Below are 144,179 nucleotides of genomic sequence, written 5' to 3'. Positions count from 1 at the left end.
CCTGGGAGCTCTTTTCCTTACTCCATTAGCTTCCCAGGGCCCAGGGGGAGTCCTCGGCGGTGCAGGAAAGGGCTTCTGTCTGCCTCTGCTCCTGAGCAGCCTGTAACCATTAAATTCTTCACTCTCCACCTCCAGCCCAGGGCGGGCCCCTGGGGCACACGGTCACATGCCAGGCAAGGGGTTTATCCCTGCGGCCCCTCCAGCCCCAGCAGAACCTTGAAACTTGGCACCCAGGCCCATGGCCACAGCCTTCATGCTCCTTGTGGGGGTCCTGATCCCTTGCTGGGGCGATTTCCGGCTCTTTAAAAAGAGGTTCATGAAGGTGAGCCAAAAGAGCGTTTTGAACTTTCTACTATAGTGGGCATGGGGGTGGGGTGTCTGGCATCACAGACCAGCCAGGAGGCCCCAGTCGGGTTTGAAGAGTGAAGTAGGGGGGTGGGTATGGGTACCACCCCCAAATGGGGACTTGTTCCCGGGGCTGGAAGCTTAATGTGTCCCTCCCCATCCCCAAAGAGCTTCAAAGCTCTGCTTCACCTCCCCAGTGGGCCTGGAGGTGAAAGAAAGTGGTCTTATGACCAGTACCTCCCCTGAGCCTGTGCCCACCCCCACTGTCTCAGACCTGGTCCCCAGCCACACCTTACCAACCTGCCCGCACTCCCTCTTCTCCCTCTCCTGAGCACAATCACTGTTCCTTCCCTTCCCTGTCTTTCTCCCCCTCCCTTTCTTCCCACGCAACCCCCACCCCCCAAACCAAGGTGTGATCTGGGAGTATTTGCTCCCCTAGCACCAGGGAGATGGAGGCCCAGGAAAGGAGAGGCAGAGAGGGAAGTACTAACCTCCTGTTCTTCTGCTTCTCTGAGCACTGCTGGGGCGGGTGTGGGGTGTGGGTGGCACCTGGTGGTCACCACCTCATGGCTTCTCTTTCTGGACCCCTGGGGCCTTGACGATGCCCCCCATCCCTCCCACTCCTTGGCATACCGCCAGAGAGCTGGTGACAGTTGTCCCCACAGGTGAATGGTGCTGAGTGCTCCCACCACTCTGAGTGTGCCAGTGACTGCTGCCTGATGGACCTGGACCGCGCTGGTGCCTTCTGTGCCCCTAGGGCCAGAATGGCCATGTTGTGCTTGTTCCAGGTGATGCTCTGGGCTGGTGCAGCTGACTCTGCCTTGAGGGGTGGGGGAGGCTACAAAAGCCCACGTGGCTGTCCCTGCTTTCCCACGCTCTGCCTGGAGTGCCCTCACCACTTCCTCCTCCCGGCAAGCTCCTACTTGTCCTGCAGGACAACTCCAGTCACCTCCTCGGGGCAGCCTTCCCTCCCTGGAGCTCATGGGCGCTCCAAGGTGAGCTCCTCATGGGAGGGTATGGAGCTCACACCCTCATCGTGGTGTGGCTCCAGCCAATTTGCCTTGTTATGGAGCTCACACCCTCATCGTGGTGTGGCTCCAGCCAATTTGCCTTGTTTTCCCTCTGTCTCCACCACTGGCGGGAGCCCTTCCGGGGTGGGCTTACAGCAGGTTCACCTCTGAACCCCACCTCCCAACTTAGTACCTGCACATATTAGGGGTTCAACGAATGTTCGTTGAATGAACATCTCTCCCCTGACTCACTGAGACAAAGTTGATGGGAAGAGACTCTTCCCTACCCATTCCCCACCTCACTAATTTTTTTTGAACAATTTTATTTATTTGTCAGAAAGAAAGAGCGCACAAGCAGATAGAGTGGCAGGCAGAGGCAGAGAGAGAAGCTGGCTCCCCGCTGAGCAAGGAGCCTGATGCTGAACTTGATCCCGGGACCCTAGGATCATGAGCCAAAGGCAGATGCCTAACTGACTGAGCCACCCAGGTGTCCCCCCACTTCCCTAATTTTTTGAGAGGAGCATGGCACTGTGGGGACTGGACCACAGCTTGGGAGTGGGACCTGAGTTTGTTTCTTTGTTTAAGAGTTTAGTTCTTTATTTGACAGAGAGAGAGAGAGAGAGAGGGAGCGAGCACATAAACAGGGGGAGCGGCAGAGGCAGAGGGAGAAGCAAGCTTCCTGCTGAGGAGGGAGCCTGATGCAGGGCTCTATCCCAGCACACTGGCATCACGATCTGAGCCAAAGGCAGACGGTTAACCATTTGAGCCACCCAGGGGCCCTGGACCTGAGCTTTTCCACTTCCTGTCTTTGTGACATCAACCAGGTCACTTCTGCTCTCTGAGCCTCAGTTTCCTCATCTGTAAAATGGGGCTAAAGCCACAACCTCACTGGGTTGTCTTGGCAACAATGGTGCTCACTGGAGCTTGGTTATGAGCCGGCAGAAATGCGGAACACAGCGTACATGTTGTTACTACTCATCATTTCTTATCTGGCCCTGGGCCCACGCCTTTCTAGAATGGGCTCCGCCTCCATGTCCCTGTCTGGGGAGCTGCCAGTGCCCTAGGGAGGCAGCCAGTCCCCTGACTCTACAGCTGGGGTGGCCAGAGGGTCTTTTCATTATGGCCCCTTGCTCTATTTTATCCAGGTCCTCATGACCACCCTGTGGGGCAAGTTACTATTACTATCCCCATTTGACAGATGAGGAAACTGAGACCAAGAAACTTATTAACTTGCCTAAAATCATAAAGCTATCCTCGGCAGAGCTGACACCCCTTACTCATGCTGTGTTCCTCCTCCCTGAGATGTTTAAGCCTCCTTCTTCCCTGCACCTCAGTGACCCCCAACTCTTGTTTGCATTTCCCACAGACCAAGGGAGCTCTCAACATCATATGCCCCTGCCAACGTGGCTTGAGTTGCATAACCAGGGACCCATTCTGTTCCCGCCGGTGCCATTTGATTTAGAGGAGGACATAGGCTGATTGCTGACCACCCCCCGCCCTGGGGTCAGAGGCCTGAAGAGCCCCCATATTGCTCACGATCCAGCTTCTGAGACATTAAACTCACTTCCTGACCCTGGCTTCTGTCTGCACTTCCTGGGAGAGGGAACCTGCTAGGTATTATTCCAGTGCAGGGGCGGGAAAGTTCGGCCCTGTCTGTGGTGGTCTCAGGCCGAACTGCAGGAGAGGAACAGGGTAGGGGAAGGTGAGTGAAGAGGCTCTCTGCTCAGCGGGGAGCCGCTTCCCCCCTCTCTCTGCCTTCCTCTCTGCCTACTTGTGATCTCTATCTGTCAAATAAGTAAATAAAATCTTAAAAAAAAAAAAAGACTTCTCCTGTTCTGGGAAGAATTGGGGAAGGTGGGGGTTGGGGGAGACCCTTGAGAGGTGGAGGTCAGAGTCCTGGGCTGGGTTACCAGGAAGAGTGGAATCAGGGAGACCAGTAAGAGGCTATTGCCAGTCCAGCCCCCTCCTGCTTTATTTCCTTTGTAGTACTTAGTCAAACATAATAGAGATGATCATGCATGTATAAGTAGTAATTATTAATTAATACTATCTAACACAATATGTTAGGTTAAATTAGGTACAGTAAAATGCCCAAATGTTGATTTTACATTAAAATCAGTGAATTTAAAACCCATGCAAACATCCTCACAAACACCACCCAGATCAAAATACTTTCAGCAACCTCACAAGGCTCCCTTACTCTGACTGCCAGTCACTAGGTCCCAAAGATAACACTCTCCAGACCTCTTTTGTTGTAGATTACTTTTGCTTGTTTTTGAACTTCATATAATAGAACCACACAGTATTTTTTGCTTATGGCTTCCTTCTTCAATGTTTTGTCTGTGACACCCGATCTATTTCACTTATTTATTTTTTTTTTAAAGATTTTATTTATTTGACAGACAGAGATCACAAGTAGGCAGAGAGAGAGGAGGAAGCAGGCTCCCTGCTGAGCAGAGAGCCCCATGTGGGGCTTGATCCCAGGACCCTGGGACCATGACCTCAGCCGAGGGCAGAGGCTTTAACCCACTGAGCCACCCAGGCGCCCCATATCTCACTTATTTATTACCTGTCTTCTCCCCTAGAACTGCGTGCCCTTGTCCAATGGCGTAGTCACGAATCCCTGGAGTTACTTAAGTTACAATTAATTAAAATTAAGGAAAACTTAAAATTCAGCTCCTTAGTACCCCCTCGCCACATTCAAGTGTTCATTAGCCCTATGTGGCTAGTGATTACCAAACTGGAACTGGCAGAAAAAGCACATTTTGGTCATTGCCAAAAGTTTTACGGGACAGCTGCTCTGGAACGTCAGCTGGAGGAGGGCAGAACATGGTGTTTCTGGGCGGTTCTGTTTGTTTTGTTCCCAGCTGTATTCCCAGTGCCCGACAAGCTGCCCGGACACAGTAGGGGCTCAGCACTGAATGCTTGTTGAATGACACTGAACTTGTCTGACAGAGAGATGACGGTGACAGTGATAGGTCGCGTCATGTCCTAAACGCCAGCACTGGGGATCACTGATATGTGTGTGTGCGCATTTGCGTGTGCGTCTGTGTGGTGGAGGAGGGAGCCTGGAGGTAACAAGCGAGCTCCCCTTTAAGGATTAAGTAGGAAAGCCTTTGGCTCAGGTCATGATCCCAGAATCCTGGGATCGAGCCCCGCATCGGGCTCTCTGTTCCTCGGAGAGCCTGCTTCCTCCTCTCTCTCTGCCTGCCTCTCTGCCTACTTGTGATCTCTGTCTGTCAAATGAATAAATAAAATCTTAAAAAAAGAAAAAGAATGGCAAAAGTCAACATTTAAAAAAAAAAAAGGATTAAGTAGGAGTTCGCGGCGAGAAGGTCGTGCAGCTCAAAGAACCGCGGGAAGCAAAGACAGGAAGGCCTGGATCAGGCGTGCGAGAGAAGTAACCTCTCGGGGGGACACTAAAAGTAAACGTGCAAAAATCTCTTTAACCCCCTCCCGCACAAGTGAGGGGCCGCCGACGCCCCTGCGCACCGACATCCGCGGTCTCCAGCTCCAGACCGCCGGGCCTGGCGGGAGTGGGCGCGGAGGTGAGCGTGCGGCGAGGGAAGTGGGGCGGACCCTGCAGGTGGGAAGACCCTGGGTGCCGGCTCCCCACAGGACGTCGGGGAGCTCTGCATCCGGGGCAAGAAGCGCAAGAGCAGGTGCTGCCACCCGGTGTCCGGGGGCTGTGAGTCGCACTGCGCCGCTAAGAGGTCCGAGGGCAGCGGGTGTCGCATGCTGGGGTGTCAGCGCCCGCGGTGGGGTAGGGGTGAGCGGAGAGGGCCCCGGGAAAGGAGGCGCCGAGGGGGTCAGGAGGGTGGCAATGACAGGGAGCTGCGACCGCACCTTCTAGACGCCGCGGGGAGCCCGTGGACCGACCCAAGATGGGACACCCTCCCCCGACCCAACCCCAAAGGCTTGGAATCCCGGGTGGGAGGCGTGGGGCTTGGCGAGGTTTCTCCTAATATAAGTTGCAGCTCTCGAGGGTTTATCTCAGCAAACTTTGAAAGTAGCCCTGTAAATGGGCACAGCTAGAAGGTCTGGTCCCAATCATGGTTCTTCGCCTACCCTTCCCAAGGGCTCCAGGTGTTCCTAGCTGGAGGTGGTGGAGCTGTGGTAGCCTCTGAAACGGGTGTGCAGGAGAGTGTAGTTGGTTTGCCCGTGAAAGGACTTAAGGAAAAAAGATGGAGGCCCCCTATGGATGAGTGTTTATTCACTCAGGATAGGCGCGTGGGTTAATGACAGGAAAGGTAATGCCAGAGATTAGACTAGGAGGGCACCAACAATCTCAGAGGTCAGCCTGGAGGAGGCAACCAGAGGCACAGACTGAACAGTGTCTGGGGGGGTCCCTTAAGCCCAGGCACCACTGCTGTGTGCAAGCGGATGGACCCCAGAGCTAAACTTGGGTGAGAGTGGGGGCTGCCCCTTAGGGCAGAGGGCAAAGCAAACCCTAAGGTCAAGGTCAAAGTCCTCCCTAGACATTCCTAGACCTGTATCATGAGTTGTCTCTGTCTGCTGGACCTGGCTTGTGTATTTCTGAAGATGAGAAATCATTTAAAATCATGTATGGCCAGGGGCGCCTGGGTGGCTCAGTGGGTTAAGCCTCTGCCTTTGGCTCAGGTAATGATCTCAGGGTCCTGAGATTGAGCCCTGCATTGGATTCTCTGCTCAGCAGGGAGCCTGCTTCCCCCTCTCTCTCTGCCTACCTCTCTGCCTACTTGTGATCTCTCTTTCTGTCAAATAAATAAATAAAATAAAAATAAATCATGTATGGCCGTTGTAGGAAAATTGATAAAAAGAAGTCAGCTAAGAACATTTTCTCCTAATGCTCCCTCTTCTTTGCTGCCTCCCCCTCCTCCTCCATCTCCTCCTCCATCAATCCCCACGCCTACCCAAAACTATGTTCTTGCCCCTAGCTCTGAGAGCCTCCACCAGCTGGAAAGTGTGGGATGGAGGGATGATGCATCATCATTGAAATAGTTTTCAATGTTTGCTGCCCTTGGCACTGGGGGCTGGGGAGGCCAGGCTGGAATGGGCATCACACAGATTGCTGGGGGGAGTAAAGGGTCACAGAGAGGCAGGAAGCTTAGGCTTGGCCCAGTCCCCTGTTGGGGCATGAATGAAAGTCCCCAGAGGAGACTTGAGCTCCCCTCCTCACCCCAGTGGGCTTCGGCCCATTCCATAATCCACCCTCCAAAAGTTCCATTTACACCAGAACTCTTGGTTTCCCCTGACCTTCAGTACAAGAAATGTGAAAGAAAATGTACAAGACAAAAGTGTATAAAGAATTGCCGGTCTCAGTTGGTAGAGCACGCAAAACTTGATCTCCAGGTCATGAGTACAAGCCTCATATTGGGTGGAGAGATTATTTAAAAAAAAAAAAAGATTTGTCAGTGTTTATGGGGCATTTACTATATGCTGGGGTAGTGCTAGATGCCTTACACACATGATCTCATTTAATCCTACAAAAAACCTTATGAGGGATCAGAACTGTTATCACCCCTATTTTATGGGGGAAAGGAGGAGCCCGAGACGGATTGAGCAACTTGCTCCCAGTCACACAACTTTGAAGCTGGACTCTGGACTCCTCTGGGAGACCAGAAGAGAAAGGAGGGTTGAGAATGAAAGGAGAGCCAAGGAAAGAGCTTGAGGAAAAGAAAGATGGAAACACCTAAGTGCTGTGGGGATTTCTGGGCAGAAAATAAGTCAAGTGGAGTTTCAGGAAATTGTACAGCTGGTTGTGAGAGCCTTTTGAGCCAGATGCGAGCTCTCCCGCTGCATGTGTCACGAATTCTCAGCAGAAGCAGACTTCACAGCAGCCCTGCTGTATTCGGGTGACATTTTGGAGATAAATAATTCAGATTATGGACCCAAAGTTCCCTACTTGGCTACGCTTCTGGTTAAGTGAGCCCCAGACCTAAGCCAAGGGTGCCCCCCAGGATGCAAGAGCTCAGGAGTTGAGAAGGAAACTGAGGTTCGCTTAGAGCACCCCCTGTAAGTCCTAGTGACACTATAACCCATGTCTTGGTAGAAATTACTCCTGTACTCAATGTGTCAGACAGGTACTCAGTGTTACATGTACATCAGAAAGACATGGCGTTATAGTACATAGCAGTACGTGAGCTCCCCTTATTTGGAGAAAGTCTAGGAAACGCCCTTGGAAGGAGAGATTGCAGGTTGAAAACCCAGCCTCCAAGGATACCCAATGTCTTCAAATTTGGTAGGGGAGGGGGATGATATTGCTAATATGATTCAACTAGTTTCATGCAAGGGAGGAAAACTTTCCCTCTACCCTCTTAGGTTCATGTTTGGGGGGTCTGTAAATTAAACTGACAAAAAACAGATTGGCAGGGCATCTGAGCGACTCGGTCAGTTAAGCGTCTGCCTTTGGCTCAGGTCATGACCCCAGAGTCCTTGGATGGAACCCCACATCGGGCTCCTTGCTTAGTGGGGAGCCTGCTTCTCCTTCTGCCTCTCCCACTAATCATTCTCTATCTCTCTCTCTCAAGTGAACAAATAAAATCATAAAAAAAAAAAAAAACCCAGATTGGCAAGAGAAAAGACAGGTTTGGGTTTTTTTTTTTTTTTTTTTTTTTTAGATTTATTTATTTGTGAGACAGAGGGAGAGGGAGCAGAGGGAGGGGCAGAGGGAGACAAGCAGACTCCCTGCCAAGTGGGTAGCCTGGTGTGGGGCTTGATCCCAAGACCCCAAGGTTATGACCTGAGCTGAAATCAAGAGTTGGATTTTTTTTTTATATTTATTTGACAGAGATCGCAAGTAGGCAGAGAGGCAGACAGAGCGAGAGGAGGAAGCAGGCTCCCCGCTGAGCAGAGAGCCTGATGCGGGGCTCGATCTCAAGACCCTGAGATGATGACCTGGGCCGAAGTCAGAGGCTTAATCCGCTGAGCCATGTAGGCACCCCAAGAGTTGGGTGTTTAACCAACTGGGCCAGTCAGGTGCCCCAAGACAGGGTTTTTTTTTGTTTTTTTTCTTAAAGATTTTATTTATTTGACAGAGAGAGAGACAGTGAGAGGGAACACAAGCAAGAGGAGTGGGAGAGGGAGAAGGAGGCCTCCTGCTGAGCAGAAAGCCCGATGCAGGGCTCCATCCCAGGACCCTGGGACCATGACCTGAGCTGACGTTTAACCAACTGAGCCACCCAGGCACTGCACCCCCCAGACAGATTTTTATTTACATACATATGTGGGGGGGATTTACAGAAAAAGGTGACTCAATGAGGCAGTTGGAATCTGGGACATATATACCATCTTAATTGGAGAAGGGGACTGGGAGAAGGACACTTTGGAAAATGGCTTCTTAATAGGGGAAGGGTTGGAAGAAAGGGGACTTAGGGGAAAGTGAATTACTTTTAAGAAAGATAAATAGGCCCTTAGGAGAGTAGATGATAGATATGATAGTTTTGTTTTGTTTTGTTTTTTCAAAGATTTTATTTGTTTGACAGAAAGAGAGAGAGAGAAAGAGATCACAAGTAGGCAGAGAGGTAGGCAGAGAGAGGGGGGAAGCAGGCTCCCTGCTCAGCAGAGAGCCCGATGCGGGGCTTGATCATAGGACCCTGAAATCATGACCTGAGCCAAAAGCAGAGGCTTAACCCACTGAGCCACCCAGGCACCTATATGATAGCTTTGTGACAATGTCTGTTTAGGTGTGGTGCTAACTTCTCCAGTGGTAAGACTCCAGAGATAGGAGTCAATCTTTCCTGGTTGCAAGAAACATCCCCAGGAAATTTATGAGTTGAGTTCTTTTGGGAGGCTCTGTTTTTAGGCAGATAAAGGGCTTCAGAAAAAAAGCTTATTCTCAAATGCTTTCAGCTTAAAATAGCCGCAGTGTTCAGTGGAAGTGAAATATGAGCCTCATATGTAATTTAAAATTTTCTAATGCCCATATTTTAAAAATGGAACCAATTTTGATAGTATATTTTATTTATTTTTTAAAAATTCTTTATTTAAGTTCAATTTAGTTAACATACACTGTACTATTAGTTTCAGAGGCAGAATTTAGTGATTCATCAATTACTTATAACACTCAGTGCTCATTATATCAGGTGTCTTCCCTAATGCCCACCACTCACAGTTAATCCATTCCCCCCAGCAGCCCTCAGTGTGTTTCCCATAGTTAGGAGTCTCTTGGGGCACCTGGGGGGCTCAGTGGGTTAAGCCTCTGCCTTCAACTAAGGTCATGATCCCAGGGTCCTGGGATCGAGCCCCAAATCGGGCTCTCTGCTCCGTGGGGAGCCTGCTTCCCTTCCTCTCTGCCTGCCTCTCTGCCTGCTTGTGATCTCTGTCTGTCAAATAAATAAACAAAATATTAAAAAAAAAAAGAGTCTCTATGGTTTGTGTTCCTCTCTGTTTTCATCTTATTTTATTTTTCCTTCCCTTCCCCTATGTTCATCTGTTTTGTTTCTTAAATTCCACATGTGAGTGAAATCATATGGTATTTGTCTCTATCCAATGGACATATTTTGCTTAGTATAATACTCTCTAGTTCCATCCATGTCATTGCAAATGGCAAGATTTCATTCCTTTTGATGGCTGAGAAATATTCCTATATATATATATATATATATATATATATTCCATTTTATACACACACACACACACACAGCTTCATCCATTCATCTGTCGTTAGACATCTAGGCTCTTTCCCTGTTTTGGCTATTGAACATTGTTTTTATAAACATGAGGAACTGTGCCCCTTCAAATCACTATGTTTTTAACCTAGTAGTGCAATTGCTGGGTTGTAGGATAATATTTTAAATTATAACTCAATCAAAAATGATATTTCAACATGTAAAATATTTGAGATATTTTGCATTCTTTTTTTGGTAATGGGACTTCCGAACCCAGTTTGTATTTTACACTTATCCAAGTTCAGGTGAGCCATACCTCAAGGGCTCAGCGTGTGGCTAATAGATACTATATTAGACATAGTAGCATATGTCTACTACAGTGTCCGGCATTAGGAATCTTTTATGGATTCAAGCCTGCAAATACCCCTGCTTGCTTATATAGCTGAATTTCTAGCAGATCTAGAGAAAAAAGTTACCGCAAGATGGGGAGCTCCTGGGATTAGGATATTAAGATAAGGTATGTCAAATGCAAGGCTACAACCCACAGGACATCTTTTTTTTATGGAGAGAGTGCACATGTGGGGGTGGGGGGGTGGGGTGGGAGGGGGCAGAGGGAGAGGAGACAAAATCTTAAACAGGCTCCATGCTGAGCTCAGAGGCTGACATGGGGCTCGATCTCACAACCCTCAGATCAACAACCTGAGCCAAAATCAAGAGGAAGACACTGAACTGACTGAACCACCCAGGCATCCCTCCTGCCATCAGAGGACATCTTTGTGGGAATTAGACAATGAAGACTCTTCTGGGTTCCAGGCTTGGTGAGAGGAAGGTGCTTTTGAACAACAACAACAGGACAACAAATGCTCCTTTTCTCCCATCAGTCTTGTATTAGTGCAGAAAAACAAGAACCACTCCAAAGAGTTCAAGTAGAAAGGATTTAATACTTTATTAAAGGAACAGGGGGTGGGATCTTTGCCTTTTGCTTCCCACAGAGCCCAACTTCTCACTCATCCCGGGAAATGAGGGACATTTCCTTTGAGTCCTTCACAGTCTGTAACACAGTGCTGGACACTATGGTCATTCGGATGTGTGAAGAAGCAAATGAATACAGATTCCACCCAAATGAATACAGATTCCACCCAAGGAGTATGACCCAACCCTGTCTCGGGCCTGAGACTCCTACTGGGTTACGGTACTGAAAGCTACTCTGGGACACCTGGGGGGCTCAGCCCATTAAGTGTCTGTCTTCAGCTCAAGTCATCATTCCAGGGTCCTGGGATCGAATCCTGCATGGGGCTTCTTGCTGAATGGAGAGTCTGCTTCTCCCTCTGCCCCTCCCTCATCATTCCTTCTCTCTCTCTTTTGCAAAAATAAATAAAATTAAAAAAAAAAAGCTATTCTGGTTGAGCCCTCACTTAGGCATGACAGACACTTACTTGGGTCCCCAGCAACCATTGCTCACCTTGCTTGCTCACTGAACCCCGGTGCTGTTGGGGTAGTACTGTGGCCAGCCCTAGGAGAGGGCTCATATAGTCTAAGCCAGTCATGGTGATCCCATACCCTCTACCCAGCACTTGCTTTTCCCACTTCCCTTGGGGCCAGAGGTGGTCATGTGACCCAGTTGGAGACATTCCGATAAGGAGAGGTCAGCCTGGAGGCTTTTGGGCAAAATAAGAAGGCCTGCTAAGAGAAACACTCTGCCTTCACCCCTCTGTACACCCACCCTCTACTCTATGCTTCCTAACTTTGAATATGGGGGGAGAACATGACTTTAGGAGCTGTCGGAAAGGCACCTGCCAGTTGAGAGGAGGTTCGAGAATGGCAGGGCAGCCAGCATCCAAACGGATGCCCCACTTCTACCTCCAGACGTCTGGATGTGTGGGAAATTTGTGTCCCTAAGTCATTTAAGCCATGATGACATGCACTTTTTGTTCCCTTCAGGTAAATCCAGTCCTACCTCAGAAACCTAATTCATTGACCATGAGCTACAAAATCCTGACGCTGGGAGAACATGTCCATTTTAACTAGCTCATTTTCTTCTTCTTCTTTTTTAAGATTTTGTTTTGTGACAGAGACACAGCGAGAGAGGGAACACAAGCAGGGCGAGTAGGAGAGGGAGGCTTCCAGCAGAACAGGGAGCCAGATGTAGGGCTCAATCCCAGGCCCCTGGGATCATGACCTGAGCTGATGGCACTTAATGACTGAGCCACCTAGCTGCCCCTTACTCTCTTACTTCTTTGTGTGAATCTTCTCTCCTGCATCCCCATTGAGGGTCTGTGAATTTCCACTTGCACAGCTCAGTGGCGGGGACCTCAGTAATGCCTAAGGCAACCCAGGCTTGGTGGCTCCAGGGGCTATAACATTTTTGTACTGAACCAAACCCAAGGGGCACCTGGGTGACTCAGTGGGCTAAAGCCTCTGCCTTCGACTCAGGTCATGATCTTGGGGTCCTGATATTGGGCCCCAAGTAGGGATCTCTGCTCAGTGGAGAGTCTGCTTCCCTTCTTCTCTCTCTCCCTGCTTCTCTGCCTACTTGTCATCTCTGTCTGTCAAATGAATAAATAAAATCTTTTAAAAAAACCACCCAAATTCCCCACAATTCCACTCATTTGTCTTAGTATGAGTAATTGAGAAAGAACCAGGAATTGTAGAAAGGGTAGGGGATGGAGTTTGATGGATGTAGTGCCAACTTTTTCGAATTATGTGACATTGAGAAATTTACTGAACCTCTCTGAACATTAGCTAATCTAGACAGTCAATAAATTCTGCCTCCTAGATCATTGTGAGAATTTGCTAGCACAGAGTCAGCCCCCAGCCTTTCAGTGGTCTGAGCCCCTAACACATGGGTTGTGTCAGCTTGGGAATTGGGCCCAGAATGGAGGCATGAACCCAGGACAAGGACTGGGAAGTTTTTATGCAGGGCAGGAATATGGGCCATTCTAACTCCCTACTAGAAGTGTGTGCATGTGTGTGTGCGCACATGAACCTGTCTGAGAACTTGAGGGCCAAGGAGGGCATTCCAGGGAGGTGTGATTGAGCCCCAGAGGGAGAGATTCCCAGTGTGGCTGGTTCACAACCTTGTCTCCAGGCTGTCCAGCCTCTCCTCACCTGGTCCCAGACCCATCTGTCCTTCGCCCGACTTGACACCTGCCTTGATGAGACAAAGGCTTGATGTGACATCAAGGAAGACATTGATTCAGCAAGAACATTCAGGAGCCCAGGGAAGGTTGCAGGAAGAGCTTTAATTGCTGATAATCCAATCAGAAAAGGGAGGTGCTGGTCAAGGGGGCGTGGAGGGACAGCCAGGGAGAGGTGGTCGGGAGGAGCATCCTTCAGGGGTTTTACTCCCTGGAGCGGCCGGCATCGAGGCAGACACCGAAATTGGTATTGGTGATGGAGCCCACGATGGTCTTGTCCACCTCACAGGTCAAGCCCCGCTCACAGGGACACTTGTAGTAAACCCCATAGAGCGTCTGCAAAGACACAGAGCCAGTGGAGTCACAGGCTGGTGGGGGGCTCCTTTGGGCATAGCCCTCCCACGGGGGCCTGACCCTGAGAACACCAGGCCTGCGTCCCTTTTCAGTCTGTCTCCTCCCGACTGCGACGCAAGGGGGCGCTGTGGGACCGGAGGACGCAGATTCTGGTTCCTACTCCGCCTCATTTGCGCTTACTAGCTAATCTCCCTGGGGTAGACTCTATTTACCCATGCGCGAAATGGGCATGACAATCCCCGCCCGCACCCACCTCACTGGTCAGTTGTGAGGATCAAAAGAGTTGAGCGGATGGGAAAGTGCTCTGAAGCCTGTTGACCTCCCCCTCTTAATCGCAGCGTTCAGTGTCCGGGCTCCCCCTCCCCCATCCCTGATCCTACTTCCAAGCCAGAGGGCCCTCCTCCTCTGAGCTGTCCCCCTTCCCGCCGGCACCTACCTTGGCAGAGCACTCGCTGTTCTCGCTGGCCTTGGGCGCGCAGCGGGCCAGGCTCAGCCCGGTGTCCCGGTGGCAGCACTTGCTCTTGCACTGGGCGCTGTTCAGGCAGAGCTCGCCGTCTTCCTGCCGGGCGGGGGAGTGGGGGCGGAGTTAGCCCGGGACCCCTCCCCCCGCCTTGGTCCCGCCTCTGTCCCACCCCCCCACGCCACGACCCTCTACTGCTGACAGTGCCTCCCCCGGTGCGGACATGTGTAGAGGAAGCCGTGTGGGGGGATGGCGGCCAGTGCGTCCCCCCTCCGCCCCCAGTCGTGGGAGAAGCGGGTAGGGTCGTGGCTGCGAAACGGGACACGGGTTCTAGTACCCGTGGCACTGCCAGCTCCCTGGGTAATCCTGGGCAAGTCACGCTCTGCCTCAGTGTTCCCTTGGAATGTGCACTAGTGACCCAGAACAGGGTCTCCAGACCTTGGATCCCGCCTTCCCCTGATGAGTCTATGGAGGTGGAGGACCACATCCCTGGAAAACTCCCCGCTCCTTGGACAAACTTTTACCTACAACCTCAGGCGGAACCTGGCCCCTCCGAGCTACCCAAGGCCCTGAATTAAGAACCTTTGGGTAGGGACGCCTGGTTGGCTCAGTTGTTAAGTGTCTGCCTTCTGCTCGGGTCAGGATCCCAGGGTCCTCGCAGCGAGCCCCGCATCGAGTCTCCTGCTCAGCGGGAAGCCTGCTTCTCCCTCTCCCACTCCCCCTGCTTGTGTTCCCTCTCCTATCTCTCTGTCAGAAAGAAAGAAAGAAAGAAAGAAAGGAAAGAGAAAAAGAGAAAGAAAGAAAGAAAGGAAGGAAGGAAGGAAAGAAAGAAAGAGAGAAAGAAAGAAAGAAACCAACCCCTGGGTACAGAGGAGGCAAGGGACAGTGGGAGAGCAGGGCTCTGGGGCCATCAGCCAGGGCTCCCCCATCCCTGCTCAATGCTTTCCAGCGGCATGACCTCAGGCAGGTGGCCTCACCTTTCTCTACAACTGCTTTCCATCTGCAAAGGGGTTTGATGCTAATAGTAGTAATCTCGAGTGCTTAGTATGAGAACCAAATGAGTAAACGTTCCTGAGGCCTTTGGAACAGTGTGTGTCACTGAAGGTCAGAAGTCACAGTCACTGGGGAAGCTTTTTAAACTTTAGCTGGACCTTCTGAGACAGAGTTTCCAGCACAGGGACCTAGGTGTTTTTTTGTTTGGTTGTTTGTTTTAAAGATTTTAATTATTTATTTGACAGGCAGTGAGAGAAAGAACACAAGCAGAGGAATGGGAGAGGGAGAAGCAGACTTCCTGCAGAGCAGGGAGCCTGAAGCAGGGCTTGATCCCAGGATTCTGGGATCATGACCTGAGCTGAAGGCAGATGCTTAACCACTGAGCCACCCAGGCACCCCAGGGCTCTGGATTTTTATAAAGCTCCCTCAGCCAGGTCCAACCACTGCTCTGAGCATGCTCCCTGTTGATCAGCTTAGTCTGAGCCGCCCACCCCACCACCACCACCCCAGCGGGGAAGAGGCACAGGGTAGACCTAGGCAGTAAAGGGAGAGATGCCTCACCTCTAGGGATCCAGGCAGCCCCAGGGTGGAGACGTTAGAGGTTAAGATCTAAATTTTAAAAATCCCCACCTAGATCTTCAGACGACTCCTCCCCCGACAGCCATCTTACCAGATTGATAATGATGCCCCGAGGGTCAGGAACTGCATAGACCACTGCAAGGGCCACGAGCAGAAGGACGAGGATCTTCTCCATGATGAACGGGCACAGCTGGGACAAGTGGCAGCTGGCGGGTCAGGTGGCAGAAGATAGCCCGCTAGGGTTTGCGGAGCTATAAAAGGGGCTCTGTCCACATGTGACCCACCTTCCCCAACCCACGGGGTTTGACGTGAACAGAGGCCCAGCTGTGGCCAATCTGCTGGGGGGAGGGTCCTGATAAAGCCACTGGGCGGCACTGTGCACCTTTTGTGTGTGTGTGTGTGTGTGTGTGTGTGTGTGTATGTGTGTGTGTGTGGTGATGCTACATCATGGTTGGGTGTGGACTTCTGGAACACTCTTACTTGTACAAGTTATAAACTGGGCAAGTTTTCTGTTCTGAGTCTCAATCTCCTTATCTGTCAATGGGGGATCCTTTCAAGAGTTGGGGGTGCTGAGGGAATGAATATGTTAGATGTATCTTAACACACGTATCTCTCACTCTGGGTGTTCTGCCTTCCTGCCCTCAACCAGGGGGCTGCCTGCATGAGAGATCTCAGGGGTCCTTAGGAAGGTCCTCCTCAGACGAGCCCTTCCTGTTTCCTTTCCCCTTCCCTTAATATCTGCAATCCCAGAATTAGAGACTCACCCCTTCAGGGAAGGCTTCCACTCACCCTGTCTGTCCCCTACCCAAGGCCATGTGTGGGCATGAACAGTAAGTCAGTCCTGGCTGAGAACGAGGAGGTCTCGTGAGCTTCAGGTGGCCCCGGGGCTGGAGGCTGGGAAAGGCGCAGCTGCCCAAGTGTGCTCAGGTGTAGGACCAGAGCAGCTTTCCCTGGAGGACTGGTCGTTGCGGCCAAGGACCCCTTCCCCCATCCTAGGGCATGGAAGACCGCTCCACTGGGGAGGCCCCTGATCGGGTTGCTGAGAGCAAAGCTTTGATCCAGACAGACTTGGCTCCCAAACTCAGCGCTCACAAGCTGTGTGACCCTGGGCAAGTCATTTCAATTTGTAAGCAGTCTGAGCCTCCGTTCCAGTTACCTACGTGAGAAAGATGATGGCTCCTTCTCTGTAAGGTCAGGATTGAACAATGTCTGTGGCAGTGCCTGGCCTGTAGTAGGCACTCTGCCCATGCGATACCAGCCCCTTCCTGTCCCCCTGACTCCACTAGATGGTGGAATATAGGGGAGAAGCTGGAGGAACCAGCCAGGAGACCCTCAAAATGGCAGAAACCTATCAATTCCGGACACAGAAATACCACTGATTAAAAAAACACTGTTCTCTCTTATATATTTATAGATCTCAGTGTTAAAACCGCTTCTCCCCCATGAGCTCATTCTGGTCCCTCCTTTGCTCTGCACCTCCTCCTCCCCAACACCCCTGTGAGCTGAGCCACAGGAAGGGTGATTATGCTTTCCTTATCACAAGTCAAGGCCAGGAGGCAGGGAAAGGGACTGGAGGAGCTATTTCCATCTGTGAAGGGAGCTGCGAAAAATGCATGAGTCCTATGTCTAGGCGGTCACAGCCAGCTTCCCAGAGGAGAAAGAATGGGTTTTTCTCTTATTAATGAAGAGTATAGCAAAGAGACCTTTGACCAATGTTTGTGCTTCCAAAACATAAGAAAAAATTGCATAGTTTTTTTTTTTTTTAAAGATTTTATTTATTTGACAGACGGAGATTACAAGTAGTCAGAGAGGCAGGCAGAAAGAGAGAAAGCGAAGCAAGCTCCCTGCTGAGCAGAGAGCCTGATGCTGGCCTCCATCCCAGGACCCTGGGATCATGACATGAGCCAAAGGCAGAGGCTTTAACCCACTGAGCCACCCAGGTGCCCCAAATTAATTATATATTTTTTTTAAGATTTTATTTATTTGAGAGAGGTCACAAGTAGGCAGAGAGGCAGGCAGAGAGAGAGGAGGAAGCAGGCTCCCTGTGGAGCAGAGAGCCCGATGCCGGGCTCGATCAAACGACCCTGGGATCATGACCTGAGCCAAAGGCAGAGGCTATAACCCACTGAGCCACGCAGGTGCCCCTTAATTAGATTTTTAAAAGTAGGCTCCACACCCAGCATGGAGCCCCACGCAGGTCCCAAACTCATAAACCTGAGATCAAGACCTGAGCTGAGATCAAGGTTCAGACACTTAATCAACTAAGTCACCCAGGCGCCCCAATTAGATTCTTTTTGTACCAAAACCTTGCAAGGTTTAACCACCCCTTCCCCAGTCTAAAGAGTGTTGTGCTTTGGGTTTGTTCCCTTCCAAAAGGAACACCACATGCAATCACATTAATTAACCTCAGAGACACAATGTTGAGTAAGGAAAACCATAGACGAAAACACACAGTGTATTACATTTACATGCGGTTCAAGAGAAGGCAAAACTGGGCGCCTGAGTGGCCCAGTCAGTTAAGTGTCTGCCTTCAGCTTAGGTCATGATTCCAGGGTCCTGGGATCGAGTCCCGCATTTGACTCCCTGCTCAACAGGAAGTCTGCTTCTCCCTCTCCCTCTGCTTCTCTTCCTGCTTGTGCTGTCAAATAAATAAAATCTTAAAAGAAAAGGCAAAACTAACCTATGGTGATGAGAATCTGCAGGTCTACCCCTGGGAGGGCAGTTGATTGGAAGGGGGAAGGAGGAAACCTTCTGGAGTGTTAAAACTGTTCTAAATCTTGATTTGGGGTGTTGGTAACACATACGTAAATATCTAGTGATTCACTTAAGATTTGAGTATTTTACTGTATGTAGTGCAGTACTGCACCTCAGTGTTTTTTAAAAAGCAGATTTCCCCCTGGCCAAGTCCTAGCATACGGATAGTGAGGGTTGGGGTGATGTCATGCCTCTTGGTGAGTGGGGTTGGGGCACAGTAGCTGTAGGCCTAGAAATGCAGCCAACATCTTTTGGGTATCCCCTGCTCTATATTCTCCAAGATCCCCCAGGACACACATACAAAGACAGGCCTCCAGCAGCCGTTCTAACAAATGAGCCCATCTTTGCACTCTACCACTATATCTATCTATCTATCTATCTATCTATATCTCCCACATTTTCTTTATCCATTTCATCAGTCAATGGACATTTGGGATCTCTCCATAGTTTGGCTACTGTTGGTGATGCTGCTATAAACATCGGGGTCCATGTACCCCCTTCAAATCTGTATTTTTGTGTTAAGATTTTATTTTTAAGTAATCTCTGCACCCCAGGTGGGGCTCGAACTTACTGAGCCAGTCAGGAGCTCCCGATCCCGTGTTCCTTTTGCTCTTGGCCAGGATCTCTGCTGATTAGAGTTCTTCGGGCTGTGTCGTGGCCCAGACTTCTATTCCGGAGATATCTGGGTCTTGATGGGTCTACCCCTGTGCTGGGTTACTAAAGTCTTTACTAACTTATTCCTGACTGCTGTTAATTTTCACAACTGCATGTGACAGTAACGGGAGGCAGCCCCGGCATTTCCTGAGCTCTACATGCATTCCTTCTGCTCCCTCTGTGTATTACCACACTCTCTGGTCTAGATTGTCAGGATACCCAACCAAACTCAGTAATCTCTTTTGAAATATTAAAGTAGACACAGAAAAATTCGCGCTTTACAGTGTAAAGTTCGATGACAAACGCATATATCATGTCACCACCACCACCACAACCAAGATACCGAACACTTGCATCATCCTAAACAATTTCCTCAGATGGCCCCTTTGTAATCAACCCCACCACCAGAGACGTGCTGGCAACCACAAATATGTTTTATTCTCTATAGTTTTGGCTTTTCCATAATAAAATAGGGATGAAATCAGACAGTATGTACTTAAATTTTTTCTTTCTTTTTTATTTTTTACGGCTTCTTAGCATAATGCATTTGAGATTCGTGCATGTTGTGTCAGACTTAGGGAGTTCGTTTATATTGCTGGCTAGTGGTCTGTTGTGTGGATGGAACCACAGTGCGCCTATCCACTCCCTGGCTGAAGAACAGTTGGGTTATTTCTGAAAAGTTTTGGCAATTATTAATAAAGCAGTTATATGTAGGGGCGCTTGGGTGACTCAGTGGGTTAAGTGTCTGACTTTTTTTTTTTAAAGGTTTTATTTATTTATTTGACAGAGAGAGAGAGAGAGATCACAAGTAGGCAGAGAGAGAGGAGGAAGCAGGCTCCCTGCTGAGCAGAGAGCCCGATGCGGGGCTCGATCCCAGGACCCTGGGATCATGACCTGAGCCGAAGGCAGAGGCTTAACCCACTGAGCCACCCAGGCACCCCAGTGTCTGACTTTTGATCTCAGCTCAGGTCTTGATCTCAGGGTCTGATCTGAGGAATTCTGATCTGATCTCAGGAGTTCAAGCTCTGTGTTGTGCTCCTGGGTGAAGAGCCTACTTAAACCAAAACCAAAACCAAACCAAAACAAAACCCCCCAAACCAAAAAGGGGCATCTGATGTGGCTCAGCCAATTGAGCGCTGGGCTCTTGATTTTGGGTCAGGTCATGATCTCAGGGTCATGGGTTCAAGTGTCTAGTGGGGTTCCACGCTCAGCAAGGACTCTGCTTGCGATTCTCCCTCTCCCTCTGCCCCTCCCCCACCCATGCACACTCTCTAAAGTAAATAAAATAAGTCTTTACAAAGAGAGAGAAAATAAAGCTGTTATACATACTCATGTATAAATTTCGGTGTGTGTGCAAGTTCTCAGTCTTCTGGGGCAAACACTCAGGAGTGAGATGGCTGAGTCTCATGGCAAATGTTTGTTTCAATGTCTCAAATATGTCAGACTGTTTTCCAAAGGGGCTGAACTAATATGTATTCCTTAAAAAAAAAAAAAAAGCATTCCTACCAGCCAAGTAAAAATATTCCAATTACATTCCACATCCTCACCAACACTTGGACTGCTGTTTTTTTTTGTGTTTTGGATTTCTTTTTTTCTTTTTTCCTTTTTTGGTTTTTACTTAAAATTTTTTTAAAAGATTTTATTTATTTATTTTACAAAGGGAAACACAGCGAGACGGGGAACACAAGCAGGGGGAGTGAGAGAGGAAGAAGCAGGCTTCACGCTGAGCAGGGAGCCAGATGTGGATCTCAATCCCAGGACCCTGGGATCATGACCTGAGCAGAAGTCAGGCATTTAATGTCTGAGCCACTCAGACGCCCCTGTTTTTTTTTTTTTAACTTTTTAGTAGTGAAAAATCAGAAACTGACAAAATACTGTAGAAAGGGGAAATAATTAGACAAATGATTAAATGATTACATACTCTGTATTAATATACAAGTATTAAAATCATATTTTTGAAAAAATAGTAATACGAGGAAATATTAATGGTGTACAGCTAAGTGAAAAAATTAGGTACTAAATTGTCCAACTGTGTAAAGCAGTATTTGCAGAAGGAGGGAAAAGCACCAAAATGTTAACAGAAGTAGTAATAGTGATAAACATTTTGAGTACTTTTATATGTGAGTCCCTGAGCCAAACAGTTTATGTATTTTACCTAACCTTTATATGATAGACACTATTTTAAAAAAATATTTTATTTATTTATTTGAGAGAGAGAATGAGAGAGAGAGAGCATGAGAAGGGGGAGAAGGTCGGAGGGAGAAGCAGACTTTCTGCTTAGCAGGGAGCCTCATGTGGACTTGATCCTGGGACTCCAGGATCATGACCTGAGCCGAAGGCAGTCACTTAACCAACTGAACCACCCAAGCGCCCTGATACTATTTTTTTTTAAAGATTTTATTTATTTATTTGACAGAGATCACAAGTAGATAGAGAGGCAGGCAGAGAGAGAGAGAGGAGGAAGCAGGCTCTCTGCTGAGCAGAGAGTCTGATGTGGCTGGATCCCAGGACCCTGGGACCATGACCTGAGCCAAAGGCAGAGGCTTTAACCCACTGAGCCACCCAGGCGCCCCCGATACTATTTTTTTAAAAGATTTTGTTTATTTATTTGAGGGAAGGGGAGGAGAAGAAGGAGAGGGACAAGAAGACTCCCACTGAGTGTGGAGCTCCCTGGCGCCCCCTTTCCTGATCTCAGGAGGCTGAGATCATGACCTGAACTGAAACCAAGAGTCAGACACTCAACCACCAACTGAGCCACCCAAGCGCCTCTATGATAGATACTATTATCCTCCCCACTTTACAGATGAAGAAACTGAGGCCTAGGAAGGTTAAATACACAGACGGTCACATAGGTCGTTAAGTGGCTAACTCAATACAGATCTGTCTAAAGCCAAAGACTGTGTTTTTAAGATGATCATGGCTCTCCCTAGTTCTTGGGGTTATGCATGATTTATATTCTTCTATGTAACTTTCCTGAACTTTCCTGTCTCTCTACATCAAACATGTTTACCTATGCAGTCAGGAGAAATATACATTTTGAAAAAGAGGGGTAAAAAAGAAATATGCAGGAGCACCTGGGTGGCTCAGTGGGTTAAGCCTCTGCCTTTGGCTCAGGTCATAATCTCAGGGTCCTGGAATCGAGCCCTGCATGGGGCTCTCTGCTCAGCAGGGAGCCTGCTTCCCTCTCTTTCTCTCTGCCTACTTGTAATCTGTCAATAAATAAATAAAATCTTAAAAAAATTATGCAACAAAAACATAAACAGGAAAAAACATAAAGGAAAAAGGTACTGTATTGAACAAACCATGTGTAAGGTTTGGGAGGCTTCCTTTGGGGTACTTCGTAGTTGTTATGACACTATCAGTCTGCATTGCAAATATACATATGCATATACATGTATGTAAGTATCTCACCATCTTTGAGGGCAAGGGCTCTGTCATTTTTATCTCTGTGGTTTTGCTTAGGGAAGATATCCTCCAACATAGGGCTTAGGACATAGTACGCGTTTAGTAATTGTTGTTTGAGAGAAGCCACAGAGACCAGAAACCAGTGACCGGAAGACACAATCAGAAAAGGTTTTGCACTCCAGGGGGTTGGGAGTTCTGAGAAGGCGACTAGGGAGCCAGGGAGGGTTTGGATGGGACTGGGGTGGGGTGGGGTGGGGGTGGGGGAACTGATAGTGCTCAGGACGAGGTTTTGGTTTTGCGGCAGGAATTGAGCGGGAGGACTGTGACAGTGACAGTCGCAGCCCCAGCCTCCCAGTTTTTGGAAGCTCTCCCACCCACACCCCGGCCCCGGCGCTCAGGAGGGTTTAGAAAAGTCTAAGTTTCCTGTGGCTGGAGTGCGCGATGGGCGGGCCGGGCGCTCCCCGCCCCTCCCCCGGCCGGGTCTCGGTTTCCAAAGCCGCCTCTGACCGGATTCCCGAGGCGCTGGCCGCGGTGCTGAAGCAGCACTTTCGTAGGCGGGAGGAAGGAGGGACCGAGCCGCGCGAAGAGGCGGAGCTCTCTGGAGCCCGGAGCTGGAAATGGGGGGAGGGGCAGGGCGGCGCCAGTAGGCCCGAGACCCTGGCAGGCTGTAGAGGAAGAAGACCGGAGACAGCCTGGCTAGAGCGGACAAAGGCATCTGGACAAGCTTACGCTGAAGAAATCCAGGTTCTCTTCCTGGTCTTATTAATCCTCTTTCTTCTTCTTGGAGGAACCCTCACCTTGTATCCTTACCTCAGCCTCCTTCCCCAGCCCGGCTAAGGAGTGACCCACTCCTAGGCCTCTGTCTGCTAAGCCACTGGCTTACAGTCCACAGGATCCCAGCCTAGGGCCTGCGTTCTCACCATGGTGAAGTTGCTGCCTGCCCAGGAGGCAGCCAAGATCTACCATACCAACTATGTGCGCAACTCCAGGGCTGTGGGTGTGATGTGGGGCACACTCACCATCTGCTTCTCTGTACTGGTCATGGCCCTCTTCATCCAGCCCTACTGGATCGGTGACAGTGTTAACACACCCCAGGCAGGCTACTTTGGCCTTTTCTCCTACTGTGTGGGCAACGTGCTGTCCTCTGAACTCATCTGTAAGGGTGGCCCGCTGGACTTCTCCTCCATTCCCTCTAGAGCCTTCAAGACTGCCATGTTTTTTGTGGCATTGGCGATGTTCCTCATCATTGGCTCCATCATCTGCTTTAGCCTCTTCTTTGTCTGCAACACGGCCACTGTCTACAAGATCTGCGCATGGATGCAGCTGGCAGCAGGTGAGCAGGATTAATGGGAGGACTAGCAGGGGCCCAACCCAGGCCCCCCGGGAAGCTGCAGCATTCCACTCTCTGCGGATGCTCTGGGTCTCTTACCCAGGTGCTCTCCTTTACATTTATTTTATTTTTTTTCAAAGATTTAATTTTTTTTAAGTAATCTTTACTTCCAAAGGGGGCTTGAACTCACAACCCCAAGATCAAGAGTTATACGTTCTACCCACTGAGCCAGCCAGGTGTCCCTCAGCTGTTCTCCTTTAGCCCAGCCATACTCAGTGCTCTGCAGAAGCTTCTGAGGAGTAGAGAATTTTAGAATGGCTGAGACCGAACAAATTGTTGAGATCAAATTGTTCAACCCCCTCATCTTGTAGATGGGAACTGAGGAGGTCCAGAGAGGGGAAGTGACTTGCCCAGGAGCACACAACTAGTTGATAGAAGGTGTTCCGACTCCCAGGCCACCACATCAGAGGTTGTTTGATCTGGGAAGGAAAAAGAAGGAAACTTCCATTGTCGGCCATGTGGGAATAGGATCCAACCCAGGGCAAAATTGTCAAGCACATCCTAGATGTCTCCATCTCCCGGTTCTGGATATTTGCTCTTTCTCCTTTAAGGACCCACAGATCTCTGTCCTCACTCCTTCCCTCCCACCCCAGATTGCTCTCAGGGAGATTCTAAGGTCAGTTATTGATTTGGAGTGTTATGCTGTGACTTTCCCATAGAAACTTGCATTTAAGTTCCTTTTCATGGTGGAGTGAAAGTCTTTGTTCCCTAGTTATAGGTTTCCATACTTGAGGCAATAAATGGGAGTGGTATTTTGTGATGGGGGAGTAGGGTGGTGGCTAGAGTCTTTTTTTTTTCTTTTAGATTTTTTTTTTTTTATTTGACAGAGAGAGAGTGAGTGGGAGGGGCAGAGGGAGAAGCAGACTCCCCACCGAGCAGGGCCACTGATTCGGGGCTCAATCCCAGGACCCTGGGATCATGACCTGAGCCAAAAGCAGACGATTAACCAACTGAGCCACCCAAGCGCCCCAAGCTAGGGTCTTTAAAACTGTGTGGGGTAGGTAGCTACTTATGGTGCCCAGAAACAAGGCCTTCCCTGCCCCTTTTTCTTGCTCCTGGCCCAGGCAGGCCTCTCAGCCCTTGAGCCTGCTGGTCCTGTTCTCTAAGCCTTGTCCTGCAGGCCTTGATCCTGTCCTATCACAAGGACCAGGCACAGGCTGCTCATACTGGGACGTGTCTAGGAGCAGTGCTAGGACTGCAGACTAGAGAGAAAACCATCTTGACATCATTGGTTAGAATGAGAAACAGTATTATCCATAACAGGGGGAATGAAGCAGGGGTCAGAATCCCAGACAACCAGACACATAGACTCAAACGCTCTGTTGGAGTTGGAGGGGGACCCCAGAGAGGTGGAGGTACCACTGCCAACTACAGTGAGGAATCTGGAAATAAGGAAAAGAGTTGACCAAGTCTATAGCAAACCAACTGGTGACTAAGGACCTAGGGGAATGAAGGCAGTGGGTTCCAAGAAACTGGATGTATTCCAAAGACATTGTTATTGAGCCACACATTTACATAGGTATAATGGCTGACCAAGCACTTTCATACATATCATCTGGAGGAACCCCATCCCTACCTTAGTGAGGGAGATATTCCTCTTATTTTATAGATAAGCTCTTAGTGGTAACTTATCTTTTAGCACAGGTAGTGATGGACAGAACCCTTGATTCAAAATCTTGCACTCAGGGTAGTCACCTGGCTCCGGAGCAGTTTCCCCAATCCATCTACCTTCTCCCTCTCCTCTGATCTCTATAGATTAAGGGAGAGGCTGGGGCAGGGCTAAGGTAAATCTCGGTGGGCAGTGGGGAGAAGGCGGGAGAATGAAGATTTAGCAGTTCTGTGACAAAGAAGAGTAGAATGGACCCTGGCATGGTTACCAGCTGGTCCACCGTATCGGAGCCACGGAAGGCTGGAAACACAACCATTTCTCTCATTCTCCATGCTGCCCCCTCCCACAACATGCTGCAGCAAGTGCCATTTGCTGAACAGGCAGTGTGCTTGGGAAGGCCTGGGTGGGGGAGGCATCAGCAGGCCATTTGAATTAGACTCCAGGTCATGAAGCTAGAGACACTGATAGCAGAGGTGGCTGGATGCCATCCTGTGAAACATTTATGTTGGGGTCGGGTAAAGGTGGTGTCATGTTCCATTCTTTAAAGGAGGGGAATGAAAGATGAGCCGAAGGGGGTGGTGAAGAGGTAGACAGCAGATGGAACTAAACCAGTTAGTTTACCCTTGCCAAGAAGCCCGAGACCAGGGAGGGGAGCAGGAGAAAGGAAAGAGGATCAATGACTGGGGCAGTGTGACGCTGTAGTTTAACAATGTTAATCCAGCTTCTGGATGCCTGGTGTAAGCTGTGTGTGGTTCCAGCTCGTGGAAACCCAGGTAGGGCAAGTTGCTTATCTCTCTGAGTCTTGGCAACCTCCCTTGGAGAACGTAGCAGCAGACCTCCTATCACAAGGATGGGATGTCTAATACACATAAAACACCTTCTCCAGCGCTTGACACAAGCAGGTGCTCAGTAAATGTGAAAAAAACTCAAAGCCACTTTATCAGTCAGGATGGATGAAGTGACAAATAACTCCCAAATCTTAGTGGCTTAAAACAAAGCTTCAGTTTTTGCTTGCAGTGCGTGCCCACTGAGGACCAGCTGGGGGCTCTGCTCTCACTGTTCTCTCCTGGAACCCTGGCCGATGGAGCATCTGCTATCATCTGGCTGGTGTCATTGGAGAGCGAAAGGATGCTCTGGAAGGTCTCTCTCTAGTGGTTAAATGCTCTGGCCTGGAAATACACACATTTTTTTGTCTAAGGGAAGTCTTGAGGCCTTACATAAGTTGAAAAGAGGAGAGCAAGGAAGTACAACCCTACTATGTACATGAAATACCTGTGAACACCTCTAATGACATCCACATCCACTGAAGTTGCTTCCATTCACTTGGCCTCAATGCCAATAACAATAGCAACGATGGACAGGGACTGGTTGCCTACCATGAACCAGATGCTGCCGTGAGTGTTTTCCCTACATGACCACATGTAATCCTTACAGCTCTGCTGTAAGGATTTTTTTGGGAAATTAGTATTTTAAATAAATATTAGGGATTCGTAAATTCAGGGAAGTGTGAGCAGCTGCACTGACCTGTACTGGGTCAGGATGAAGAGACCTATTTGCCTGAATGAAAGGTTCACAAGGGAAGCAGCCAGAGATGGGGCTGGTATTCATTAAATCTAAGATTCCAAGTTGTAGGACATGCTGTTATTCTATGTGCAAATACTTGTTCTTTTTTTTTTTTTTTTTTTTTTAAGTAGCCCAATGCAGGGCTTGAACTCACGACCCAGAGATTAAGACCTGAGCCGATATCAAGAGTTGGATGCTTAACCAACTGAGCCACCCAGGTGCCCAGGAAAAATACTTCTACTCGAACCACAGCCTGAAGCTTTCTTATTATACGTATTTCAGAGATACTGGAGTATGAACAGTTGTGCATCTTAGAAGTGATAAGTTCTCTGGGCTGAGACTGGATTTTGTGGGGGTTTGAAGCCAGGGTCGCTAGTGCCTCATCAAGTCCAAAGTGAGGGGCATGGCTGCGGGCCTGGTAGGACCACCTGGTGCCATGGCAGAATCTTCCCTGGGCTGGGGAGCTCCGCTTTCTGCCTCTACTCCTGACCAAAGGGAAGTCATTTTAGCTCTTGGATCCTCAATTTTCTCCCCTGGGTTCTACAAGAATGATGGTAGGCACCGCCCCATACTTCTCAAGGCTGTTAACATGAAGAGAAGGGAGGTGACAAGAGAGCAGCAGGGCAAGGTGGGAGGTGGCAGGCTGAGCACACCCAGCCTGATACTGTCTGCCCGTCCTTCTGCCCCCTCAGCCACAGGCCTGATGATTGGCTGCCTGGTCTACCCCGACGGTTGGGACTCAAGTGAGGTGCGGCGCATGTGTGGGGAGCAGACAGGCAAGTACACACTGGGCCAGTGCACCATCCGCTGGGCCTTCATGCTGGCCATCCTCAGCATTGGAGACGCCCTCATCCTCTCCTTCCTGGCCTTTGTGCTGGGCTACCGGCAGGACAAGCTCCTCCCTGATGACTACAAGGCAGATGGAAAAGGTAATTCACCATCCCCCGGGAGTTGGGGCTTCCTCTCAGCCAGTCGCCAGAGGATTGTCCCTAGCCTGGGGTTGGGGACACCAAGACCAATCAGACACAGCCCTTATTCCAGAAGCCAAGGGCCAGTGGGGGGTTACAAGCCAGCAGGTGATGAGAGAGGCTGTCTGTGATAGAAGGGTGTCCTCCTGCCTCCCGCACACCCCCACTCCCATCAGGGTCTACAGGGGAGAGAACTCTGATCCAGTCTGGGACCTAGGCATGGCCTCCAGTAGAAGGTGGCACTGAGGCTGGATCTGGAAGTTCACTGGGAGTTTGGTAGAGAGAGGAACAACAGGTGAGCAGAGGGGCTGAGTTGTTGGGGAAGAAGAGGAAAGGTAGGTTAGGGGGCAGAAGTGACAGCTCTTGGAGTGCAGTTGGTGGGTGCTCCCCTGAGCTGGGGAGAGAGCCTTGGGGTTCTCTGCATGCCATCCTGTTTCAATTTCCATCTTGCCCAAGTTCTATCCCTGAGTCGTAAGAGTCAGTTGTAGCTGACCCAAAGCCAGGCAGACCCTTCAGCCTTTTCTGTTTCCCATTGACCTTTCTTCCTCCTAGGGTACTTTCTGCTCCTGTATCTCATTAGGCACTTCTCCTGCGTTAAGGGGCTTTTTAGGGGCATAAATTTTATCTACTAGTCATAGGGCAAGTCCTATCTCACACCCTTGTCAATCCCGAATGCCTACTTCCAGCAGGCGGCTGCTGTGAGGGGCCTGTGGCTCCACAGGGACCTCTCCAGTCTCCTTTCCCCATAGTTGTCTTCACCCGATTGCCCTGAACTAGAAGAAAGAGGCAAACTTCCTTGCCCCCCTCCCCCCATGACCAAGGACCCTTCCCAGATAAGGAACTTGAAGCCCAGGAAGGAGACCCACCCAGAGGTACACAAAAAGGTAGTGACAAGGAAGACCCAAAATTCTGGTCTTCTCTAGCTCAGTCCAGCACCCACTTCTCCACAAGGAAGTAATCAAACATCTCGTCCTTGTTTGGGAGTTTAAGAAGACTCACACACCCAAGTTTTGTGGTTAAAGATGAAAAGCAAATTACTAGAATGAGCTGGGCCAAGGAGGAGAGAAGAGCGAGGTATCTTTCCATTGGGGGAGCACTTAAGGTCTGGGTCCCTTGTAAACCCCATAACGGGAAGGGAAAAAGGACCTAGGATTTACTGAGCCTTTTCCATGTGCAGAAGTGATGTGAGTTTTGTTCACATGAGCCATTTTTATTTAATCTGCACAGCAAACCTGTGAGGACAGGTTGGAGGTGGGGGGTACAGCAGCAAGTGGCACAGCCAGCATTTTCTCCAGTGATGGAGAGTTTCTCAGGGAAGTTTCAGCAGGAGCTGCTGGAGGCATTTTGTTCAGCTCTCAGCCTCAACCTGCCTTAGAATATTTTACATTACTCATTTGCATTCTTTCCTTTTCAGAAGGGATTCTTTCAGCTGGAAAGAACTTCTATTGACATCATTGATTCATTCATTCAGTAGGCTCCACACCTAAGCTCACAACCCTGAGATCAAGATGCAAGCTGAGATCAAAAATCAGACACTTAGGGCATCTGGGTGGCTCAGTTGTTAAGCGTCTGCCTTTGGCTCAGGTCCTGATCCCAGCCAGGGTCCTGGGATCGAGCCCCACATTGGGCTCCCCGCTCAGTGGGAAGGCTGCTTCTCACTCTCCCACTCCTTGTGCTTGTGTTTCCTCTCTCACAGTGTCTCTGTGTCAAATAAATAAATAAAATCTAAAAAAAAAAAAAAAGAGAGACACTTAGTTGACTGAGCCACCCAGGTGCCGCCACATAATTCCTTTTAAAGTGGTTTAAGATTTTTTTTAAGTTCGTTTGACAGAGAGAGAGAGAGAGAGAGATATCACAAGTAGGCAGAGAGGGAGGGGAAGCAGGCTCTCCACTGAGCAGAGAGCCCGATGAGAGACTCGATCCCAGGACCCTGAGACCATTGAGCTGAGCTGAAGGCAGAGGCTTAACCCACTGAGCCACCCAGGCGCCCCTAAAGTGGTTTCTTATGAAGAGATGGTTTTGTCCCTTTGACACTTTTCTTTACAAATCAAAATGTCTATTCACTCTTTTCTCCTTCCTTGTCCTTCTCCTTTCAGATCCCATGCACTTGCCATCAATCTTTTCAGATTTTTTTCTCTCCATATTTTAGTTCCTTCATTATCATGGAGGACTTAGTTTATCCTTTTAGTTTATTACCTGTTAGAAAACACTCACATAATCTTTCTGAATAGATCTAACTACTCAGTGACGTAGTTATTGCCTCTGTCAAAGCACAGAATTGGGTCAGGAAAGCAGAGGTTGAGTCCCAGTTCTGCCAGGTCACTTTCTTCAAGGGGAAAAGGGGGACACCAACTCCTGCTTTGCCCCCTCCATTATTGTGTGGCATGAACGAAACAATGAAAGCAGAAATGAAACCTTGCACAAGTACATAGTTGTCGAACCACTCCCTAGGGGTTAAGGAGTCAGAGAGTGAATGTGTGCTTTGGAGTCAGATCTGGGTTTATAATTTGGGCTCTGACAAACCATAAGGGACTCTTAAGCATAAGAAACAAACTGAAGGTTGCTGGAGGAGGGTGTGGGGGATGGGGTAACAGGGTGATGCACGTTAAAAAGGGCCCGTGATGTAATGAGCACTGGGTATTATATAGGACTGATGAATCACTGACCTCTACCACTAAAATCAATAATACATTATATAAGAATTGAATTTAAATAAAGTTTGGGCTACATTGTTATCTAGTTGTGACTTTGCAGAGATTGCTCAATTTCTCTGAGTCTCAGTTTCCTCATCTGAGCCTCATTTTTATGGAGATGAGGTGGCAGGTTTCTCCTCATTTGTAAAAAATACCTGCTTCAAAAAGTCGTGAACAAGAGAAGGCTCAGCAAGAAGATGAGGATGTCTGCTCCTGTCACTGCTGCGGAAGATTGTACTGAAGATTATAGCCAGGGTGATTAGGCCAGAAAAAGAAAGGAAAGAAATCCAGTTTGGAGATGAAGAAGTACAACTGTCTGTATTAGCAGATGAAATGATTTTGCATATGGAAAATCCTAAATAATACACTAAGAAACTATTAAAGCTAATATATAACATCAGCGAGGTTGAGGGATATAAGCAGTATACAAAAATTTGTTGCATTTATATACACTAGCAATGAATGATTTGAAAATGACATTAAGAAAACAATTTCATTTATAATAGCATCAGAAAGAATAAAATACATAAAAATAAAATCAATGAGAAGTGTAAGATTTGTACATGAAAATTAAAAGACATTGTTGAAAGATATCAAAGGCCTAAATAGATGGAAACATTTATATTCATCACTCAGAACACTTAATACATTAAGATGGCAATGTTCCCCAAACTGATCTACAGATTCAATGCAATCCCTATCAAAATCCCAGCTGGCTTTTTGCAGAGATTGATAAACTGATTCTAAAATTCATATGGAAATAAAAGGGACCCAGAAGCAGCCAAAACAATCATGGAGATCACAATTGGAGGACATTCATGTCCTGAATTGAAACTTCCTACAAAGCTACAGTAATCAAGATGGTGTGGTACTGGCATGAGGATGGACATACAGCACAATGGAATAAAATTGAGAGTCCAGAATTAAAGCCAAACATCCACGGCAAAATGAGTTTTTGTAAAATATTTTATTTATTTTGAGAGAAAGAGAGAGAGAGCACAAGTGAGGGGAAAGGGCAGAGGAAGAGAGAGAAGCAGGCTCTCGGTTGAGCAGGGAGCCCAGTGGACGTAGGGCTCGATCCCAGGACCCTAGGACAGGACCTGGGCTGAAGGCAGACGCTCAACTGACTGAGGCACCCAGGTGCCTTTTGCAAACTGATTTTTTCTTTTCTCTTCTTTTCATTTTTTTTTTAAAAGATTTTATTTATTTATTTTACAGAGATCACAAGTAGGCAGAGAGGTAGGCAGAGAGAGAGAGAGAGAGAGAGAGGAAGGGAGGCAGGCTCCCTGCATAGCAGGGAGCCCAATGCAGGGCTCATTCCAGGGCCCTGGGATCATGACCTGAGCCAAAGGCAGAAGCTTTAATCCACTGAGCCACCCAGGTGCCCCACAACCTGTTTTTCAACCAATGGTGCTGGAACAATCAGATATCTACTTGCAAAAGAATGAAGTTGGATTACTCACTTCACATCATACACAAAAACTAACTCAAAATGGATTAAAGACCTAAATGTAAGATGTAAAATTATAAAAATCTTAGAAGAAAACATAGGTATAAATCTTTGTGACCTTGAATTAGGCAGAGGTTTCTTAGATGGGATGCCTAATACATAAGCAACCAAAGCAAAAATATATATAAACCGGATTTCATAAAAAATTGAAAACTTCTGTGCTTCAAAGGACACCAACAAGAAAGTCTAAATATAATGCCAAGACTGGGAGAAAATATTTGCAAATCATGATTCTAGTATCCAGAATACATTAAAAACTCCGACAACTTAACAAATGAGAAAAACATAGATAACCCAATTTTTAAAGTGGGCAAATGATTTTTTTTTTTTTTAAGATTTTATTTACTTATTTGTCAGAGAGATCACAAGCAGGCAGGGGGAACAGCAAGCAGAGGGAGAGGGAGAAGCCGGCCTCCCACTGAGCAAGGAATCTGATGCGGGGCTCAGTCCCAGGAATCCCAGATCCTGACCTAAGCAGAAGGCAGACAGTTAACCCACTGACCTACCCAGGCACGCCTGGGCAAAGGCTTTGAATAGACATTTCTCCACCGCAGATATCCAAATGGTCAATAAGCACATGAAAAGATAGTCATCATCATTAGTCATTAGGAAAATGCAAATCAAAACCACAATATTATTTCACAGCCACTAGGATAAATTGGAAAAAAAACCCAAAAAACAAAAACGAACAATAACAGGTGTTGGTGAGCACGTGGAGAAACTGGAACTCTCATATGCTGCTAGTGAAAATGCAAAATGATGCAGTTGCTGTGGAAAACAGAAGGGCAGCTCCTCAGATGGTTAAACACAGAGTTACCACTATGTGGCTCGAAATTTATTCCTAGGTATGTCTGCAAGAAGACTGAAAATATGCTTGCACAACTTGTATACGAACGTTCATAGCAGCATAATTGCCAAAAAGTGGTAACGACCCAAATGTGCATCAGATGATGACTTGGATAGATGACCTGTGTATATCCATACAGAGGAATAGTATTCAGCTCTAAAAACGAATGAAGTACTGAGAATTACTACCGTGTGGATGAAGCTTGAAGACATTGTAAGTGAAAGGAGCCACTCACGAAAGACCATGTGTTGTATGATCCCAATGACATAAAATGTTCAGAATAGGCAAATCCATGCAGACAGAATGTAGGTTTTAGTAGTTGCCTGCGGCTGTGAAGAAGGGTTGATTGAGAGTGTGATAATGGGCACAGTGTTTCTTTTTGGGATGACGGAAGTATCCTAGAATAGGATAGCAGTGGTGGTTGCACAACCCAGAGAGTATATTGACAACCCACCAAGCTGTACACTTCCTTATTTAGCAGAGAAATCACAAGTAGGCAGAGAGGAAGGCGGGAGGGAGGGGGCCCGCGGGAAGCAGGCTCTCCGCTGAGCAGAGTGTCCCATGTGGGGCTGGATCCCAGGACCCTGAGATGATGACGTGAGCTGAAGGCAGAGGCTTAACCCACTGAGCCACCCAGGCGCCCCCTAAGCTGTACACTTTAAAATGAGTAAATTTTGGGGGCGCCTGGGTGGCTCAGTGGGTTAAGCCTCTGCCTTCGGCTCAAGTCATGATCCCAGGGTCCTGGGATTGAGCCCCACATGGGACACTCTGCTCTGCAGGGAGCCTGCTTCCTCCTCTCTCTCTCTCTGCCTGCCTCTCTGCCTACTTGTGATCTCTGTCTGTCAAATAAATAAATAAAATCTTAAAAAAAAAAGTATATTACCTTGGGAAGGTAATTTATAAAATGAGTAAATTTTGTTAGTGAATTATAGCTGAATAAAAAAATGAAAGATTGTGTGAAGGGTTAGATAGTGCATATAAAGCACTGACAGCGCCTGCACGCTATACAGGTGATTAATAACTATTAGTTCTCTCACCCTTTTGTCCTTCTAGGATCTCCAACTTTTTACACCATCCATCTACCCACTCAGTACCAGCTCCTGGGCCCCACGTGCCCACCGACATCTTTAGGCATGGGGTGGGGGTACAGCAGTGAGGGAAGAAGTCTCATTGGAACTTGCCATCTGATAAGGGACACCACATGCAATATGGAATTACAATCTGAGAAGCATTATGGAAAAAAAGAAGCCTTCTTGAGATTGAATAAATGACACCTGATCTAGTTTGGAGAGGGAGTAGTGTGTAGGGACTTATCCTGAAAAGGAGGTGTGGTTGTAAACAAATAATGTTCTCTTTTTCCTTGCAGAGGAAGTCTGAAGCAGCTGAAGTTTGGTGAGTAACCATTGTTGGGTCATCTGTGTGCCTTTGGAAGGGCTGTGGCCTCCCAGTTTCCTTATTGACTCAGTAGGGTGCATGGCAGGTCGGGGAGGGGGCTGTGGGGGCTGCGGTGGGGCCTGGGAGAGGAGGAAGGACTCTGGCAGGAGTTAGCTGGCATCTGAGACCCTCTAGTTCTCCTTCTGTCTTGAGAAGTAGACAAAGAACAGGAAGAAATACTTAAAATAGGAGGTGGTGGGGTGCCTGGGTGGCTCAGTGGGTTAAAGCCTCTGCCTTCAGCTCAGGTCATGATCTCAGGGTCCTGGGATTGAGCCCCACATTGGGCTCTCTGCTCAGCAGGGAGCCTGCTTCCCTTCCTCTCTCTCTGCCTGCCTCTCTGCCTACTTGTGATCTCTGTCAAATAAATAAATAAAAATCTTAAAACAAAATAAGAGGTGGTTTCATAAACTCATCTTTTTCTGGAGCCTGGCAAACAAGAACAGACTGTTTACAAGTTGGCATTCTAATTTGGCCCTTTATTTTCAGAAAGATTTTAAGTGATTTGTAAGAAACAAACAGAAAACTTAATAAAAAAAAGTCAGAGAGGAAAACAAATATTCCAGAAAGCTAGGCTAACAGAAATACTGTATTGAGTATTAAATTTAGCTTTATGCTTCCTAATAGCCAAGGCAAAAAGAAAAATACGATGTAACCTGTTTTAATGTCCATTGAAAAGGAAGCGCACATATCAATTTCCTTGTTGTCTTTAAGTTTCCAAAATGTGATTTGATGAGACTATTAAGGAACACATTAAAAAAAAGGGCCCATCATAGTATCACCTTCCAAATGCTCCCATTTATTGAGGACCTCCAGCAGGCCAGGCACTTTGTGTGGGGAGGAGGGATTATCTCCATTTCAATTATTTTAATTTTTGCAAAGTACCTTCCAATCCTTGACCACTTAGATGTACTTTTCTGAATAATTACAAGCTAGCACTGCCCCCTCCATACTTACTAGATGATTCTCAAACTCAAATATGCATACAACCCACCTGGAGATCTTGTTAAAATGTAGATTCTGATTCAGTTTGAGTGGGGCCATAAACCCTGTGTTTCTAACCTGCTTCTCATAATGGTTGCACTTTTGAGTAGCAAACTGTTAGAGTGCATGTGAACATACATGGGGAAGTTTTTTTGTTTTGACTGTTTTTTTTTAAAATGTCAAATTTTATATTCTTGGAATTTTTTTTTTTTTTTTTTTTTTAACACCACAGGTCAACTGTTTCCCTGACAATGGAAAATTAAGGAATCGAATGCTTCAGAGACAAAAACTTGTTCCTTCCATGCTTCCCTGTCCCTGGGTACTAGAGACCTGATGTTCCGAAGCCTTTTGCTATAGGATTAGAACGTGGCGTGTATACAGAAAATTTTCAGGGGCAAGCAGCCCCGCAGTGACCAACATCAGAGATATTCAGAGAGAAATGGGTGGTATTCTTCTGATGGGGCCCCAGTTCTCTTGTATCCCTTTTACACCAGCGATCACTTTACCCCCTCGAGGCCTCTCCTCTGTAAAATGAGAGGGCTGAGTCCCCGTCTTGGGGCCTCCCAGGTCTGAGTTTCCCACAGCCAGCCTGCCTGAGGATACATTTGTTTGAAGGCACACTAGAAACAGCCACCCAGCTCTAAAAGGGTAGGGGAGGAAGAGGGGCTTGTAAGTGTGTTAGATCATTTCAAGTGGAGGTTTTAGGAGTCCTCTGTTTCTTTCTCACATTTTTTTTTTTTTTTTAAATTGCTGACTGGTGTGGGTAAGGAAGGGAGGGGCCACCAGAACCTGAATCCATCAGAAAGCCCTATGAAGATTGGGTGAACACAAGATCTAAAAACTTAGGAGACTGACTTTCTCTCCTTTGGACCCCTATATTACCTTCCCTTAGTGCCCACACTGACACAATCAGAACTGGGCACTGGCTTGAGAAATTTGTTATAGTAGATTTTATTTCTTGCAAAACAAAAACAAAAACAAAAACAACTCAGTACTTTGAATTTGGCACTCTAAATGGTGCATCTTTTGCCAGCCTCCAGAGGGGAACTCAATTTAGGTAATACCTCCTTGTAGCAAACACCAAGACAAACAGGTTCTTTGGGCTATTCCCTGTCTGGGGATGGTGCACGGAAACCGGGTTTTGTTGGTCATCCACAGTGGATAAACCTGATGAACAGGTGTTTTTTTCCTGGTCTTGTGCAGCACTCAGTAAAGAGAAAAAGTGGACGCTGGTAAGAGAGGGGAGGAGGTAACACTGAACAAAACTTTTTCGGATCTTGTTACTTGATCAAGGTGCAGACACAGCAGGTTTCTCATTCCTGGGCTGTAAGGGACGCTTCCTTTTTTTTTCTTTAAACTCAACTCTACCCCCAGCATGGGGCTTGAACTCACAACCTAGGCAACAGTCCGAGGCTTTACGGCTGAGTCAGCCAGGTGCCCCCGCAGGGCACACTATTTAATCAAAGCCTTGACAACCTGTCCAGTGAGTGTGGTTTCTTGCACAGTTCAGATGGATTAGGAATGAGTACTACAGCACTGTCCTGTTGTTGGTAATGGAAACTATTAGGATGGGACTTAATAATCACATTTGTATTTCCTTGTGTTGATGGAATTATTTCAGTCAGGCACTTACTTTATGCAAACCTGATGAATGACAGAATCCAACAAATTCTGTAGCTTAGTGCCTTTTCTAGTTATATTTACTTCTCATAATTTTACTTTTTGTAAGTAGTAAGTTTTCTAAAAGTCTACCTTCTAAAGATTTCTCGCAAAAATAGTAACTATGGTGGTCCACTGATACTTCTGGGGGACTTAGGGTGCATCTGCCAACAGCCTGCACCTTGCTTTTGTCAGGAACAGCCGGCTTCACCAAGGTGCTCCGAGTCCGTTTACGAATGACCCGGTGCTGGGGAAGGATCTGCAACTCTGTTTATGAGTCAGATGACCCAGATGACCTTTTGCTTTATCTTCAAAGAAACTCATTATTCAATCTCTCCAATCACAAGATTGATTGTGGTTGCTATCTAGTAACTGTTTATCAGCTCAAGTAGCTTTACTTTTTACATAAATTCCTAAAGGCAGGAATCTCCTCTTTGGAAGTAGGTAGAAGATCAATAAAAGCAGCACTCCTCTAACCAAGTCAACTTATTGCTTTCTTGCTTCTGGCTTGTCTCTGGCTTGGGCTGGGCTGTTGGGATGGTTGTGATGCCCAAACTTTACCAACCATGAGTAGGCCTGAGCAGATGTGGTCAAGAGAGGATTAGTCATTTACATCTGAGAAGTGAACGGGAAGAATATTTTAAATGCTTTGTTTCATGGAAGGATATTTTAAATGCTTTGTTTCACGTCCCTGCATTAGTTACCTATTGCTGTATCCATAACACATTGCCACAGACCTCCAGTAGCTTACACGTTTTTTGTTTTTGTGGGTTAGGGATCTGGCAAGAGTTAGTACGGTGTCTGCATTCAGGTTTCTCACAGGGCTGCAGCTAAGGTGTCAGATTCTTCCAGGCTCAGTGGTTGTTTGCAGGATGCAGGTTCTCACAGGTAGTTGGGCTGTGGCCGTCCCCATAAGGCAACTCACATGGCAGCTTGTTTGCCCGGAAGAGTTCCAAGACAGAGAGGGGGTGGAGAAGACAGCAGCCGCAGCCCTTTGTAACCCAACCTCAGAAGTAGTACTTGTTACTTTTGACTTAACCTGTTAGAACAGTCATCAAGTCCAACCCACATTCAAGGCGAGGGGATTATAGGGGTGCCTGGATAGCTCAGATGGTTGGGTGCCTGCCTTCGGCTCAGGTCATGATCCCAGGGTCCTGGGCTCCTTGCTCAGCGGGGAGTCTGCTTCTCCCTCTGCCACTCCTCCTGATTGTGCTCGATCTCTGACAAAAAAAATAAACAATCTTAAAAAAAAAAAAGATGAGGGGATTATACAAGTGTGTTAGTACCAGGTGGGAATCACTGGGGTCCTTTTTCCTAAAGATCAAATAAGTGCTCTAACCCTCAAAACTCATCCCACTTTTGTTAGCCTACCTCAAGAGGATTTGTAGTAGGGTCCACTAATTTCCCACACCAACGGTCCTTTCCTCTACATTTACAAAATCCAAAGCATCGGGTGCAGTCTTAAGGGCACAACTTCTAGGAATATACCTCAGGTGCAGGCAGCCAGTGAACTTCTATAATAGTCTAGTTCTGACAGCTGACCCGGTTCTGACCCAGCCTTGTTACTGGTTAAGTGGGCAGAAGCTAGACTGGAATTAAGGACATAAGATTATGATAAGAAAGCCTCCTTCCTCAGAAGGCATGGTACAGCCAGCAACGCAACTACATACTAATGTAAACTTGCTTAATGAAAACTTCCAATCACTTAAAATGATCTCAAATTTTCTGGCTTTTTACCTGGGATATCTGGCATCACAAGGGCTTTGTGTGGACTAATATCTGTGCAGAGACTTACAGGCAAATGTGTTATCACACATGTAGTTCCTAAATTCCAACTTTTAAGAACAAGACTTTAGGGGCACCTGGCTGGCTCAGCCAGTTAGGTGTCTGCCTTCTGCTCGGGTCTTGATCCCAGGGTCCTAGATTGAGTCCTGCATCAGGTTCTCTGCTTGGTGGGGAGCCTGCTTCCCCCTCTGCCTGCTTCTGCTTGCTCTCTGACAAATAAATAAAACAAAAAACAAAATCAAACCCCAAGACTTTAGCGACATGAAAACAAACTTCCTCCTCAGGTCTCAACGCTCTCAGATTATATATAAAAGTTTATTTAATCTTCACATACCGAAGACTGTGCAAGAGATCTGGTAGTTACCAATGACTTGCTAACTTCTAAGGCCCCAAACTGGTAGGCAAAACACAAAGGACTATTCAAGCTCTCTGGTGTCATTAGGCCTTATTTTTGGGGATAAATATAATTCTTTATAAAATTATTTATTTATTTAACAGAGAGCGAGCGAGTGCACAAGCAGGTGGAGAGGGAGAAGCAGTCTTCCTGATTACGTGGGGCTCAATCCCAGGACCCTGGGATTATGACCTGAACTGAGGGCAGATGTTTCTAGAACACACCTCAGGTGCGGGCAGCCAGTGAGCCACCCAGGTGCTCCTGGAGTAAATATAATTTTGACTCTGTTATCAATAAATCACAAGTTTTCTGTGATATTATAATCTAATAGCAAATCTCTTTCCTCATAAGAGCAAACTCTAGTCTTCAAAAATAAAAGAATGTAACCTGGGCCTCTCTGGAGCAGGCAAATGGTTCCCCTGTGGACACTCAGGGCAAATGAAGACTGAAAAGCAGGGGCATTGGGGGGTGTGGAGGATTAATTCAAATCCCAGTTTGCTGGCTCTTTTAAGATAGCTACAAGTTCTCCTAGGACAGCACTTAAGTTTTCCAAAACCCTCCGAGTTCCATACATTTAAGACAAGGCTTGGAGACCGTCTAGACTGGTCAGTCTGGTGAACACACTGGTTTGATGAATTCCAGTTCAATTTTTTAGGTTAAACAAAAAAAAAAATCTGGGGCGCCTGGGTGGCTCAGTGGGTTAAAGCCTCTGCCTTCGGCTCAGCTCATGATCTCAGGGTCCTAGAATCGAGCCCCGCATCAGACTCTCTGCTCAGCAGGGAGCCTGCTTCGCTTCCTTTCTCTCTGCCTCTGCCTACCTGTGATCTCTGTCAAATAAATAAATTTAAAAAAAAAATCTTGTTTATTTGGCAGAGAGCACAAGCCGGGGAGCAGCAGGCAGAGGGAGAGGGAGAAGTGGGCTCCCAGCTGAGCAGGTAGCCTGATTCGGGGCTTGATCCCAGGACCCTTGGATCATGACCTGAGCTGAAGGCAGACACATGCTTAACCGACTGAGCCACCCAGCGCCCCTAAGTTGTTTTTAAAATGTGTTATCTTCTCTTCTGGTCAACACTACAATATGAACACACTACATAGGTCTTAAGTATGATGCAATTAAATTAACTAGAAGAGTTAATGTATGTAGCCCAGGGGTGGGGAAGGACTTTCTATGAGTAACACTAAAAACCACCACAAATAAAAGTGAAAGGCAAATTAAAAACTGTTGAAGTATATATGATGGGAAAATGACAAAAATGCCCTATCTTTAATACAGAACAAACCCATACCAAATAAAAAGGGAAGCACACAAAAACAAAGCTGGGCAACATAGCAAATAACCAAAAAACAAAAATGGCCAATAAAACCCATGAAACAAGTTTCTGACTTGTCATCCAATATTCAAATTAAAACAAGGCAAAGATGCTCTTGTTTTTTGGCACTCAAACTGGCTATTGGGAAAAAAATCAATGTGACTGTAACAAGCCCATTCAAATGCTGCTGGTTACAGCAAAACAGTCCAACCATTCTCCATATCAGTTACCTGCCATTTGTTACAAGCCATGAAAATGTGCTTACTCTCTGGCCCAGCCATGCCATTTTGGAGAATTTATTCTAAGGAATGAATCTATGAAAGCCCCTGTACAAGAGGGTTTCACAAATCTTTGGCATTTTGCATCTACTGGGATTGTGATCATTATCTGAGGGGGGAGTGGTAAAGGACACACCACCAATATTCTGGGAAAATGCTACTGGATATAGGGAATGATACCCTTTCTAAGATTTTTCCAAAATGTACGTTGTTAGTCTCATCTACCCCCAATTTAAAAGACAGAAGCAAAGCTACAAATGGCATAAAGTGGTGGCAGGTGTTTAAGCCAGGCAGTTTCACTGCATAGTTAAGTTCAAAAACAACATTTAACCAATCCTTCTCTCCATTCTGAAGTGTGGGTCAGACCAACTTGGGCAACAAAGTAAAATAAATGCTCTAGAAACATATAGATTATTAAATAATTTGTTTATTGTACTGCATTTATAAAGAAAACAGACAATGCACCCAGTAGAAAGAATAAAAATGCATTTGGGGTTGTAACTGACAGCAATAGAAATCCTTTACTGAGATCGTGGCAATTTGACAGCATTATGATTAAGTTCAATAAAGGTACATGGGGTATTTGGAAGATCAAATTCTATAGCTGCCTCTTTCTACGGCTTCTAATTCACCTGGCTCCTTAAATGATAGGGGGAAAGCCCTTATTTGTGGGAAAACATTTTCAGAAAGAAGTTATAGGTTCTCTCTTATTAAAATTTCTTTTCACATCAGTTGTTAAAATGGGGCCTTCTATTTTTGTTTTGGTTATTTCACTTTAATATTGTCACCAGAATTCTTGTAATTGCACAACTGTTATTTTACAGTGTAGACAAGAATTCAGTTCTAGTCTGCTATTGCTTTAGATATATGTATCGCTGAAAAGCCAAAGTGGATTAGAATTGCCGAAGGATTTTTCCCTGCCGTTGTTGGATACAATCTATTTTCTTTATTCTTGATAGGTGCATAGACAGCCTCACTTAGAATTCTTTCTACAGGAACATGTCTGATTTCAGGACTACCCAATCAAGGATCCGATGAATGGCTGGCCATAGTTACTCAGGGTTCTGTGTTTATGCGTTAAATGGATTGCATAATTGCACCACTTTTTCCTGTTGTTGGTGGAAAAATGGCAGAATCTGTGGACTCCAATCTCCAATACAGAGTTGGCTACCTGAAAGTCTTGTCGGCAACTCTGCTAGTAGAGCCTCAAGTCGCACTTCCTTGGCTTTCTGTAAATCAGTCCTGGAGCCGCCTCCGCAGAAAGCTGTAATCCCCAAGGCCCACTTGGTCCATGCTGAACAAGCGGCTGTGACCCCAAACCTGCCCCCTTTTGCTTTTCAATATGACCCAAGGAATATGTGATGTCTAGGGAAAGTCTAGGAAAGGCCCATTCTAAAGTAAGATTCACAAAGCCTTTTCTCATGGGGGAAAAAAAAACCTCAAGTACATCTCAATTATCTCAGAATTGCAGTTAAAAACTTACATTATACAAAGAAATAGCAGCAGAGAATGGCTAATCTTAAAACAACCAAAAAACAAAAAAAAAATCCCCCCAAACAAAAAAACCCAAAAGTGCCATCCCCCCACCCTTCCCCTTGGCTCTTTTATGCTGGGATTTCATTTAAGACCTGAAGCTTCTGAGAAAATAAGAGTGGCAAAGCCACAGAGGAAAACTGCTTAAAGGTTAAATTTTGGACAAGGTAAAGAAAAAGCTGTAAATAAAGTAGAGGACTGATTGGAAAAGAACTGGGAATTCTAGTACATCTTCTTCCTAGAGGGGAAATCTCTGAAACCCAGATCCCCTTTCTGGAGTCATCCTGAATTCTTTTGCTTTGGGGCAGTAAACTCAAGTGCAATGAGTAAAGTGCCAGCCAGGGAGTAAAACAACAAAAACCAAAGCAGCCAATCAAAATAACTCTGTGGTTAGGGTAGCAGAAGACACAGAGTAAAGAACTGTTTCTGCAGAACATCTAGTTCTGAAGAAATAGCTAGTCAATGGTTCCATGTCTGTTTCCACCAAAAATCAGACCAAAGATTTAAGGATCTTAGCGTTATGGGAGGATAAAAGGAATTTGATAGTGCTATGAACAGTGATAAAAGTGGTATCCAAATTTGGTGTTGATATAGCTCATTTAAAATGATAGTAGCTTCAAAGTGGTGGGACAAAACGTGAACACAGAGAACAACAGAAACAATCCAGGAAGATGATGTAGCCTGGATACAGTAAGGTTAATGTCTCTGCTGTACACAGAAGTAACACCCTTTCCCCTTCTCATCCTTATGCTGGCAATAGGAGATGCACTAGAAAATTTGACTCGTAGAGTCAATGAATAAAAGGATGAGCTCATCATCTTCATAGCTCTTTTTAAAAAGGATGATCATAATTTAAAGGGTGTTTTAATGGAAAGACAAGTGTACAGGGTGAGAGGCTGTTTCACATTTTAGTCTATGAGTCTTTGGCAGAGCTCAATCGAGGCCAAATTCACCTAGGATGCCCAATGGCTGTGGGGGATCTCCACAGGGTCAAGTAAGCAAACCCAAATGAACATGTTGATTTGAGAAAAAAAAAAAAAAAAAGCAACAAAAAACCAAAAAACCTAGGAAACCCTTGAAGGAAGAGCTTCACCCTGAAAAGGGAAGAGGGAAATGCTTGGCAGGGAGGGGCGAGGGTCAGCATGTGATCTCTGCTGCGGTGCTGGGCTGGGGCTTAGGAGTTGAGCCAAGGGTGCCGGAGACAATCGGCGGCAGTGGCTCTCTTCTCGGGTATCAGCTCCAACATGGGCAGTAAGAAATCCGTGAAGCCAGCTGCCTCTTCCTGAGACCACTCATACTTCTCCACTAGAACCTCAAATAGGCCCCAGGGTTTCAGTTTCGTGATGTGTTTCAGGTCACCTATGGTAAAGACAGTACAAAAGAAACTGACCGATATTGACAAGTGACAAGATCCTTTTGTGGAAATCCAGGAACTAATCCAGACGCTCTATAAAGAACCAGATTTTGCCATCAGAATCTAATCCTTTTCTATTCACAAAGCTCTTCTTTAACACGTTCCTTGGAGTGTCTCCACTTTCCATGAGGGCCTAAAATCTTAATTTGTTTGCTCCACTACTTTAGGATATTTTGTCCCAGTAAAATTGGTAGGCTTAGCAGGAACTAACTAGGTATTCACTAAAATGAGTATTAAATGCTTATATATGTAACACAGTTTTCAAAGGGTGTTTAAAAACAGTTTATCATCACATACCAAGAACAACTGTATTTTTGGGGGGCTTAATAGTCTACTAATGTTGCTTCCAAATAAGGAAGTAATTTAAAAATAAAGAGCTAATACCATGTTAGACCTGTATAAAAAGTAACAAGACTAAAACAACAAACCCCATACAGCTTTCAGATATAGCTACATCAACACTTTGTCCTATTCTGAAATGTCATTCTAATTCTTACTTCTTTGACATAACCATTTTAACTTATACAACACTTATCTGAAGTTTCTTTCTGTGGGCAGTGAGTGCCTGATTCATTACCCACTTGATATACACATGCCATTAACTGGTCTTTGCACAAGGAGGAACTCTTAGGAAGTACTTCACTATTTTCCGGCCAAAAAGAAACAATAATGTTTCTAGGATGCTTGCTGTCAAGTGTAGAGGTTGTGAGGAAAAAGGGAACCATGGCAAAGAGGGAAAAAAGGCAAGACAGTTTTCTAGTCCTTCCTAGGTCAGGTTTTCAAATTTCAGCTTTTAAATTTTATTTGGATGCATAAGAAATACATACTTAACACTTAAATACATACTTAACGGAGTCAAAAATTTCAGGTGAGAGCATTATCTTTGTTTCTTTCACTAACTGGTGATAGCATAAACTTATAAAACTGCAAAAAGTAAAGTTAATTTGCAGGACTGATATACTTAAGTGACTATATTAGGTATCACTGGGCTACAAGATGAGTAAGATGTAGTCCTGCCCTTAGGAAGCTTAAACTAAACTACTTGTTCTGTTAGAGGCAGTTCTGAGATCAAACACTAGCAAACGTCTGCCCATTTTTCAGAAGCAATGAATAGGAGTAATCAACCAATTATGTGCCAGGCACTATATACACAGTAACTTATTTAGTGTGAAGTAAACACTTAAAATCCCCATTTAGAAATCAGCAGACTGAGGTTGTGTGGCCGCTGGGATTAGAACCTAATAGTGTGTCCCCAGTCTCTGTTCCTGACCACAGTATTTCACCTCTCGGCTGTTACAGTTCAGCATCCAAGGCAGGACCATTCTTCCAAAGGTGTTGGGAGCAGGTACATGTCTGCACTTACCTCTTCATTTTTAAACACTTTGCTCCCGTAATGTCTGGGAACAAGCACATTTATTTTACCTTTTTTGGTGAAAAATTCCTTGGAATATTTTCCTGCCACAATGAGCTTGCGAGGCACCTTCCCCAGAAGTTCTATGATCAATGCAATGTGATCTGTATGTTTCAAACATTTCAGGAGGGGGAAAAAAAAGACATACATAACAGGAGTAACAAATGCAGTTCTAGACAATGGCAGAAAGAGTAGCATGCACACCTCTTTGTAAAGCATTTCAGCCTTGCTTTCTGTCCTAAATAGGAAGAGGACTCTATCCATCTAATGGAGAATCCAGAAAAATGTAAAAAAAATCAGGTGCCCACTTCAGTGGGACTAAAGTTATAACTAAAAACAATCTTGGTGTGAATGCTCTGCTTCCTGAAGTTGTATCCCTGGGGCCTAGATGAAAACTCATGTTAATAATACTACCTCTGCGGTTGAAGAAGTCCTGTGAATATTTCCCACTGAGGGCAAAGCGTCTTGGAATTCTGCCTATCAGCTCTATAATGTGCGCAATGTGGTCTAAAATAGAAGGGTAAGAAGAACAGGATCAAGGACAAGCTGTAAAAGAGTTTTTTTTTTTTTTTTTTTTTTTTTTTTTTAAAATGAATAGCTTTTTCAGGCCTAGCTGTTTAAAAGTAACTACAAATATAACCAAGGATACTCCAGGGGAGACTGGGAAGGTCAAGAATTATTTCAGGTGGTTGGTCACCTGAGAGCAGCTGGCAAGGCCCACCCTAGAGTTTAGAGGCTTATCTGTATTTTTATTTCTATTTTGTCTACACATCTAGATTCAGGTGGATTTTTCAGTTAAGATTAAAAAAGCTACCAATATGCTTTAGACACTGTTATTTATGATACTACTCTGGACTTCAAGTAGTAATAAAATCACTTTATTTAACAAAGTTCACAATAATTAAAGCACTCATATATGATGAGTTTTTACAATCACCCTGTAGAACAGGTCAAAGCTAATAGATGCCCCATTTTTAACAATGAGAAAACAGAACCTCAGAATAAATGGCCTACTTGAAGGTACAGGGCAAACAGGAGCTAGAACTCAAAATGAACCCACATCTTACCATGTGTAGTTCAGAGCCGGGTAATTGTTTTAAAATACATCACACTTTTAAGTAGAAATTGGCACAAACATTTTAAAATATAGCTACTTGACTTCTGTGGGCCTGTATAAGATGCCCATGTCATAGCAGTGTCTTGTAACTATCCCAGCATGAATGTGGACTGTGGGCACTGCCAGGAAGTGTGCCCCAGGCGGTGATCCTGGGAACAGCCAGCATCCACATTTACAGGAAACTCTACTACTTTTTTACTCTGCAGGTGACAGCAACTAAGAATAGGAAGGAATTTTAAAAAGTGATGGCACAAAAGAGCTTTATAAATGACTTTAATCCTGTAGGGCAGTAATGATATGCCAGAGACATCACTATATGTGGGAATTTGTGATGGTGTCAGGTCCTATCTGTTTCTCAAGTAAAGGACTCAGTGCTGTCATTTTAAAACAGCTTTACATTCATGAAATCACTACAAACTTCTGGCAGTCTTGACTGAATTTGTCGTTTGCTAACAAGACTTGGCCGCCAAGAAATTTCTGCTCATTTTAGGTAAAACCTGCAAATAAATGTTTTTGTATAAATGAGACTACAGTTTATCTTAATGTAAACTTCCAAGTGAAGTACTGGTTCTTTTAACATTTTTCCTGTACCAAGAAATTATTTTTCTCTTGAGTGTGTTATTCTACATTTAATTCCAGCAGCCTGTCTCTGGCTTATTAATTAATCATAGGAATGATATACCTGATAGGCAAAATTATCAAGTATTATTCCAAGAGTTAGGGCTATAGAACATCAACAACATCAGAAAAACATGCCTCTTAGGTAGGCCCCAGTCCTACAGTGACTTATAACAAACTATGCATACACTTGCTAGGGAATAAGGGTTTAGTTTTTTTTCTTCTCTTATGGACCAAACTGCAGTAGTCTGAAGTTTCCTCTAAGGACTATTAGTATTAACCAGTACAGGAGGAAATAAATTTGAATTTAAGTATCTAGAATAGACAGTTCTCCCTTGCCCCTTATTTGGAACTTTTTAGATACACTTCAATTTTCAGGTTTGGTAACATAAGACCCTACAGAGTGTAATTTCAGCTGTTATATGTGTTCCGTACCACAACTATTTACAGGGAGTCTAGGAAAGTAAAGAGAAAAAAAATCAATTGTTCAAACAGGTATAATACAGCATTTCTAAAAAAACGTCCAAAGCCCCAAACTTATAACTGGCAAAAAAAAAAAAAAAAAGTAGAGATTAGGAAAAATTAAATGTGTACATAGATAATTATTACAGTATATTCTTAAAAGGGCTTATATGTAGAAAAACATCCAAACTGTACTCACTACAATAGGCATTTGGCAATCAGAATTATAGTAACATTTCCAAACAGATTATGTGTTAGAGGAGTATCAAGAGGCCCTACTAACATTGCCTATTACTATCCCAAGAAACCTTGGTTTAAGAAATGGAGAGCATTCTTGGTTCCACACAGCACAAAACCTGATTTCCCTAAGAACTGAGGGAAGCATAGAAAGTAAAGGACATATTTTCCACATTGGGAGGCTACATTGCTAGTGTTCTCTCAAAGTAATCCCCATTAATCTTGAAAATAAAACCTGCTGAGATTGTATAATAGTAACACATTTCTTTAATAGTTCTTTCATTCACATTATTATCCAAGTTATTTGGACATGACCATGATAAAAAAAAAAAAAAATCACATATTCAGTTGTGTGCTTTCACAGCCTCTCAGATGGAGCAACTGACAGCTTGGGCCTTTCCCATCAGCTATCACAAAATGTAAATCAATAACACTGTTTTATTTATTTATTTTTTAAAAGGTTTTTAAATTTATTGGAGAGAGACAGACACAGAGGGAGCGAGAGAACACAGGGAAGAGGAGGGGCAGAGGAAGAAGCAGACTCCTTGCTGAGCAGGGAGCCCAATGTGGGGCTCAATCCCAGGACCCTGAGATCATGACCTGAGCCAAGGCAGACGTTTAATTGACTAAACCACCCAGGCGACCCAATAACACTGTTTTAGAATGGAATTCTAAATGTCAGTATTATTTACAAAGAAAAAAGTATGGTTTTAATTTTTAGAAAAGGGGAAAAGAATGCTAAATATTGTAGAGTTTATATAGACAAAAAAGCTCTAGTGTCTGCATTCACAAACACCACTCAAGTAGTGTGTTTGCATATAAAACTACTGACTTCCAAATAAAGTTGCAGGCATAACTGAGCAACAAGCTGATGAACAGGTTGTTCACAGTGGGTAAAGAATGAATCACTGATTTATACAGAAAGGAAGATAACCAGATGTTTTAGAAGAAATTACCTGACAAATACAAGTTTTATTAACCAACTGTGGTCTCTTCTTTAATCCTCATATAGTTCTTTAATAGTTATTATTAACTATCTTGTGTATCTAATACTTAATATAAAACATCTTATATTTCTATCTTTTCTGAGATTTATATATTCTTAGTACACTAAAAAGACCAAGCTCTTCAGTACTAACAAACCATGTTAATCACACATGGAAAGTGTAACTGCCATGCACAGAGACTCTTGGTTAAGGAGACTCACCTTCATCTCGAGTGTACTCTTCCCCTGAATGAGGCTCAAACAAATAGTCACCTGTGGCCAGTTCAAAGGCCTGAGAAAAAGAGGACAGCATATGAAACCATTAAAACAAAACAAAACAAAAATGTAGCCTTTGGGAAGCTTATTGCTTACTATCTGACTCAATATGAAGTAATTTTTTCTTTTTTAAAAAAGCCACAGATGATCATTTTTAAAAATGTCTGAGATTTTATCTAAGGAGTTCTCCTTCCACATCAGTTTCTTAGTAAAATGGAGCAGGAAAACAGGAAAAACTATTAATATCAACATATGGATTCTTCCATCCCACGCTCCTATCAGCAATTTGGCTCTCCTGAATTTCTCTTTTTGCTTAGAGAGAGCAACATGTGGATATTAAGCTAATTCTAAGTTATTAAATTATTCATGAGAAGAACAGGTCTTATTTTCTTATGTTATAATTTCACATAGCTAGAAATTAAGATTCTGTACACAAAATCAAAACCAAAAAACTCAGACAGACATCTCTCTACCCTATGACTCTTAACTATGTGGCAAAAAGTACATTTTTAAGTTTGCTTTGGGAAGCACCCCCTAAACTGTTCCAGTAGAATCCTCAATTCCTAGGTCTAATGGAAAATCAGAAAAAGATTAAATATAAATGTAGTCAAGAGCCATTCATGTTTTATGTGACTGGCAGGTATGGCATTCACATACCAGGAAAAGGCAGGCACAGGTCTTCTACATGAAAACCTCTTGTAGGGGCGCCTGGGTGGCTCAGCTGGTTAAAGCCTCTGCCTTCGGCTCAGGTCGTGATCCTAGGGTCCTGGGATGAAGCCCCACATGGGCTCTCTGCTCGTCAGGGAGCCTGCTTCCCCACCCCACCCCAACTCTTTCTCTGTCTGCCTCTCTGCCTACTTGTGATCTCTGTCAAATAAATAAATAAAATCTTAAAAAAACAAGACAAAACAAAAAAACCTCTTGTAAACAGTGTTCAACAAGTATGAAAAAGCGATTTCCTTTAGAATACACACCAAGCATTATGGAAAGACAGCATCTGAGTGATAGGCCTATATTAATCTTTCACTGATTAAAAAATGGGTCAAAAAGGTAATGTAACAGCAATTTTTATAAAGGATCATACTGGTATAAAAGTGTAGTTGTAAGTCAAGTGCCAGTCACATGTCATTTTTGATTAAGTCAACGGTCAGACAATTTCAAAAACTGTGGTGTGGTTTGCACTCTCTAATTCAGTCCCAGGATTAGGTCTCTGTAGCTTTTCAGAGTCCGCTTCTGCAACTCCACCACAGGACAGCTTTTCTCAAAACTGTATTACCTGAACTGTACTACCCTCCAAGGCATTAGCTGGTTTTATATTCTAGAAGTTCATCAAGAAACTGAAGCTGGTAACTTGTTCCATCCTTATCCTGAGGCTTATAGTTCCAAAGGAGAACAGAAACAAACTGTGATTCTCATTCATTAAAATTTGTTAATCTCTTCTGAAACCAGTACTTTTTCAAAGGTTCATAATGGGAGTGCAGTAAAAATACTGAAATTAAAATTCAAGGAAATAAAGAAAAATTTCTAAGATTTCAATGTTTTCTAAATTTTTCACACAGACACTCACAACTAGTTACCTCAAGTTCTCTGAGAACTTTATTTTTTGGAACATATGGCAGTTGCTAGTAGTTACAATTTTGTAAATAAGATAATAGCAGAAAAACACAAACCAAACCAAACAATCACAATGTCAGAAGTGAAAAGTAGCAGAAGCTCTAGTTAGAAACACTTTAGTTGAACACTCTTCCCTTTGTAGATGAGAAAACTGTAACCAAAAATGACAGGCAAGAAAGCCCATCCTAGAATCCAGGGTTCCTGATTCCCACTCCTGTACTGGTCTTACACTGACCAAAGAGCCTGTTTTGTGACACTCAGCGTCATGCTCACAACCAGAGGCAACGAGTTAGGAAATCCTGTGTTCTGGTATATATCCAGACAATGTAGTATCATTTAGTGCTAAAAATGCAAAAGAGCTATCCAGTCATGAAAGGACATAGGCAAACCTTAAATATTATGAAGTGAAAGAAGCTAATCTGAAAAGCTTACATACTTTTATGATTTCAATTCTAGGACATTCTGAAAAAGGCAAAACTATAAAGACAATAGAAAGATCAGTGGTGGCCAGGTACAGGGGGTAGAGAGGGAGGGATGAGTAAACAGAGCATAGAGGATTTTTATGGCAGTGAAGCTATTCTGTATGATACTACAGTGGTAGACAGAAGTCATTATACATTTTTCAAAATGTATAATTTTGAATGGAGGATTTTACAGAATGGAGGATTTTAAAGCATTAATTCTTTGTCAACTCCGAAGTGGTCTTCACAGAACTCTCCCTTTTTATAACTGCCCTCTAACTTGGTAGTCTCTATCACTAAGGTGGCAGGCAATCTTTTTATCTCTTAGAAAGGGCTCCAATCTTTCCATCAATTAATTGCATTGGATGCAGGATGATCCATCTTTCCAGACACTTCTGATATTACAGGATTTATTTTTACTTTCTGGTTATGGCTAAATGGAAAGCAAGATTTCTACATCTATTTGCAAAATAAGAGAAACAGCGAAGGGGGTTCAAGTTTCATGATACTGTCTCATGTCAGGTAAGTGCTTTCCCTCCCTTGGTTGAGAAAATTCCTACATGTGAGTTGGTCCAAACAGGGGGCAAGGTTAATTCCCCTTTTATCTTTTGCCTTAGTATACATACGACATAGCAAGCAGGAACTACTGCCCCCAATTAACCCACTACTAAGAACCACATCATAATAACCCAGATGTCATCTACAAACTAGTTATATTTTGTAGTTGGTGGCATCTCTACCACTTATTTTCTCCAGCAAATCAAATTCCTGAAAATACAAAGCTTTAAAGTATGCCAAGAAAGAAGTTAGTTTTTGTTTTAAAGATTTATTTATTTATTTATTTGACGCACAGAAATCACAAGTAGGCAGAGAGACAGAGAGAGAGAGAGGAGGAAGCAAGCTCCCCGCTGAGCAGAGAGCCTGATGATGCGGGGCTCCATCCCAGGACCCTGGGATCATGACCTGAGCTGAAAGCAGAGGCTTTAACCCACTGAGCCACCCAGGTGCCCCAAGAAGTTAGATTTTATTCCAATGTTCCTTCATCTTGTGCACACAGTACCAACCCTCACATTTCACAAAGTCCACCATTTTAACAGGACATTGATATGCCATAAACAATGATTTACAAGGTCAGGCCATATTAACGACACGGTTTTAACTCTATTACCTCTGGAAGACAAAGTTTTTTTAGGAATGTGGGTCTCAAGAAATCTATGACCTAAAACAGGCTGGGGCTTCTAATCTATAGTTTCTCAAGTCTTCACCAAAATTGACTGTGAACATTGTCAACTGAAATGACAGTTTAATAGGCTTCTGGTTTAGTTTACTCATTTGATGGCCCACCAACATTTATTTATTAAGTATTGCTATATAATAAAAAATCTGTTTGGTCTTTGTTCCTGTTTCCTGAGAGGAAGCCTCTAAAAGCCTGGCATTTCCAAGTGATGATGCCTTTTGTCATTCATGTTGTCCCCCTGTACCTTAATCATTATACCAATGAGGTGACTCATGGTAGGCTCCTAGATAATTGTAAGAGGAGGACTGGATATGCACCCTAACTGGACAAGACCCAACTGTGTGAGGACTGGGGCTTTGAGCCTGTGTTATCCTAACCTCCAGGGACGGAAAGGGGATTGGAGATTGAGTTCAATCACATGATCAACAATTCATTCAATCAATCATGCCTAAGTGATGAAACCTCAATAAAAAAACGGGGCACCTGAAGCCTATGTGAGCTTCCCTGGCTGGTGGTATACATGATGTCCTGGGAAGGTGACATGTCCTAATGACACAGAAGCTTTGGCTTTCCAACCCTCTTAGGCCTTGCCCTATGCATGTTTTCATTTGACTGGTTCTGATATGTAGCCTTTATGACAAAACTGCAAGAGCAGTTTAGTACTTTCCCAAGTTCTGTGAGTCCTTTTAGTAATTTACTGAATCTGAAAGGATAATGGAAGCTTCCAATATGCAGCCAGCAGGTCGGAACTGTAAGTGGCCTGTGGACTCCAGAGCTTGCAGCTGGTGTCTGACTGAGGGGCCTTCTGGAAACTCTGCCCTTAACCCATGAAGTCTGCCCTAACCTGGGGTAGTTAGCATCAGAATGGCACTGTAAGCATCTACTCAGAATGTGCCAGGTCCTGAACCAGACACTTAGCTATACATAACAGACATGGTTCCTGACAGCATGGCACTTACAATCTAGTGCAAGAGAAATAAGTGAAGAAACACACAATTACAAATCAAATTGATGAGTATACTCTATTTCAGGAAACAGTATAACACATTCCAATAAAGGTTACTTGTGGGAAACCATTCAATGTCAACTAAATCTGACTACCTGAGTACTTGTTTGACAGGGACAAAGCAGCAATTTAAGACTCTTTGTATGACTGGCTTTCACATCTTTTGGGGTGCAAAGATATTTAAGGAACTGTCAAACTATACAGACTGAAGTAGTTTCCATAGTTTCTCTAATCTGAAAACAGATCAGAGCCGAAAGGGCAAGGGTACTGGTAATCTCCTAATCAAAAGTGGTACCACCTTGGAGCACTTATTTTTAATTCCCTCGGCCGAAGCCCATGCTAAGAAACATTTGGTGCCTTCAACCAGCAGCAATTTGGCACAACAAAACAGAATGCCAGATGCTCTTTTTTTGAGACAGAGAATTTCAAGCAGGCTCCACGCCCAGAATGGAGCCCAAAGTGGGGGTTCAATCTCACGACCTGGAGATCATGACCTGAGCTGAAATCAAAGAGTTGGACACTTAACCGACTGAACCAGCCAGATGCCACAGAACGCCAGATGTTTTTAATCAGCTTTTGAATTCCAACCTCTCCAGACATAAGATTTAGAGTGCTAGTGGTACATCATAAAAAATGTGTTTTCCTGTTTGTAAATTTGCTGGTCTACTGAAATTAGCAAGTAGGGCAAGCTATAAAACTACCACGTAATTAAGTGAAGGTCAAGGGTTTGGAAAAACATTACCATGCATGCTGTGCTCCAAATGTCAGCAGGGGTATTGTAGCCAGATCCTATCAGAACTTCCAAGGAGCGATATTGCCTTGTTTGAATATCTTCAGTGAAATGTTTGTGCTGAGTAAATGGAGAAGGACACAGTATTTTAAAATTCACTTATTCTAAAAAGTAACAAATCACAAAAAAATGGAGATTAAAATAAATCTCTTATTTTCCCCAAACCAGTCTTCAGTTAGCTAGTTTACTGAAAGTATCATTTTGATGCTATTAGCTCCAAACAGTACTTTGCTTAAATATACCATCTACTCCAAATTAGTTTAACGAACATATAAGTCTAACCATAATATAGATATACAGATTAGGGAATAACAATTGCTTTATAAGAAATGGAGAACTATTACCCCAAGCAAAAATTAAGTTGGTCATTTGTCCATAGTAATAAGTGCTTCGACAAATAAATGCCATCAATTTAGGTTCAATTCAAACTTTCCTTGTTATGTGCTCATTATGAAGAAATAAAAGAATTAGGTTTCAAGAATCTTGTAAGCACCATCTATAAAGAACTCTTGCTCCCATTCTCCTCCATCCCCCACACTCCTCTAAAAACTCAAACATGATTCTTGGGGAAAAAAAGACCATGTTAAGTACCTTGGGAATGCAATCAGCAAAACAATCAGAATCTCTTTAACACATAAATTGCATGGGAAGAAAAGGGGAAAACTACGGTAAAAGCAATTTAAGAGACATAGTATCCAATTTTGGATTCATAGATTTTATTTGGATCCCGTTTCAAACAACAAAAAAATTAAAAGAACGTTTATAAGGTACTGGCAAAACAGACTGAATACTTGATATTGGTGAATTGCCAACTTTGTAGGTGCAGCAATGGTGTCATCGTTGCCTGAAAAAGTCATCTTTTAGCAAGCCACATTTAGGAATGAAAATACCTAGGACATAGTTCAAAATAATGTGGAGTGGGTGGCAGAGTGGGGGTATAGATGAAAAGAGACTGGCAGGGAGCTGATAAATGCTGGGGACACTAGTATAATGACACAGGCTTTCAGTGTTCTACTCTCTCTACTTTGGTGTAAGTTTGAAGTTGGCCATAATAAAAAACATTGCAGAAAAAAGCTTAGAATGAGTCACAGACACAACACAAAATCCAGATATTAAAAAACATGTAACAAAAAAGTGTGGAAGATGACTCTTTAATCCTACTGGAATTCAAAAACAAGGAAGATCATTTGTTTTTTGTTCCTGTTTTTAAAGTTCTATTTATTTAAGTAATCTCTACACCCAATGTAGCTTGAACTCATGACCCCACGATCAAGAGTCACTGTCTTCCTCAAGCTGAGTCAGCCAGGCACCCCAAGGAAGAACATTTGTGAAGAGGAGATATTAGGCAGAGAAAGCTTCAGGTAGGAAACCAGTATTGACCAGAGCTCCACAGGGACAAAGACTGATCAGAAAGAGCAACTTTTGTACTTCTCTGCCAGGAGGAGCACATCACCAGCATAGGCACAGAAAGATACCTGCCAAAGCCACATACAGTTAATTGCTAGGACGGAGTTTGGATTTCATCTGGCATCACTCCACGTTAACGCACAGGAAAGTGTGCTCCAGGGAGAATGACAAGATATCTGAGGATATCATTCCAGTCATTTGCTGGTTGGTGGCCAGTAATGAAAATCTGAGCACTGGCTGTGACAGAGGGAAGAGTAAACCCAGGGACAGCCAAAGAAAGCACAAGCAGAATTTAAAAATTCAACGGCTGTATGTAGGAACTCAGTGGCAGAGGCCTAAAGGGTTAGCTGTCTGCTGACAAAAACGGAGAATGACAGACTTAGTGAAGTGGTTTTACAGGAAAACAATGGGCTCAGATATGGAGTCTGAAGTGGAAATGTACTGCTCGCAATTATGATACTGTAATTTATAAGACAGACAGACACACACGTATAGCCATTCAAGTGTACGAGTCATTCAAAATGCATTTCTCATATATATTTGGTCTTTATCTACTCTTCTTGGCTAAAACTCCCTAAACCCCTGAAATTTCTGGAACAATAAGAACAAAAGGGAGTATATTTATTATATGTCCTCAGTTCCTGAAAACACTTTACAGCTGTAAAGGTAAAATGGGTGTCTTATTCTTTATAAGCCCCTTTCCACAACTGAGTTTATGTTAATGAGCTGACTTGGAAAGCACCTAAGGATGGGGGCTGGTTGCTAGAGGAACTAACCATGAACAGAGCGTGGGACTGAAAGTTCCAATCTCTGATTTCTGGAGAGAGAAGAGGGGCTGTAGACTGAATAATCACTAATGGCCAGTAAGTGAATCAATCATGCCTATGTAATGAAGCCTCCATAAAAATGCAAAAGGAGGGGGTTTGGGAAGCATCCACAATGAGGAACCAGAATGCTGCCACATGCCACTGTGGCAGGTCCCAAGCTCTTTTGAGACCTCACCCTTTGTATCTCTTTCTCTGGCTATTGATTTATATCCTTTAATATCCTTTGTAATAAACTGGAAATGTAGTGAGTAAACGGGTTTTTCTGAGCTTTGTTAGTCATTCTAGCAAATCAGCCAAATGCAAGGTAAGGGCAGTGGGAATCTCTGATTTTCAGCCAGTTGGTCAGAAGTATAGGTAACAACCTGGGTTCGTGACCAGCATCCTGAATTGGGAGGGGGTTCCAATTTATAGCTGATTGGTCAGAAGCAAAGGTAACTTGGGCTTGCAACTGGGATATGAAGTGAAAGGAGGTCTTGTGGAACTAAGCCCTTTACCTGTGGAATCTCATTTTTCTCCAGGTAGATAATGTCAGAATTGAGCTGAATTCTCAGACTACTGTCCAAGAACCACTTGGGTGTGGGAAAACCTACACACACACACACACACACACACACACACACACACGCTCTTTAGAATTGGGTTCAGGTGAGGTGCCTGAGTGGCTCAGTGGGTTAAAGACTCTGCCTTCGGCTCAGGTCATGATCTCAGGTCCTGGGATTGAGCCCCACATAGGGCTCTCTGCTCAGCGGGAGGCCTGCTTCCTCCTCTCTCTCTGCCTGCCTCTCTGCCTACTTGTGATCTCTGTCTGTCAAATAGATAAATAAAATCTTAAAAAAAAAGAATTGGGTTCAGGCATCCTTTTCAGTGATACATTTAGAAAAATGGACATGCTGTACAAGGGAGTTGTCTTTACTACTTGTGTCTCACTATTGCCTTAGAAAGATGCTGTAAATGATAAATAAGGCCAAGAATCAGCGAAAGTAAAGAAGGTGGATCAGATACAAACGCACACATCCTCCCACTCCTGAAACTCCACCTTAGTAAGAATTCAGTGTTAATTCTTAAAACATGAACTAACAAAGAGAATAACAAAGAAGTTATTGGCTCAGGTCACGGATCTCAGGGAGATGGAGCCCTAGGTCAGGCTCCATGCTGGGGGAGTTTGCTCCTCCTTCTCCCTCCACTTCTCTTCTTCCTCCACCTCATGCTCTCTAGCAGCATTCTCTGAAATAAATAAAATCTTAAAACAACAACCACTCTTTTAAAGAAACAGGGCTCCATCCCAAACCACAAGATACCTAGGAATAAACCTAACCAAAGAGGCAAAGAATCTATACTCAGAAAACTATAAAGTACTCATGAAAGAAATTGAGGAAGACACAAAGAAATGGAAAAATGTTCCATGCACATGGATTGGAAGAACAAATATTGTGAAAATGTCTATGCTACCTAAAGCAATCTAAACATTTAACGCAATCCCTATCAAAATACCATCCATTTTTTCCAAAGAAATGGAACAAATAATCCTAAAATTTATATGGAACCAGAAAAGACCTCAAACAGAGGGATGTTGAAAAAGAAAGCCAAAGTTGGTGGCGTCACAATTCCAGACTTCAAGCTCTATTACAAAGCAGTCATCATCAAGACAATATGGTACTGGCACAAAAACAGACACATAGATCAATGGAACGAATAAAGAGCCCAGAAATAGACCCTCAACTCTATGGTCAACAAATCTTCGACAAAGCAGGAAAGAATGTCCAATGGAAAAAAGAGTTTCTTCAACAAATAGTGTTGGGAAAATTGGACAGCCACATGCAGAAAAATGAAACTGGACCATTTCTTTACACCACACATGAAAATAGTCTCAAAATGGATGAAGGACCGCAATGTGAGAAAGGACTCCATCAAAATCCTTGAGGAGAACACAGGCAGCAACCTCTTTGACCTCAGTTGCAGTAACTTCTTTCTAGGAATATTGCCAAAGGCAAGGGAAGCAAGGGCAAAAAGGAACTACTGGGACTTCATCAAGATCAAAAGCCCCACATCGGGCTCTCTGCTCAGCGGGGAACCTGCTTCCTCCTCTCTCTCTCTGCCTGCCTCTCTGCCTACTTGTGATCTCTGCCTGTCAAACAAATAAATAAAATATTTAAAAAAAAAAAACAAAACTTTTGCACAGCAAAGGAAACAGTTAACAAAACCAAAAGACAACTGACAGAATGGGAGAAGATATTTGCAAATGACATATCAGATAAAGGGCCAGTATCCAAAATCTATGAAGAGCTTAGCAAACTCAATACCCAAAGAACAAATAATCCGGGGCACCTGGGTGGCTCAGTGGGTTAAGCCTCTGCCTTCGGCTCAGGTCATGATCCCAGGGTCCTGGGATCGAGCCCCACATCGGGCTCTCTGCTCAGCAGGGAGCCTGCTTCCTCCTCTCTCTGCCTGCCTGTCTGCCTACTTGTGATCTCTGTCTGTCAAATGAATCAATAAAATCTTTAAACAAACAAACAAAAAACAAAAAAACAAAAACCCAATCAAGAAATGGGCAGAGGACATGAACAGACATTTCTGCAAAGAAGATATCCAGATGGCCAACAGACACATGAAAAAATGCTCCACATCACTCGGCATCAGAAAAATACAAATCAAAACCACAATGAGATACTACCTCACACTGGTCAGAATGGCTAAAATTAACAAGTCAGGAAATGACAGATGCTGGCGAGGATGCGGAGAAAGGGGAACCCTCCTACACTGTTGGTGGGAATGCAAGGTGGTGCAGCCACTGTGGAAAACAGCATGGAGGTTCCTCAAAAACTTGAAAACAAAGCTACCCTACGACCCAGCAATCACACTACTGGGTATTTACCCTAAAGATTGAAATGTAGTGATCTGAAGGGGCGCGTGCACCCAAATGTTTATAGCAGCAATGTCCACAATAGCCAAACGATGGAAAGAACCTAGATGTCCATCAACAGATGAATGGATAAAGAAGATGTGGTATATATACACAATGGAATATTATGCAGCCATCAAAAGAAATGAAATCTTGCCACTTGTGATGACATGGATGGAACTAAAGGGTATTATGCTGAGCGAAGTAATCGGAGAAAGACAACTATCATATGATCTCCCTGATATGAGGAAGTTGAGAGGCAACGTAGGAGTTTGGGGAGCTAGGAAAAGAATAAATGAAACAAGATGGGATTGGGAGGGAGACAAACCATAAGAGACTCTTAATCTCACAAAACAAAGTGAGTGTTGCCAGGCGGACGGGGTTAGCGAGAGGGTGGTGGGGTTATGGACATTGGGGAAGGTATGTGCTATGAAGTGTGTAAACCTGGCGATTCACAGATCTATAATCCTGTGTGTGTGTGTATACACACACACATACACACACGTATATATGCACATATAAAAATGTGTATGTATTATATATGTATATAAAATATATATATATTTTAAAGATTTTATTTAATTATTGGACAGAGAGAGAGATCACAGGTAGGCAGAGAGGCCTTCGAGAATCAGAATGACCATGGTCTTTAGCAGCAACAAGTCAGGGAACTAGAAGATAATACAGCAATGACAAACATTCTGAAGGAAAATTGTTTTCAACCTAAAACTTTGCCTGCAGCCAACTGAGTGTGAAAGTAGGACAGAGACACTAGCAAACATGCAAGGGGCCCCTCCCAGTCTCACACACCCCTTCTTAGGAAGCTACTTCAAGTTGTATATACTCCAAAAATAAAAAAAAAAAAAACCACAAAAAACAAAAAAATAATTTTACAGTAAACCAAGAAAGATCAAAAAGACAGAAAGCAGGGGGTATAAAGAGAAAGTAAACATAATCTCCAGGATGATGGTGAAAGGAAATCCGAATGGCAGTAATGTTGCAGGCCTATGGGCAATTCAACAGGTGAACACAGGTTAGAAGACTCCAGGTTCCAGACAGAGCTCTTCAGGAAGAAGTTGAAAGAATACTCAAGGCATCTGCATGTATTAAAGTGTACATATTTATACCACTGGGTCAAAGTGTGGAGTTGAATTAAGTAATAAATAGTATAAAGATGAGTAAGCAAATAAAACACAGTTTAGGCAGAAATGGAGAAAGAATCAGTATAATGTATCCTCAAGATAGCACTGGGTCCCAATAATGCCAACATAGAATGATTAACCAGCCAAAATCATCTTAAGTTGGGAACATGGGGGCTGGTTGTAGTGATGGTACGTAAATCCTGTATAATGCCTCCCCTCAAAAAAATTGGGAGAAGCATAGCCAAATTATTTATCAGCAATATGAAGGGAAATACTGTTGTGTGGGGAGTAAAAAACTCGCAAAGGGAGGGGACAGATTTTTAAATCAACTTAAACTACATACATGCATAACTGATGAATTTTTTTAAAAAAATCAAGCAATCTGAAAATCATACACAATTCCATTACTGAATGCCAGATGCTGCTGATGCTGCAGAGATCAGTAAGATGTGACGTCTGACTAGGATCCAGCAGGACAAGACACTGATGTCTTGTTCACACTGTGTCCTAGTACCAAGTCAGAGCATGTGACAGTATGTTTGCTGAAGGAGTGAATGAATGAAAAGAAGGTAAGTCATTTTAGCATAGGGACACATTTTTTAAAAGAAGAGACATGCAGACAAAAAGTAATCGTGGTAGTAAAGGTGACATGACAACCTGTAGCAGAATAAAGAGAAGTGTGCCAGCTGGGTAGACAGTAATGGAGAAAGGCATTCTAAACACAAAGGCCTAGAAGCCTGAAGCATCTGATGTTCGTACCATGTGACATGTGTGACAGGCCAAAGCACAACTCATGATTTGTTGACTTATATATTTATTGAGCACCTCCCTAGGTTGTTTTCTAAGTACTGCAGATACAGAAGTGAACAGAAGAATCTGTTGTGATGGGGCATACATTTAGGAAAAGGGACAGTAAGCAAACAACTATATAGTATTAGACTGTGTGACAGGTGCTATGAAGAAAAAAAACTGAAGACGGAGAGGAAGAGAGAGACAATACATGAATGAATATAATAAAGGTGTATGGGTTTGGATAGTGGTGGTTTGCTTATTATATTAGGTGTTCAGGGGAAGATCTTCCCGATGACAGCTGAATAGGAACTTGAAGAAAATGAGTTGTACATTGTCTTGGAAGAGAATTCCAGGCAGAAGGAAGACATCATTTGCTTGGTGGTATGTGGGACATGGTAAAGACTTTGGCATTCATTTTGAGGGAAGTCATTCTGATAGATGTGCTGACAATAGTCTTATGGGGACATGGGCAACCAAAGGGAGAGTGAGTGGGCTATAGCAGTCATCCTGCACTCAGTCAGGTGAAGACTGGCTGGCCTAGATCAGACCGTGGAATGATGGAGTAATTCTAATTACCTGAATGCCATATGGAATAGAAAAATCTGAAGTATAAAAATAAATGTAAAACACATTATTATGGATTTTTAATAATGCAGTTTTTCCTTCGGCAATCTTCAACATTCCTGTTTACAAGGTATATGACTCTGAGTAGTGTCATTTATGTGCAAATCAATCCTAGATTTTTGAGGTGTCCATTAAAAATAATGCCCTCCCCCAATTTCTTAACTAGGTAAACAATATTATTAAAGGACACTATACATCAAAAATTCATTTAAAAAAAAAAGCACGCACTTTTTGACTTAGGAATTCTATGTTTAGGTTTTGTCCTAAGGACAACCATATGAATATTTGTGAGTAAAGATGATCACTGCAGGGCGCCCGGGAGGCTCAGTGGGTTAAATCTCTGCCTTCGGCTCGGGTCATGATCTCAAGGTCCCGGGATTGAGTCTCACATAGGGCTCTCTGTTCAGCAAGGGAGCCTGCCCACCCACCCCCTGCCTACTTGTGATCTCTGTCAAACAAATAAATAAAATCTTAAAAACAAACAAACAAACAAACCACAAAACAACCAGATGCTCACTGCAAAGAGCTACCAAATACATGTAAAAAACTAAGTACATTAGGGAATACTACATAACCAACTGAATTTGATATAAATTTCTGTTTGACAAAATGTCCAAAATATTGAATGAGTCAAAAGGTTACAATTAATAGTATCAATATCAATTTTGAAAATATCGGGGAAGTATGAACATAAGCATCGTTGAATATGAAAATGAATTAGAATACAGATAAAACAAAATTGACCCTGGGGCGCCTGGGTGGTTCAGTGGGTTAAAACCTCTGCCTTCCGCTCAGGTCATGATCTCAGGGTCCTGGGATCCAGCCCCACATCTGGCTCTCTGCTCGGCGGGGAGTGCACTTTCCCCTCTCTCTCTCTGCCTGCCTCTCTGCCTACTTGTGATCTCTGTCTGTCAAATAAATAAATAAAATCTTTTAAAAAAACACACACAAAAAACCAACCGCCCCCCCCAAGATTGACCAGGAATAAACATTGTTGCACCTGGGTGACAGGTAACTGGAATGGGAGTGGGGGCTCTTTTATTATACTACTCTACTTCTGTTAAGTATATTTGAACTTTTCTATAATTGAAGATTAAGAAAAAAGTGAAAAAATTTTCACTAACATGTTAACCGGCAATCTGAGTACAGACCTACAGATGTTTTCTTCCTTAGCACAATTAAAGTTCAAATTTTCCTTCATTCCTAGTCACTTCAAAACACAGCACTAAGTTTAACTTACCACCCAACAGGCATTTCCAAGATCAGCAATCTTCACTTGGAGCTTTTCTGCATTTTTTGGCTCAAGGGGATTAACAAGAAAATTTCCAGCAGTGGATTTTCCTACAGACAAAGGAGATCATTAATAAGAGTGTTTAGTGAACACAAACATAACCAAAGGTTAATAAAATTCTCTGAGGCAACATACCCAGGCCTCTGACTGGAAAAGTTCACTAAATTTTGTAAGATAAAAAGAATGGCAACACCTTCAGTTTACACAATTAAAATCTACCTCTGCCTTCAGGGCAAATGAAATGCTGTGCACCCACTACATGACCAATACAATTCAAAATCAGCTAAATATTTACACACTGAAGGTAACCTGGGAACCTGCTATGAAGTTTTATTTATAAAAACAATGGCAGATTTAGACTAGAAATTCATGAATATGCTATTCAGGGAAGGAGTACTGGGGAAGGATGTCTGTTTAAGTACCTTTGTTGTCCAATGGTCCATTTTGTTCTTGCTCATGCTCATCTTCACAGGGTATCTCTGCCCGAATGCTTTCTTGAAGTTGGCTGATGTCCTGTTCACTGAATGACTTGTCTACATTTGGTGAAGCCTGGCACATCATGGTATCTGACACCTCAGAGGTTACAGGTGTACAAGAGTCTGTTTCCTGAGATGTGCTGCTGTCTCCATTTTGGGAGCTTAGGAAACTAGGTTCCTGCTTCAAATTTTGGACATCACAGTCATTAGCATTATGTAGATCCTCTTTAAGCCTCAATGTTTCTTTATTACTGTTTTCAGTATAATTAACGATTTCAATTACTCCATTGCAATTAATTTCTGCTGCACCACCCTCTACACCACGTTCCATAAGTGTTTGATCCTGGTCAATGGTACTTGACTCTTCTAAGGAACAAACAGACAAAAAGGATGTATGTGTATGTGTATGAGTGAAAGAACAAAAAAATTTCTCCACAAGATTAAAAATGCTTTCTAGAACTTATATAGGGTGACATAAAAACATGACTGAACATCTAAGACCTATTTATGGAAGGAAAAAAGATCTTCTTATCCTTACTCAACTGCAAAATGAAGTCTATGTTGCATTTCCATAGAAAAGTCAGAAATTACATTTGAATATTACCTGCCTGACATTTATGAAGGTTCTGTACTCTTACTGTATAAGGACACCCCCAAGATGTGTTGTATGCATGAAACCACTATATTATAGAACAATGATAAAGTAATGTTAAAGTAAATTTTTGTGTATGCTCTATTTATACCAAGTTTTTCTTGGGTCATTTTATTAGGTGGGTTCTCTTTCAAGGGTCTTTCAACAGGACTCTCTGATTCTTCTTGCTTGTTTGGTCTTTTTTGCCCAGGGCCCGACTCTTTCTCCATTTCCTCAATTTCCTGCATTCGCTTCTCTAGTAATTCTGCCTGGCGCTTCTGCTTCTTCTTCAATTTCTTCTTCTTATTCTTTGACATTTTGTCAGCCTGGGCGGAGATTACAAACAGATAAAGCCTTCAGGTGGCTAATCCATTACCCCCAGTTGGAGAGAACTGTTAACTTTAATATTTCCTAATTAAATTTCATTCTTTTCCTAACATAGCGCTTAAGTTTCTCATTAACTTAAACAATGTGGATACTCTTATGAAACCAAATAGAAACAAACTTAACAATAAATTTTGGTCCTCTGAGCCAACTGTGGGGCTGATACTTTCAGACACTCTCAAGTTTATAGGAGCCTCACCAGTACAAACTTGTCAAAGATGCATGGGCATTTACTGGAGAAAATATAGAAGCGCAGGAATATTTTTTTCTTTGGTTTTCAAACTCTACACAAACTGTGATCCCTAACAGAGGAATCCCTGCCCATTGCCCACAGATCAGAATTAAACAAGAAACATAGAAACACCTTATACTTACTGGTTTAGGCTGGGGCGCAGTACTGACTGAAAAGAAAAGAAAACTATGTAAGAATCCTGGCATTCAGCAAGCCATGTAAGTTTACGTTACAGAGAAAACCACGGTTTTTAAAAGCAACTCTGGTAGAAGTACCATCTTTTAAAAAAGAATAATACACATAAAAGTTGGCAAACTTAGAATGAATTTAAAGAAATTAAATTCCTCTTCAGATAAAATCCATACATGCAAAGATCCAAGTCCCAATTTCTGGTTTCCGCTATTAATGTTGCAAAAATCTCATTCCTATGTATGCTTAAAATAGAAAATGATAGGTAGCAGCCCTCATCCCCACCTAGAATCCCCATTTCTTAATTCTTCCCCTTGGCAATGGTCAGTTTTAAAAGGAGAGCAGCATTAAGAGCTATATAATAATTTGTAACATAGCATGTTATGGGTGTTAGTTTAGATTAGGTGGGAGGCAGACTCTTAAAAAAATTTTTTTTAAATTCTGGTCAAAGCCACACAAGGTAAAATTTCCCTCTGAACTATTCTTTTATTTTATTTTATTTATTTGACAGAGAGAGATCACAAGTAGATGGTGAGGCAGGCAGAGAGAGAGAGATTGAGGGAAGCAGGCTCCCTGCTGAGCAGAGAGCCTGACGCGGGACTTGATCCCAGGACCCTGAGATCATGACCCGAGCTGATGGCAGCAGCTTAACCCACTGAGCCACCCAGGTGCCCCTCTGAACTATTTTTAAGTGTACAGTTCAACAGTGTTAATTATATTCACATTGTTGTGTAATATTTCTAGAACGTTTTCATTTTGGAAAAGTAACTTGAGGATCAAGTTCCTTAAAAAAAAAAAAGCACCACAATCATACAATCATAGCCATCATTTATTTAGCACATACTACTGTGTGGCAACCTATTAACTGCTTTAACATGGAACTAATCCCAAGAACTTCTTCATGAGGGAAAGGGAAGTCAAGACACCTGCTCAAAACAACCAGCCAATTATGAAGCCAGGATTCGAACCAGGTCTGTCCAATCCAGTGCTTAAACTCACGTTCTTTTTTAAAAAATTTATTAATAATTTTTAATCCATTAAAAATATTTTTAATTTAATTTATTAATTTATATATTAACAATACAATAATCTATTTATTAATTTAATAATTAATAAATCAACCTTAATTTATTAATAATCAATAATTTTAATTTATTAATATTTTAAAATTTATTATAAAAAGATTTTATTTATTTATTTGACAGAGAGAGAGATCACAAGTAGGCAGAGAGATGGGGGGAAGCAGGCTCCCTGCTGAGCAGAGAGCCTGATGCGGGACTTGATCCCAGGAACCCGAGATCATGACCTGAGCCGAAGGCAGTGGCTTAATCTACTGAGCCACCCAGGCGCCCCTAAACTCAAGTTCTTGAGCAAAGTTATCTTGCCCCTCTATAGATCACACTGATCTATAAGCAAGCATGTATGTATGATCATGGTTAGAGGTAAACACATCAAAAATAGCCACTGAATCACAAGAGAAAATATTTTAAAACAAGAATATGAATCATTAATAACTTTTATAGTATACAAAATATCTGTATCTAGAAGACACAATTTCTAGACTTCTATTTTTTTTTTTAGAAGATTTTATTTATTTATTTGACAGAGAGAGATCACAAGCAGGCAGAGAAGCAGCAGAGAGAGAGGAGGAAGCAGGCTCCCTGCTGAGCAGAGAGCCTGATGGAGGGCTCAATCCCAGGGCTCTGAGATCATGACCTGAGCCGAAGGCAGTGGCTTAACCCACTGAGCTACCCAGGCACCCCAATTTCTAGACTTCTTTCTATAGGAGAGCAATACTGAAGATTAAAATTTAAAGTCTTGAAGGCTGAGACTTTCTTATACATAAGTACTTACTGTATCTTATTGTTAAATGAGAAATGCTTTACTTAATTGCGTGGTAATAGAATAAAAATAGGAACTTCTCAATTTTTTTCTTTCTTTCTTTTTTTAAAAAGATTTATTTATTTGAGAGAGACACCGTGAGACAGACAGAGTGAGCAGGGAGCCTGATGATGTGGGGGCTTGATCCCAGGACTGGCTAGAAGGCAGACGCTTAACCAACGGAGCCACCTGGGTGCCCCAGAACTTTTATTAACTTCTAATGAGACCAAAGTCCTTAAAGGAAACATACCTGCAGATCCAGAAGGTGGAGGAGCTCCAGATCTCTGCCATTCGGTTGCTTCTGCAGCCAGTCTTCGGATATACTGCTCGTTCACTGACAACAAGATGTTTTCTGGTTTAATGTCAGTGTGGATGATACGGCACTTGGTGTGTAAATAATCCAGACCCTGTAACACCTGAATGGGAACAGAGCAGTAGACTTGCAAACACAGAATTTAAGTCCTTTCTGGAGAAGGAAGAAATCACAATACAACATTTTAAAAAGTAAAAATATAAGAACAATATGGTAGTTTTCAACAGAGTAGTAAAGCATTTTTAATAAGGCACCAAGGAAACTTCCCCAGAAAGATTACCTGTAAAGTATGAGCAAAGGCCAAGAGTTCATCTATTAATAAAAAGTTTTAAAAGGCTAATTGTTTTAAAAAGCTAATAGTATTTGGAGATATTTAATGAAGAACATTAAGGCTGAGAATAAAAGTCAATATGCTCTTAAAATGGTGAAATATAGGTGATGAAAGATTTAGATATCTCTTAATTAAAATTTCCTTGTTGATAAAGAACCTAGGTCTCTTGATTCCCAGTTTAGAGCTCTTTCCACCAAAACACATTATCCAAACAAATTATTTGCCCTCTGAAGTATTAATATTTTCCTGAGAGTAAACTTCTTTACTGTATATTGAAAGCTATTCAGAATATTAGAAAATACCCTTGAATAATGTTCTACAGATAGTAATAATTTGACATAGCAATTCTCTATTCACAAATAATAATATTTGCAACCACAACTTCCAATAAGGGCTCCAAATTTCCAACACCAGTCAATGAACACATCTTCCTCTCTAATGATTATTATATGAGATGAATCTGGGAAAAATGATTATTGCTAAATCACTTAAAGAGAGAATAAACATTAGGGGCTGAATAAAACACCTAATTTTAACAATTAAAAAAAATCCCTAGTTTTTAAAATAAAAATTCTATTGGATATAGGAAACTCCTGACACTTTAAGAATATAAAACAATCACCACATAGAAAAAACTAGGATACATACTTGCTGGATAATTTTTTTGACACAAGGCAGTGGAAGCCCTTGGTAATTGGACTTGATGATCCACTTGAGCAGATGATGCCCCAAAACTTCAAAAACCATGCAGATATCTAGGGGTTTGTTAAGGAAGGAAAAGGGGGGCACAAAAGAAGAAAGAGGCAAGATAAAACGTATTCTGCCCCAATGAAACTGTTACTGTGTAATTCTTTCAGTATAAAAAGAATATGACTTAAAAATATAACTAGCTGTCAATATTCTGAATTCCAAAGGTTAGTGAATGCTTTAGTTACTGAAAACATCCAAGAAATTGGGGAGGGGTCTGGTTTATTGATAAAACTATGTACATTAAAACGCTCAGTAGTAAAAGTAAAAGAAACCTGAACATTCAATTAGTGAAAGCACTAGCTTTAAGTTGTTGATCAGTTTTACCCTGACGCAAAACTAATGCCCAGGGTAACAACTCCTACTCTCATGGTCTCAAAGCAAGAAAAAATAACTTCTGCTTTAACTGCAGGAAATAATGTACCAAAACTTAACCTAAAAAAATGTGAAGGCCAACATTTTTTAAAAACAGGAAACTGACTTGCTTTACGCTCTGTAGTTTACAAAACTAATCTTGATTCTAGTGCCACCATGTGTTCTCTTTATGTATAAACATTCCAATCAGCACAAGCAGGAATAACTATGTGCAGGGCATTGCTGGGATTTTATAGTATGTTGCTACATTGCACCTCCAGAAATTTCTACATATGGGAAAAGTCTAAATATACATATGTAATAATAAACTAGTGCTCAGAATTCTCCTTTAAATAAGATTTTTCACTAAAGGAAAACCTGGGCTCCTTGAAGAAATGGCCAAATTCCAGGTGAACCTGGAAACCTAGTTGTGTGAACAGTAATGGAACACATCAAGAGAACAGCTTGAAAAGGATGACACTGGTCAAGTTGAAAGCATTTTTAAAAATGAAGTTATGAATTAACTTATAAATAAAAACAGAGTGAGTCCAAACAAAGACTTTAAAAAGTATGTGTTGTGGACAGGGAAATATCTTTTTAATTATTTTTATTTTATTTTTTAAGATTTTATTTATTTATTTGACAGAGAGAGAGATCACAAGTAGACAGAGCAGCAGGCAGAGAGAGAGAGGGAAGCAGGTTCCCCGCTTAGCAGAGAGCCTGACGCGGGGTTCGATCCCAGGACCCTGAGACCATGACTTGACATGAAGGCAGAGGCTTAAACCCTCTGAGCCACCCAGGCATCCCATTATTTTTAATTTTTTAAAAAAGATTTTAATCTTCACTCTAAGTAATCTCTACACCCAACATGGGGCTCAGAATCAGGACTCTGAAACTGAGGCAGCCAGGTGCTCCTGGAAATATCTTTTTTAGAGAAAAAGACAAGTAACAGATATACAAAGACAGAAATAGAAAATTACCATTTTATAATTACTGTAGTAATAACTGGCTCAAGTAAGAATCAATGAACACTAAAACTACTGAGTTAAAGAGTGGTTGGAATAAAGTCACAATGTCACAGTATCAACCCAGATTGCTTATTAATTATGAAAGGAAAAAGGTACTTCTAAACAGGGAAATCTGGAAGACTCTGACTTAACCTAGTGATCCAACTTATTACCCACTAATGCTAAAGTACATACTGATATCAGGTACTTTCTGATTTAATACACTGAGAAGAATAAAGCATCATCCATGCAGTATATTTGACCAAAATAATTAACTTGGAATTAATTTTCAGGAAACCATTAGACAAATACAAATTAAGAGATAAAATATCTGCTCTGGGTTCTTTAAAAAAAAAAAAAGTCAATGCCATTAAAGGAAAGCAACGTTCTAAATTAAAGAAGATTAAAGGGACATGCTATTCAGGGAGACACAAACAAAATTTTCATAAGATAGCATTTCAAATTCACTAGAATAACTAAAATAAAAAGACCAACAGGACTAAATATAGGGGAGGATATGGAGCAATGAGAACTCTCTTATTTGCTAAGAGAAGTATAAAATGGTACTACCACTTTGGAAAACTGGCTGGCAATTTCTCAAAGCTAAACATCCCTAGGAACTTCTGTCAAGATGGAGTTAACAGGGCATGCATTTACCCTCTTGTTTAAAACAACAACAACAAAAGCAGACAAAATACATAAAACAACAAATTTATTGACCCTCAGGGGGTCACATCAGGCAAATAAAGGCAGTGATCCTTGAGAAAAGAGAAACAAAGGAGCTGAGTCCTATGACTGCCCCATATTATTACCTTGAGACTTTCCAGATCCCCTGAGTTTAAGAGATGGAGTCAACAGTCTTGGGAGACCAAGGCAGCTACAGAAAGAGAACTTGGTGATCTGCAGAGGGATCCCCTTAAGTATTTAGCAGAGTAATACTAATCAATATAAGTATACAAGGAAACTACTGAGTACTACTAATCAATATAAGTATACAAGGAAACTACTGGAGGCAGGGGGAAAATATCACCTGAAGGAATTAGAGAGAATAGTGACCAGTGTTCCCAAAAGGCTTCAACAATGTCTGTTCTCATCAAAGAGGCTAGATAAATTCATAGTCATAGTCATGGGCAGATATAAACCCATACATATAGTCAATTCACTTATGACACACTGGGGAAAGAAGAAATCTCTTCAATAAATTTTGTTGGGAAAACTAGTCAGCCACATGCAAAAGAATGAAACTTGACGACTATCTTACACCACATACAAAAATCAACTCAAAATGGAGACTTCATTGAATGTTTAAGACCTGAAACCATAAACTCCTAGACAAAAACATATCTATCAGATTAGATACTGGGATGACTAAAAAACTGGTCCTAATTTTTTTTAGACATAGTGATTATATTGAGGTTATATTTTAAAGTCCTTCTTTTTTGGAGATACATTCTAAAATAATTATGGGTGAAGTAATATATCTAATGGCCACAAAATTAGCAGGAGGTAGAGACAAAACAAGATTAAACAAGATTCTAAAATGCATAATGAAGTGTGGAGATTAACTATTCTACTTTGTATACACGAAATATAACAAAACAGGACTTACTAAAATGCAGATTGCTTAAAAAAAACAACAACCCAGAAAATGGAATTTTTAAGTTATTCTATTATGCTCCTAGTTTCAATGTTTGATTTCTTGAGAGAAGCATTGTAATTTGACAGTGGGATTTTCAATCTCTATGCAGTGATACAAAAATGACTGAACATTTAGTAGCTTAAGAGGGGCGCCTGGGTGGCTCAGTGGATTAAACCTCTGCCTTTGGCTCAGGTCATGATCTTAGGGTCCTGGGATGGAGCCCCACACCGGGCTCCCTGCTCAGTGGGGAGCCTGCCTCTCCCTCTGTCTGCTGTTCCCCCTGTTTGTGCTCCCTCTTAGTTTAGGGTCCCTTATATTTCAGTATGAGAAGGACAGTGCTCTGGAAATGCTCAGATACAAAGAAAAATACAGATATATGGCTCCATGCAGACATGCTTATCTTGTGAGAAGAGAATGGCATAACCCATTAATCCTTAACGCAGTGCTCTTTATCTTTTTCAATCTCTAGTAGCAGCAAATAATGTGGGAGCCAAGACAGTTGGGAGACAAGTAGGAAGAGCAGAGGAGAAATGTGCTCAGGACAAAGAGGGACTCAGTGGATAAAACTACAGAGAAACTACCTGGTAATATTTGGAAAATATCTTGAAACTTGAAATTCAAACCCACTAAGATTTCAATAGTTTAAAAAACAAACCAACAAAAAGAACACCCTTCTTCATTAGAGTCAAATCAAGATACTCAAGCATTATTGAGGAGACTATTTAGAATATTTCTAGTTTTATTGTAGCTTTCCCAAATTAGCAGAGAGTTGGCATGATAATCATTACAAGATCAAACAACAGGGAAATAGAATCTAATGGCATCCTATGTATGTTTTGTATCTTGGTTAGCCTTATTATATACATACAGAGTAAGCCATCTACAGAGTGATCACAACAGTCACAAGACTCTGCTTTAAAATGGATGATTCTTGAAGCACTTTTCTTCAGACATCAGGGATATGTGATTTATACTTCTCCAAGGAAATAACAACTGAATTTAGAATGACAGAAAAAAATCTTTTCACATTATCACCTGTTCTCGCTCATTCCTCCATTCAAACCTCTTACCATAGTCCACATGATTCCAGAACCACATGTAGCCCACCTCCTTAAAAAGAGATAACTGGCAATTAACAGTGCATGTTAAGAGAGGCTAAATATGCAGAAAAAGTAGAATGAAAGAAGAAATGTCTTTAACATTTTTAAATAGTTTATGAACAGGTAGTTTTAGACTCTCCAATCCAAGTGAGATTCTACTTCATCTTTTATTCTGAAAAGTCTGATGAGCCGTCATAAGTATGGTTGTTGCAATAACCTTTTAATCAGTTCACACATGTCACTGTGATATTAACTTATGAAAAAAATCAGCTAAGATTCCTTCAAGAAATTCTAAAAATCCAGATAAAAACATTAAACAAGTCAGTTTTTTCATTTTGACAGAATGCAATCACACCTGTTTAGAGTCTAAGCATAATCTATATGCACACCCTCTTCAGTGTTGAAGGCCAGTAGATAATACAACATGTTAATTTTTTCTTTTTCTAGTATTTATCATGAAAGATTATTCCCATTAAGAACCTTTACTAATACAAGCCTAATTAAAAAAAAAAAAGTTTTTCTTTTGACTTTGGTTTAATTTAACTGGAAAGGGGAAAAAGCCTAGCATTACACAAGCCTAGCAAGTCACAACATATAAACACCATTCATATCTGTGTTCAGAAGTCTACAATAACCCAAAGTAGTTTGATTATACTTTGCCTTGAGAAAAGAGACGAATGCTATTTTATCAATCTGGTTTCCTTTCTCGGAGATAAGGTTATTTCGTGATTTATTTTCAAACATTTCTTTAAAGGATACGTGTTCCGTTAACTCCTGATATTTTAAAGTCATCTAGTAGTTGAACAACCATTTCTCTATTTGGATCGTTAGGGTCTGAATTACGAACCTATAGTGGGAAAGAGACAGTATTTAGCAAAAGGGAAAGCATGGAAATAAGCCAGTTAGTGGGGGAGGGAGGGAATACCTATAGCACATGTAACAAAGGAACAATTACTCCCAAGAAAGAGATCATACAAATTATGAGAAAAACATACTAAAAATTTAATTGCTCAAACAGGTAAAGAAATAAACAGTGCACAAAAGGAAATACAACTGACAAAGACTATTGCTCTAATTCAACCATTTTTCTACCAAAAGTGTGACTCTCAAATTAATGCTGGTTACCAGGCCATGAGGAAATAAGGAGCTTTCATAGGATGCAAAACAACCACTGAACCAACATTCCTCACACTGTTTACTCAGTCGAACTTTCCCCCCCATAAAAAACCTTCTCAATCAAGGAAGCAAGCAGTATCGATCTAACTTTTGGGCACAGGCTCCTAGCCTGTCAGACTGGCACTCTGAAAATTACATTCTTAGAGCTCTCCTGGTCTAACACCCTCATTTTACAAATGAAAACTCAAGGGCTCAGAAGAAATGACGTGGTGAGCTAGAGGATATACTGGACTAGGGCTGATCTTAAAGTCCAGGTTTTCTAACTATGAGTTTAAGCTCCTTCTACCATAACTTCCTAATTTTTAACAAAACTAAAAATAAGTTTTCTAAAATTTACCCAAGTTTTCAGATATATAAAAGGAATTAATAAAGTATTTATTTTATATATTTTTATAATATTTTAAAGTATAAAATAGATATATACTTATTCGCACAACTTTACTTTTTTTATTAGTTTCAGAAGCAGAGTTTAGTGATTCATTAGTTGCTTATAATACACAGTGCTCATTATATCAGATGCCTTCCTTAACGCCCATCTCTCACAGATATCCCATCCCCCCACCCACCTCCCCTCCAGCAACCCTCAGTGTGTTTCTTATAGTTAAGAGTCTCTTATGGTTTGTCTTCCTCTGTTTTTATCTCATTTTATTTGTTTTTACCCTTCCCTATGCCCATCTGTTTTGTTTCTTAAATTCCACATAAGTGAAATCATTTATTTTTCTCTGACTGACTTATTTCGCTTAGCCTAATACCCTCTAGCTCCATCCATGTCATTGCAAATGGCAAGATTTCATTCTTTTTGATGCCCAAGTAATATTTCAGCGTGCTCTCTCTCTCTCTCTCTCTCTCACACACACACACACACACACACACACACACACCCCCAATATCACATTTTCTTTATCCAGTCATCTGTTAATGGGCATCTGGATATTTTTGGCTATTGTCAGAAAACTTTAAACTACAGTAGGAAAGTAAAACATTTTTTGTGCTTTCTGGTACATAAAACATGCTCCATTAATATTTTCATTTATTTGGAAGTTTTTTTTTAATGCTTTTGATGGGAATCCACCACTTCCCCTACCACAAGCACAGAATTTATAAATATTGTCATCTACCTCTACTTCTTTAAGGATATTGTAACTTTACAATAAAAATTAGTCATGCTAAAAAGTCTACATTTGGTGTGTCTTAATTCAGCAAAACTTGCGGTTCACACATGGAATCTAATACTCACTGATTTCAGCAACCGGATTTCATCTAGTGCTGTTTCAGTATAATGTTCAGCACTTTTAACTACTTTCATTGCCACAAACTTCTTCCCCCTACAAAACAAACACAGGCAGTTAGGACCTAATGCCCTAGCCTCACTTTAGGAAGGTAAAATTTACCTGTAACTGGGAGGCAGTGACAAAAGTACAAACACTGATTTCATGTCTCCCTGTACTTAAACACAGGCTATTTCTATGTAATCACTTGTAACTGTTAATGGTACTAACTGGCCAGATTTTATTTATAGAAGGAAGAAAAGCTCTTCTTAGGTAATCTCAGTCAGCACACATTTCTCCAAGTTAAAGTCTACCTTCTGAATCCTTCTCTGAATCCAAGTAAAATTATGAAATGGTAGTAAATATGGGGGACAACCACATCAAATCAGAAGTGTCCTGTATATCTGCATGTCAAAAGCTAAAAGGTTAAAAGCTTTAACACTTTCCTAGAAAAAGCCAGAAGAAATACTTCACATAGGTTGGTATAGGACATCATTTAAAAACTTACTCCAATAAACAAACAAACAAAAACACCCTAAAGAATTTACATACCATACTTTCATTGAGTATTTGTAATGTTTTGAATTTCCAAGTTCCAAATGCCTTATGGATACTAATTGAATCAATCTTTTGTCTCCAAGGCTCTTCTTCCCCAGATGAAAGATAAATTTGCCCAAGAACATAAAGATTACCAACAACAAAATTCTGATCAAGAAATTCATCTAGAGATAGACTGAAGGCTGGGTCATCTCTGGAAATTCAGATGAAAGTTCTTAGTCATCACCTAATTCTTTTGCAGGATCATTACAACTTACTGAATATCCCATGATAACCACACTGTTGAAAAGTGTCCCCAGCCCAACTTTCTGATCACATGGTATCTCCCATTGAATAGATCTCCGATTTTCACAAGATGATACCCTCCTGGAAGAAACAATAAGAAAGAAACATTGTCACTTAAGTAGTAAAAAAAAGATCTCTTACATTCCATTTTCCAACATTTATACACCGCTTATCAAATAAAAATGGTTTCTTCTACATAATCAACTGAACAGAAAAAAATCAGCCACACAGTATTACTGAACTCATGTTATGAAAAAAATTCTTAGGAGCACCTGTGTGCCTCAGTTGGTTAAGCATCCAACTCTTGATTTTGGCTCAGTCATGATCTCGGGGTTCTGAGATGTGAGACAGAGCCCTGTGTTGGGCTCTGCACTCAGCAGCAGTTTGCTGGAGAGTCTCTCTCGCCCTCCCTCTGCTCCTGCCCCACCTCCTGCGCACACATACGCTTGAGCGCTGTCTCAAATAAATAAATCTTCATTTAAAAAAATAAGCAAATCTTTAAAAAAAATCTTAGAAAATAAGGTTAATGACTTAGAGTAAGCAAGCTGTTGAACAACCATGTTACTTAAAACAATAAGTCATTGCAAAAACAATGAATACTGTTACACTGAAAAGAAATAAAAAACAACAACAACAACAACAACAAAACAATAAGTCATTTTTTTTAAAGGTTTTATTTATTTGTGTGTCTGAGAGAAAGAGACAGAGTGAGTACACAAGCAGGGGGAGCAGTAGGCAGAGGGAGAAGCAGACTTTTCGCTAAGCAAGGAGCTCAACCCAGAACTTGATCCCAGGGTTGGGATCATGACCTGAGCTGAAGGCAGCCACTTAACCAACTGAGCCACCTAGGCATCCCAAAATAAGTCCTTCTCAAACAAAAATAAGATTATATATCACAATATTCTTGCCCCTCAAAAATCTAGTAGATTTACCTAAACATGTACATGTTTATATAAAAACTATTTATAGTTGCAGTCTCAGGATGTATTTTTATGTGGGAGATCAATGAATTCCATTTACTTAACTTAAAAAAAAAAAAGTTTGTTTTCCTAAAACAACATAACGCAACAAAACAAGGAAAGCCTGAAAAGGCTGCCAACAGTGGCAGGAATCAAGGTATTTTTACATCTTTGCTTGCTGAGAATAACACAAACCAGGTTCTCCCAGATAGTTAGATACATTCTGATATCACTTGCTATTAAGTATCTGTAATTCCAGTTTAATTTATCTTAGCAATCATCACTATGAGAAAAAAGTAATGAAAAGGTTTTCTGAAAAGTCTATATGCCAAATCTCAAAATTGGTTACTTCTGGGTGATACAGTGTTACAAATGGCTTATATTTTTTGTTTAATGTATTTCTGAAATTTTCTAAGGTAAATATGTACTATTATTTTTAAGGAAAAAAAGGGTAAAAACAGATTTAATATAAAACCAAGCTTTAATACATTAAATTGAACTGAGAGGAAATACTATTTCTTATACTTCAAGTAAAGGATGCAAGAAGCAGAAAACATCAAAACAGCTTACACTCATAGACCAAATAATTAAGTGAGATACTGCATGTACATGAATCCTATCTTACTTGGTGTCTCCTTATGAAAAGCCTTACCTTTACAATAATCATTGGGATCTTCCTGCTCATCATCATCAGACCCCAGAATCTCCTCTTCCTGCTCTGGTAGGTCACTTTCAGAGTGGGGAGCAGAGCCTCGGTGCTGAGTTTCAGATCTAAGAAATAAGACAAACATGTTCATTCCACATGGACAAAATAAAATAGGACATTAAGAAAGTGTTATTATCAAAATGTCTCCCTACTTAACAGATGACATAAACCGAATATTATCTACTGGTGGCCTAAGAAAATATTAGCTATCACTTTATCTTATGTTAGGAAAATAATACCTTTTTAAAAAAAGATTTGAGAGAGAGATGGAGAGAGGGAATACACATGAGTGAGAGGGGTAGAGGGAGGAGAGAGAATCTCAAGCAGATTCCATATTCAGCCTGACACAAGGGCTGGATCTCATGACCCCGAGATCATGACCTAAGCCGAAACCAAGAGTTGGATGCTTAACAGAAAAAACTACTTGAACTCAATATCCAAACAAATTACTGATAAAACTATTATATTTTCTTTCAGTATCTTCCTGTATTTTTATGAAAACATGTATCTGTAATCACATACTATATGAACAAATTAGTATCCTGCTTTTCCATTATGTTTTAAAGTTTTCTCCTCATTCCTATGCCATCTCTTAAATCTTACATATTTTCCTTAGACATATCACCACTTACTTCGGCATATTCTGCTCAGTTGGACATTTAACTTGTTTCTAATTTTTTACCACTAAAAATAAAGCTGATGAATATTTTTGGATAATCTTTATTCTATATTCAGAATTATTTCCCTGAAGTTAAACCACCAGGGAAGGATAGAAACATTCTCCCTATTTATAAAAACAACATGTTAGGGCACCTGGGTGGCTCAGTGGGTTAAAGCCTCTACCTTCAGCTCAGGTCATGATCCCAGGGTCCTGGGATCAAGCCCCGCATCGGGCTCTCTGCTCAGCAGGGAGCCTGCTTCCCCTTCTTTCTCTGCCTGCCTTTCTGCCTACTTGTGATCGCTGTCAAATTTAAAAAAAAAAAAAAAAGTTAAAAAAAATGTTAAAATATGAAAGTTTGGGAAACAATTATTTTATTTAAAAACACTTCTATTCTGAACAGATTAATATTTTAAACTGTTTTTTTCCAGCCTGTAGCCATGAACAACCTTTAGAATTATTATGTAAGTATGACTTTTCTAAAGAGGTTGTAACTGAGTTACATTTCCTGCCATGTATGTGCTTTTGGTACTTAATATTAACATGTTTGGAAAACTTAGCTTATCTGATAGGGAAAGATGGTTTCTCAACTTAAAATGAATAAAAAAAATTTACTAATTCCTTTCTCTACATGCCATCAATTAGTTGCATCAAAATTTTTGTGCACTGAGAAGTTCAGAGGCAGAAAGGCTTGGATTTGTATTCAGGTTGACACCTCTTAGTTGCTTGCTTTATAAAGTTTCATGCAAAATAAGCAGGTACACAACATTCCTTTCAGTAGTTGCAGGAAAAGGAATTTTAATCCCTATTTTTCAATATTTTATTTATCTTTTCATCATTCTGTTTCATTAGATTGTTTTTAAAAGACACAGTTTTACAGAAAAAAATTTTTAATAGCAAAACCAGTTATATGGGCTACTGAGACATAAGGAATACTTTGGCAAGCATAACTAATGATTCAAATTTAGATTTTTGGTGACCTTTCCAACCTGCCTCAATTCTGGGTACTTTTTTGTCTTCCAGGAATACAAAAGTAGCTATAAACTACACTATTCAAAACATTCATTTTTAGTGAAAACATGTGTTTGGGAAACTTATTTAGTAAAGAACTGGCCCACTTTCCTATGTGGAAATATGAGTCTGAATGAATATTCCTGAATTTAAGATTAAAATGAATTTCTAAAACAGAGTCTCTAATTTCAAACTTGTACCTTATACAAATAAAATTACAAAAATAAAATTACAATTTGAAACTTTTGAAAAGCAGTAAAATATAATAGTGAAAACCAGACATAAAAATGCTGAAATATTAGGATTCTACAAACATCATGGGATTCATTAAAAAATTATTTTTAAAAGATCTGGACATTCTTGAAAACAAATATATTTGTGGAGATTTTTTATCTTTAAGTAGAATTCCTAAAGGATTCAAGATTGAATAATGAATTGCAAGTCACAATTTGAAATACAAGTCTCTACTCTGACATGTGTTGGGACAGAAGAAACTATCCTGTTATTCTAAAACAACAGAGAAAGATTACTTAAGCGGGGAGGGATCCTACTTTTTAACTCTGGAATGTCATTTAAAAAAATATACTAAATTTACATTTAAGTATTAATTTCAAATATATAATGTCTTAATATCCAGTCATCTCTCTGTGGTGGATGTCCTGTCCCTTCAAGTCCATAGTGATTTACTCCTTCATTTTCATAGTGCACATTTCTTAGTAACTTCTGAAGAATGAGCACATGGGAGGTAAATTTAAGATCTCTCTTATTATTTTATCCTCAGCCTTGATTGCTGGTCTGGGTATAAAGTAAATCCTCTGTCACCTTCTAGTTTTCAGTTTTGTTGTTGACAAGTCCAACCAATGCCTTGTGATTTCTTTTTTTTTTATAATTTTTTTTTGAGATTTCTTCTTTTTTTATTTCTTTTTTTAAAGATTTAATTTATTTATTTGAAGAGAGAAAGATCACAAGTAGGCAGAGAGAGGGAGAAGCAGGCTCCCTGCTGAGCAGAGAGCCCGATTCGGGGCTCGATCCCAGAACCCTGAGGATCATGACTTGAGCCGAAGGCAGAGGCTTAACCCACTAGGCCACCCAGGCGCCCCTGCCTTCTGATTTCTTGAGTCTTCCAAACAGGGCTTGTTTTTCTCCCTCAGTGTTTTTTAAAGATTTTCTCTTTAATTCCCATGTTCTGAAATTTCCTGAATGGCTTTTTCAAAATCCAGCTTGCTAAGTACTTTCTGTGTAATTACTTGCAAGACAAAGATTCATTCAGTTCTGAGAAAATTTCCTGTATTTCAATGTAAATTTAATCTTCTTCATTTTTCTGTTCTCTTTGGAACATGTTTTTTCAGACACTGGACCTTCTGACTCACTACATTAATTTTCTTACATTTTCTATCTCCTTAGATTCTGTTGCTGTTCTACTTTTTAGATTTATCTAACTTGTGTTGTCTATTACATTTCTACCATATTTTAAATTTCTTACACTTTTTAAAAAAATAAATTCTATGCTCAACTCATAACCCTGAGAGTAAGAATCATATGCTCTACCAACCGAGCCAGCCAGGCGCCCCATTTTTGCTCTTGAATGTTCCTTTTTTACAGACTCCTGCTTAGTTTCAATGAGGCACTATCTTTTACCTTAAGGATACTAATTAAAGTTTCCTTCTGATCCTGTATCATCTTGGCTTTCTCAAACTACCAATGTTTTACTAATGCCATACTTATGTAACATCAGACAACTGAAACAAAAAAAGAAAGAAAAGAGAAATTCTGAGGAAACAGAGAGAGTTACTAGTAGATAATGAGGATAATATGGTGATATGATTAAATAATTCAAAATCACTTTAATTTCCATTGACAATGGGTGTTAAGAGTAAAGAATTGACAGAAAAGCTACAGAAAGAAATTTCAGCTTATTAATATTAGGAACTAAAACCCATTCTTCTTAGAACAAAAAAGGGGAGTTCTAAAATAGTTTCAGTCTGTGCTTTGAAATTCTTAATATCTACACTTCCGGTCTCAAAATTCTGCTATTCATGTTCACAAGGAAAAAATTATGCCAGCACTTTAAAGCTCTCAAAGCATATAAGATTAAACCCAGTACATCTACAAAATCTCATAGAAATTGAAATGGACAATGGATCAAATTTTAATAGCAGCATGATTTCAGAAGAGATAACTTGATCCAAACAGAAGTACTGTTAGAAATAGGAATGTACTTGACAAGGGTACAGAATGAAGCCAAGGCAAAAATCTGTGAGGAAGGCAGAAAGTAGTGGAAAAGTTTGGCAGTTTTGTTCCTCTTATATTTCCAAGCAAGGCTTTACACAGAAGGAGTAAAAACAGATAAAAACCGTATTTGTCAGGGTATTCCCCCTTATTTCTGAGGATCTTTTCAATTTAGATTCCATTTCTGGTATAATCCTCATTTCTAAGCATCCTTTACCTCAGTCTCTAATCAGCCAAATAAATAATAAAGCCCAAGTGCCAAAACTACTGTCTTTTGTGAGCAAATACTATATAATTCGTATTTATATTATATTTATAATTGCCATAAAGAATATGCTACTTATGAGTTTTTACTTATACTTTACTTATACACTTTCTCTCTCTCTCTCTCTTTTTTTTTTTTTTACAAAGTCTATTACTAACCAACTAACTTGGTTTATAACCTACTAGAAGGTTGGTTTGAAAAACAGTGACCTAGAAATTATTTTTAACTTTTTTAGGGAGATATCATTCACATCCCATAAGATCATTAATCTAAAGCATATAATTCAGTGGTTTTAGTATATTCACAGAGTTGTATTACCACAATCTTAATTTAGAACATTTTTATCACTCCCACAAAAAAAACCAATCCAATTAGCAGTAACTCACCATTATACTCTTCCCTTAGACTCTGGAAACCACTAATCTACATTCTGTGTCTATGAATATGACTTTTTGGACATTTCATGTGGAACCACTCAATGTACGGTCTTTTATGACTGACTTCTTTCACATAGCATAATGTTTTCCTAGGTTTACCCATGTTGTGGGATGTATCAGTACTTCATTACTTTTTATGAATAATATTCCATTATATGGATAGATCATATTTCATTTATCCATTCATCAAGTGATGGGCATTTGAGTTGTTCCCATTTTTTGACTATTATGAGTCACACTGCTATGAACACCCCAGAAGCAGCACATGTGACTATGTTTACAGCAGCACCATCTGTAATAACATTAAGCAGGAAACTAAATGTCCATCAAGAAGAGAAAGGATAAGTCATGGTATTTTGATATAATAAAATATTATATCCAACAAAATGAATGAGTTACACTCATAAAATAGCATGAATTAATTGCACAAACAAGATGAAGTGAAAATAGCAAGATGCAGAATACATATATCACTTTAACCAAATTTAAAACACACACAAAACGGCCAATATAAGGAAATAAAGAACTGCAACTAGTAAAGATCTAATACATAGTAGAGTGATTACAGAGAACAAAACTGTATTACACACATTAAACTTTCTTAAAAAAAAAAAAAAGTTTATTTATGTAACATCTGCAGCCAATGTATGACTTGAACTCATCACTCTGAGATCAAGAGTACCATGTTCCTCTGACTGAGCCAGCCAGGTGTCCCCAAACATTTCTCAGAGATTAGATCTTTTTTCTTTTTAAAAGGTTTATCCATTTATTATTTGAGAGGGAACACATGAGCAGGACAAGGAGCAGAGGGAGAGACTCTCAGACTGTGCTGACCCTGACAAAGGACTCAATCCCATGACCCTGAGGATCATGACCTGAGTCAAAATCCAGTGTTGGAAGCTTAACCAAATGAGCCATCCAGGCACCTCTAGACAAGATTTTTTTTTTAAATTTAAAACATTTCAGTATGCTTTTGCTTTTTTTTTTTTTTTTTTTAAGTAAACTAGACCAGCATGGGGCTTGAACTCATGGCCCTGAGATCAAGATTCCCATGTTCTAGGACTGAGTCAGCCAGGTGCCCTGAGACTAGTTTTTTTTTTTTTTTTTTAAATATTTAATTAATTTATTTATTTGACAGAGAGAGAGCGAAAGAGAGCTCACAAGTAGGCAGAGAGAGAGGGAGAAGCAGGCTCCCCGCCGAGCAGAGAGGCCGATGCAGGGCTTGATCCCAGGACCCTGGGATCACAACCTGAGCCAAAGGCAGAGGCTTTAACCCACTGAGCCACCCAGGTAACCCCTGAGACTAGATCTTAATTGTCCCCACCACTAGAAGAAATGATAATCACCTGACACAACAGATGTTAGCTAATGCTACAATGGCAATAATATTGCAATATAAATATATCAAGTAACTATGTTGTACAGTTTAAACTTACGCAATTTTATAGGTCAATTGTATCTCAAAAAAAGATGAGGGAAAAAAGTGATTAAAACAAGAAAAAAAAGAACAAATTCAGGGTAACTACAAATCCTACAGTGGAGCTACAATATAGGGATTTGATCAAGGAGGAGTACAAATGGGCACCAACTATATAATAACTTTACATATTAAACTGATATACTTACATGTGAACTTTATATTTGGTCTTCCCAAACATCCAAAAATAAGATCCCCAAAATGGGCATACCATAAAATATAATAAAAATATCTTAGCTCTTGATTTAAAGAGGAAATGAAATTTAAAATTTCAAAGTAGGGCTGCCTGGGTGGCTCAGTCGGCAAAGCATCTGACTGGCTCAGGTCATGATCCCTGAGTCCCAGGTTGAGCCCTGCATTGAGTTCCCTGCTCAACAGGGAGTCTGGTTTTCCCTCTGTCCCTCACCCTGCTTACTCTCTCTCTCTCTCTCTCTCTCAAATAAATAAATAAATAAATAAAATCTTTAAAAATTTAAATAAAACTTCAAAGTATTTAGAAATTGGCATATTACATGTTAAAATCTGTGACAGTTTCACTTGAGAAAAATTTGTAACTATGAATATACCAATTATGAAACAAAAACTGTTACTCATGAAATATTCACATCACTTAAAAAATAGATAAAATTTTAAAAAAGATACAACTCATTGTTAGGTTAGTAAGTGTGCAATGATAGGACTGCCACTTTCATACTCTGCTTCATCTTCTTTTTTTTTTTTTCCAATTTATTTATTTTCAGAAAAACAGTATTCATTATTTTTTCACCACACCCAGTGCTCCATGCAAGCCGTGCCCTCTATAATACCCACCACCTGGTACCCCAACCTCCCACCCCCCCGCCACTTCAAACCCCTCAGACTGTTTTTCAGAGTCCATAGTCTCTCATGGTTCACCTCTGCTTCATCTTCTATCCAGCATCATTTCCTTTTAGGGAATGACCCTCTACAATTGCCAAGGCTGCAATCATATGGTCCTACCCACCCTATCTCTCTACAGGTGTGGACACATGATCCAAGCAAGATCTAGGATCCTTTTGAGGGGGAAATGATGGCTGCTGGGAGCTCTATTTCTGAAATCTTAAGCACTAAAAGCCAAGGAGTTGTCCAATGTTTATTGCTGCCAAGTAGGGAGAGAATTCTGAGAATGAAGTCAAAATAAAGAAAAATAAAGCAAAGGTATTTATTGGCTAATGGTGGAGGAAAATGGGCACTGAATGTATCTCCAGAGTTTACAGACAACTCCCTACCTATTAATCTCTCTGGATACAGCCTAAGTGAGTTTGAATTTGGGTACTTATAACAAGAAGCATTCTAAATAAGACACATACACAAACATAATTAGGCAATAATCACAACAATTTTAAATTATTTCACTTCTAAATACTTATCCTATAAATTAAGATAAACACACACTTTATACCAATGTCAACTTCCTAGTTGTGATATAGTTACATAAGAAGCAACTATTGGAGGAAATTAGAACCTCCTTATATTATCTTTGCAACTTCCTGCAAACCTGCAATTATTTTAAGATTTATTATTTTTAGGGGCGCCTGGGTGGTTCAGTGGGTTAAGCCTCTGCCTTCAGCTCAGGTCATGATCTCAGGCTCCTGGGATCCAGCCCAGCATCAGGCTCTCTGTTGAGCAGGGAGCCTGCTTCCCCCTTTCTCTCTGCCTGCCTCTCTGCCTACTTGTGATCTCCCTCTCTGACAAATAAATAAATAAAATCTTAAAAAAAAAAAAAAATTTATTTTTTTTTAAAAAAGATTTTATTTATTTACTTGACAGAGGGAGAGACAGTAAGAAAGGGAACACAAGCAGGGCGAGTGGAAGAGGGAGAAGCAGGCTCCCTGCTTGGCTGCAAAGCTCCATCCCAGGACCTGGTACTATGCCCTGAGCCAAAAAGGTAGATGCCCAACAACTTAGCCACCCAGGCACCCCTATTTTAAAATTAAAAAGCTTTAAAAATTTGTGAAAGAAATTAAGATATATATGGACAAAGACTTGGACATAATAATGGTTATCACTGCATTTATTATAGCCAAAAACTAGGGACACACTTTAAGATGCACAACTATTTATATCATCTTCCTGCTCAAAGCCAACAAAACTAAATAAAGGAATAAAGTTATAAATCTAAAACCACGTGGAGGAGACAGAAAGAGCAATGTTCTGGCAACCCAGAAACACAAAGGTAGGGTGAGCTATAGTGACAGAGCTATAGTGAGCTATAGTGATAGAGGGAGATAGCCAACCTGTGATACTTGATTAAATGATAGATACAGGTATGATGGAATGCAGGTAAGAGATGAGGGATAAATAAAGAGATTAACTGAAGGTTTGTAAAATAACTTTGACACCCTAACACAGCAAAGTAGATAGTCTGGCATTTACCCTGTAAGGCTATTCTCTAAAGAAAATGAACACAAATGGAATAACAAAAGCTATCAGTGTGGATGCTGGTACTCCAGAGTAAAGTTCTCCAGATTCAGGTGCCCAGAACCATGGATGACTCTCTACTTACTCATCTTAAAGAAAAATCCTTGCTAGGACACAAGGCTTTCAATCAGTTCTCTAATGGCTCATCTCATAAAAATGAAAAGCTGACCAAGTATTAGCAAACATTTGAGAAAAGCCTCCAACCCCTAATGATAAAGACCAAGATAAACAATTGGAAAACTGATCTGAGAGAAGTGCATTCAGGAAGAATACATTAAAAAAAAAAAAAAAGTTTTCATTCATTCATTCATTCAGAGACAGAGAGCATGCAAGAGCACAATGCATGAGCAGGGGGTTGGGATTAGGGAGGGACAGAGGGAGAACAAGGGGAAGCAGACTCTGCTGAGCTGGAAACTCAACAAAGGGTTTGATCTTAGAACTCTGAGATCATGATCTGAGTGAAACCAAGAGTCAGGCACCCAACTAACTGAGCTACTTGGATGCCCCAGGAAGATCACAATTTTTAAAACTACAGTTGGGCGTGCCTGGGTGGCTCAGTTGGTTAAGTGTCTGCCTTCAGCTCAGGTCATGATCTCCAGGTCCTTGGGTTGAGCCCCATGTTGGGCTCCCTGCTCAGCAGGAGTCTGCTTCTCTCCCTTTCTCTCTGTTCCTCCTCCTTGCTCATTCTCTTTCTTTTCTCAACTAAATAGATAGAACTCTAAAAAAAATTTTTTAAATAAATAAATAAAACTACACGTGACCATTGAACAACATGGGTTTGAACTACATGGGACTAGTTATATGCAAAATTTTTTATAATAAATACAGTATAGTTCTGTAAAGTGTACTTTCTCTTCCTTATGATTTTCTTAGTAATATTTTTTTCTCTAGCTTATTTTGTTAAAAGAATACAGTATGTAACACATACAACATACAAAATATGTGTTAATGAACTATGTTACCAGCAAGGTGAGGCTTCAGCAAGCTTTTAGTAGTTGAATTTTTGGGCAGTCAAAACATACATGGATTTTTATGGGACGCCTGGGTGGCGCAGTTGGTTGGACGACTGCCTCCGGCTCAGGGCGTGATCCTGGAGTCCTGGGATCGAGTCCCACATCGGGCTCCCACCTCCATGGGGAGTCTGCTTTGCTCTCTGACCTTCTCCTCGCTCATGCTCTCTCTCACTGTCTCTCTCTCAAATAAATAAATAAAATCTTTAAAAAAAAAAAAAAAACATACATGGATTTTTCACTTTGTTGGGGTTGGCATCCCATTTGTTTTTCAAGGGTCAACCATAATTTATATGAATAGAGAGATTTAATATCTTAAGTGATATTAACTTCAAAATGGAATAAGGTGCTCTAAAAGATAAGTAATATGGGAAAGAAGCTTTGGAATATAAACAGTCTTCTAAATGTTGGGGGGGGGCAGGAATCACCTATGGAGATGATAGATGCACCAAAAAAGAGGTCAGAGACGATCAATTCAAGAGGTCCAACATCTGAATAATGGGAATGGCAAAATAAGAGCTCTGTTTGGATGGGAGGATATTATTAAGGAATACAAGAAATGTCTGGGGATTAAACAGAATCTCCATTTAAATCAAAACAGCCCCTTGTGGTGCTCAACAGGAATACTCTTGCCAACATATAGATATATTATTAGGGAAATTTCAGAACCCAGTATTAAGGTCCTAACAGCTTCTAGGGGGCAAAAAAAAGATTTAAAAGAACAATAATCACACTGGCATCAAATGTCTCATTAGAAATCCAGCATATGAAAAGACAATGAAGCAATGACTTCTAAATTCTGAGGAAAATAACTTTTTTTGTTTTACCCAGTGTAGCTTTGAATAGATTTGAGGGCAGTCTTTTAAATATAGAAGGATCTAGAACTTATTTATCATTCACCTTTTCTAAAGAAGTTGCTTGAGGACAGGAAACAAAAGGTTAAAGAAAGAAAACACGAGATCCAAGTAAACAGTGAATCCAGGAGAGATGACAGAAAAAAAAAGTTCCAAGAGAACAAATGTGAAGAAAACCTATGGCAACTAAGGAGTGCACTTGTGATGAATAATGGGTCATGTATGGAATTGCTAAATCACTATATTGTGCACCTGAAACTAATGACACTGTGTATGTTAACTATACTGTAATAATAATTTAAAAAGCCCTAAAATGCATTTACTCTGAGATTACTCTACAGTGAGAGGCTGGAGGGCTCTAAGAGGGAGGTCTCAGGGAAAACACACAGACAAGTATACTCAAGATATTGGGAGATACGTGGTAAAAGAAAATAACACAAAGGGGAAAAATAATAAAAATTCCAAAAAACCACCAAAAGCCAAACAAAAAAGTATATATAATTACAGGTATAATAGTTAAAGTAATGTAAGTTATTAATAGATTACTGATTTTCTACTTTCAAAATCAACATAATTAAACATCAATCTAGGGGTTGACTATAGTCCTTTCCAGAGACTTTAGAGGACGGGCACCACTACTGCACTTTCCTGCCATGCTCTGGAGCACTGGCCTCCTAGAGGGGAATTTTGCATGCAGTTGGTGCCCCTGTTTTTGCAGCTGTTGTCCTCTGGGTTCTGGTGGCCAATGTGGCAATGAAAGAGATGAGTCCTGGCAGGAAGCTACCTCCAGGGCACTGTGTAGACTGTATATCAAGGCACAACCCCCAGTCTTTCTGTGAAGGCCTGTTGGCTGTCCAGGAGCTTCAGGCTGAGGGGTGGGCTTCAGGTATGGCACACATTTAATAGACTATGGAACTGCTCTCAAGAAACACAGCTGTGGGCGCCTCTTGAAACTCTTCTGCCATGTTCCAGGTCACCAGTATCTCCCAGAAAAGAGATTATACACTCATCTGGAGGCCTAATTTTTGCAACTGCTGCCCAGGCGACACTGTCAAATTGTCTTGCCAGTGAGACTTATTATGCTTGTGGTCCCACAGGAATATATCCATGTGCACACACTTAAAAATTGCTGCACAAGGGTCTGGTTTTCAAAGAGCCTGATTCTAGGTGCTTAAATCCTGCCCTCAGGGTTACCCTCAACAACTGGAGCTATTAAAAATAGTTTAGCATACTCTCAACTACTAGGATCTATTAAAAATATAATAGGCTGCTTGGACAAATGTTTGAAAGACAACAAAGAGTTGGGGCAGGGTTAAGCAACAAGGTTCATATCCTACATTAGGCCACTCCTTCAAGACTTGGAGAGGTGGTTGTTTCCAACCGACCAAGAGAGAACGAAGCAAAATGATGAAACAGAGGAATATGTTCCAAACGAAAAAACAAGATAAAACCTCAGAAAAATAGACCTTAATAACAGAGATAAGTTCAAAACAACGGTCATACAGATGTTCAACAACCTGGGAGAGGAGTGGATGAATGCAGTGAGAACTTTAAGAGAGACTGGAAATACTAAAAAAGTACCAAAGAGAAGTCCCAGAGCTGAAGAATACAGTAACTGACCTGAAAAATACACTAGATCCAACAGGTAGACTAGATGAAGCAGAAGGAAGGATCAATCAACTCAAAGGTTAAGACAGTGAAAGACAGCAGGAAAAAAAAACTGAAGACAGACTAAGGGGCTTGTGGGACATCAAATGGACTAACATTTGCATTAGAGGAGTCCCAGAATTTTGAAAGAGAGAGAAAAAGGCAGATATCTTGTTTGAAGAAACAATGGGTGAAAACTTCTCTAACGTGGGGAAAGAAACAGACATCCAGATTTAGGAAGCCTAAAGATTTCCAAAAAAGATGAATCCAAAGACAACCACACCAAGACACATAACTAAAATCTCACAACTTGGGGTGATGGGTGGCTCAGTCAGTTAAGCATTTGTCTTCAGCTCAGGTCGTGATCCCAAGGTCCTGGGATCAAGCCCCATGTCAGGCTCCCTCCTGAGTGGGGAGTCTAGTTCTCCCTCTGCTCTTCACCCAGCTTGTGCTCCCTTTCTCATGGTCTCTCTCTCTCTCACACTCTCTCTCAAATAAAATATATATTTTTTTAAAATCTAAAAAGTTAAAGACAAGGAGAAAATTTAAAACAGAAGAAGAAGGGGTGCCTGCATAGCTCAGTTGGTTGAGCAGCTGCCTTTGGCTCGGGCCATGGTTCCAGGGTCCTGGGATCGAGCCCCACATCGGGCTTCCTGCTCAGCAGAGAGCCTGGTTCTCTCTCTTCCTCTGCCTCTGCCTGCTGCTCTGCTTACTTGTGCTCTCTATCTCTCTGTCAAATAAATAGATAAAGTCTTAAAAAAAAAAAAAAAAAAAAGCAGAAGAAGAAAAATAACTCATTATGTGCAAAGGAAACCTCATAAAACTATGAGCAGACTGTTCAGCAGAAACCCTGCAGGCCAGAAAGGAACAGCACAATATATAGAAAGTACTGAAATAAAAAACAAAACAAAAAAACCTTCCAGCCAAGAGTACCCTACCCATCAGTTATCATTCAGTATTGAAGGAAAGATAGAGTTTTCCAGTTCATCATCATTAAACCAGCCTTACAAGAAATGTTAAAGGGACTTCTTTAAGCTGAAAAAAAAAAAAGGGCACTAATTAGCAACAAGAAGTCATATGAAAGATTGTATCTCACTGGGAAGGTAAATATATTGCAAAAGAATTAATTGCATATAAAGCTAGATGGAGGTTAAAAGACAAAAGCAGTAAAAAATAACTAGGATTATGTTGATTAATTAAGGGATACACAATAAAATGTGACATCAAAAACAAAATATAGGGGAGAGTAAAAATGTTAAGCTTTAGAATGGGCTCAAACTTAAGCTGTCAGTAACTTAAAATAGATTATTAGATATAAATTGTTACATGTAAGCCTCGTGGTAACTACAAAACAAAAATCTATAGTGTATACAAAAAAGTAAGGAGAAAGGAATATATAATTATACCACTAAATAAAGTCATCAAATCACAAAGTAAGACAGCAAGAAAAGAACTGACAGAAACTACAAAAGAGTCAGTAAACAATTAACAATAAGTACACACCTATCAATAATAAATTTAAATGTAAATGGAGGAAATGCTCCAATCAAATGACCCAGAATGGCTAAAGGGATAAAAAAGACAAGACCCATCTATATGTGGCCTACAAAAGACTCACTTCAAATATAAGGGCACACAGAGACTGAAGTGAAAGTATAGAAAGGTATTCCATGCAAATGGAAACCCAAAGAAAGCTGGAGTAGGTATACTTTTACCAGAAAAAAAAAAAAAACCAGACTTAAAAACAAAGACTATAATAAAAGATGGCATTGTAAATAAAGCGGTAAATCCAACAAGGGGATATAACATTTGTAAATATTTATGTACCTAACACAGGAGTACCTAAATGTATTAACAGACTTCAATGGAGGAAAAAAAAGTCAATAGGGAATTTTAATATCCCACTTACATCAATGGACAGATCATTCAGACAGAAAATCAATCAGGTAACCATGGCCTTAAAAAAGACTCATTAGACCAGATGGACTTAACAGGTACATACAGAATATTTCACCCAAAGACAACAAAATACACACTCTTCTCAAGTGTACATGCAACATTCTCTAAAATAGATCATATATATATATATTTTTTAAAGATTTTATTTATTTATCAGAGAGAGAGAGGGGAGGAGAGAGCAAGCACAGGCAGATAGAATGGCAGGCAGAGGCAGAGGGAGAAGCAGGCTCCCTACTGAGCAAGGAGCCCGATGTGGGACTCGATCCCAGGACGCTGGGATCATGACCTGAGCCGAAGGCAGCTGCTTAACCAACTGAGCCACCCAGGCGTCCCTAAAATAGATCATATATTCACAAAACAATATTAATAAATTTAAAAAGCCTGAAATCATATCAAGCATCTTTTCTGAGCACAATGGTATGAAACCAGAAATAAATTACAAGAAAACTAGAAAATAGAGATTAAACATGCTACTGCACAACCAATGAATCAAAGAAATTGAAGAGAAATAAAAAATACCTTTAGACAAATGAAAACTGAAATATACCAAAATTTATGGGATGCAGCAAAAGTGCTTCTAAGAGGGAAGGTCATAGTGATAAATGCCTACCTTAAGAAACAAGAAAATTCTCAAACAACGTAACTTTACACTTCAAGGAACTAGAAAAAGAAAAACAAAGCCCAAAGTTAGTACAAGGGAGGAAATAACAAAAACTAGAGCAGAAATTATATAGACTAAAAAGACAATAGAGAAGATCAATGACAAAAGCTGACAAGCCTTTAACTAGACTGGGAAAAAAAGAAAGGTAACTGAAATAAAATAAAAAAATTAAAGAGATGTTACAACTGTGCTACAAAAATATAAAAGATAGTTAAGAGACTACTATGAACAACTATATGCTAATAAACTGGACAACCTAAAGAAACTGATAAATTGCTGGAAACATACAACCTACCAATCCTGAATCATGAAGAAAACAGAAAACCTGAACAGACCAATAGCTCGTAAGGAGACTGACTCAGTAATCAAAAATCTCCCAACAAACCAAAACCAAACAGGTCCACTGGTAAATTCTACCAAAAAGTCAAAGAACAATACCAATTCTTCTCAAATTCCTCCAAAAAAACAGAAGAAGGGGGAACTCTTGTGAATCCATTTTATGAGGCCAGACTTACCCTGATACCAAAACCAGACAAGGATACCACAAGAAAGGAAAATTACAGGCTACTATCCCCAATAAACATAAATGCAAAAATCCTCACAAAATATTAGCAAACCAAATTCAACAATACATTAAAGGATTGTTCCCACAATCAAGCAGAACTTATTCTGGGGATGCAAGGATAGCTCAACATTCACAAATCAGTCAACATGATACGCATTAACAAAATGAAGGATAAAAGTCTTATGATCACCTTGATAAAGAAAAAGATTTAGCAAAATTTAACACCCATTTATGATACAAAGTAGGTATAAAGAGAAAATACCTTAACATAATAAAGGCCATATATGACACAGCCCACAGCAAACATTGTATTCAACAGACTACTGGATGTCTTAGCCAGAGCAATTAGGTAAGAAAAAAATAAAAAGCCATCCAAATTGGAAAGGAGTAAGTGAAACTGTCACTGTTTGCAGATACTATGATATTATATATAGAAAAATCTCAAGACTCCACCAAAAAACTGTTAGAACTAAGAAGTTCAGTTCAGTAGCAGAATACAGAATCAACACATAAAAAGTGGCTGTCTCTCTATATACTGGTGAACTATCAGAAAGAGAAATTAAGAAAATAATGCCATTTACAACTATATCAAAAAGAATAAAATGCCTAGGAATAAACCAAGGAGGTGAAATGCCTGTGTACTGAAAACTATAAAACATTAATGGAAACAAACAAACAAACAAAAAACTACACAAGTAAATGGAAGACAGTCCATATTCAGGCAGTGGAAGAATCAGTATTAAAATGTCCATACTACCTACAGCAATCTGCACATTCAATGTAATTCCCATGAAAAGTCCAAAAGCATTTTTCAAAGAAATAGAACAAATTAAGTGTACAAATTGTGTGGAACCATAAAAAATAATCTAAATAACCAAAGAATCTTGAGAAAGAAGAACAAAGCTGGAAGTATCACGCTCCCTTATTTTAAACTACATTATAAAGCTATAGAGTGTTACTAGGGATGCCTGGGTGACTCAGTTAAGCGTCCAACTCTTGATTTTAGCTCAGGTCATGATCTCAGGGTTGTGAGGTTGAGTCCCACACTGGGCTCTGCACTGAGTGTGGAGCCTGCTTAAGATTCTCTCTCCTCGGGGCGCCCGGGAGGCTCAGTCGTGAAGCATCTGCCTTCGGCTCAGGTCATGATCCTGGGGTCCTGGGATCAAGTCCTGCATCAGGCTCCCTGCTTAGCAGGGAGCCTGCTTCTCCCTCTCCCACTTCCCCTGCTTGTGTTCCCTCTTTCACTGTGTGTGTCTCTCTCTGTCAAATGAATATATAAAATCTTAAAAAAAAAACAAAAACAAAAAACCTCTCTCCTTCTTCCTCTGCTCCCCCTGCTCGCTACAGCTCTTTCTCAAAACAAAAACAAAACCCTGTATGGTACTAGCATAAAAAGGACAAGGAGAAAGGACAGTCTCTTCAAGAAATAGTGCTGGGGTGGGGGCGCCTGGGTGGCTCAGTGGGTTAGAGCCTCTGCCTTCGGCTCAGGTCATGGTCCCAGGGTCCTGGGATTGAGCACTCCATCTGGCTCTCTGCTCGGCGGGGAGCCTGCTTCCTCCTCTCTCTCTCTGCCTGCCTCTCTGCCTACTTGTAACCTCTGACAATCAAATAAATAAATAAAATCTTAAAAAAAAAAAAAAAAAAGAAGTAGTGCTAGGAAAATGAACAGCCATAGGCAGAAGAATGAAACTGGACCATTATCTTACACCATACACACTTAAACATTAAGACCGGAAACATGAAACTCCTAAAAGAAAACACAGGTGGTAAACTCCTGGACAAAAGTTTTGATAATTTTTTGAATGTGACACCCAAAGCAAATACAAGTTTTTTAAAAATAAATAAGTGGGACTACATCATACATTAAAAAGCTACTACAGAGAGAAGGAAAATCAAAGGTAAGCTATAGAATGGGAGGAAAAATTTGAAATCACTTATCTGATAAGGGGCCAATATCTAAAATACTAAGGAATTCCTAAGACTCAAAAGTGAGAAAACAAAATTCCTTTTGAAAATGGGCACAGAAGATCTGAACAGGCATTTTCTCAAAGAAGATAATACTGATAGTCAACAGGTACAGGAAAAGATGCTGAACATCAGGAAAATACAAATCAAAACCCTAATGAGATACCACCTCACACCTGCTAGGAAGGCTATTATGAAAAAGTTAAGAAATAACAAGTGTTGTTGAGCATTTGGAGAAACTGGAATACTATATTGCTCATGGAAGTGCAAAATAATACACTTTGGAAAAGAGTTTGTCAGTTTCTTAAAATGTTAAATATTAGAGTTACCATTTGATCTAATAATTCTACTTCAAGGTCTATATCCAAGAGAAATGAAAACATATGCCCCCACACAAAACCGTACACCAGGGTTCACAACAGCATTAATTATAATAGTCCAAAAGTGGAAACAACCCATGTGGACCCATGAAATGTCCACAATAGGCAAATTCACAGACAGAAAGTAGATTAGTTGCAGAATCTGGGGTAAGGGTATAATGGTGACTGCTAATGAGTTTGTTTGTATGTTTGTTTTCAGTAGGGGAGGGTACAGGGGTGGTGAAAATGGTCTAAATTTAGATTGTGTAAGATTGTACAGCTCTGTTGTAGGAAAGGGGAGAGTAGAGGTGGGACAAGTGAATTAAATCTTCTTTAATCAAGCACAAATTGGTGGTAATAGCTAAAGCCAATCAATCAAGAAACAGCAATAAGCATGATGGATACAGGCATTAAACAAAAGAATATGAAATGAATATGTTACTGTCAATTTTATCTCAATAAAACAAAACAACCAACTACAAAGAAACAGGTCAAAATGGTTGATTTAAGGAAGTAGGCCCACGACTGGGGAAAGTGTAGGACAGAAGACTGAACAGCTTTTATGCAATAGGCTTCCATTCTATATTTATTTTTTAATACTGAAAGACATAATTCCTTATGGAACAAACTAGAAACCTAAACATCCAACAAGAGAGGACTAAGTAAGTTTACTGGCTGTTTAAAATCACCATTTATGTAAAATCTGATTGCCAATTTGTTCATTTAACATAAAAAATTTAATTGCTGAAAAGATTTATCTATTTGTACTTCCTAATCAATACATTCCATTTTAATTGTTTACTATTTAAAAAAATGTTTCTGTGTAATGAACTAAAGTATATATTATGGTTGTCGTCTTTTTTTTTTTTAAAGATCTTATTTATTTACTTGTCAGAGAAAGAAAGACAGAGAGAGTACAAGCAGGGGGAGTGGCAGGCAAAGAGAAAAGCAGGCTCCCTGTGAGCAAGGAACCTGATGCCGGATTAAATCCCAGAACCCTGGGATCATGACCTGAGCTGAAGGCAAACGGTTAACCAACTGAGCCACCCAGGCATCCCATTACTGTCTTCTTTTAAAAAAGCTAATTTATCATACCGTTACAAATTTCAACTCCTAGACCATGTTACAATCTCCCCTCTTCAAAGAAGGACCAGATTTAAAAGAAGCAATAAATTTTAAACAACAAAAACATCAACCTTAAAAGCTCACACATATCTACTTTTCAAATTAGTGATAGCAAAAGACCAAGTTTGCTTGTTTCAGTCTAATTCAAAACACAAGGATATTAAGCTCCACCACTGCTTTATGTAATGGGTATATACATGATGAAGGAAAAGTTATTTTGAGTATTTTACCAAACTGTATGGGAATACAAGACAAAACTGCATCACTGATCCAGAAATAAAGCTTATTAGTTCCTGTCTCTTCTTTACGCACTACTGAAAATAGTAGTCCTGGAGGAGAAAACCTGCAACAAAATCAAAATTTGCTCTCCCATTTGGGGACAGAAAAAGCCATCAGGTTATATTTATTTATAAGTATTAGTATTTTCTAATTAATCAAAGGGATTTACACTGTAACAAGGTTTTACCTTAAAGATTATTCAAAAACTAGATTCCAATAGCCATATGGTTAAACTTCTCATTACAAATAGTGATTCAAGATGGGGTGGCTCGGTGATGGACATTGGGGAGGGTTATGTGCTATGGTGAGTGCTATGAATTGTGTAAGACTGATGAATCACAGATCTGTACCCCTGAAGCAAATAATACATTATATGTTAATAAAAAACAAAAACAAACAAAAAACAAAAAAATGATTCAATATGAAGTACACACCATCATCCTGACTACTCTCATCAAAATGTTCAAGTGAAAACTGAAAAATCTTTTAGTCTGAACTTCCAGTTTTAAGGAAATACAGGGAGAGAGGAACAAGTTAAATCCAGAATGTGGGATATTTTCCAAGATAACTGGCCTGATCTCTTGGGGGGGGAAAAAAATCAGTTACTGGGGTGGTGGGGGGCAGTGGAACTGTTTTAGATGAAAAGAGATAAACTTGCACACCCGAAATATGTGAACATTATTTTAATGACTTAAACAGCAGACACTTATAAAGGCAACTGGGGAAATATGACTATAAGCTGGCTGTGAGATGATCCTAAGGAATTACTGTTAACCATAATACCATTACCACAGCCAAGACAAATACATAAAAGAACATCTGTAGTCTTAGAAGGAGCAATCTGAAGTATTTAGGGATATGGTGTCATAGATTTTGCAACTTACTTTCAAATAGTTCAGTCAAAAAATAAAAAGTATTTACATATATATAAAACTAATACACCTAGATGGATAAATATACAAAGTATTTACTATGCTAGTCTTTCAACTTTTCTAGATTTTTGAAATTTCTCATAATTGAGAAAAAGGATTAGGACAGAATCAAGCTGTTTTCAATGCTTTATATGTATTTTATTCAATATTTTACAGTCATTATTATGTTTAAAAACAATATTCCACACAGATACATTATTTGTTATTTCTACTTTATTGGATATTTAGGTTTCTGTGATTAACAACTTCAAACATTAAAAAAAATGGGTTACACAGGAAAGCATTAAATCCACTTTATATTTTTTTGAAGATTTTATTTTATTTATTTGACAGAGAGAGATCACAAGTAGGCAGAGAGGCAGGAAGAGAGAGGGAAGCAGGCTCCCTGCTGAGCAGAGAGCCCAATGCGGGGCTTGCTCCCAGGACCCCGAGATCATGACCTGAGCCGAACACCGAGCCACCCAGGCGCCCCTAAATCCACTTTCTTGACACGGTCCAACTATAAACTAATAAATGATTTTCTTGTGGCTTATAGAACTCTAGTATAGGAATAGTTATGAATTCCATTTCTGTACACTATGAATTCCATTTACATAAACCACCAAAATGCCAAAGAAGAGATTTCCTTTTATAAAGCAGGTATTTGTTCAATAATGAAAAATATGTTCTTTTTTGTGTGTTTTCTTTAGAGAGAGAGAGAGAATCTCAAGTAGGCTCTACACTCAGCGCAGGCCCAACTCTGGGCTTGATTTCATGACCCCAAGATCATGACCTGAGCTGAATTCAAGACTCTGACACTTAACTGACTGAGCCATCCAGGTGACCCAATGAAAACTGTTTCTTTTCTGACACCTGGTTAACTAGAGTTAGTCAGCAGTTAGGAATATCTGTGTAACAATATTAATTTTTCTTTGCTCTCAACCAATGTGAAACTAGGCTGAATTTTCACAAGGACAGGGACTGTGTCTCATCCATTTTTGTTTTAGATACTCCCTAACATTTCATAGGTATTCAAAAGTTTACTGAATTGAACAGACTTTATTTCTTTGGCCCCTGTTAATAAGTCATAATTATCCTTCAATTTTATAAAAGGTTTCATTTTACCTACTGATTTCCATGAAAAGGAATGTTTTCTTGTTGAGTTCTTTAAGAAAACACTGATGTTTCTCCTAAGTCCAATCCTAGTGAAAAGTTATATTCAAAGATTTATACACAAATTCATAGAAACTTGATTCATAATAGGCCCCAACATGAAATAACACGAATGGAGAAAAAGACTAAAAGAGTCATAGATTAATATTCAGCAATAAAAGGAATAAACTACTAATATAGGGAGCAAACTACTAACATAGGCAACAAACATGGATGAATCTCAAAATCAGTATGCTGAGCAGAAGACAGACAGACGCTGAAGGATACATCCTGTATGAGTCCGTTTATCTCAGTTTGTTGACCAAACTAATCTACAGTAGCAGAAGGAAGACCTGGCTCAGGGTCAGGATGGGGAGGAGGTGTTACATGGGTGTATATGTTTGTCAAAATATACCGAACTATGAAAATGGGTTCATTTTATTGTTTGTATATTACACGACAGAGCTGACTTTAAATAAGGCATGGTATTCCCCTCCTTCTGTTTTTGATAGAAATTAAAGCTATCCCTGGATTATTATAAAGCCAAGGAACTGAAATTCTCCTTGCTTATTGAAGAGTTCTTGCCATCTGGCCAACAGCAGCAAACTAATAGCTTTTCATAAAGAGAGGTCCTGCAATGGAGCAAGAACAGTAGCAAGAGAGACAAAAGAAGCAGTAAGAGATCTGGAGACAAGCACTTAATTTTCAAAGGGCACTTGAAAGAGCACAAAGAATGGGGTGCTAACTATGAAAACAAGTAGGAGCAAAAATGTGGGCCAGCTTAAGTCTCTACAAAATGCAGACCTTAATGAGGATAACTTGCAGAACAATTTTCCATAAATTAGTTGGGAAAAATTCATAAATTTGAAAGTCTGCTTAATTTCTATGACCTCATGGGTTCCTTTTAATAAAACCCACTTGAAGGGCACCTGGGTGGCTCAGTCCATTAAGTGGCTGCCTTGGGCTCAGGTCATGATCCCAAGGTGTTGGGATCCAGCCCCACACATCAGGCTCCTTGCTCAGCAGGGAGCCAGCTTCTCCCTCTCCCTCTGCCTGCTGCTCTGCCTACTTGTACTCTCTACCTCTGTGTCAAAACAACAACAAAAATAACCCAAACCCAAAACAAAACAAAAAAACCTTTAAAAAAGAAAATAAAACCTACTTGAAAATGTTTCCATACCTAATACTTTTTGGAACTCTAAAGTTTAGTTTAGTGTCCTGTAGACACCTGAAATCCCTTTATGATTTCAATTGAATTCAAGCAGCAGCTATTCAAAGAAACTATTTTCAGAGTAAAGTAAAACCTAGCCATGTGGGTTACTTAACCTTCAGGCTGGAAAAAAAAAAGGTTTAGGTTATCAGATCAACTTAGTTTGCTTACACCACAAAAGCTTCAAACTTTAACAATATGATATTATGGCAGAGACTGTTACACCACTTTCCATTTTATTCCTCTACAGTACTTACTGTGTTTTTTTTTTTTTAGGCTGGACACATGGACTGCCAGAGAGAGACACATTTCCCAGTCTCCCTTGCAGCTATTTATGGGCCACGTAGAGGGAAACTCTCCTCAAAAAACAGGCAAGTAGGGGCACCTGGGTGGCTCAGTGGGTTAAGCCTCTGCCTTCGGCTCAGGTCATGATCTCAGGGTCCTGGGATCGAGCCCCGCATCGGGCTCCCTGCTCAGCGGGGAGCCTGCTTCCCCCTCTTTCTCTGCCTGCTTCTCTGCCTACTTGTGATCTCTGTCAAGTAAATAAAATCTTAAAAGAAAAACAAATTAAAAAAAAAAAAAAAGAAGAAGAAACTGGCAAGTACCCTACACCTCTTCCTATGACTGAAACAAGATGCCCCCTTGGCCCCAAAGCACAACACCCAAAATCCAGGATGGTGAGACCAGTGAACTAGGAGTTTGTGGTCACATGACACTTTGTGGTGTGGAGCAGAGCCACTATAAATGGCTAAAGATACATCCCCAGAGTTTTAACCTTGGGAAGAAATAATCTTCTTTCAGTCACTTATTACTTTGGATCTTTTGCTATTCACTGTAAAAAAATAACTCTCTTGGGACACCTGGGTGGCTCAGTTGGTTAAGCCACTGTTTTTGGCTCAGGCTATGATCCCAGGGTCCTGGGATTGAGTCCCACACTGGGCTCCTTGATCAGCGAGGAGCCTGCTTCTCTCTCTACCTCTGCCTGCCAATCTGCCTGTTTGTGCTCATGCTCTTTCTCTCTCTCTGACAAATAAATAAGTAAAATCTTAAAAAACCAAACAAAACAAAACTCTCTTATCTTACTCCAGCTTCCCCATCCCCTTCTCCCTTCTCCAAAGGGATAAATCCATTTCTCCTATATCATTCTATATAATAAATGTATGTATGGGTATATATGCACATATACACATATTCTTATTTTTAACTATTGTTAGCATGCAATACAGTGTTCAAAGCATTCTTTTTTCATTCAGTAACATTTTATAATAATTCTCAAAGTAGGGATGCAGGTACTTCATTTTTAACGGAAGCAGGGTATACCCTAATTTTAAAAAAACATGCTTTCTGTGGACATTTTCTTCTATTGTCACAAACTTCTAAACCTTGTTTTTAATACTTCTTTACACATATATCTCTTATCAGTTTAACAAATTCCTAGAAGAGGGTATGTGCAGGGGAGGTGGGGTGAGCTTGGTGGTGGGTATTGTGGGGGGCACATATTGCATGGAGCACTGGGTGTGGTGCACCAACAATGAATTTTGGAACACTGAAAAAAAAAGGGTGTGTGCAAATTACTTTTTGATAACACTGCTGATGCGCTTTCATAGATGCTTTATCAATTTACACTCCCATCAGCAATATATGACCATGTCTCTTCATTTCCTTTTCAATACCATGTATTATTTTTTGTTCTTTGCCAACCTGATGGGGAAACACAGAATCTCAAAAAAGATGGTAAAAGTCCTATAATTCAAGTTGATCACACTGGTATCTGTGTTACGTGAAAACACTGGATAAAGCAGGGAATCATACATATACTGTAAATAGTTATTATAACCTAAAAAATGTAAGTGAACAGGCCATTTCTTGGATATAGGTGTACCGACTCCTGTTCCTAGCCACCTTTCTTGCAACCATCACACCCATATGTATCAACTCTAATTTCCAGCTGGGGTTTCTCTGAAGTAAAGTAAGAATTTGAAAAAACTTGGGAACCCATAAAAAGAATGATGATCTCTAAGAACTGGTATGAAGTGATTTCCAAGATATACTATTAAGGAGGGGAAAAAAAGCACAATGCAAAAGAATGTATGATTATTTTATGTATAAGGCAGATGAAGAAATAATATATATACTTTTTTACAAAAAGAGATAAATCAGAAAAGCCACTGGGTGGCTCAGTCAGTGAAGTGTCTGACTCCTGGTTTCGCCCTAGGTCATGATTGCCTGAGGCTGTGAGATCAAGCCTGGTGTTGGGCTCCCCAGTCAGCGTGGAGTCTGCTTAAGATTCTCTCCATCTCCTTCTGGCTCTTCCCCCCCATGTGGATGCACTCTCTCCCTAATAAAATAAATAAAATCTTAAAAAAAAAAAAAAAGAAAGGAATGAAATGGTCACCTTTAGGTGGGGTGGGGGACAAGGAAAAGGGGAAAGGGAGGATGGGACTGGCTCCCTAAACCATGTACAGTATCTGTATTACTGAAATTAAAGAAAAAATGATGAAAAAGCAAACCTTAATATTGAATGTAAACAGATGGAAAAATAAATTAACTGAATATTAAATCAATAAAACAGGAGAAAAAGTTAATTCAATTAATTTTGGACAGCTATCTATGCATCCTTAAGTGAGATATATTGCTAGGACTTGAACTACAAGGAAACGTTACACTTTATCGATTTAGTGTTGACAGTGAAATGTAATCTTGAAAGTACTTGTGTGTAACTGGAGGAAAGCAAAAGGAGTAATACAGATTCATTGAGAACAAAGAAGGGATATACCAATATAGAATGAGAGAAAGTAAAGAAAACCTGTAGTACACTTGAATTCAAAGTACCATGAAATAAATAAATACACACACACACACACAATTAAAATATATATTTAAATATATTTCTTAGTTCTACCCTCAACTTCCACTTTAAAGGTCTAGAAACAACAGAATCCTAATAGCAATGAGCAGGACCAGTACCTAGATCTTGGTTTCCAAATATAATTCCTCACTAAAATGCACCAGGGGGTTCTTTGGGGCAATGGATGATTCTAGTCTGAGGCAGGGAAAGCACAGAGGACGTGGAGTATCTCCTTATGTAGAAACCTAGACATAACTAAAGCTGAAGAGACATAACCAGATGCAATGCTTGAACCCTGACTAAATTCTGGATCCAAAAAAAGAAAGGTGTAAAAGACATATTTGAGATAACAGGAAAATCTAAATATGGTCAGAGTATTAGATGACACTGAATTAATATTCACTTTCTTAGGTGTGCTCATTATCAGTGTAATAACATTACTGCATTTATTAAAGGAAATATCATTCTTCAGAGATGTATCGTGAAGTATTTACAGATGATGTGTCATGAGACCTGTAACTTTCAAATGGTTCAACAACAAAATTACCATGTAGACAGCTTTAAGGCCAGAAACTGGAAACCACCAGATGGTCATCAAAAGGTGAATGGATAAACAAATTGTGGTAAAGCCATACCCTGGAATACTATGGAGCAATAAGAAGAATTAAGTTACTGATACACAGGAAAAATGGATGAATCTCAAAAATCATTATGCTGAATGAAAGAAGCCAAATACAAAAGAATATATGACGTGTATTTACATTTATATAAAACTCTAGAAATGTAAGCTGATGCATAATGTCAGAGAATAGATCAGCCATTGCTTGGGGCCGCAATATAGGAAGGAATGGACTACAAAGGAGCAGGAAACTTCTGGGTACAATGAAATTTTCTGTACTTTGATTACAGTGGTGATTTCATGGATGCACACAGCTGCTATAAGTCATTAAATTGTGTTACTCTGTTGTAGAAAGATGGGAGAAGATATGGCAAAATATCAGCAGCTAGTGAATACAGAAGAAGACAATTACAGGCTATCATCCCATTTTTTTCAACTTTGCCAGAGACTTACATTTTTTTTTCCAAGAGAGAAAAAGATGGAGATGAGACAATTTACAAAAACAGGTAAAAATGACACTCCACACAAATTAAAGGTGAAACTCATTGAAAAGAAAAATGTAAAGTAAATACTGAGATACCATTTCTCACCTATCAGACTGCTGAAAAATACATTCTTTTGGTGAAGCTCTTGGAAGATAAGCACCTGATACACAGCTAGTGAGAATGCACACAGCGCAATCCTGCTGAAAGGAAATGTGGTAATAATTAATGATAAACCTACTTGGGTTCCAACTCAGTAACTCCACTTCTAGGAATCTATCTACCCTGAAAGAAACACCTTCAAAAAACTGGAAATAACACTGGCAGAAGGCTATTCATTGCAGCCTTGTTTGTAATTGCAAAATATTAAAAACAACCTAAATGCCCAAACATGGGAGTGGTTGAATACAGTGTGGTACGTGCACACAAGTGAGCACTATGCAGCTGCAAAAAAAGAAAAAAAAAGGCGCTGAGGAAGTTCTTTATGAACTGATATAGAATAATAGACAACCATGACACACAGTTAAATGGAAAAAGCATAGTGCAAAGGAGTAGCTACAGTATGCCACCATCCATGGAAGAAAGAAGAGGATATTAAAAAAAAAATCCATGCACCTGCTCATTTGTGCAAAATGAAACACAGGAAGAATAGAGAAACTAAAGCAACAATGGGCAAGTGGGAAAGAGACAGAAAAAGCAGGGAAGAGGGAAGCCAGAATGAAGAGGAAGTGAACTTCTGATTATATCTTCTCCTATAGCTCTGACTCTTCAAAAACACAGTAATGTGTCCTTTGGCTCCCAAAATGAAAATATAAAACAACTAGGATGTGGGAGAACCTGAAATGGAATGCAAATAGGAATGAACCAAACGGTATGCCCAATGAACATCAGAGCACAGGTTGAAAAGTACCCCCTCTCCCCACCCTGGGGCGCCTGAGTGGCTCAGTGGGTTGGGGCCTCTTTTCAGCTCAGGTCGAGATCTCAGGGTCCTGAGATCCAGCCCCGAATCGGGCTCTCTGCTCGGTGGGGAGCCTGCTTCCTCCTCTCTCTCTGCCTGCCTCTCTGCCTACTTGTGATCTCTATCAAATAAATAAATAGAATTAAAAAAAAAAAAAAGTACTTCCCCCCCAGTGTTTTTTGGTTTGACTTTCCTGACTTTCTCCTTTTTGACATGTATACATTTTTTATTCTTATAAAATATTTCAATCTTTAGATACAGTTTTTGGTCATGCCTTCCTCCAAGATTATTTCATTTTTAACATTCACATTTTTTTTTATATGTTGTTTCTTTTTTAATGTTTAAACCTTTGCTCCACCTCTAATTAACAGTGTTAAGAACAGGTCAAGAATATTTTTTTAATCCCAGTTCTTCCAACAGCAGTTGGAATTCATTTTTCTGAATTCATTTGAAATGCAACTTTTATGGTGTTAAATTCCCATGCCTTTACTGTTTTTTGGATTCTCTATTCTGTTCCACTGTCTTGTTTATTCAATGGTAAGTATCAAGCAATTTTAATTATTAAAACTTCACAGCATTTAAAGTATCTGGGCAGTTCCAATTCCATCCTTATTATTATACTTTTTACAATTTTTATTACTCTTACATTTGTATTTTTCCATAAAATTTAAAATCTGCTTTAGTTCTTAACTGAATATTGTTACTAGATAGGACATTTATGTATTAATTTGGGGAGAGCTAATCATTATTTAAATGAGTCTTCATGTATTCAATATTTTAGGGAACTTATTAATCACAAATTCTACAACGGCATTGTTTCAAGAATAGAAACATGGAGCTTTTCTACAACATTAATTATCATTGCTCCAGCAACCTGCTCAGTGTAGGGTAATACCAAAGAACAGGCATGAAGGCGTGAGGAGGTTATCACAGGTTCTGCCACCTAAGATTTTCATTGGAAATAAAGAACTGTGATGTCACAGAAACATCCTACTATGCCAACATACTGTCCAACATAGAATTTTTTGGACCTTAAAATCATACCCAAACCTTGGTTTCTAAGTCTTCAAAAAAAGGAACCAGGGCTCCTTAGAGAAAGGGCTGATTCCAGGGTTGGAGCAGGCAGAGATGAACCTGGAACATTTTGTTGTGCTAGAAAGTATAAGTGCTCAAAGAATGCAGAAAACTTGTCAAAAGACAAGGTGCCAGCTTGAAAGGGCTCCCACTGGTCAAATATGAAAGAATATGAGCATCAAATAATGAGAATAATGGATTAAAACTCACTGAATAAAACAGACTACCTAAATTCACACCAAGGATTAGGACTATGATTATGAATGGGGACAGGGGAAAGTTTTTTCTAACAACAGAATGCTGACCAATAACTCGAGCAGAAAATGGGAGAGTTAGGCAATCACTACTTGCAGCTGTCATAATAACAACTGATTTAGGCAAGAATCAACAATGGATACTAAAAGAGTGAAATTTCAAGGAGGAAAAAGTTGTTTACACAGGTCAAAGTATCTCCCCCCAAAGAACTTGAGATTTGCAACGGAGGAAAACATAACATTATGCTGGAGAAACTGGGTAGTCACCACCTTAATTAAGCAATTAAAGGGAACAATGCCAATTCTGAGACAGTTATGATGTGATACACCAAAGAAGATACAATTTACTTTGGTGGCACCAACACACAAAACCTAAATCATGAGGAAACAGACAACCCCAAACCGAAAGACATTCTAGAAAATAAATGACCTATATTCTTCAAAAATATCAATGTCAGGAAAGACAAAGACAGGCTATGGAACTGTTCTAGATTTAAGAGACATAAAAACTAAAGGCAACGCATGATCTTAGGTGAGATACTAAGCCAGAAAAAAATTTGTTTTTCTATAAAGACATTGGGACAATTGGCAAAATAGAGTAAGATCCAGATTAAATAATAATGTTGTATCAATATTTTATTGCTTATTTTGATAATTCTGGTTATATAAGGGAACATCCTTGTTCTAAGGCAATACATGAAATATTTAGGGGCATGGGGGACAATGTTTATAATTACTCTCAAGTAGTTCGTAAATGAAGGTTTTCTTCAGGCATCCACATTTTCCATTTATATGACTTAGCTGGCAAAAACAAACTACTGTAGCGCCTTCTTACGGTCTGGAAGGCTCATCCACATTTATGATCAACAACCACTAGATGGCACTCTGTGACCTTCCAATCCCAGCAGCCTAGGTTTCCATACACAGCATTTTTGACTTAATTATATTTGAAAACAAAAACACAATTGATCTTTAAATAAGCACCAATACCAGGCAAGTACTACAATCAAAACAGATTTTTTCACAATGGCCTTACAAGGCCTTTCATGATCCACTTTTTCACTAGCCCCCAAATTCATCTCTGACTACATCACTCTAGTTCTGAGTTTAGTGTTGCCTCTTCAGAGAGCTTTGACGCTCCTATATAAAACATCAAGTGGCTGCATGCCCTCCCCCCATCCCCTTACCCTGCTACATTTTTCTTTAGCAGCTGACATTTTCTTGTCTTCCTTCCCACACTCCCAGAATATAAGTCTCATGAGGACAGATTTTATTTTGCTCAATGCCTGTAACCCAAATGCCTAGAAAAGGTATACATACAAGACATGTATCTTCTCTTTCATCCCTAGCTATTACTCACCATCCTTTGATTGTTCATGACACCCCCCTACCCCAAACCAGTCCCCTACCAAAGGAGACTGTGAAGAGCCTTAAATGTCAAGCACTGAATTATTTTATTTATTTATTATTATTATTTTTTTTTTAAAGATTTTATTTATTTATTTGAGAGAGAGAGACAGTGAGAGAGAGCACGAGCGAGGAGAAGGTCAGAGAGCGAAGCAGACTCCCCATGGAGCTGGGAGCCCGATGTGGGACTCGATCCCGGGACTCCAGGATCACGCCCTGAGCCGAAGGCAGTCGTCCAACCAACTGAGCCACCCAGGCGTCCCTATTTATTTATTATTATTTATGTGGAAGTCATCAAGACATGTATGTAAGCAGCAAAGTAACCCTATAAAAAGTTTTAGAAAAATTCCTTTGTCAAGAAGGTAGTAAAAGGTAGCAGAATAGAAAGCAAAAATACAAGAGACATTGCAAAGACAGTATTCCAAGCAAGGCCTCTGGTGCCATGAGACTTACTAGGTTTGATCCTGGCTCTATAGTTTACCAGAGCTCCACGACTTTGGATAAACTGCTAGGTTAGGAAGTTCTTTGTCCTTCAGCTGTGTAAAAAGAGGACAGGATAAAAATCTACCTTAAAGACATTATGCTTATACTCTACTTAGTACAGGGCCCGATACATAAATTGTAGCACTGCAGGAAAGAAATAAGGGAAAAGGAATAAGCAATTATCTGTTCATTAGTTAACTAATTTTTACTAAGTATTTGTGCCAGGCACTTTTCTAGGCATTGGAAATGCAACCATGAGCAAAAAAAGAAAAAAGAAAAAAAAAAGGTCTAGGGTCTTCAACATGTTTACATTTTAGCATGAGGTGAAAAAAATAGCCCTAAATAAACGGAATCTATCTGATTCTTGAGTTTTTGCCAATGCATAGCTAAAGTCAGGACTGCAACATCCCATCAAAGTCTTATTCAATGTCTCTCATGGAGATACAAGTTCTATAATGTCAGGCTACAAGAAGGGCTAAGAAGGAAAATTAAGCTAAGGGGACAAAGTACACCAACGTTATTTTAAATAGGGTTGTAATATTTGAGTAAAGAGGTAAGAGATGCCTAAAAGCTGACTAGAGACAGCACCCAGCAACTCTAGGTTACATACTTGTAAACTTTAGTCTTCATTTCTTTTGACTGTGGGGAATAAAGAATTACAGAATCTCCTATTGCAGAGAACTGTCTTCCAGGGACTGTGTTATGGGTTGAACTGTATCCCACGCCCAACCGCGAAAAGATACACTGGAGTCCTAGCCTCTAGTATCTCAGAATGTAACTTTATTTGGAGACAGACTCTTCATAGAGGTGAACAAGTTAAGATGAGGTCACTGGGATGAACCCTAATCCAATATCACTAGTGTCCTTATAAAAGGTAAAAATTCAAACACAAATTGAGACATACATAGAGGGAAGATGATGCAAAGACACAGGGAGAAGAGGTCAATCTTCAAGAAAAGGACAGAGGCCTAAAAACAGATTCTTTCCTCTCAGCCCTCAGAAGGAACCAACCCTGCTGATGATACTTTGATTTCAGAGAAGCAGCCCCCAGAATTGTGAGACAATAAAGTTCTGTGGGTTAAGTCATCCAGTTTGTGGTACTTTGTTACAGTGACCCTAGGGAACTAATACAGACGAAGAGAAAATCATATCTGTACACTCATCTCCCTTAAGAGCTTGTATGCCCCTTGAGAAGAGGCGAACGTGTATGAAACCATCTTTGCATCTCTTCTGCTGAAGTACCTGATCTGATGCAAAATTTTAATGAGATTCTATTTTAAGTTCCAGCACCTAAACATAGTAGAGCTCAGTAAGTACTAAAGTTCTCCCACTACTTTTCCATATAGATTTCTCCTGACAGGTATTTTTTCTTTTGCAAACTGACAAGCTGAACTTAACTTCTGAGACATGCTCAAGTAGTAACCTCAACTCAGTAATCCTAAACCAGAGCTAGGATCTGGCACCATCAAAATAAAAATATGAGTGCCTAAGTTTATCAGGTGTTAATTAAATATAAATTATCCCTGACCTTTAGGCCATTATATCCCAAATCAGACTTTATATATACAGAGTAACAGAGGAAACACCAATGGTAAGCTAAAACCATTAATTTGATACATGAATAACAGTAAGAAATGTCACATAAAAGTCAAAGGTAATCCCATGTAAGGTAAGGAAGAAAGCATGAGGAAGGAAGTAACCACCAGCACTTTACTCTAGCTTCACACTAGGCTAGGCTAGGCACTCCCATGCAGTTTCACCCTCAGGATCTCACCACCTACAGATAAGCCATGTCCGAGTCCAGAAGTCAAATGACATTGTCCAAATCTACCCAGCAATGGTGCTGGAGAAAAGCTGGAACCTGGGACGGTGTTTTAAAAGGAGAAGCTTTTTGGCGAACTGCACGCAAGCATATACACCTATACCAACCTTCCACCTAGAAACATGAGCACAAGTTAATTAATTTAATCACATTATATTGTTAATACTAGCAAAGAAAAATGCAAAATACAGTTTCTGTTAAATCTATTCTCAAAGGCACAGACAGTTGTAGAAAAGGAGTATCAAGGGAGCTTGCCACCAAGCTCATGTGTAAAAAGAACCCAACACCTTTAATCAAATTCCTTGGTTAGAAGGACATTCAAGAATATTCACAAACTGAAGCAGCACCATAATTAAAAGCAAAGTGAATGAGAAGATACAGTTGCTACAAACTACATTTATAATCAGTTACAAAATAAGATTACCTTAGTATTTTGGGAAACAAAAGTTCACAAATTCACCCTGAAAGTACTGGTAGCCTTTTAAAAAAACACCTAGCCACTCAAAACAAAGAATTTAGAATTTGAGTAAATCAAATACAAAGGTCATCAATGTGACTCATGGTACCTATCAACGCCAAACTTCATGGTATTGATGTCTGTTCATCACTATTTGTGATAATTCTTATATGGTAATTAAAAATACGTATTAAGGGGCAACTGGCTGGCTCAGTTGGTGTGGTATGTGACTCCTGATCTCAGGGTTCTAAGTTTGAGCCACATATTGGGTATAGAAATTACTTAAGAAAAAAAAAGTCATTAAAAAAATATGTATTCAATGTTCTCAAACTTCTTGATAAGCTATCCTAAAATACTCATCCATAATGTCCAAGGCATTTAGGCCACCAATGAACTTACTACCCAATAGCAACAAATTACCCTCGACTTTAATCTTTATCTATACAACTGAAGGTTCGCCATGGTACAAACGAACATGATTTTTATTTATCTAGCTCCTGCCAACTGACTTTTATGTCCAGTACTACTATACTTCCCTGAAAATGAACAAAGTATATTTATTTTGTGGCATCTGATAACTTTCTGAAATCATTCTTTGTCAAAAGAGTTGAAAAACTGGATACGCCAGTCTTCATAGCTGATCTCATGTTTTTTCTGAAGTTCCCAAAGTACATTCTCCAATAAGAAGTACACAGAACCAAAGGGCTCTTCCACAACTGTGTTTACTGTAACTTTAGGAAAGGGTACTTGATATAGTATTAAGCTAATTAATTAGGCTATAAATACCTAAAAACCCTCACCCTGTTCAGACTCTGTGGCAGAGATGACAAACTGCAGACTGCAAGGCAAGTCCTGGCCCTAAACTTTTGTTTACAATGGTTGAAAAAGAAAAAAAAAAAAAATCAAAATAATCTGGAGAATCACAGGAAAACAAAGATTTCCAGGGTCTCCTGAAAAATCTGAAGCTCTGATTACACTGGACTCTCATCTTCTCACAGGACAATGAAGGAGAGCCAAGAAGTCATTTCTTCTTCAGATACAAAGGAGGAGGTCTACTCCACACATTCTAATAACCACTCTTCCCTTTTGGCTTACTCAGAGTATGTTTTATAAGCCACATCCCAAAAATAAATCAACACAATCGCAAATTACATACAATATTCATTTTAAATTAAAAACACAGGTGACTCAAATGCTGTAAGATTTGGAATCTTAAAAAACACCAAAGATGCTATAAAATGAGAGCAAAATGACAAATGAAGCTGTGTTAACCAGGTGGTTAACATAATTACACAGCAAGGAACTGGCCCAAGTAACTTTAAAACTCAGTAATTTGACTCTACATCCATAGGGAAATATACCCTAAGGTTTAAAAAACAACAAAAAATCATTAGCTTTCTTTAATAATCATATGTTGGTGGTAGTATTGGTATTGTCATTCTGTGACTCTTTTGTATTTATACTGTGGGAAAAGGAAAACAAGTAATCATTTGGTGCTGTTGAGAATAAGGGGTTTCCAGTGTGGGAGAGAGGAGATGGAAGATGTAAAATCAAAGAAGGCTAAGAAAAAGTCCTTGGGTCATTTAATTCGATTTTTAAGTATAACATGAACTCATGATTTTTTTAAAAAGAAAAAAAAAAACCTTATTTCCTAGCTTCAATCACAGGCAAGGCCTAGAAACAATGACTAACTCAGTAGGAATAAACACTTTAAGCGCCTAGATTGTGCTTTTGAAATGCCATTTCCCATGAAAAATCTTCTTAGAGAAAGGCCTATTTCCTGGTCTGGGCAGAAAATGTACAAGATAATTCTAGACAAATTGTCATACCCGATAGCAAAAAAGCTATAAAAGATGCTTCAGATTAAGTCAAATGGACCTTGGGGCCAGGCCATCTCGAAGGGACTCCAACTGACCAAAGATGGGGCAATCAATAAAAATGACTATATAGGGGCACCTGGTGGCTCAGTCGCTGGGCATCTGCCTTCAGTTCAGGTCATGATCCTGGGGTGCTGAGATCAAGTTCCACATCATGCTCTCTGCTCAGCAAGGAGTCTGCTTCTCCCCCCTCCCTCTCCCTCTGTCTGCTGCTCCCCCAGCTTGTGTTCTCTCTCTCTGTCAAATAAATAAATAAAATCTTAAAAAAAAAAAAAAGACTATACATGCTAAAAAAGCCATAAATATTGAAAATATTATGCTAAGATAAAGAAGCCAGTCACAAAAGACCACTTATTATATGCTTCCCTTTATATGAAATGTCCAGATAGGCAAAAAAGTGGATTAGTCATTGCCTAGGATTGGAGGTAGGGTACTGTTGTGGGGTAATGAGGAGTGACTGCTAATGGGTAAAGGGTTTCTATTTGGGGTGACGAAAAGTTTCAATCTTATTCGATCATGGTGATGGTTGTACAACTCTGTGAACCATACTAAAAACCACTGAATTATACATTAAACAGGCAAATTTCATATATAAATTATACCTCCATAAAGCTGTACCAGCAAAAAAAAAAAAAAAATCCAATACAATGAACTGAAACACAAATGTTTAAATCTATGAGTTTATATTAAAATAAATCTTTCTTGGTCATTTTGGAGGATGCTGGGAATCTAATTTATTATATGAAAATTGGAAAGTATTTATCCATGTCTTACATATACGAAGTGTTTCTCTGGGTAACCAAAGAGACAAGGTAAAGTTTCTCTTTATAGAACAATATAATTAATAAATTAAAGAACAGACTATTACCACTTTGCAACCCTGAATAAGATGGATCTAGGCAATGACCAGTGGCTGCTAACATCACAAAAAGTTCATCAGACAGCAGGTATCACCTGGTAGAAGTGTATACCACCACCTACGAAGCAGTCTAGCAAAAACAAATTTGCAGGGGAAAAAAAAAAAACCCTGAAGAACCAACAGATAAAAAGACCAGAGAGACTTCTCAAACAATAGCAATATAATGATTTTATGAATCCTGATTTAAACAAACTTAAAATTAACCAATAAAGTCCTTGGTTCAAAAAATTTTAAGTATGATAATAGTACTGTAGCCCTGTTTAGAAAATTAAGAGTCTATATCTTACATAATGATATGATGTCTGCAGTTTGCTTTAAAAAAAGATGGAGGGGAGCAGAAGCAGGAAATAAAATGAAACATTAGCCATAGCTGGTAACTGCTGAAGTTGAGATAGATACACAAAAGTTTATTTTGCCATTTTCTCTTTCATATAAATTTGAAATTTCCCACAATAAAGCTTTTAAAAAGAAACGTGCTCCCAATTCCACACATCACTGTAATTACAGCAGTTCACAAATTCAAACACAAACAGGTCTCCTAACATTCCCACATCTTTGAAATCAAGACATGTCTTACAGTGAATGGTGTGTTTAACTGGTAGTTTTTTTCAATGTGATAAATATAAGATGGTGTAATTTAAAAATGATAGCATCTCAAATTCAATGAAAAAGCCCCCAAGATTATAAATACATCCAGTTATCTATCTTTCCTTAGCTAAATCATTATTTGCCTTGTACTGGAAATGAAGAATTCAAAAAAACCTCTCGGCCATCTGAATTTTCTTACTTACTTGGAATTAATTCAGTTACAGTGAGAGAAGCATTACAATAATACTTTAGACAATGTAAGAATAAAACTAGTCCCTAAATTAGCATTAATGACCGAGAAGATCTGGGGAGCATGGAGCAAGAAGTCTCCCTAAGATGGGGGGGGGGATTATTATCTTGCCAGGTCTAAAAAATTTATTAAAAACTGAATCTAGTTGACCAGCCTGTCTTTTCTTCATTTTTGATAAAGGAGTTCCTAAGTACCTACCACTTTAGCACCTCCATAAGTTACTGATTTCAAGTAATCTAAAGGAATACAATCTGGCAAGCCTCTGGGCCTCACTGTAGCACAAAGGCATATAAACAAAATTTACTAACATAATATAAACTTACTGAGGAAGAAAAGAGGACAAGAAAGCATTTCTGAAAACTGTAATTCTAGAAATGCAATTTTGCAACCACACACTTTAATGGAATCACAAACATAAAACTTTTTTAAAGATGACAATTGACATTGAAAATTTCAAAGATAAAAAGCAAAGGAAAAGACAGGTTTGCCACATTTTTAAAAAATCAATTTATGTCAAGAACACATTATAAATGAAATTAGAAAGGCTTGAGAAATATAAATCTGCCACATGACAATGGTATATTCTTAATAAATAGCTCTTAATATCACAAAAATGATATAAAATATCATTGTTACCCAATATAAAAATGGGTAAAAGAATGGAAGGGGCCAATAAATACATCCCACAAATGGCTGACCTTATTGGTAACAAAAGAAATTAAAATTATAGATTACCTATCCATAGGTATATAGATTATAGATTAACAAAAAAAATTAAAATTACAGATTACCAAATTTGGGAAGCTTTTTAAGTAACACTGCCCAGTTCTGGTGCCCAAGCAGGATGTGCAAGAATATTCCCACTTCCAACACTGTCTGGAGCAGTCCTCCTTCATTTCCCTCTTCTCAATATGGCTTCAATCACCCTATTTAAAACTGCACCGCCATCCCCACTCAATTCCCCTTATCTTCTATTTTTCCAACTAACTGCCTAACACACCACATAAGGTACTTACTATGTGCACTGTTTATTCTCTGTCCCCTTCCCCCATGAAAATAAAGTTCCCAAGGACAAAGAGGTTTTTCTTTCTCCGATGTACCAGAGGATGGAAAACTGCTAGGATATCGGAAGGTTAAAAAATTACTTGTTTTTTTTTTTAATACAAATTGAATTGAATTTGAATTGAATATGAAAATTCAATTAGTTAATTCCTAATTAAACTAGTTAATGTTTCTGGAGAAAACTCTGTTGACAACATGAATGCAAAAACTTTTATTTATTTATATTTATTTATTCATTTGAGAGCAAGCGAGTGCGGGCACGAGCACAGGGGGAGGGTCAGAGGGAGAGGGAGAAGCAGACTTCTCACTGAGCAGGGAGCCCAAGGACGTGGGGGTTCATCCCAGAACCCTGAGATCATGACCTGAGCCAAAGGCAGACGCTTAACTGACTGAGCCACTCACGCACCCCAAATTTAAAAACCTTTAAAATCTACATACCAGTAATATAACTTCCAAGAATTTATCCTAAGTAAATAATCACTGATATGAGCAATGGTTGTCATCCAAAAACTTATTTATTTTAGCTGTGTATTGTGAAAAACTGGAAACATACACTAGAACAATGAAAAGGATATGGAATATTTAGTGTTATAAAAAACATACATGATAATGCTAGCTAGGGAAAAGTATACTCATGATTCCATTTTTGGATGTATATTTAGATATGCTTAATAGGAAATAAATACATGTGTATATATTGCTTAATAAGAGCTAAAATAAATTATGATACAACCAATTAATGGAATAATGGAATGCAAGATGAAGCTACTCAACTGTGCTCTAATACGGATTCATTTTTTGTTTTCTTTTTTTTTAAAACTAGGTCTCATGCCCAGCATGAAGCCCGATGTGGGGCTTGAAATCACCACCATGAGAACAAGACCTGCAAGAACTGAGCTGAGATCAAGAATCGGATGCTTAACTAGCTAAGCCACCCAGGTGTCCTGATACTGAACCATTTCTAAGCCCTGGTGAAAAAGGCAGACTTTAAAAAAACAGTAAGGCTACACTATAAGGAAGTGATACAGAATCAATTTCCAAGGTACATTGTAAAGTGTAAAAAGCATCCAACCATTTAACTAAAAAAAATTGTTTCAAGTTTATGTACTCTACTCTCTACTGGATAAAAATGTTAGAAATTTTCCACTATCTTTTCTTCTAAATTTTCAATGTAACAATTAAATCTTTTGGAAAACTAGGAAATAAAGCTGTCTCTCTTTTAACTGCATTGATCAGTGAGTGCTAAAACAAGCAAAAATCACTTTTCCAGTGCAAGTAATTTGACTACTAAATTCATAAAGTTCTTTAACTTCAAAGAAAGTAAAAACTACTGCCCTTACTAACTTCCTAAGCTAAGCAACAAAATTATTAAATATGAAATCCATTCTGGAATCATGTTCCATAAGAAATAATGTCAAAAGCAAACATAAAGGGTGTTAAATTATAAAAGCTTATGACAAACAGATAAAGGCACACACCTATTGACATATATATTGAAATTACAAAAAAAACTTGAATGACCAAAGACAGAAAATTGTGCCCTTTTAGAAATATAGCCATGAGCCAGTAGGTACTTAAACTTTAACCCAGGCATCCTGGAGGTACCTTATTTAGAAGCCCTAGTTTGCTCAGTTTCTACCTTGTCTGTCCTCAGACACATCAGAAGGAACTGTCACTTGAGAGACAGCAATGGTTAGTACCAAAGGCTTTGGGATCCATGAGACCCAGGGTTGAATCCTGGCTTTACACTTTTCTATGGGAGTAATATGGAAAAATCTCAATTTCTTTATCTGTAAAGTAAAACAGAGATTATCATCCACTAGTTAATATTAGTAAATAAGAATACAATGTCTGAGAAAGTGAAATGGAGGCAAAATTCTTCAAATAACAACTAAAAATCCCTAAAGTCAACCTGAAGGAAACACATGCTAGAGAGCACTGCTAGAAGGAAACACATGCTAGAAGGCAGAAGTCCTGCTACAACCAGCTCCAGCTCCATGGAATATTATTTCATGTTATGTAGGTTCTAGTTTTAACATCTACAAAATTAGGAAACTGAAATCCTTTCCACCTGTACTTCCAAAAGTCTCTAAAATTTTTCAAATACTTAATTTTTGTAAATTCTTAATCAGTTTTCATCATGACTCAGCTACTAGTCATAACAATATATAAGACCATAGCCTTAACTAAATTATCCAAAGTCAGATTGCTATAAGTGGCAAAACTGCAATTCAAACCAGATTTGACTCACTCCAAAGACCAAATTTTTCTTTTTCCAAAGACCAAATTTTATGTCATCCTTCTTTTAAAATTTTTTTTTTACACTTTATTTATTTGACAGACAAAGATCACAAGCAAGCAGAGAGGCAGGCAGAGAGTGGTAGCGGGGGTAGCAGGCTCCCTGCTGAGCAGAGAGTCCAATGCAGGGCTCCATCTCAGGCCCCTGAGATCATTCCTAAGCCAACGGCAGGGGCTTAACCCGCTGAGCCACCCAGGCGAACCTTATGTCATGCTTCTCCCTGACTAATCTGGTAACTAGCAGTTTGCCTTTGCAAAACGACTGGAAATCAGGAGTGCAGTCAGGAATCATGGAGCAGAGTCCAGTTATGGGAGTCAGGTGGGGCTTGAACTTCTGACACAGTACTCTAACCAAGTTAATTAGACATTTCAGCTACTTAAAAGAAGTCTGAAGAAACAAACAAACAATTAAAATTGTCAAGAAAAATTATTAACTGAAAACAAAACCAAAAATAAAGCATTTTTGGGGCCCCTGGGTGGCTCAGGTCATGATCCCAGGGTCCTGGGATTGAGCCAGCAAGTTGAGCTCTCTGTTTGGCAGGGAGCCTGCTTCCCTTTCTCTCTGCCTACTTGTGATCTCTGTCTGTCAAATAACTAAATAAAATCTTAAAAAAAAAAAAATTAAAAAAAAAATAAAGTATCTTTAAAACTGTAAGTAAATGAAGGTTCACTTACATAAAAGTTCAGGAGTTAAAGCTGTACAAGATCAAATAGTCAGTAAAATAACTGCTATGCTATTAACTGCTTTTGTGCAAGTATGCAAATAACAAATTATACACGAGTGAGTTAAGGAGTAACAGATAATCCAAAGCACATACATTCGGCTTTAGAAATAAAGCACATGGTCTAAATAGATAATCCAAAGTAATGAATATCTGGTACTAAAAATATATAATCCAGGGGTGCCTGGGTGGCTCAGGTGGTTAAGCAACTGCCTTGAACTCAGGTCATGATCCCAGGGTTCTGGGATGGAGCCCCACATCAGGTTCCCTGCTTGGAGGGGGACCTGCTTCTCCCTCTCCTGCTCCTCATGCTTGTGCTCCCTCTGTCAAATAAATAAATAAAATCTTTAAAAATAAATAAAATAAAAAAAAATAAAAATATATGATCGGGGTGCCTGGTTGGCTCAGTCCGTAGGGCACGTGACTTTTCATCTCAGGGTGGTGAGTTCAAGCCTGACACTGGGTGTGGAAACTACTTAAAAATAAATAAATAAATACACCCATCTATACTTTCCTCCCAAATTATAGGCTACTCAGGTTGATAGAAAATTAATTTCTATGTGGAGAGAGGACAGATCTTTTCTAAACAGTACAGTACATAGTAAAATTATCATCTCCCCACATCAGCAGAAAAGATAACGTTTTATAACACATCTCAACATCTCCACAGGGACTAACAAAACTAAGGCACATACAAAAAAAAAAAAGAGTAACATTTAAATTCCCACTGCAGACAAGAACCAGGTTAGCTCCTCTGCTGCTTCCATTAAGCCAATCTGGGATTAAAAACTGGTTTTGAAATGATCCACACATGGATAATCAAGAGTCAAACAAACACATGTAGATAAACTCATATTTAAATGTGTAGGTTACCAAGCACTTTACGAAATAAAAAATTTCATAAGCCAGTTGATAGAAATGGAACAAGAGGTGAGATCACCTACCACTTTAGCTCTATTGATAGAAGTCATTATGTGCTCTTCTCAAACATCAGGGAGCCACCAAAAACCACACAGACACATACCACATCTGGCAGTATCGTTCAGAAAGGTAACCCAGGAAAACCTCAGAAATGCTCGCTTCATCAGCTCAAGAAGAATGAAGCTGTATGCAACTCCACATAAGATCAAGTAAATGGAAAAGTGTCAAGAAAATAATGCATTTATTTTTCTCAACACGAACTGCCTAAAAGACAACTTCCAAGACACCGGGCAATTAAACGTCAGCCCCAGCTAAAAGTTCTTTCGGCTAAGCCTCACTGGCAGAAGCCCTCTACTGGGCGTTTCTAAGATGGGACCAACTTTTGTGTTTCCCACAGTGGCGCTAAACCACGGTTATGCATCCTGCTGATAAACCCGGACATGTGGCACTTTACACACCAAACCAGCATCGCCGACACCCGTCACTACTGTTAGGCCCACTCCAGAAGGTAATGTGCACTGAGGGCGAGGACGTGAGGTTTTAAGAGGAGAGGAGCGGTAAGAGAAGCCGGTTGTATACACAGGGGTCTGCCCGCACGCTGCAGGGCCGGGGATGCGCCGAGCAGACTCAGGAAGTTGGCTAACCCAGGGGAAAGCTCCGTGCCCTGTCTGTAAGCTAGAGCGTGTAGCTGGCAGACCAAAATGCGGAAAATTCATTTAAGAACTCCCTTTCGGCCTACGGTGCAGACGTAGGAGTCCAGTTAAGACTCGAGGAAGCAGGTACGGAAGAGACCAACAGTCCACGAACTGATACTGATCAACCAGCTCCGCGGGAGGCCCAAACTCGGGGAGCAGTGCCTCCTCTCCGGAGTTGGTGAGCTAAGGTACCGGGCGGGCTCTGGTCCTCCTCCAACAGCCCTTTCCAGCAGGTCCGGGGCCGCTAAGACCCAGGCCTGGCCCTCAGCAACATCGGCTCGGTTCCACAGGGTTCACTGAGTGCGACCCTCCAAGGCCACTCCGAGGCCATGTGGCCGGGGCCGCGCGGTGCCCAAACCCGGCGCACGTTCAAGAGGTGAAGCCAGAGGAAAGGAGGTGCGGAAGGAAATCCAAAGAATGGGATGTTGGGGTACAAGACTCACTTCCTTTGGGCTTTGTCCTTCTTGGCCTTGGTCCTTTTCTTTCGGGCCTGGAGCGCAAGCACTGCAGGAGAGAGGGATGGATGAAGGGCGAATGTGGAGGAAAGGAGGCAACCAAGGTGAGAGTGGAGACCCAGCAGGGGCGCGAGGCCCGGGTGCGGGGCCCGCCTGAGGGGCGGCTCTGGGGCGAGCGCCGCGGCTTGGGCGAGACGGCCGGGCGGGCGGCGGGCGGCCCACGGGGCGCAGAGGAGCGCCCAGGCGGGGTGCGCTGGCGGGGGCTCGGGCCGGGTCAGGGGGCCGGCGGGCGGGGGTCTGTCTGGTTCGCCGAGAGCCCGGCCCTGCAGCGGCCCCAAGGCGCGGGTCGGCCTGGCGGGGAACAAGGGGCGATGACTGCCGGCGCGGAAGGACGCCCGGGCTGAGGGGCGCGGACCCGCAGCCCAGAGGCGGGGGGTGAGGGGCGGCGCCACCTCAGAGTGGGGGCGCCGCACGCCCGGGGACCGGACTGCGGCGGTTAGGCGAAGCTCCAGTGCTGACTCGGGCCTCGCCCCGCCGGCCGTTGCCCCTCGTGGCGGAGGCCGCTCCACCGCTCACCTTTCCGCTCCATGGCGAGACCGGTAACCGCCAGGCGCCTGCGCACTCGAGTGGCGGTGACTCCCGCTCCCGCCGCGGCCCAAAACCAAGCCCGCGCACACCCCGCCCCCCAGGTCCCGCCCCCGCCCCCGCCCCACGACGGCGCGCGCCTGCGCGTTGAGCGCGGAGCCTACCACCTGCTTGCCAGGAGAGGGGGGGGGCTGCATAGAATCGGGGGCTGGGAGGAGGAAAGAACGCCGAGTGTGAATGCTAAAGAGGTGCTGAGAACCAGCTTGGAAGCCTGGCGGGGTCAGGTTCGTTCTCTCTGCAGGACGGTTGCCCCTGAGAAAAGGAGAAGCGCGTGGCTTTGAGGGTTCCCTGGGTGGTGAGTCGGTGGTCTGCAGCCCACGGGAGTCCGCCTCAGTTTCCTGGTCTGTAGAATGGACTTAATCAGGCGTGTCCCAGTTTCTTTGCTGAACTCTTGTGAGGTTCAGTTCAGATACTATAGAAAGAAAATGAGGGCGGGCGAAATTACAAGTGAGAAAGAAAAGAAAGTTGGAGCAGCACCAAAAAGAGCCTGGAAAGAAGGAGCCTGTGAACTTACCTTCATTCTAAAAGTGAAAACCTTAAATAAATAAATTTTTAAAACGTGAAACCTTAAAACTGAATTTTCTCTTAAAATTTCACGTTTATATGAAGGCTCTAAAGGAAGGAAGGGGAAGAATAAAAACAGTGTTTTCTCATTTTACCACTTTATCATCTTTTTAGTACATGATAAATATAGTTGTAGCATGTGTTTATACTTTTCTAAGTGCATTATTTCATTTGATATTTATGACAGCTTAAAAGCAAAATATTACCTCCACTAAGAAACTGAAAGTTGGAGGGGATGTGCCCCCAATTTTGGGTGTCCTGATCCAGTGATTCCATCAGCAAACCCATATAGTAAGGCAAGGTTAGCAAAGATTTTCTGTAAAGGGCCATATAGTAAACATTAAGGCCTGTGGGCCATAAGATCTCTCTCAGCTCTTCAAATCTGCCCCTGGAGTTCAAATGGAAAATAGAAAACTGGGGCTCTGTTCCAATAAACTTTGTTTATGGTCCCTGAAATTTGCATTTCATGTAATTTTCACATGTCATAAAATACTATTCTTCTGTTAATCTTTTTCAACTATTTCAATCATTCTTGGCTCAGGCCTTAGTTTGCCAACCTCTGTTGTAAAGTACTAAAGCTGGACAGCGGGCAAGCTTTGAAGACCCTTGCCCTAGAAGAAGTTAGACTCTATGGGGGAAGACAGACAAGTAATTAACTGACTGAGAAAGGAAGATGAAAGTGTAATAGTACTACACAAGTGAAGCATGGGGGCTTGGGCGGGATTTTATTGAGCAGAATAAGTAATCAAATTCAGCCAGGGGAGGAGGCAGCTTTTGAACTGGGTCTTGGGAAATGTGTAGGGTTTCCGTAGGTGGAGAAAGAGACATTAGGCATTCCTGCATGAGAAAATCAGTTGAGCAAAAAGGCACAGATTTGGAAACTTAAGGGTGGGGGCGGGGCTGGTAATGACTGAAGTGGATCCAGTGGAACGTGATGCCAGAAATGCAGGTTGGCTGAATTTGAAATTTAGGTAATTAATATCTATTGCATGGAACCTGAATGATAGCATTTCTGGACATATTGCAAAAGAGGATAGCACCTGTTGGCCAAGGAAAACTGCATCCCAGTTTCCTCTCCACTCTACTTGAGAACAAAGGGAGAGTTGGGGCAGACAGTGAGACCCTGGAGCCTGAGGGTTCTGCTAGCTCAGGAAAACCTCCAGTGATTTAGAAAAGACAGGAGAGCTGTGGTGGCTGATAAGAAATCCCAGAATGGGCAAAGTACTCTCCACAAGAAGGTAAACTCTATGAAGGTAGGAATCCTGTTTGGATTTTCCTTGAGGTATCCTCAGTGCCTAGCATAGTATCCAGCACCTAGGAGTTGCTTAAATATTTGTCTGATCAAAGAATAAATGATGTGCAGTTTATGAGAAAGTTCTGGATGAGAGGGAGAAAACACTGAGCCGGACAATGTGAAACTGTGCTAATAACCCAAATGCGATACTGCAGATTCATTAAGAAGGAAATAACTTTAAATTGGCATGAATTCTTCATACCTATTCTGGCTTTGAGTGATCACTGCTTCTTTCCCTAAGAGATTATTGTTTAATAACTCATTCGAGAATTTTTCCAGAGTCATTATCAAGTTCAACTGGATTGAGTTCCCTCAATTGACCATTTCTCCCTTTTTTGTTTTTTCCCCTTTCTCTCAGCATGTTCAGTTCTCCACACTTTTTCTAAAATCTGTATAGTTGTTCATCTGAGCTAGTTCCCCACCCTCCATTCTAAAGTCCATGCCTTTTTAAGTAAGAAACTGCTCAGTCAGTTAAGCATCTGCCTTGGGCTCAGGTCATGATCCCCAGGTCCTGGGATGGAGTCCTGCATCAGGTTCCTTGCTCAGCTGCGAGCCTCCTTCTCCCTCTGCCTGTTGCTCCCCTTGCTTGTGCTGTCTCTGACAAATAAAATTTAAAAAAAGAAAGAGAGAAAACCCCAGATGAACATAGGAGGAAAAAAAAAAAAGAAAGGCAAACCAGGAAACAGACTCTTAACTATAGAGAACAAACAAAGTTACTGAAGAGGAGGTGGGCAGGGGGTTTAGTTAGGTGGGTGATGGGTGATAAGAAGTGTACTTGTGATGAGCCCTGGGTATTGTATGTAAGTGATGAACCACTGAAATCTACATCTGGAACGGATATTACACTGTATTTTAACTAACTGGGATTTAAATAAAAACTTGAAGAAATAAAAAAATAAAGCCTCTGCCTTTTTTGTGCTTCTTACTTTAAATATAACTTTAAAATCACTCCCCACCCTCTCATCCCCAATTTTACAGGGCTTGTCCCATTCTGGATTTCATCCTTCCTCTTCAAGTGGTGAAGCATGCATATCTCTCTTGCATAACTGTTTTTCTCAAGTTCTTTTAAAAGTAGAATTATTTGGAAAACTGTTCGGGAGCAGTGTCAGAATTTAATTTCTGAAAAGATCCCATTCCCTGTGAGCTAATTTATTTATTTTTATAATCTTAAAAAAAGATTTTATTTATTTATTTGACAGACAGAGATCACAAGTAGGCAGAGAGAGGAGGAAGCAGGCTCCCTGCTGAGCAGAGATTCTGATGCGGGGCTCTATCCCAGGACCCAGGATCATGACCTGAGCCGAAGGCAGAGGCTTTAACCCACTGAGCCCCCCCAGGTGCCCCATGTGAGCTAATTTATTAAGACTTCCCTGGGACTGTCCCTTAATGCTTCTTGGAAGTTTCTGAAATTTGATCACCTAAAGTTTAGACACATGTTTCATCAAACCCAACATTCTCTGCTTTGGTTACCACAAACTCTTAACACTTTGTCCTCAAAGTTTTGATCTGAATTAAATAAAAAAATATCATTTCCCTTTTATGGCTTCCCTTTTGTCTTGTGAGATGAAATGGACAGCAGAACAAAATGAAAATATATCAGATGCTTTACTTTTCAGATTCCCAGTAGATGCCTGCACAATTGAAGAACCCCGAAAGGATTTTTTGTGAAGTTATATTGGGAAAACAATTATATCCTAGGCTGGAGTTTCAAGAAACACATGGCACATTCAACAGAAAAATTGAAGATTACTGAATGAAGGGATTGAGGTGTGGGTAGGGTTAAGGGAAACCAAGAAGGAATGGTGAGGCGTCCAAGGACTATCAATGTGGGAGTCCTTACTACCCCTAGGCCTGAAAGGACAAGGGGTGGAGATGTTAACCAGAACCCAGTAATACCTTGTATTAGTCTGCTTAGGGTTGCCATAACAAAGTATCACAAATTGTGTGGTTTAAACAACAGCAATTTATTGTCTTGTGGTTCTGGAGGCTAGAAATCCAGGTGTCAGCAGGGTGGTTCCTTCTGGGGCCCGTGAGGGAAGGATCTATCCTCTTTCCTTGGCTTGTAGAGGATTTTGTGCCTCTTTATATTTTCTTCCTTCTATGTGTGTCTCAGTCTGTGTCCAAATTTCCCCTTTTTATAAGGACATCTGTCATAATGGATTAGGACACATTCTAATGATCTCTTTTAACTTCTAATTCTTCTAACTTCTCTTTATTTTTTTTTTAAATTTATTTATTTGTCAGAGAGAGAACAAGAGCACAAGCAGAGGGAGCAACAAGCTGAGGGAGAAGCAGGCTCCCTGCTGAGCAAGGAGCCTGATGTAGGACTTGATCCTAGGACCCCAGGATCATGACCTGAGCTCAAGGTGGCCACCCCCGGTGTCCCTCTCTTTAATTTAAACCTTTGTAAAGATCCTATGTCCAAATAAGGTCACTTTCTGAACTGTACTGGGGGTTAACACTCCAATATATCTTATTTTGGTGGGAGGGGGTGGAGAGGACACAATCCAACCCCTATCAGAATTGTAGTGATAAGAAAGATCTGCTGGATGGTAGCTGTGCCCTTTGATAAAAGGACATAACCACTGTCTGGCAGGGAATTAAATGCCCAATTTCTTACTCCTCTCATCCTCTCAAGCCACCTAGTGCCCCCCACTGAGTGAACCAACTGGAAGTAAGAAGGCAAGGGTGCATGGGTGATGCGGTCTGTGCAACCCAACCTCCCAGGGCACAGAGAGAGTGGAGAAGGGTGGAGGGTTCATCTGGAGGGGCAAACAGAGACTATCCAGCACAGCCTGTTTGGGCAGTCTACAGGATACACCCAAGTGGCTAGCACTTTCCAAGCAAATAAGCCAGCCTTTTGGGCTCCCTGGAAAGGCTTGAGAACAGAAGCTGCTTGGAGATAACCCCCTTTCTGGCTTTTTTCCCCCCTTCTTCCTCCTTTATAAAGCTTAAGCTTCAAAAAGAAATAGTGCTGGAGTGAAGGGTTGGGGAGAGTAGGGAGAAGAGATAAAAGAATAAAAACCTTGGCTTGGTGGAATGGGAAACTAAGTAAGTTCTTTGAAGTCTCAGCTCTCTGTCCTTTTGGATGCTCTGCCAACAGCAGGAAAGTTGAGAGAGAAAGGAGATTCTCTAGCAATGGGCAGGTCCCAAACACTGGTGGTTCTAGAGGTAGGGAGAGCCCTTGCTCTGCTCCCTGCGTGCTCAGGGAGACAGCAGGTGTTGTAAACTGAAATGAGCTGATCACGTCCAACTCTGCATTCGTTTTTGTCGGTAACCATACCTGCCAGAGAAGTCTAAAGCAATGAGGAGTTGCCAGCTTCTCATCTTCACTCCCAAAATATAAAGAAAAATGTTGCACACTAAAACCGGCCACACACATGCAACCTTTGTTAAACATTCATTAGCAGGCGGGCACAAAACAGCTCCTATGACTATGTAAGCTCTTTGACGTCTCTCTGGCCTTTTGGATGCTCTGGTCACTGCATGAATGTTTTACTGTTTTACTCAAGGTGGGATAACAGTATCACCGAGGCAGGACTCTGTCACCCGCAGAGCTGGCAGCAGGGAACCAGAGACGGAGTCTCCTTTATAATTAGTTATGCTGTTCCAATCCTGATCAACACCAGAGGCATCATCGGAAGCAGGTTTCCACTCGTGAAATGAATTGCCTATTAATTTGTGTAATGGATGTTATTAAAAAAAAAAAAAAAGCTGCCGTTTGCGGAATTTGCATTAATCAATGACCCTGAACTCCTTTGTCGAAGCTGCCTTGCGATCAGAATGTTTACAAACTATTCCTGGCATGGGAATCACAGATTAGAATGTAAGCCGCACCTGGATGTTATCTACAAGTAACTAGCACCTACAAGTGTTATCCGGTCTTTGTCAGAAGTTTTCATATGCCCAATTATTTTATTTTGAAAAAATGGATTTGTTTCTTGAAAACTGCCAATTAAAGAAAAAAAATGTGGAAGTCCAACACTAGAGGAATGGTTACCAAAGTTTTATAGCACATCCCCTCTAGGTGAGTTGACGAAACAGGGACCTAGGGACTCCTTTTTAAGGTTCTGTTAAGTACCAGAAGAACCACCTAGAAGGTCTATCTAGAGATGGATCTAGAGGATCGATCTTTCCTTGATACCCTGGGGGAATCCTGAATTTTTGTTTTTAAAGATTTTATTTATTTATTTCAGAGAGAGAAAGAAAGAGCATGAGAGGGAAGAAGGTCAGAGGGAGAAACAGACTCTCCGTGGAGGTGGGAGCCCGATGTGGCACTCCATCCTGGAACTCCAGGATCATGAGCTGAGCCAAAGGCAGTTGCTTAACCAACTGAGCCACCCAGGTGCCCCCAAAATATTTTAAGGCAAATTATAAACATCATGAGGTGGAAGCCAGGACAAGGTGCTCTGTTATACTAAACATGTTCAAGGGGTGATGAAGACTTGGACCAGAAAAACAATGGACTGGAGATCAAAGTATTTTCCCTATTTTCTGAGCAGTTCATAAACCTCCCAGGCTCTTATGGGACCCCAGGGAGAGGGAGTACATAATGACAGGTATTTAATTTCTCCAGCTTGGTCCCAGGATGAGACCAAAGGCAGGTAGGAAATACATAGAAATGGCTTACACAGTTGAATTCTGATTTCTACCTGCTGTGCAACGTTGAATCCGTTTTGCTTTTCCTTCTTTCAGATACTGTCCACCATGCTCACCCTCGTGATGAACATTTATTGAGGGCTCACTCACCTTTAGACCAGGGCTATGAGAAGCAGAGAAGGAAAAAACCAACGCCTTGCCCTATGGGACTTAATAGCTAACTCATGGAATAATTACTGTTTACTAGACACTATTGTCCCTCAGCTGTCACACACTACCAAATAGGCGTTATTATCATCATCCGTGGCAGATAAGGAAACTGAGGCAGAGCCAAGGTCATCCAAGCTAGTCAGAGGAGGGGTTTTGAATCTGGGCAGTAGGGCTCTTGAATCCACATCTTGGCCACACACCCGTGTGTGTATATCACCTGTCTCGTTTAGTGGGAGATGGACATATAGATAAATAATTCACACAGTGTATAATGTTAGAAGCACAGGGTACCATGGGAACACACACAACAAGGCCCACTTAGCTCAGGGTCTGAAGAACGGTGTCTTTCCTGAATGAGATGACACCTGGACAGTGTTGGGGATCATGAATATGTGTCAGCTGGGAATAGAAGAGAGTGGAAAGGAAACTCCAAATAAGACAGCATGGTGTTGGGGAGTGGAGCAGGGGAGGCATAGACACCATAGAATCACTGGGGAGAATAAAATGCAAGGTGGGAGATGGGAGAGAGTTCATTCCTCAGATACTTGTTGGGCCTCTTCTATGGGCAGGTCTACAGCAAGGATAGAGCCTCTGAGGAGCTTGAACTTGAACTTTCAAACATTTTGCTCCCTTACCCACTGAAATAACTTTTAAACTACAACCATGCAGAACATTTAACAGACTAGAAACAGAAGGATACTTTCTCAATCTGATAAAAAGCATCTATGAAAACCCCACAGCTAACATCATATTTAATAGTAAGAGATTGAATGTCTTACTATTAGGGGACAAGACTGTCCCCTAGGATCAGGGATAAGACAAGGATGTCCATTCTCACTCCTTCTGTTCCGTAGTATACTAGAAGTATCAGCCAGGGTCACTAGGCAAGAAAATGAGGTAAGAGCATACAAATTGCAAAGGAAATTGATACTTTGAAATAAAAGTGTTACATCAGCTTTGAATGTCAATCTAATACCCACCAACACTCATTAATATATGTGTGGGAGGCCGCAATAAGGCTTGAGACGAGGACCAAACCAGGCCTGACTTTGCCTCCTTTAAAGTCCGAATAACCTAACAAAAGGTTTAAGATGGGAAAAGTTGAGTAGCACCGAGAAAGGGTCCGTGCTATGTGTCGTGTGCTCGCCTTCGTGACTTCCCACATGCTTGCTAAATAGATGAGAACAATTTGGTTGGGGTCATAAGTTCGTTGCTGGTCCTTGCTGCCCTAGTACAGCCCATAAATTACTTTCGGGTTTGCTGTATCAATACAGAACAATCATACTGGCATCAGCCATTTGGCGTCACGAGGTCTGCTTATAGTTAAATGTGAAACTTACTATGGGAACGTGTGCTTGTTTAACTAGACACAGATGTATTGCTTCTCCTATTATCACTATATATATGGCCTTAATGCTTTGAATAAGCTTAGCACTGTTGGACATCCTCCTCAGTGCTCCTCCTGCCCCCATCTCTCTGCTTCTTGAGTTCTTTTCTTCATCCTCTTACCCTCACGTTCCTGTTTGATTTGTCGTGCCAGCCGCGACATATATGTAAAAAAAAAAAAAGGAAAATCACTTTGTTAACTACAAGAAAGTTTACATTGTTCCTTTGTCTCCTTGAAGTTGTGTTTCTAGTCCATTTTACTGTCACAGAAATTTATTCGCAAGTGATGTCATTTTATGCTTTCAAGTCTTTATTGAAAGGTGAAAATAGGGGTGCCTGGGTGGCTCAGTGGGTTAAAGCCTCTGCCTTCAGCTGGGTCATGATCTCAGAGTCCTGGGATCAAGCCCTGCATCAGGCTCTCTGCTCAGCAGGGAGCCTGCTTCCTCCTCTCTCTCTGCCTGCCTCTCTGCCTACTTGTGATCTCTGTCTGTCAAATAAATAAATAAAATCTTAAAAAAAAAAAAGAAAGTTGAAAATAGAGCTACCCTATGACCCAGCAATTGCATTACTGGGTATTTACCCCAAAGATACAAATGTAATAATCTGAAGGGGCACCTGCACCCCAATGTTCATAGCAGCAGTGTCCACAATAACAAAACTATGGAAAGAGCCCAAATGTCCATTGACAGATGAATGGATAAAGAAGACGTGATGTATATATACAATGGGATATTTCTTGGCCATCGAAAAGAATGAAATCTTGCCATTGACAATGACGTGACTAGAACTAGAGGGAATTATGCTAAGTGAAATAAGTCAATCAGAGAAACAATTATCATATGATCTCACTCATAGGCAGAATTTAAGAAACAAGGCAGAGGAGCATAGGTGAAGGGAGGGAAAAATAAAACAGATGAAATCAGAGAGGGAGATAAACCATAAGAGACTCTTAGCTATGGGGAACAAACTGAAGGTTGCTGGAGGGGAAGTAGGTGGGGGGGGATTGGGTAACTGAGTGATGGACATTAAGGAGGGCACATGACGTAATGAGCACTGGGTGTTACATGCAACTGATGAATCACTGACCTCTACCACTGAAACAATAAACTATATAATAAACTATATGTTAATTAATTGAATTTAAATGAATGAAAAGGGAGGTATGAGTCAGGAATAAAATCTCACCTGTGGGGTGCCTGGGTGGCTCAATGGGTTAAAGCCTCTGACTTCCGCGCAGGTCATGATGCCAACGTCCTGGGATCGAGTCCCGCATCGGGCTCTCTGCTTGCCAGGGAGCCTACTTCCCCATCTCTCTCTCTGCTTGTGTTTTTCCATGAGAATTTACAACACGTAAAGTCCTTCTTTTCTAATAAAAGAAAAATACACCTGTCTGAATTAATCCTTGCAAAATGCCCTTTTCCTCCTGGCTCAGATTTAGCTCCAAAATGGCATTTGATTACATAGCATGCAGGCCCTGTGAAACCACACTCAACATTTTTTGATACATTTGATCTGTACTTGGCTTCTACAGAGGATAAAGTAGATAAAGGTAGAGGGAGAAGGTGGCCTAGTATTGGGGAAGGGGTTGACACTCCTCCCAATGCACAAATACATACACTGAAGCCGCTGCACAGGGTAATTCTTTATATTAACTGGGAACAAAGTTATTAGCTCATGGAATGCCTGAAACAAGTGGGAACCATTTTGCCATTTCACAAGTTAGTTGTGACTCAGAAGAGGACACAACCAACCTGTCTTGCGGTCACGTGGGCAGAAATGACGTCAGGTATCTGGAGGCACCTGTGCCCATGTTAACCGACGGGGAGCTTGGGAAGTCTATCCACCCACTGATTATATACACTGCCTCAAGTCTGATTTGCTTCCGACTACAGGAAATCCCCGTTGCTGGGGAGCGATGGGCCGCTACAAAGTGAAAGCCCTTCTGGAAGGGGAGGTTGCCGGAACATTTTTGCTCAGGGACTCTGCACAAGAGGACTACCTCTTCTCTGTAGCTTCCGCCCCTATGGCAGATCCCTTTGTGCCCAGATTGAGCAGCGGAAACACAGCCTTAGTTTTGGTGCTAATGACCTGTGTATGTTTCGCGCCTCTGCTGTAACAGGACGCTTGGAACATTTAAAAGATCCAAGTTCTTGCATGTATTTTGAACCACTGTTTCCTGTATCACCAGACAGGACTTTCCCTTTTAGCCTGCCATTATCTGCCATGCAGTAATCCGCAGACGAACTACATGTAATGGAATTTATGGGCTTCCTTTATCATTAATGTTACAGAATTTTAAAAAGAGTATCCTTATAGGAGCGTCTGGGGAACCCCGTGGGTTGAGTGTCAGACTCTTGGTTTTGGCTCAGGTCCTGATCTCAGTGTCCTGAGATTGAGCCCTCGGCGGGCTCTGGCTCTGTGCCCAGCGGTGTCTGCTACAAATTCTCTCTTCTACTCCCTGTATCACTCCCCTGCTTGCACTCGCTCTTAAATAAATCTTTAAAAAAAAAAGGAGGGGGCACCTAGGTGGCTGAGTGGGTTAAAGCCTCTGCCTTTGGCTCAGCTCATGATCCCAGGGTCATGGGAGGGAGCCCTGCATCTGGCTCTCTGCTCAGCGGGGAGCCTGCTTCCTCCTCTCTGTCTGCCTGCCTCTCTGCCTGCTTGTGATCTCTGTCAAATAAGTAAAAAAAGAGATTATGCTGAGTGAAATAAGTCAAGCAGAGAGAGTCAATTATCATATGGTTTCACTTATTTGTGGAGCATAACAAATAGCATGGAGGACAAGGGGAGTTAGAGAGGAGAAGGGAGTTGGGGTAAATTGGAAGGAGAGGTGAACCATGAGAGACTATGGACTCTGAAAAACAATCTGAGGGGTTTGAAGTGGCGGGGCGGTGGGAGGTTGGGGTACCAGGTGGTGGGTATTATAGAGGGCACGGCTTGCATGGAGCACTGGGTGTGGTGAAAAAATAATGAATAATGTTTTTCTGAAAATAAATAAATTGAAAAAAAATAAGTAAAAAAAATCTTAAAAAAAAAACCAACCCAGGTCCCGGCCCCCCGCCCCCCCCCCCCCCCCCCCCCCCCCCCGCCACCCTGCGCTGGGTCCAGCCCGGTTCCCGGGAGGATGAAGTTGGTGTATAAAGAGGAGCATCCGTTCGAGAAACGCCGCTCTGAGGGCGAGAAGATCCGAAAGAAATACCCGGACCGGGTTCCGGTGATAGTAGAAAAGGCTCCCAAAGCTCGGATAGGAGACCTGGACAAAAAGAAATACCTGGTCCCTTCTGATCTCACAGTTGGTCAGTTCTACTTCTTGATCCGGAAGCGATTCATCTCCGAGCTGAGGATGCCTTGTTTTTCTTTGTCAACAATGTCATTCCACCCACCAGTGCCACAATGGGTCAGCTATACCAGGAGCACCACGAAGAAGAAGAAGACTTCTTTCTGTACATCGCCTACAGTGATGAAAGTGTCTACGGTCTGCGAAGCTGCTGCCCCTGAGGTGGGGGGGTCTCGTTCTACAAAGAGGTGGCCCCCCTTCCCTGACCTACTCCTTCCCCGGGCTCAAACACCACCTCCCTTCTTCAGGACCTGCACTTCCTAATGTTTGAGGCTCTCCTCCAGCCCTTCCTAGCCGGAGGGCTCTGGGGGAGGTGGCCTCTTGGACCTCTCCTCTCTCCCCTTTCTCTTACCCAGCTTTCCCACTCTGCTTTAGACTTCTCAGTTGTCAATCTCTGTCACCCCCACCCAGTGATTGTTTTGGTTTCTGTTCCCTTTCTAACTGACCAAGGGGCTTAGAACCCCAACATTCCCTTCCTTTCACTACCTTCTTTTTTGGGGGTAGATGGAAGGGACTGAAATTGTGGGGGGAAGGTAGGAGGCACATCAATAAAGAGGAAACCACCACGCTGAAAAAAAAAAACCAACCCAATTCTTTAAAAAAAAAAAAAAGTATCATTATAAATAAAAAGTTAAGAGAGAACTCTGCTGTTCTCAAAGGGCATTAACTAGATCCACTTTTATGTGCCCCAGAGAGTCCTACTGACAATAAGCACACATACCACCTTTAGGCTTTTTCAGCACAATATATAAGCATAGTGTGAGTATCTGCCAGATGTGACCTGCTGTTACTTAGATAAGTGTGGTGCCTATTGAGACAACAGAGGAGCTACAGGTATAGGCATTCAGTAGGGCTACAAAAATATTTTGCCGATTTAACTAACATTTTGGTTTTTAATGTTTGTGGTAATTGAGTGAGGTAATTTCCGGGACATTTGTGAAGAAGAATTCTATTTCTTACCGAAGAGTGAATTATTAATATTGGAGGAGTGTTTCAACGGAATGACTCATTTTTAAGTTTGTTTTATTAAGAATTTTTCTATAAACTTTTGAAAGCAGCGCTGCTTGGAGTTCTGTAAATTAAGCACTGGAAGTCTAAAAAATAATAAACCATCTTCCTTTTAGAAAAAAGTGCAGTTTTCTGGCCACAAGGGCATAGTAGAGTTCATTTACATGTTGGTATAGTTTATGTTCGGTCTCCCTGCCTGTTTTGCAAAAGGTACTGTTTATAAACCAGGTTTTATAAATAATAGTTCTAAAATTTCAGATTTATAAAGTTGGTAGTAAAATTGTATTGATAGGTTAGGTATGAATAGTTTAGTGAGTGCTTTAACTCAAAACAGACATTTGAGACCCCATTGCTGCTCCGAGCCACTCACGCCAGCCAGCCTCGGCCAACCCCACCATGGTGTTCTTTGACATCGCTGGTTAGGGTGAGCCTTTGGGCCCTGTCTCCTTTGAGCTGTTGGCAGACAACTTTTGGACTCTGAGCACTGGGGAGAAAGGATGTGGTGATAAAGTTTCCTGCTTTCACAGGACAGTTCAGGGATTGGTGGGCCGGGGTGGTGACTTCATGGCCATAATGGCACTGGCAGTGAGTGCATCTATGGAGAGAAATTTGATGATGAGAATTTCGGCATAAACTCGTGGGTCCTGGCATCTTGTCCAGGGCAAATGCTGGACCCCAACACAAACACTTTCCAGTTTTTCTTCTGCACTGCCTACACTGAGTGGCTGGAAGGCAAGTCGTAGTCTTTGGCAAGGTGGAAGAGGGCAGGAACATCATCATGGAAGCCATGGTGAGCTTTGTTTGGGTCCAGGATGGCAAGACCAGCAAGAAGATCGTCTTTGCAGACTGCGGATAAATCTAATACATTTGACTTGTGTTTTCTCTTAAATACCAGACCATTCCTTCTATAGCTTAGGAGTGCACCTTTCACCCCCATCTGCTCGAAATATCTGATAATCTTTGTGCTCTCACTGCAGTTCTACGGGTTTCATGTTTTCCTTGCTCCCCTCCAAATCCTTGCTGAATTAAGTTTATGATTATGAAATAAAAACTAAACAACAATAAGAAACACAAAAAACCCAGACATTTGGAATAGCTGCTGCAATGTAATCCTGTGTGTGATTTTTTTTTTTTTAAAGATTTATTTACGAGAGAGAGAGAGAGAGAAGGAGTGGGGAGTAGGAACAGAAGCAGAGGGACAAGCAGACTCTGCAGTTGAGCATGAGCCCAACTAAGGGTTGGATATCTATCTCAGGACCTTGAGATCATGACCTGAGTCAAATTAAGAGTCAGATGATCATCTGCCCCACCCAGGCACCCCCACCCCCAGTGTGTGACTTTTAAGTTGACATGTGCAGTCTAATCATTGATTCCCATCCTGAGCTCCTATTCCCACGATGAGTTTATGAATCAAGACGAAAATGAGACTAGAAGATGGCCAAACAAGTCAGATAATAGTAATGACAGTGGCCACTGATGTTGAGATTATTGTTAAACTATAATTAATAATTTGGATGGCAATATTTCTCTTTGCTGTAAACTCTCATAGCCAAGTTGCTTAAGTACAATCTATAGAACTTCAGTACAGTTAATTTTTCATAGAAAATCTGAAATCTAAATTGCAGATTTAAAGGCACTCTATGCCCTATGACCCAGCAATTGCACTACTGGGTATTTACCCTAAAGATACAAACGTAGTGATCCGAAGGGGTATGTGCACCCAAATGTTTATAGCAGCAATGTCTACAATAGCCAAACTATGGAAAGAACCTAGATGTCCATCAACAGATGAATGGATAAAGAAGATATGGTAGGGGCGCCTGGGTGGCTCAGTGGGTTAAGCCGCTGCCTTCGGCTCAGGTCATGATCTCATGGTCCTGGGATCGAGTCCCGCATCGGGCTCTCTGCCCAGCAGGGAGCCTGCTTCCTCCTCTCTCTCTCTGCCTGCCTCTCTGCCTACTTGTGATCTCTCTGTCAAATAAATAAATAAAATCTTTAAAAAAAAAAAGAAGATATGGTATATATACACAATGGAATACTATGCAGCCATTAAAAGAAATGAAATCTTGCCATTTGAGACGATGTGGATGGAACTAGAGGGTATCATGCTTAGCGAAATAAGTCAATCAGAGAAAGACAACTATCATATGATCTCCCTGATATGAGGAAGTGGAGATGCAACATGGGGGGTTAAGGAGGTAGGAGAAGAATAAATGAAATAAGATGAGATTGGGAGGGAGACAATTATAAGTGACTCCTAATCTCACAAAACAAACTGAGGGTTGCTGGGGGGAGGGGAGTTCAGAGAGGGGGTGGGGTTATGGACATTGGGGAGGGTATGTGCTGGGGTGAGTGCTGTGAAGTGTGTAAACCTGGCGATTCACAGACCTTGTACCCCTGGGGATAAAAATATATTATATGTTTATAAAAAATTAAAATAAATAAATAAATAAGGCACTCTATAGTCATTGTATCTGTAAATAAGTTTACTTAGCCCCTTTCTGTCACTTAGAAGAGTATGCAATACTACCTGAGTGAGTTAATTTGGAAGTAATATCAAGCTCTAGTGTTTGCTTAGTATTGAACTGAATTTACAGTTCTGTCCTAGATATTTTTCACTAAAGTGGTTGGATCCATTCTTGTGTGTTTTTGTTAACGTGCTCAAAACCACTGGTGGGTGCTTCTTGGTTTCCTAACTTGCTGCTGCAAAATGCTATTTTTTACAACCCTAAGGCTATAGCCAAGGCTACAAAAAAGAAAAGCTATATTTGTATATAACACTAACCCTTTGCCTGCTAATGTATATTCCTACTTAATGGACCATATGATGGCTGTTCTTCTGTACCAAGAAAGTATGTTTAGTATTTTTGTAAAAAAACAGAAACCAACCAACGGACCAAAACTAAAATTCTTTCCCGATGTTCCCAGCAGAGGGCGATGTAGAGTCCTTCCTCATGCTTTGCCCTGCAGCAACTTGGAACAGGGGAAACTGTATTTAGCATTGTAGGCATTGGGTTGTATGCGGTCTCCTCCTCTTGCCTAAGATTTCCTCCAGAGGAGAGAGTCATTCTATAAAAACCCGGACAAGCACAAGACTCAGCGATTGGCAAGCCCTCAAATGTTCCCTACGTGAAAAAAATGTGGAGATAAACGCTGACACCATAGATTGGCCCAGGACAACTTGCCCTGAGACTGGAGGTGCAGCCATGACCCAACGCTTCTTAAGAAAAGTGGGTCAGAGGATGGTCATGGTCATAGAGTCTGTCTCCTGGCTGGTAGTCCCTTGGCTTATTTAATCTGAAGAAAGAGTGCTAGAAAACTTGCTGGCCCTGGGAGCTGCCTGGAGGGCTGGGGCCAGATGTGGGCTGCTGGCAGCACTTCCCAGGTTATCAATGAACCTGAGAACAAGAAAAGCATGTTAGCATGGGTTATTCTCTTTTAGATTTAATCAAAGTACTCCCTAATCTGTTGAAGTTTTAGAACGTTCTATAACGTTGGGAGGGGAGAATCCTTCCATTACCACGAGAAAGCTCATGCTCCCTAGTAAAACAAAGGAAGCACCCCAGAATGCAACAGAATTTATCTCTGGGGAATATAAGTCCAAGGGACTTTTTTCCCCCTGCTTTTCTTTTTTTTTTTTTTTTTTAAAGATTTTATTTATTTATTTGACAGAGAGAGATTACAAGTAGGCAGAAAGGCAGGTAGAGAGAGAAGGAGGAGGAAGCAGGCTCCCTGCTGAGCAGAGAGCCCGATGCGGGCCTCGATCCCAGGACCCTGAGATCATGACCTGAGCCGAAGGCAGTGGCTTAACCCACTGAGCCACCCAGGCGCCCTCCCCCTGCTTTTCTATATTTTGTAGATTTTGTTTAAAAGCTAGTATTATTCTTATTATGAAAAACCTTAGCAAACTTATATCATGAGCTCAAAAAAGTCTCCACCTGCAGATTTATAAAATAACACAAATTGTTTAAACCAGGAGGCTCCTTTGACTATGTTTGCTTTTTTAAAATAGAGATTTATTTATTTATTTATTTGACAGATGGAGATCACAAGTAGGCAGAGAAGCAGGCAGAAAGAGAGGAGGAAGCAGGCTCCCCACCGGAGTGGAGAGCCCGATGTGGGGCTCCGGTGGGGCTCCTGTGGGGCTTGATGTGGGGCTTGATGTGGGGCTTGATGTGGGGCTCGATCCCAGGACCCTGGAATCATGATCTGAGCCAAAGGCAAAGGCTTTAACCCACCGAGCCACCCAGGCGCCCCATCCTTTGACTATGTTAAATCCAGTATTCAGAGCATTGGGTATATTTAGAAAGATTTTGTCTAAGTTTAGGGGAAAAGTTAGCCCTAGACTAAATGCTACTCTGGTCTCACCTAACAAAGCATAATTGATGTTTAAAGTGATCAAAATGTTTTTGAGTCACTTAACCACATCCCAGAACAAAGGTCAAGAATGTTTAGAGGAATACAATCACATCTTGTGCTCCAAAAGGTAAAATTTACAGTATCTAACATGATCGGTCCACTATCTAATAAAAGTTAATTCATATGCAAAGAGGCAAAAAATATGACCCTTAAAGAGAAGGAAAAATCAATCAACTGAAACAACCCAGAAAGTATCTTGTAGGATTAGTAGAAAAGAACATAAAAACAACTATAACTATATTCAGTAAGCTTAAGACACTAGAGGAAAGGTTAAATATGTTAAGTAGAGATATGAAGATATAAAAGGAGAACAACATTGAACTTCTAGAAAAGAAAACAACAATGTCTGAGATGAAAAAATTTACTGTATGGGAGTAACAGTTGAGTAGACATTGTAGAAGAAAACAAACAAACAAACAACCTGTGAACCCAAAGATATAACTACAGGAGCTATCCAAAATGAAATACAGAAAGAAAGAATAAAGAAAATAAATAGAAAAGGGGAAAACCAAAACCCCAAATCCAGAGTATCAGTTTGCTATAGGATGATTTCAAGTGGACTAATAACACATGTTAGTGGAGTTCCTGGAGAAGAAGGGAGAGGGACAGTAAATATTTCAAGAAAAATGAACAAGTTTTATAAATCTGATGAAAAGTATAAACCAAAAGATCCCTGAAGCTCAATGAACCACAAGCAGGAAAAAAAAAGAAGAAGAAAACTACACCAGGGCTGCCTGGCTGGCTCAGTAGGTACAGCATGTGACTTGTGGGGTTGTGAGTTCAAGCCCCACAATGTGTGTAAGAGATTACGTAAAAATAATATCTTAAACAAACAACTCCCCAACTATTCCAAATAACATTTTAATCAAATTGCTTAAAAGCAGCAATAAAGAACAAATTTTTTTTAAGATTTTATTTGTTTATTTGACAGAGAGAGATCAAAACTAGGCAGAGAGGCAGGCAGAGAGAGAGAGGGGAAGCAGGCTCCCTGCTGAGCAGAGAGCCTGATGTGTGGCTCAATCCCAGGACCCTGGAATTATGACCTGAGCCCAAGGCAGTCGCTTAACCAACTGAGCCACCCAGGCATCCCACATTTGTAAGGTTCTTAAAGATGAAGTCAGACTATTACTTGAAGGTAGACTGTGATAAGTTAAATATGCTTACTATAAACCCTATAGCAACCTCTACTATAATCCAACAAAGAGTTGTAGCTAACAACCCAACAAAAAGGATAAAACTGAATCACTGAAAATATTCACTTAATCCAGAAGGAGGGAGAAAAAGGAAAAATGGAACAAAGAACAAATGATACAAATAAAGAACAAATAACAAGATGATAGATTCAAACTTAATCATACCAATAATCACATTACATGTAAATAGTCTAAATACCCCAAATAAAGATGTGAGATATTTCAGACAGAGAAAAGAACAAGACTAAATTATATGCTGCCGACAAGAAACCTGCTTTAAATGAAAAGGTACAAATATGTTAAAAATAAAAGGATAGAGAAAAGATTTACCATGGTAACACTATTCTAAAGAAAGCTGTAACAGCAATAATAATATTAAACAAAGTAAATTTCTGAGCAAAAATATCACCAGGCACAAAGAGTGCCATTTCATAAGGAATGAATGTGTCCCTTCATCAAGAAGACATAACAAAGCTAAATATTAAGCACTTAAGAACAGAGTGTCAAAATACATGTTAAACAAAATTAGCAGAATGTGAAGAAAAATAGACCAACCTATAATAGAGTTGGAGGTTTTTTCTTTTTTTTAATATTACTTTAAGTAATCTCTACACCCACCATGGGGCTTGAACTTACAACTCTGAGATCAAGAGTCAAATGCCTTTCCAATTTAGAAAGCCAGGTGCCCCAGTAGCTGGAGTTTTCAATTCCCCTCTCTCAGTATTGGTAGAAAAAATGGACAGGAAATCAGTAATGCTTTAGAAGATTTGAATAACACTGTCAACCAACTTGACCTTATGGGCATTCATGAAATAGTCTTCTCAGCAACAGCAGAATACACATTCTTTTTAAGTGCATGTGGACCATTTGCCAAGATGGACCTTTTTTGTATCATTTAACAAGTCTCAAAGAATTTTAAAGGAATCAAATCATGAAAAGTATGCTCTCTTACCACAAAGGAATTAAGTTAGAAATAAATGAAAGGTATCTAGAAAATCCCCCAAATATCTGAAAACTAAATAACCCACTTCTAGATAATCCAGGGGTCAAAGGAGAAATCAAGAGTGAAATCATAAGGTATTTTGAATACTGAATAAAACCATAACATATTAAAATTTGTGGAATGTTGTTAAAGCAGTATGTGGATGGAAATTTACAGCGTTCTTTTTTTTTTTTTTTTGAGATTTTATTTATTTATTTGACATAGAAAGCGAGAGAGCACAAGCAGGCAGAGCAGCAGAGGGAGAGGGAGAAGAAGGTTCTCCTGAGCAGGGAGCCTGATGCAGAGCTCAATCCCAGGACTCTGGGATTGTGACCCAAGCTGAGGGCAGTAGCTTAACCAACTGAGCTACCCAGGTGCCCTGATTTATAGCATTCTAACAACAATGTTAAAAAGAAGAAAGGTCTCAAGTCAATGACCTCGACTTCCACATTAAGAATCTAATAAAAGAAGGGCAAATGAAATCCCAAATAAGCAAAGAAAAGAAATAAAGATCAGAGTAGAAATAAATGAAATAAAAAATAGAAAAACCATAGAGAAAATCAATAAAACTAAAAGATACATGAATACAAAATAAGCACATGAAAGAATTTTCAACATTATTGGTAAGTAGAGAAAAGCAAATTAAAAGCACAGTGAGCTATAACTAGACAGCTTTGAGAAAATCTTAAATTAAAAAGAATGAACATAACTAGTGTTGATGAGGATAGGGAGCTACTGAATTCTTATACAGTGCTGGTGGAAATATAAAATAGTACAAACATTTTGGAAAATTCTTAAAATGTTAATCACAAACTTAACATATGACTCAGCCATTCTATTCCTAAGGGAAGTGAAACTATATGTTCATGCAAAGACTTCTGCATTACTGTTTATAGCACCCTTATTTGTAATAGTCCCTAATTGGAAATAACTCACATCCATAAGCAGATGAATGGATAAACAGATCGTGAGTTATCTGTACAATGGAAAACTAACAAGAAAAAGAGATGAATCCTTGGTAAATGCGGCAATATGCTTAAGTCTTAAAGTGCTAAGTGATGGAAGCCAGTTCCCCCACCTTGCCAGAAAAAGCACATACCATATAATTCCATTTATGCAAAAGTCCGGAAAATGAGAACCAATGCATGGCGACAATAGGTCAATGGTTGTCTGGGAGTGGAGACTTGGCTGGGCAGGGTCCAGAGCATGGGTTTACAAATGGGCACAAGGAATTTTTTGGGGGTGACCAACATGCTTATCTTGATCGTGGTGATGGTTTTGTGGGTGGGTACATGGGTCAAAACATCAAACTGGGCACTTAAAAATGTATCATTTATTGTACATCAGTTTGGCTCAATAAAGCTGTTTAAAGTGAAAACTGACCTGAAGTCCAGCACATACACACACACACACACACAAATTAATAAAACAAAAATCCCTCCTTCAGGTCAGTATTAGTATTAGAAATCTCCAAGATAGTTTTTAAAAAAGAAAGTTGTCAAACATATTTAATTATCATTTGGGCAAGAAAAGGGGAACCTGGTGCCTGGGTGGCTCAGTTGGTTAAGCAACTGCCTTCGGCTCAGGTCATGATCCTGGAGTCCTGAAATCGAGTACCACCTTGGGAGCCCTGGTTGGCAGGGAGTCTGTTTCTCCCTCTGGCCTGTCCCCTCTCATGCTCTCTCTCTGTCTCAAATAAATAAATAAAAAATCTTAAAAAAAAAGAAAGAAAAGGGGAACCTAAGACGATATGTGCACATATTCATACTTACGCCTAGTTGCATAAAAAATAGCCATATTTGCTGTATTTGCATAGAGGGTATTAGAAGGATCTAGACTCACAAAAGGAAGTAGTAATAGTGGTTATCTGGGTGGGCTAAGGAAAAAGGAATTTGGGAACGGGAGTATGGAACAGGGCTTGGAGCAAGATTTTTCACTGACAACTTTCTGAGTAGATCTTATTTTTTGAGCTATGTAACTATTTTTACTACTTAATTTTTTTAAACAATAACCTTAGGTTGTAATTTTATATATTTTTTCATTTTTAAAAAGATTTTATTATAGAGAGAGTGAGACAGAGAGTGAGCACGAGCAGGGTTAGGGACAGAGGGAGAAGAAGAGGGAGAGGCAGACGCCCCGTTGAGTAGGGAGCCCAAGGTTGGGCTTTATCCCAGGACCCTGCGATCATGACCCGAGCCGAAGACAGACACCTAACTGACTGAGTCACCCAGGTGCCCCTATTTTTACTATCTTAAAATTAAACAATAAAATAGAATTCAGTTCAGGCTTAGCTACCATGAGGACAGTTTTTCTAACCAAGGATCTTTATCAAGTTAGTAATTCATGAAATAAATGTGATGGATCATGACCATTAAAACATACATACACTCAGAGAAATAGAAAAGAACAGAAAATATTGACGAATACAAGGTAACAAGAAGGAAAGTATCATTTCTTGGAATTTTTTTCTCTGTTATATGTGTGTATATATACTGTGTTGTGATACAAAATATGGGCTGCAGCCAAAAGAATGGGAGTCTGGAAAACCTGGTCTCTCTCCTCCTTCCTTCCTCTGTTTCTTTTCTTTTCTTTCTTTCTTTCTTTAAGTTTTGGTTTGTACATATCACATTGTAATGTAATTTATCATTCTATTCATTCTCTCTCAGATTAGAAGTTCTTTGAGGGCAAGGACTATCTTGAATGTTTGATCCATGCATGCATGGATGAAGAAGAGAATAAAAAATTGGGTATATGAATGAATAAATAAGCTTAATATCCTGAGTAAACATATTCTGAGCACCTACTGTATGCTGGGAACTTGAGATTTACTCAAGAACAGAATAGCAAAACTCAAGATTTTTCTTGGTGTCCCACTCACATATTGGTAGTTTAAAAATATTTTTCTCCTTTCTTGTTCCCCTCCTTTTTGATCGAGTTCCTCCTCCCCCCTTTTTCTCTTTACTGGTTTGAAAATTACACACTTTATTTTAGTGATTACCCTTAAAATATTGCTATACATATTTAATCTGAAATATGGCATTAATCACCATCACTATCCTCTTCCTGAAAAATACAAGGACTTCAGAATCCTTTCTGTACTGAGAGAATTGGTTAAAAATCTCCAACTGTGTTAAGATTTCTATCCCCTTTTGTTTTTGTCATTTTGCTTTATATATTTTATTTATTCATTTTAGGATTTTATCTATTTATTTGTCAGAGAGAGAGTGAGTGCACAAGCAGGGGGAGTGTCAGGCAGAGAGAGAAGCAGGCTCCACACTGGGCAAGGATCCTATTGTGGGACTCATCCCAGGATCCTGAGATCATGACCTGAGCTGAAGGCAGACACTTAGGCAACTGAGCCACCCAGTTGGTTTATTTTTAATTTTATTTTTATGTAAACTACATCCAGAGTGGGGCTTGAACTCACAATCTGGAGATCAAGAGTTGCATGCTCTACCAACAAAGCCAGCTTTATGTATTTTGAAACTGTTATTAAGTGCATACAAAGTTAGGATTTTTATGTTGTCCTGTTTCATTGACCCTTTAATCTTTCATCACGGTATAATGGCCCCCTTAAACCTTTAGGAATACTTTCAGTTTTATACTCTACTTTGTCTGATATTAACATTGTCACCCCAGCTTTGTTTTGGTTACTATTTGCTTGTTATGTTTTTCCATTCTTCTACTGTGTATATATTTGCATATTTAGATTTACAGTGTCTCTCATAGAGATATATATATATATGTATGTGTGTATGTGTATATATATATATGTTTATATATATATGTTTCTTTTTTTAAAGTATCCATTCAAAAAGTCTGTATCTTTATTAGAATACTTAGTTTATTTAGTTTATAGATATAATGGAATTTGACTGCCATCTTGGTATTTCTTTTCTACTTGTCCCGTATATTTTTTGTTTTCTTATTCCAGTGATTCTTTGGATTAATCAAGTATTTTTATTATCCAATTTGTTTTCTGTATTAATTTTTTTAAAAAATTATTTTTTTGGGGGGCGCCTGTGTGGCTCAGTGGGTTGAGCCGCTGCCTTCGGCTCAGGTCATGATCTCAGGGTCCTGGGATCGAGTCCCGCATTGGGCTCTCCGCTCAGCAGGGAGCCTGCTTCCTCCTCCTCTCTCTCTCTGCCTGCCTCTCTGCCTATTTGTGATCTCTCTCTGTCAAATAAATAATAAAAAATTTTAAAAAAATTATTTTTTTTTTAGAAAGAGAGAGAATGCGTGTGAGAGAGTGTGAGAGTGGGGAGGCCTGGAGGGAGACGGAGATAGAGAATCCTCAAGTAGACTCCCGGAGGATTATAGAGCCTGACGTGAGGTTCAATTCCAGGACCCTGATATCATGATCTGAGTAAAAATCAAGAGTTGGATGCCCAACTCACTGAGCCATGCAGGTGCACCTCTTCTCTATTATTTTTTAATTATATATTTTTTGCTTTATTATTTTAATAGTTTCCCTTGATACAATAATATGCGCTTTTACCTTATTATGATCTACCCTAAATTAGTTCTTTACCACTTTGTGAACAGCTTACCTCCATTTACCATCTTGTTTTTGTATTTTTTTGTAGTTATTAGCATACTTTTACATTTGATAAACTATACATGATATAGTTATTGCTTTAAACAATCATAAGCAAGATTCTTTAATATGTATCCACATATTTAGCCCTTCCAATGTTCTTTAGTCCTTTTTATAGTTCAGAGCTTTCCTGTGCAGTAATTTTTCTTCAGCCTGAAGAAATTTCTTTTTTCTCTTTTTCAAGATTTTATTTTATTTTTAAAGATTTTATTTATTTATTTGATGGAGAGAAAGAGATTGTGAGTAGGCAGAGAGGCAGGCAGAGAGAGGGGGAAGCAGGCTCCCTGCTGAGCAGAGAGCCCAATGTGGGGCTCCATCCCAGGAACCTTGAGACCATGACCATGAGTCAAGAGGCAGAGGTTTAACCCACTGAACCACCTAGGCGCTCCTCAAGATTTTATTTTTAACTAAACTTGACGCCCAACATAGGGTTTGGAACTCACAGCTCTGAGACCAAGGGTT

General features: G+C 41.1%; 3 protein-coding genes and 2 pseudogenes across 3 annotated transcripts; 3 read left to right on the top strand and 2 right to left on the bottom strand.

Moving 5' to 3' along the window:
- Positions 1-13,165: 13,165 nt before the first annotated feature.
- On the bottom strand, positions 13,166-15,693 carry LOC122899825 (colipase). The gene is made up of 3 exons (XM_044237956.1): positions 15,558-15,693; positions 13,871-13,993; positions 13,166-13,416 (listed from the first exon to the last, which is right to left on the bottom strand). The coding sequence occupies exons 1-3, from the start codon at positions 15,639-15,641 to the stop codon at positions 13,285-13,287; spliced, it is 339 nt and encodes a 112-aa protein (XP_044093891.1). The 5' UTR covers positions 15,642-15,693; the 3' UTR covers positions 13,166-13,284.
- Positions 15,694-23,175: 7,482 nt separating this feature from the next.
- LHFPL5 (LHFPL tetraspan subfamily member 5) lies at positions 23,176-36,527 on the top strand. Its single transcript, XM_044254824.1, has 4 exons — positions 23,176-23,612; positions 27,534-27,770; positions 34,226-34,251; positions 35,507-36,527. The coding sequence occupies exons 1-3, from the start codon at positions 23,201-23,203 to the stop codon at positions 34,234-34,236; spliced, it is 660 nt and encodes a 219-aa protein (XP_044110759.1). The 5' UTR covers positions 23,176-23,200; the 3' UTR covers positions 34,237-34,251; positions 35,507-36,527.
- A 4,926-nt stretch (positions 36,528-41,453) lies between these two features.
- SRPK1 (SRSF protein kinase 1) lies at positions 41,454-120,154 on the bottom strand. Its single transcript, XM_044254820.1, is given in 16 exon segments — positions 41,454-43,592; positions 45,070-45,162; positions 48,700-48,769; positions 53,814-53,921; positions 62,793-62,893; positions 63,266-63,685; positions 64,063-64,276; positions 64,710-64,735; positions 66,887-67,052; positions 67,929-68,035; positions 72,887-72,974; positions 74,541-74,628; positions 75,387-75,495; positions 77,026-77,144; positions 119,472-119,994; positions 119,997-120,154. Coding segments are annotated over 16 exon segments (2,493 nt in total). The 5' UTR covers positions 120,073-120,154; the 3' UTR covers positions 41,454-43,407.
- LOC122904000 lies at positions 120,071-130,672 on the top strand (annotated as a pseudogene).
- A 633-nt stretch (positions 130,673-131,305) lies between these two features.
- On the top strand, positions 131,306-132,084 carry LOC122899819 (annotated as a pseudogene).
- Positions 132,085-144,179: the final 12,095 nt, after the last annotated feature.

Source organism: Neovison vison, chromosome 1, assembly GCF_020171115.1.
Source record: "Neovison vison isolate M4711 chromosome 1, ASM_NN_V1, whole genome shotgun sequence".
In the NCBI taxonomy this organism is placed as follows: Eukaryota; Metazoa; Chordata; class Mammalia; order Carnivora; family Mustelidae; genus Neogale; species Neogale vison.
The sequence above is the reverse complement of the archived record's forward strand: the minus strand, read 5'-3'. Positions and strand labels throughout refer to the sequence as shown.

What these genes read in the sequence shown, in the direction of transcription:
- LHFPL5 (XM_044254824.1), top strand. Translation starts at nt 23,201, where the DNA reads ATGGTGAAGTTGCTGCCTGCCCAGGAGGCAGCCAAGATCTACCATACC. An exon ending in ATGGATGCAGCTGGCAGCAG is followed by an intron (nt 23,613 to 27,533) that starts GTGAGCAGGATT and finishes CTGCCCCCTCAG; the next exon opens with CCACAGGCCTGATGATTGGC.
- LOC122899825 (XM_044237956.1), bottom strand. Translation starts at nt 15,641, where the DNA reads ATGGAGAAGATCCTCGTCCTTCTGCTCGTGGCCCTTGCAGTGGTCTAT. An exon ending in GGGGCATCATTATCAATCTG is followed by an intron (nt 13,994 to 15,557) that starts GTAAGATGGCTG and finishes CCCGCCCGGCAG; the next exon opens with GAAGACGGCGAGCTCTGCCT. An exon ending in ACAGCGAGTGCTCTGCCAAG is followed by an intron (nt 13,417 to 13,870) that starts GTAGGTGCCGGC and finishes GTGTCTTTGCAG; the next exon opens with ACGCTCTATGGGGTTTACTA.